We start from the raw sequence: 138091 nt of genomic DNA, 5'->3' as shown, positions 1-138091 counted from the left end.
AGCAAACCTTGCTGACCTCCTCCAAAAATGAGATGTCGGACTGGAGACGGCTGCCCGGGGTGACCAGTGCTGTGCTGGAAAGAAGGACAAGGAAAAGTGATGCTCAGGAAAGGTCCCATCCGTGATGGAGGCAGTTGCTCCCTCTTGCCTGGCACGGAGAGCTGGCTGCTCCCTCCCGCTCCACAGAGGACCGAGCAGACTCCCCGAATCCAAGCCGCACATCTGGAAGTCGGATCCATTAAAACCAACCCTATTACATAACAACAGACATCTGGAGCCTGTTACCACTACATTTTTAGTAAAAATAGTTTTTTGATATGATCTCTCCTAAGAATGTGGCAGAGGGGCTCGGAGCCAAAGTCCTCCAAGAACGGCTGTAGCTGCTTCTCATAAAACATCCCCCACCTCCCGCTCGGGGCAGGGTTGTTTCCTCTCGGTGCACACGCCGTGTCTCCACGCTGATGCTCGGGGGCACGGAGGGGGAGGTTTCAGGCTGAAGGCAGGTGCAGTGCCTGGGGCAAGGCTGGAAGGTGCAGCAGGTCCCAAGCTCTGAGGTCTGCATAGGCTTCACGCAGCCTTTGAGATCAAGAGAATTGGGCAGCCTGCACCCAAAATCTCATTTTATTATCGCAGGGTTTTGTTAGCCAGTGGGAGAGGAGAGCAGCAGTGTCTCTGCGTGTGAGGAGGAGCCCACCAAAAGCTGGAGACCACAGAGGGCCAGGGCCAGATGAAACCGTGGTTGCTTTTGTCATCAAGATGTAGTGTGATGAAGCAAGTTGTGGGCTTTACCAGTCTCTCCAAACTGGGGACCAGGGGCTATGTGGCTCAGTGCTTTCCCCTGAGCTCCCTGGATCTTGGAGGAAAGGTCTTCCTGGGTGAGTCTATACAAAATAAACACAACTTTCTTTGGAATCACTTAGGTACTACAGGGATAGGTGGGTGGACGGGCAGCTGGATGGAGGGAAGGAAGGAAAGCCATGGCTTTCAAACAGTAGTGTCACACCTGCTTTTCATGACAACTGGAACAAGCAGAGACTTACTGGAGTGAGAAGCTGGAGAGACCAAAAGTCAAAACAGCAATAGCTAAAAAGGGTGAAGAAGGGATGGCAACGACTATAACCTCTTTGGGTCTGGGAGCATAGGAGGTTAACAGCAAACATTGGCTTGAGTTGGTGCTGGGCTCCCAAAGCCTCAGGTGAAAGCGCTCAGGTCCTTTCCCCTGCCAGCTTTGGTGACCAGAATAAATGAACACATGTTTCAATTTTGGTTTACCCAAAACTGATTTTGGTTAACCCAAAACTTCTTGTCCAGGTAATTTTGGAAATGCTTCAGCAAGATCCATCTCTGTGCCCAGAGCTTTTTTAACATGCTCTGCAACGGGCCCAGGGTGCTCTTGCTCTCACTGCATAGTATTTCGCTTTCATAGTATTTCACTACCAACCAAGAGAAACCCCATCCTCTCTCAGCTGAGTCCTTAGAGTAAGAGTACTTCATGGCCACACATTTCCCCAGCACATCACCCCGTCTCCTCTCTGCCTAGTCTTGACTGAGAGCCCCAATGGGTTTTCGTCATCACTTTGTCTCACCCCTAGGTGTCCTAGATGTCCTCTTCTTACACCACTCACTCTACCCCTCAACAGTCTAAGCACTGAGCTTCTGCAACCTCCACCTCGCTGTTTTGCTGGCTTTCCCTTGAGTCTGTGCTGTGCCAGCCCTTGCAAGCACAGGCACTGCTGCCCACTGTCCTGGCCAAGCAGTCAGTCTCCAGGCTGTGTCTTTCTCTCCATCATTAGCTCCTTATTGCAAATCAGACTCACTGCCCTCATAGGCATGGTGCAATCTGTCCATGGACCTTCCCCAAGTCTCATCTCTGCTCCGGGTGCTCATCAGCTACCAACTCCCCTGTCCTTCCCCCAGTCACAACAACGACAAGATCTAGTCTTCCTGCCAGGCATCATTTTCCACCCCTTTGCAGAGTGCATCTCCAAAAACATCTCCTTCCTCTCCATCTGGTGGCTACAACAGGACGGTCTCTATCCACAGACCCTCTGGATGTCAGCTTTCTCTAACTTCCCTGGTGGGCCATCTCGCCTTGTTTCTCCTGCAAGCTCCACCTTGGCCATGAGCTCACCAGTGCCGAGTGGACCAGGTCGTGGCAAGCCCAGTAAGTGCTCATCTGGGAGAAGCAGAGGAAATCTTGAGCTGGAGGTGACTCAGTTGGTAGCTGCCGCACTCCTGGAGCCGGCTCAGCAGCAACGCTCTGGAAAGGACCTGGAAGGTCGTTTAGGCACATGCATTTGGTGCTAAATATTGAAGTGTGGTTGCTAAGGAGACCTCGGTGCTCCTGGCCAGGGCAAGGGGCTAACTCGGGTGCCACGGCCAAGATCTGGTCTGAGCATCTACCAGTGTTCCTTCCATAGGTTTTTAATGGTGCCATTTTCCCTAGCGTCACAGCTGCAATCCTGGCTCCCCCAAAGCTCCTCAGCCGGTCCAGGCCACATGCCGACCACCTGCAGATCCCAGCCTGAAGCTGGCCCTTCAGCCCAGGAGGTTTTGCCTGATGCTCACAGACCCCCGGGCAGCAGCAAGGAGGGGTTTGGCTACCCAGAAACAAATAGTCAGTCTTGTCCGCAGGTCAGAGTTGGACCGGCTCAGGAATGATGGAAACTCCCTTCCTTGCTGTTGATATATCTGCAAGAAAGTGAGTGACTTTTTTGAACGATGGGTGGAGCTGAATCGGGACAGATCCCAGCTGCTGGAGTTGGGACACCCACGTAAGACAGGGTATTTTGTTGCTGCATCGAGACGCCAGTCCTGAGGACCCCCAGCAAAGGTGCGGGGGGGTGCTACGTGCCCCCTCTCTCCAGAGCATGGCTGGCCAAGCCTTGGCACAAGGAGGAATGAGATATCTGACCCACCAGCCGAATGCTCCCCACCCTCCTGAGCCCAGGCAAGGGTGCGCTTCTTTGTATATGCACCCCCTGTCCCATCCTCCTTGGAGGACAGGGCACCTGGTGGGGGGCCGTGCAACGCCACCTGTCCTCCCGTCCCCGGCTTACAGTGGTGCACACCAGCGCAGAGACCATCAGCTGCTTTCCATGCTCCAAGACATCGTGAGAGAGCAGTGCTGTGGGAAAACCCACAGGGTGCACACACAGGGTAGCCTGAGATGCCGTCACAGCAAGGTCCAGCTCCTCCTAGCCAGCGAGGCCACGTCACTGGTCCCACCAGCAGCTGTGCTGGGGCTTGCTGGGCAGCAGAGACAGGCCAGCCCCAGGTGGTCTTGGCCAGTGGGTGATCCTTGGCTTTCATGCCCCGCTCAGCCACTTTCACCCCAAACTCTGTGCCTGCTGCTGCCTTTTAATTCTGAGAGCCATCTCCGTCTCCAGCGTGGCCACAGCTCCCTGTCTATCATCTGGCCCAGCCATATCTGCTGCCTGGCAGGTCCTTACCCGCTGGAAGAAAAGCTTTGAGGTTTCCATGCCAGACCCAAGCACATCGAGTGAAACCTCCTCGTCCCCCTGGCACGGAGAGCAGCCAAGCTGGGAGCCCCGGACCAGGGCTGGGTCCTTACATCCCCCCCAGCCCGCACCGACAGCAAGGTGGCGAGGCACGGGAGCAGGGCTTTAAACGATACCTGGACACGTCTGAAATGCAAATCTGTGCAAGGCCACGTGATAAAAGCTCTTCTGGCAACTAATAAAAGGGCAGAGTGACTGATTATTGCCAACACTTTCTTAAAATCTTTTGGCAGGAGAGGACACTGCTGCCCGCGGGACAGCCCGGGTACGTGGCGCTGGGTCCCGGCTGCTCTCTGTGATGTCGGCTGGGCTCGCTCCTGGCATGTAATTCCCCAAAGGCGGAGAGCGAGGAGAAAGAAAGCAGATCCCCTGTTTGGACTGGAAGGGTGAATTTCTGTGTGGATTTTAGCGATCGTGTTGCCACATTGCAGTGGAAGCTCTGCTTTCTGTACGGGGGCTGGGGCTCGGCGTTAACACCTTTGGGGCCTCAGAGCAAGGCTGCACCATCTCTTTTCACACCGGGCTATAAAAGACATGGATTTAAACCCAGCCTCTCCTTTTTTCTTCCGTATGTACCAGCCAGAATTCAGTTTGCCAGAGGTTATAACCTGGGTAGCTTTTCATCTCACCGCCAGCAGACGCATCTTTGGGCGAAGCGCATCTCCCTGCCAGAGCAGACGGCTGCTAGAGCTCTCCTGCAGAAAACGCTTTCCTTTTGCCCTAACCCTGTCCTTGCAAATGGTGGTGCTCCTTTGGCTAAAGTGCCAAAATAGAGAAGTACAGGCCAAGTGGTTAGTGTCTGGCAAAGCTAAAAGCCAATGAAATCAGAGTCTTGTAACTGGAAATAGCAGACTACTTTCATTACAGGTGGGGTTACCAGTTCCACCTACAATAAAAACTGCTGGAAATTTGTAAGAATGCTTTTCTTTTTCTTTCTTTCTTTTCTTTCTCTCTTTCTTTCTTTCTTTCTTTCTTTCTTTCTTTCTTTCTTTCTTTCTCTTTCCTTCCTTCCTTCCTTCCTTCCTTCCTTCCTTCCTTCCTTCCTTCCTTCCTTCCTTCTTCTTTCTTTCTTTCTTTCTTTCTTTCTTTCTTTCTTTCTTTCTTTCTTTCTTTCTTTCTGTCTTTCTTTCCGTCTTTCTTTCCTTCTTTCCGTCTTTCTTTCCTTCTTTCTTTCTTTCTTTGAGACTCTCTCCCATTCTGCAGCCTCTGGCTAAAATCAACACAGTCCTAATACCACCCTCATTTCCCATCTTCTGTTAAGTCCCTCCTGTACCCTGTAAGCATCCCAAGTGGGCAACACACAGCTAACACACTTCTGACAAGCTGAGGGCAGGAGGAAGAAGGGACAGCAAGAGATAAGGACACCAGCTCCAGAGCACTGCTCCAGGCTGACGTGAAGCCGGTGCCTGCTATTGGTTTCATCTTCACAGCCATCGTCCAGGAGGCGTTGTCCAGCTGCTTTACACCTTGAAAATAAAAGGTCTTTATTTTCCATCTCTTTTGGTTTTTTAATGTGCAGATTCAAACCCTGGGCTTGAATGGGAAAGTCCTGCACAGAAGGAGCAGCAAGTGGAGGCTGCTGAGAGTCGGGCTCTCAAATTGAGTGCAGTTACTCCATTCAAGCCTCTTCGCTGGCCCCTCTGTACCGCACTCTTTGCTGGAGCTGCCTGTTCTCTCTGGCTCTCTTTCTATCCCTCCCTTTGCTTTTGGAAGGCAGTGAGCGGATGTTGCCTCTGATTCCCTACCAATTTTATCAAAGAAAGATTGTGAATAAATAGAGCAATCTGGAGAAAAAAAAAAAAGAAAAAAAAACAAGAGAGGCTCAGATTAGCTTTGGTTTGCGTTTGCCTTGCTGTTTCCCACCGGTGCTCTCCTTGCCCGCAGCCTGCGGATGTCGTTTCTCTGGCTGGAGAAGGACGGTGATCCTCAGACATGCTCCAAGAGGCTCATTAATTGCTCATCCCACCCAGGAGTGTCCCCAGCTCCCTCGGGGACCTCCCACCCTCCTGTCTCAGGTCCATCCCCCAAGAGGCATGGAGGCGGGGGGGCAGGAGGAGCCCCTGCATCCCCCAACCCCAGAGATGGCATTGCTCTCAACAAAGGTACAACCACTGGCTGCCACATTCTTCCTGCTCTGCTTGGCCCTAGAGGGAAATGCTCCTGGCCCCATCGCAGCTTCGTCTCAGACGCTTCCGCATCCTCTGCCGCAAGTCCCAGGATGCAGATCAGCCTGGGCTTTCCATCTCAGAGAGCTGCCGGAGGTGCCTGACCCATGGTAGGTGGCCAGATGCCCCCCAGGTGGTCACCCACCCCATACCTCTCCCAAAACTGTCCTGCCATCTCATGGGGACATACATCTCATTGCAAGGAAAGTGCTGGCGCGTCCAGAAAACCAGTCATTTGGCCTCAAATCGCTGGAGCATGAGGAATCTACCAAGAAGAGCAAAAAGCTAAGACACTGATTTGCAGATACTGTTATGAACCAAAGCCCAGAGCTCTGCTCATTGTAATATCTGACATAATCGAGGTCATTATTTATACATTATCTGCATGAACATTTGACACTGGGAAAATACTTGCAGTTCCTGAAAGACTGGCAAATTCTAGCCCGAGTGTTTATTCATGCCAGAATCTAATCCAGAAACTAATTTTTCTTTCTTGTTGGATATTTTATCTGATGACAGCATGGGCTGTGGTGAGCAGACAGAGCCTGGTCTTCGCCAGGCAGAGCTGCCCTTGCACAGCCTACCCACTGGAGGAGCCTGCATGGGAGGTGGAAATGGGAACACGTTCAGAAACTCGTTTGGGAATGAATTCCTAATGAGCCTACGACCAGCTCTAGACCTGCCCTGCAGACATCTCCTGGTCCTGTCCCTGCATCTCCCAGCTGATGCCCATCAGCAGCAACAGGCCGCTTGGGAGATGCTCCCTGATGTGCCCTGGGCAACCTCACTGAGATGGAGGTCATGGTGCCTCTGGGGACTTCCACCAAGGTCATTTTCCAGAAGCCCACCCTGGTTTACTGAGGCAGGGTGGATAGTTTTGCTCTCTGGGGCTGCAGCACCTGGACCAGGCGCCACTTTGGGACTGGGCTGGGGTGCGAGTCACAGCTGTGCTCCGGGAACCTGCAGATTCCTAAGAAATAGGTGTTTCTCACAGTCTTCTCTACAGGGTTTTGGCAAACTGCTCTTGCAGGGCAAATCTGACCTGAAACCCATCCTTTGAAAGCGCATTGCAGGCCCTGTGGGAGAGCCTGTTTGCATGGGGCACCTTTGCTTCCTTTCCTCCCCAGGCCCAGCGGTGTGGGAAGTGTTTCCCTCTTGGATTATATCTGTCCTGGCACATTCTGCTGCCTGTGCACCTCTGCCCATTGCCTTTATGGTTGTGAGGAGAAGACACCCTGACGGAGGGTGACAGTGCCGAGGAGCTGGGATGGAGAGTGGACTGCAAGGGGGTGGGAGAAGCAGTGAACCCCCCTCTCCCCCATCACTCTCTCATGCGAGGGACCAGGGATGCCGTTCCCAGCCACAGACCCAGCAGTCGGACCCTGGGTTACAAACTCATCCCTTGCTGAAGCCATCAGGAAACACAGCCCTGGGAGCTGCTACCAAGGGAGCAGCAATGGGAAAAGCTCTGCTGGTTTTGGCACCGCAAAGGGCTGGAAATAATACTTTGCTAATTGGAATTTAAGCCCTGGGTTGAAATGGCTTCCTCGGGAGCCAGGATGGGGAGCATCAAGGAGCCCTGAGATGATACTGGACAAGGAGGGGCTGCCCCAGCTGGTGCGATTGTACTTTCATGGCAAGGGATGGATTAAATGCCCGGGCAGTGAGAGGCAGAGGAAAGCGCCTGGCTTTCCAGGTTTTCTACAAACTGCCTCAAAGCTCCTCAATCCAGGGAAACAGCCTTCAGAGGTCCCATTGCTTTTCCTTGTTTGGAGGATGAATCCAGCCCCCGTAAGGAGAAGGAGAGGTGCTCCTGCAGATCACAGCCAAAATCCCAGCGGGCAGCTGAATCCCGTCACCCCCAGACCAACCCCGCCAGCAGTGATTTATGGCAGGGAAGATCCTCAAGGAAATAAATAAAGAGCAGGAGATGGCCCGGGGGCGAGGAGGGACGATGGAGCTGCGAGACCCCACGAGGGCCATGCGGGGGGGACCTGGCTGCCGCGTGCCGATGGCCTCGCCGCAGCCCTGCGCTTTGGATAAATATTTGAAGTCCTTGTAAATAAAGATCTCGCTCAGGAATGGGGAAAAGCACTTTCACTTCTCCCCCAGCTGTCTGGGAAAGGCGAACGTGCTGGCCACCAGCCAGGCAGGGAAGTGCCCCGTGGGACATGCACGGGCAGGCGATGGGGGTGGCGGCGGGTGGGGGAGACTGACAAACCCAGCCCTGACCGTCCTGTGGGTCACTCGTGGGGTCTGCAGTGGCCTTGGGGTGATGGGACCCTCTGAGGGCTACTTTTCCAGCATGGGAGGTGGCACCAGCTCCAGATGCATCATCACCCTCAGCCTCAGACAGGACAGACTGAATGAAAAACGTGCCCGGTGGGGAGCAGAGAGAAGGGGTTTGAGCTCCTTGCCCCTGTGAGCCTTCACACCCCAGTGAGAACAGCCCCTTTTTCCTTCCCCTCCGGCACCCCCATGCTTTTGGCCCTTTCCCACTGCAAGGGAGTTTCCATTGCTCCTCTCAAACCGCAACCCCATGCTCGGGAACCTGAAACCTGTATTTGCTGGAGTGAAGAAAATCAGATTGTAGGAAATGCAGCACATGAAAAAAAAAAAGAAAAGAGGGGGGAGTGGAGGGGGGAGGAAAAAAAGTGAAGCCTTTTTTTATTGCTCCCAGAATCTCTCACTGCGGTTTGAAATGTGCTGCTCGTGCCAGCACGTCGCAGGACGGCACGCCGCCCGGAGCAGCCTCTTCCCGACGGCATCGCTGGGGCTTCGGGGGGGTGGGAGGGGGTGCTGGGTTTGGAAGAAGGTGGCAGAGTTGGGGGGGGGGTTTGCTCTGGGATCTTCCCCCACCCCAATTCCCTCATTTATTTATTTATTTACATCCCGGCATATTACCTAATCCCTCCCATTTTCCATGGCTGTCACATCCCCACTTCCACAGCCAAGACACGACGGAAAATATGTTTGATTTTATTTTATTTTTTTTCCTGGCAGGTAACTGATTTCTGGGCTTTTTGAAAAAAAAAAAAAAAAAAAAGCCATCAGCCCTTCCCCCCAGAAATGCAGCGGCGGTCCTGGTCCTCCCTGTGTTGATGCTGGGATGCCTCCCTTTCCCGGCGGCGGCGGCATTGGCACCCCGCGGCTCCTCCAAGGAGCCAGAGGCTGGGCGAGAGCTGGGGGCTGTAGGAGGGAAGGCAGCAGGACCTGGCGGGTAGAGAGAGGGGGCTCCCAGCCAGAACCACTGCTTTCCCCCCCGCCTTTGAGGAAATCATTCTGGATAATTAATTAGAGATCATTCTGTCTATCCAGTGGCAGCAGCCAAGGTGTCAGCGTCATGACACCCACTCCCAGCCCGGCTTGGGAGCGGGGCAGAGCTCTCAGCAGGATAAAACTCCTGCATCCCTTGGCCAGGTGAAAAACAAGAGAGCAAAATGTGCGCTCCCCCTGACGAAAAGCCTCACAACCCTGTGGGGGGGGACACCGAGATGCCCACCCAGGGCGAGAGCCATAGGGAACCAGTCCCACGGCTCCCCCCGCCCCTGGACCTACTGTCCACCCGCAGCACCAGCGCCTCCTCCTCTGCTTTGCGTCCTCATTTTCCTGCTGCCAAACGATTCGATACCCTAATTACAACACTTCGGCCAGCTGTATAATTACCAGGCACCCCCACAGAGCTTGATTGCAGAGGCCAGGGGAAGAGGGGCCTGATCCTGTCCCTGCTGAGGTGTCCTGCTCACAGGGGGATGGCTCACCAGGGACAGTCTTTGCTCAGCCCCGTGCTGCGGCTGCAAGACGGGGAAGGGTCTTCATGCCAAAAAGGTTTGTGGACAACACGCCGACAGCCCTATGCATGCCAGGGCAGGGGTCTGGGCAAGGTGGGTGCACTGGGGGCTCCCTCTCTCCCCCAAGGACCCACTGTGGATGTCCATGCCCCAGCTCAGACCCAGCGAAGGGACACTGAATTGCTACCACCATGCTTGCCGCGGGGTTTGAAGCTCTGCTGGGCAGCCTGGCTCTCCCTGGGAAGGACCAGAGCATCCACAGCCACGGCAGCTGCCAGGCAGCCCGGCCACACGCAGACAGGTCCAAGCCACTGTCATGGGCTGGATCCACACCGGGCAAGGAGACAGATTTGTCCCATTGAAGACCCAAATTAGAACAGACAAGTGTCGGAAATCAGCCTGTGAGGAGCCCGGAGTGGAGACGGCAATATTGGATATCAGCTGAGCAGGAGGGGCCGGGACGGGGGACCCCGGGTCTGAGGTTGGACCAGCCCCACCAGCACCTGCCTGGTGATGAGGAGCTTGATAAAAGCACAGAGGACACTGACGCATCCTGCAACGGGCGAGATCGACACAGAGGGAGGAGTAAATCTGGGAAACAGTAAAAAATAGAAATTGTTGAGTTGTAAAGCATGAGGTTAGGGAGAGCTAAAGCCGGGAGCTGCGTCCTGGGCAGAGCAGTAAAGGCAAATAGCTCCAGCGCTGTCGCTGTGGGGCTTTACAACATGCAGAGCACCCGCAGATGTCACAGCACCTCAATGACCCCAACGAGGCCACTTCTGTGGCCCCCCCCTTTCCAAGCAACCCAGGGGGAGACAGCAGGGCAGGACTCATCCAAGGAGACCTTCCCAGGAAGAGGTGAGGGTGCCCTGGCCTGCAGAGCCACCAGGAGGGATTTGGGGGTCATCCCAGACCCAAAAGCTTCAGCTGCAATTTTTTTAAGAAAAACTTAATATTCTTCATGGAAAGCAGCTGGATTCCTTTTAATTTAAGCCAAACCTCACATGTGGGATAGCTGGTATGGCCAGTCCTCCCACTGATGCTCAGAAACAAACGTAAGGAGGAAGAAGAAGGTAAAAGAGAGAGCAAATCTTGTGAGGAGCGGCTGAGAGAGCTGGGGCTGTTCAGCCTGGAGCAAAGGAGGCTGAGGGGGGACCTTCTCGCTCTCCACAACTCCCTGAAAGGGGGGTGTAGCCAGGGGGGGTCGGTCTCTTCTCCCAGGTAACAGGCGATAGGACAAGAGGAAAGGGCCTCAAGTTGTACAAGGGGAGGTTTAGATTGGATATTAGGAAAACCAAAAGAGCTGTCAAGCATTGGAACAGGCTGCCCAGGGAAGTGGTTGAGGTATTTAAAAGACGGGTAGATGTAGTGCTTAGAGATATGGTTTAGTGATGGTTTTAGTCAGTGTTAAGTTGATGGTTGGACTGGATGATCTGAAAGGTCCCTTCCAACCTTGGCAGTTCTATGATTCTGTGAATGGCAAAATAATAGATTTTAAGTTCGGGGTCATCTTCTTGTTTTGCTCTGTTCCCTTTCCATTTCATAGTCATCTTCTGGAAGCTGGTGAAGCTGGGACCTGCCCCCATCCCTGGATATAGGCATAGGGGTGATGATGCTTCAGCCTCTGAGGTTAGTGAAGTGAAGGACGGAGCTGCTCGTTTCTTTTGCTACTTGGTTGCTTTACGGATGACCACGTGTAACCGGGCAGTGTCTGCAGGCAGAGCAGAGAGACAAGTGAGCAAACGGCTCACCTTCTGTGCAGCTGCAGGGACGTGCTGTGCTTGCACACCTAACGCTTGGAAACGCCGGGTCGGGAGAACTGGGGGAAGGACCGGGGGGCATTTGCGGGCTGGCCACGTTCCGCAGCAGGGAACCCTGCACAGGCACAAGGATGCTCGTGTCTTTGCCCGTGCTCAAACTGCCTCCGCTGAGCTCCACGCCGGCGGTGCCTGCATGTGCGAAACACACCGGTCCCGGCCCTCGGCGGGATGAACACCCGCTGCCCCGTTGCGTGCACGGCCCCTCGCTGCAGCCACCGTTATCCCTCCGGCCACTCCGTGACAGACCCTCTCCATCCCGCCCCGGCCTTCAAAGCTGCCACCGGCTGCCTGTCATCCTCCCCATCCTCTCTGGAAATGGCAGCGATGCTTATGCAAACTAGGAAGCAGGAGCTTTACTGTGCTTTTCCATCGCGCGCGAGCGGCTGGGGGTTAGGCGATGCGAGGCTTGCGCCAAGATCCAGCTCTGCAGCCCCGCTCCCTGTCGGCCGGCCGGCCAGATGAGCCGGTTTAGAGTTTCAACCGCAAGGCATGCAAAGGAAGAAACAAAACCAAGGGGCAGTGGGGACCGTGACCTGAATTCAACTTTGGGGCGATGGTCGTCTCTCCATTTCCTGCACCCCCCACTTCACTTTCGAGGGGTGATGCCCCTCCAGCCCTGCTGCACCGCCCACGTGGGGTGTTCAGCCAAGGCCAAGAGGTGGTACGGGAAGGTCCGTGGGCCTCCCTGGTTTTGGTGACTGTGTGAAGCCCTCCCCATCCCAATCCCCCAGGCACACTGGGATGATGGCCCAGGAAGCGCTTTCATTTCAAATACAGAGTTTGGTCCCCTCTGAGGCAGCTTCCTCCCCAGCTCCCACACTGTGGAGAGGTCTTTATCGATCTAATCTTTGAATAAAATCTCCTCAATCCTTGCAGGCTTTTTCTCCATTTCCTTTCCCGTTTGAGCCGACAGCATCAGATCCGTATCTCAATTCCACCCCTGCGGCTTTGCTTGTGATTTGGCGGTTGCCCCAGAGCTCCCCAGCAGCAAAGGGATGCGGGGAAGCAGCGCCGGTCCCTTCCTCTGCCCTCCTCTGTTACCTGGGGCTGCTCTAGCACTGGGGAGCAGAAGGAAATACCTGACATTCCTGCTCCATGCTCTCATTTCTCAGGCAGGCCCTGCACAGCTGAGCTCACTGGGCTCCTGTTTGATTATCCAGGGAGATTTTTCTCTTTCCAGCAATGCTGTGGTCTCTGCTGGTTTTGGCGGCTCTGCCCGGTGTGACCTCACAGGCATGGCCCAGCCTTGGGAAACAGGAGGATGGACCGAGGAGGATGGAGGGGATACAGGAATGTCCTGCGCCTGGGCTGGGGTCAGGCAGGACCACTGCTGAACGGAGAGCTCGGAGAGAGGGATGGTGCCGGCAAGGGGAGCCTGGACCTGGAGGCTGCTTTCCTTTCTGTCCTGGGTTGGGAAGGGAAAAGGAGAAAGGGAAGGGAAAAGGAGAGAGGGAAGGGAAAAGGGGAAAGAGATGGGGAAAGGAGAAAGGGAAGGGAAAAGGGAAAGGAAAGGGCAGGAAAGGAAAGGGTGTCAATTCTTTATTTCTTTATTTCCCCCTCTGCCGCTGCTGGCTGGCAGCTGTGCGCAGCTCCTCCAACATCTGGAGTCTCTTGGCCACCGGCTGGGGCTCTTGGAGGACGTGTGCGCTCGTGCTGAACTGCAGCACGCCGGGTTAAGGGAGGAATGTGGCTCCGGCCGGAGGAGTCGGGAGGCCGTGCCGCCTGTGCACATCCAGCCACCGGCTCCGCAGGAGTTCCAGCTCCTTCTCTCCATCTCCTGCCCGCGCCCAGCAGGATGGCAGATCCTGCCCAGGTATGGGAGACCTGGGGTGCCTCCAACAAGGGGAAGGGTGCCGAGGTCTGCTGGGGGGGGGTTGTGCAGCCCCCAGCTTGGGTGCAGGGCTGAGACAGGTGAGCCAGCGGGGCCAAGCCCAAATTTCCATCCCATTGCTCCACTCATGGTTCCCAGATGTGGGAGGCAGCGGCCGGCATGAGGAGAATTCCTGCAGCAAGGCTTGGGAGAAGCCCAAAGCCTGAGGAGATGCACAGTGGGGACAGGGGCTGCTGCCAGCATCCCCCATGGAGCGGGGACGGAACGGTCCCTCTGCCATCCCCCGCCATCCCAGCACCCTCCGCCCCCAGCAGCCACCACTCTTGGGGGTTTCTGGAGGTGGAAAGCTTCCGATCACATCTACCAAGCACAGCATGGAAGCTCCTGGGAAAATGGGGAAAAACCTCTAGGTCTGTGTAACAGCCGACACAAGGGTTTGAAGGCAGACAGGTGCTGAAATTTGGGGCGTGCACCCCTGTGGGACCCTTTTTGCCATCCCGGCTGCGGCACCTTCGGCACGTGTGTCAGGGCGAGGTGTTTTTGTGGCCCACGGGTTGCAAAATAAAATTTCACCCTGAGTTTCGGAGGGATTTCACGCTGCTGTACCCTGGGGGGCTTGGCTGCCATGGCCCTGCGAGGGGGACATGGTCCATCCGTCCGTGGGCACTGGAGCAGGGCAGGAGCGGTGGGAAACCGCTGCTCCGTCCCCGTGCCGGCGCTGGCCGAGCAAACGCTGGCTGCGCTCGCCTTGGCTGGGGCCGCAGCCTATTTTTGGAAGCTCTCGAGACTTCCAGGGAGGGAACCGCCTTTTCTTTCCCTTCATTCACAGACAGGGTCATTTTGATTCGTTACGTGTTTGGGCAGGGATTTTCTTTTTTTTTTTTCTCATGAATATTATTTATTTACGTCCTGACTTTTATTTATGGCATCAGAGAAGGGGAGCCGAAACGCAGCAGATGCAGAGAGGAAGCTTCGGACTCGCCTGTTTGGGAGAGCGAAAAGCAGTCAGGCTACAAACACGGTGGGGACGTGAGTGTCTCTCTGCCACGAAATGTCTGTTCTTTGTATCTTGCCGGTGGCACTTGCCAGGTTCGGGGATGCGGGGGGAAGGAGAGGAGCCGGCAGGCTTCCACCTGGGCCACCGCCTGGTTCCCTACTGCCTCGTGGGAACGCTGCGAAAACTGGTTTTCCAAGAAACTGGGCTCCAAGGCTGAGGACCCAAAAAAGGACCAGCCTGCCTCGGATTGGCAACATTGGACTACTTACTCCCCTTGCCACCTCCTCCGCAGTTTCCCGGCCCAGCCTTTTCCTTGCTGGGGGGCTGCCTTCTCCCTGCTCCAGGTGTCCTATATGACACGCAGGTCCCATTTCTGGGAAGACCCCAATTCTGCAGGAATCGCCCCAAAACACAAGTGTAGCTGTTCTGCCTGGGATGCAGCAAAGGACCCACAAAAAGCTGGGTCACGACAGACCCGACTTTTAGGAGAATTTGACCCTCTCTGCTCTGGTGCGGGTTAGACCTTGACCTCGGTGGTGACAGCTGTGGAGGGCAGAGGGGGCTGCCTGATTTGTGACCCACTGCAGATGGTGACACTAATTTAGATGTCCCAGGAGAGCCAAACCCTGCCCCAGAGGATGGCTAATCACATTGGGAGGCAATGGGATGCTTCCGTGAGCATGATGCCCCATGCAGCCTTGGTCAAAGCTCCTGCATCTCTGCTGGGGTCTGCAGGGACCCCCGCCTGCCCCAGGCACAAATGGGGAAGGCAGGAGGGGCAGGACCTTCCCCATGGGATCAGGGATGGATCTCTGGGCTGTGCTGATGTAAATCACTGTGGCGGAGGGGCCAGGGAGGCCAGTGCAAGCCCCAGCCCCCTCCTGGGCTCTCTGCATGGAAGGGGTCAATGCAGGCGATGGCACCATCCTGGCTGGAGGGCATCTCTTGACCCCGGAGAGGGGACACCAGGAATTTCCTCTTCCTGGGGCTGGCTTGCCCTTCCTCTGCACTGCCCGCATCCCCTGATGCTCAGAGGGGCTCGTGGTTCCCCTGGGGGTTGGATCCCCCCCCAAATGTGGCCAGCTCACCGGGGGTCCCGGCCAGCACGGTGCCTCGGTGCTGGGCTGTCCCAGGGCTGCCGGGGAGCCGAGGCAGGAAACATAAAAGCAGACTGGGCTGTGCTTGCCAGTGCTGGAGCTGCAGCACGCACAGGGACTGCCACGTCTGTGCGCAGAAACAACCGGGCCTGAATATGCTCCCTCCCCCTTGCCCCCCTCTCCTCCTTCCCCATACGGCCCCCGGGCTCGCAGGAAAGGGGAGTCTCAGGGAAAGGTCTGGATGAATCCCAGGGGCATGAAGCCTTGAGCTTGGCTGAGGAGCTGAGGTGGATGGTCGGGGTCACAGAGTGAGAGGAGCGGGGAGTCCCGGGGGTGTCTCTGCATCTCTTCCTGCCACGCTGGGGCTCCTCATCCCCCCAGATTGCTCCAGCCGGCCATCAGGATCACCTCTGCTGCCGGCCACACATGGTGGGGATGGTCCTGCACCACGTCCTACAGCCACCAGGTTTTGTCCCTCTGGGGAAATTGTGTCCTTGGGGAAAAGTGACACCAGGAGGAGAACACCGAGGTCCTGCTCAGCTCAGGGGGTTGGAGGTGGCACCCTGAGCAGGTCGGGGTCAGCCGCTCCACAAGGACGTGGAAAGCAAAAGCAAAGCTCCCAAGCTGCGTCCGCAGGACTTCGCGACCTGTGAAAGTGTTTATTTCATTGGATGGAGATGGAAAAACAAAGCCCCAGCAGAGGCGGTGGAACAAAATCCCCCCCAACAACCCCTGGCCGGGAGCTGCCAGCTCCCATTCCTGCAGCGCTCTTCTGCTTGGGACCCCGTGCACATGAGGTCTGCAGCTCCCAGCCCCTCTGAGGAAACAACAAAGACCAGGAAAGGGCAATAATGAGTCTGTGAACAATTAACACACATGGGGCCAGGCTCTGCTCAGTTAACCTTGGCATAAAGCTGGGACTGGCAGTGTTTCTCCAGCTCCATGCCAGGGAGGCTGTGAGCAGGCCTTGGTCTTGAGAAGCAAATGCGATAAAATAGTTGAAATCTCTCTAAAATAGTGGGATGGAGCAGGCCACAGGGCAGAGGGGAGCAGCAGCTCAATTCCACAAAATGGCATTACATGAAAGCGCCAGTTGAAGTCCTGATAGCTGATGCAAGATTACGCAGAGCATCCCTGCACATTCCTCTGCTGGAGATGGGATGGCAGAGGACCACTGGCATAGGACACCTATATTCCCATCATGGGACATCAGACCATGGTGCATTTGCATCGGAAAGATCCTTTCCATCGGAAGATCTCAAGGCGTTTGACATGTGGCTGGAGGTGAAGCCTCGGAGAAGGGCGGCCAACTGGGGCCCGCCGGGGTGGGACTCACGCCGCCCCAGCAGTCAGCTGCACTGGCTAGGAATAGTTACGTGACTTTCCCAAGCTCCCCAAGTGACTCATAGACGAGGCTGAACGAGATGTCAGAGCCCTGACTCCAGGACTGATTGGTCTTGGGACCTCCCAACTCTTTGAAAGAGCGAATGTGATGAGAACCGGACTTGGCCTAAATGTCCAGGCTTTGGAGCAAAGAGAGGAAGGAGGTAAAACAGAGATAATGTCAACTGCTTTGAGGTGGTGAAAGGGCCCATCCGAAGTTCAGAGGTCAGGTGTCTTTCTGTTTTGCCTTTTGCACATGAAAGCCGTCAGATGGAGAGGCTCCGACGCCAGGGGAGATGTGCAGTGATGCTCGTTCCAGCCCTCCTCACACGATCCCACCACTCCAACCCAGAGAAAAAATCCTGGAGGTGTGCGGGAACAGTTTGAGAAGACATCAAACACCTTCACTGCCTATTGAATTCCTGGCTTCTCCTCTGACACAAGCTAAGAACGGGTCCAGTGAATGCCAGCAAGGGGGAGTGTGGGTAGTGCCCAGAAAGGGGAAAAGGCTGAGAACAGCCTTCATTTCCCACTGGCTGCAAACCCGCAGATAGATATAGAGAGATATAGAGAGATACATATATAGATACATACAACAAGTTGGGGAAATTCACAGGGAGATCTGGCCAACGTGGCTCTACATCTCTCCACCAGGCACTTTACAGGTGGAGCTCTGCACTGTAACACCATGTGGGATGGGATGGTGGCTCCCAAGATGAAAAACACCTTTCATCCCTCGCTGGGCTCACAGTGACTCCCACCAAGGAGTCAGCTGATCTCCCATGTCCAGCCCCTGCACAGGCAGGTGAAGCTCAGACCTGCCTCTGAGTCTTCACAGTGTCAACCCAACGATGTGCCCAGCAGAACTGCTATGGCTGGGACAGTCAAACCTGGACTCAACGGTTACTGGGCTGGCAGTCCCTTAGGTGGGTAGACTAGGGAAACCAGGACAGAAGATGGGGAGAGGACAGGGGGTGATTCTCAAGGAAGAAATTTTTTACACTGAGTGTGGTGAGACACTGGCCCAGGTTGCCCAGAGATGTGGTAGATGCTCCATCACCAGAAACATTCAAAGCCAGGTTGGACGGGGCTCTGAGCAACTTGATCTAGTGGAAGGTGTCCCTGCTCATGGCAGGGGGGTTGGACTAGATGGCCTTTAAAGGTCCCTTCCAACCCAAACTATTCTATGATTCTATCACTCTGATGCAGCTGGTGAAATGAATATATGGATATAGTTTTTCTTTCCAGTGTCTGTTTAGAGCAAATCCATCAAGACCTCTAGATCTATCAGAGTGCAGCATCTCAGCTGCAGTCCACAAGGCCTGGCACTGGCATGAAAGAAGTTTGACCTTCTCTGTATTGCACCCACAGAGCAGAACACACTCTTTATTTCATGAGTTAAGGTGGTCCCTCTCCCGTGCCTAGAGCATGGGTTTTGCTCAGCTTGAGACATTTCCGATGGATGGGAAAGGTTGGTAGCTCTGTTTCCCTCTTGATGCCTTGGCCATGAATCATCTCGGCTCCCCCGTGGCCATGGGGCTGGGCAGGGGAAGGTGGAGTCCTGGAAACGTCCTGGGGATGGACAGAAAGCCAAGAAAGCTTCCAAGATGGAAACCATCCAGCATAAATACAAGGGTTGGGCACATGTGTGGTCTCCATAAATTAAAGCTAATAATTGGCTTTAAAGTGCCACTAAAAAGCATATGGTAAGGCCTCATAAGTGAAGTCAGCACACACAAGCTAGGTCCAAGGGATGCCGGTTCCTTGGTGCCCATCGCTCACCGTAGACTGAGCAGCCAAGAAAAATCCTTTCTGACACGTTCTACGGAGATTTCCCTCCCGCTCCCTCCTCAACACCCTCCAGTGATATCTGCCCCTGTCAACACGCACACGCTCGTTCGAAAGCTCACTAGCAAAAGAGAAAAATCTCCGAAAGTAGCAGGTGTCCCTAAGACCTGTCAAAATACATCAGCGCTGTCTTTGGAGCGCGGCTGGCCCTCGGAGCCTGGCCTGACCCCAGGATCCAGCCGCGCCGGGCTGGTCCCTGCAGCACCACCGTAATTAGGGCTTGGGAACAAGCGGCGCCAGCAGAGAGGAATTTCTGTTCACGGTGCCTGCCCTGCCCTCGCTGGCTCACGCCGACTCCTGCATCCGGCAGCTCGGCATCGGTGCAGGCAGGGGAGCACAGTGGCAGGGCGCCCCTCTCCTAAAAGAGCATGCCAGGGATGCAACCTTCTCCTGAAAGAGCATCCCAGGGAGGTGCCTGTCTCCTAAAAGAGCATCCCAGGGATGCGCCAGCTGCCGGCACAGCTGGCGGGGACCAGCGGGTATCCGAGCACCGGGTGTTTGGCAGACGGGCATCCCCAGCAGGGCCCTGAGGTGTCGGCGGGGCTGCGGGGGCGGTGGGGAGTGATGGCGAGGAAGGGGCTGTACGTCCCAGCGGGAGGGGAACGGGATGGTCAGACGGGTGTCTGCGGGGCAGCTGTTAGTTTTCTCACCCGTAGTTAAAGGAGCAGGATGTGCCGGGGAAGATCCCTCATTCAAACAGAGTCCGCTATAAATCTTCGAGGGACGGACTGTCAAAGAGATCGAAAAGGGGTTAAGCACTCATTTCTCCGAGGCTGACCGAGTTCGGTGCGTGTAGCCTGGCAGTTCTCCAAGGGGCCTGATGTTTTATGTCTTTGGGATGTTTTTGTCTTCCTTCAGTTGTATTCAGTGCTGGTATTGTGTTTATATCAGCAAAATTTTGGACTATTGCCTCTTTTTTTTTTTTTTTTCAACAAACATCTGCTGCTTCTGCTTGTAGATTGCTGTACCTCTGCATCCTGCCAGCGGGGAGAAGCTCCAAGCAGGCCGTGGATGGCAAACGTGATGCGACATGGCAGGCGGTGCAGCTCAGCAGCGAGCTCAGCCTGCCACTGTTCTGGGTGACACACAGCAAAGCTGCTCTGTCCCAGCTGCTCCGTAAGAAAAGGCACCGCTGGCCTCATTTAGGGAATTAGGTGATGCTCCCTGCTGTGGTGGAGAGCGAAGCCACAGGTTAGAGAGCTCGAGCAGAAACTGCTCATGAAGCGTATTCTGGTGGGGTCCCAGAGGACCCCAGAGCTGGGAACGTGGTGGGACCCCAGCCAGAGGAGAGGGGCTGGGCACAGCTGGGCTGTCCCTCCAGGGTGCTCATCTGCTTGGAACCGGGCACAGGTGGGGTGGAGGACCTGTTTCATTAGTGTGCCCGCAGGATTTCAGCCAGGGCACTGCTTTCTCGTGCTCCCCAGGGACCTGGTGCCTTGCCAGGAGGTGGCACAGCCTCATCTGCCGGGGGTCCCACCCCTGCCCAGCTTCCAGTGCCAGTCCCAGTGCTCCCAGCTCACCTGCCGGGTCCTCTGCACTATGGAACCCTGCCCCTGCGCTCTATTCCCCATCACCCGAGCAGCATCGCCCCCCTCTCCCGCACCAGCACATGGCATGAAGCCACCACAAGCCAAGGGAGCCAGTCACCCCTCCCGGCCACACACCGCCCCGCCGTCATCCCCTGTTTTCCTCCAGGATCCCAAAACTGGTGCACGAAGAGGAATGTGAGCAAACACGGACCCCACCTGGCCCCCTCCCACCCCAAATTCCACGGAGCGGCGAAGAGGGGCTGCTGACGAGCACGAGCAGTTTCACTCAACTCCATGTTTACTTATGAATTCCAGCCAAAGAGGCGACAAAGGTGCCAGAGACCTCCCCCCACCCGGGCTTTTCCCCCCTTGCACCCCAGCATCATCCCCCACTGCCCGGGGGAGAGCAGCCCCCCATGTCCTGGGCACAGCTCCATCGTTTTTCCTTCCCTCCTGACCACCAGGCTCTCTACTCTCCCGCCTGCCGATCTCCTTTTCCTTTCTCTCTGCATTTACCGGAAAAAAATGTTTCTACAGAAGAAAATGCAATCGAATTAAAAGAGAAATGGAAAGAAGCACCTCAAAACTTGCTAGACAGGCATTTTCTGTGCTAGATCAAGGGCCAAATTCTGCTTTCATCGCACTGGAGAAAAATCTGGACTATCTCCCCTTGAATTAATGGCATTCCTTTGTAAAGGGAACAGAATTTCATTCATTCGCGCCTTGTACAGCAGCAGAGGGGCCATTAATCCTTACGGCTTCCAGTCACGTCTCCCCTGGTTCGCAGCTCCAGCAAGTCCTGCATGGGAAGTCCCAGATCATTTTCTCGCATCCTTCCTTGACTTGTCAGCTCATGATAAACAGCATCTCGTCCCAATCCCAAACGTACAAGCACACTGAGTGATTACATCACCCCCGAAACCCACTCCAATAAGATAAAATGTAGCTCGCATCCAATTTGAATAACTCTGTATTCCCCAACGGGCTCTTTCCCTTCGTGCCTAGAGCTCAGGGGCCAAATCCTGGTGTTTGCCACAAGGCATTCAACCTGCAGTCCCTCCCTTGAATTCGGGGATGGTTGGTCCAGATCCCTGCCAGAATCGCTGCCGGGGGAACCCTGGCCTGCTGCGGCAGATGCTCGGCATCACTGCCGGGGAGGGAGCCTGGCCCTGCTCCCTGCCGACAGCAGAGCCGTCAGACCACCTCCCCGACACCAGTTCACAGCCCTGAGAAGAAGGTGGGCAAACGCTGGAAACTGATTTTTTTCTGGGCTACTGACAGGGAAGGTGAGAGTGACCTTCAAGTGCCTGGCACCTCTAAATACCTGGGCCAGCCCTCGGTAGGGCAGTATTGCACCCACATCTGCCAGGTGCCCTGAAGCACCTTCAGGTGCACCTCAATGCACATCAGTTGCCCTGACCAGCCTCACCTGGGACCTCACCCGCACCCCTGCTCGTGGACCCTGGGCTCTATTTAAGCTCAGCCCCAGGGCACTTCTTCCCTGCCTGGGCTGGGGGTATGCTTCTTGCTTTGGCTTCTGCATGGACCTTGACTGTGTGATGAAGGTTGTCTTCAGTCCTCTTGCTGGCTGCTTTTGCTTCTGACTGGGCTCCCTGGGAGGACTTTGGCTTATCGCCCCCTGGGGCTCTCGATGTGCCCCGTTGCCAGCACCCAAATCTACCTGCTGTGTCTGGTGCCTGCAGGATTACACCCCATTGGTGCGGGCACTCCCCGTGCTGCCATCACCCTCAGCTACTGGCTCGTCCTCCACCCCAATACCGCTCTTGCTACTGTCTGACAAAGGTGGGGCTTCTCTGATCACTCATCTTGCTCCTGGACTTCACTCCCGGTAGGACAAGAGCTAATATTTCCTTTGCTGTTGTGTTTTTTTGTTGAAAGCTACAATGCAAGTACGAATGAGTAGCAGTATGAATGATTAAATAACATGCTGCCCCTCAGCATTATGGTTTCTGTTTACTTAGAGATGGGTTCAGATGTAGGACAAAGCTCCTTTAAAGCTCAAGTTGGCATCCGAGTTTTGGAATCCTATCTTTATCAGTGCAGTGGGCCTTCTGCTTTCCAAAGGGAAGCTCCAAAATGCACAGCAGGCAGGTACCACACTGCTTGGGATTGTGTGTTAGGGTGATACCACTGACATGAAAAGTAAGTTATTAAGGCATTTACTGGGCAGGTGCTGCAAGGCCACAGAAGACTCAGTCTTGTGCTCTCAGGAGGTGCCTGACTCACCGTGTGGTGACTTCAGCACATGGTCAAGATAGCTGGGAACACCAGACCCTTAGCAACATTGACCCTTTCACCCCAGTAGCACCCCCAGGAACATAAAGGCTATATTTTAGGAAACAACGCCATGGGACAACCCAGTGTTTGTGGGAATGAGCCCCAAACTCAGCACAGAGGGTCACTGTGGGGAGGAGCCCTCCCAAAGCCCTGCTCCAAGCCTGTCTAGGACATGTGGGAAGGAGCCAGCCTGGCACAACCAGCACCCAAAGTCCTGCTGATCACACCTCAAACCCCACTGAGATGGGCACCATTACTTATTCAGATCAAGGGGCAGCATATCAATGATGGATTTTCTTATGTGGACAAACACTTAAGTCTGCACTGAAGGATCAGCAGGATGTTGCCAGGGAGTGAGGAATTTCCTCTTAATGCCTCTGAAGAGCCTAGCAGGGAGGGCAGAGGGCCAAGCCAGCTCCCAGCAGTAGTAGGATGATAACGACTGCCAAAGCAATGGCCCGGCTGCCTTAGAGGGCCTCCCTTCCCAAGGCATGGAAGGGAATGTGCATCAAAGCACCTTAGCCCTGGGGAGCGGCTGTGGGATTAAAACAAGGGCAGGAGGATCTGGCAGGCTGAGATCAGTCTAGGAAAGCCATTGACTTTGTGGGTACTAAAACAAGCAGTGAAAGGAGAGCTGCCTTGCCAGCCTTTGGGGGCTTGCACTTCTGGGGCTGCTGTGAGCCCCCTTGGGTAAATAAACAGCTCCAGCTTCCTGCCAGGTCTTAAGCCTTTGCAATAAGAAACTTTTTAAAATAAGTAAAGGCAGGGAATTCCTGCTGTCTTACTGCAGGGAACACCTGGCATGGGAAGGAGCAGGAACTGGTGCCAGGCTGACTGCTGTGGCACGCATCGGAGCGGCTCTGTTGGAAGGGCTGGTGTTACTGCGGGGCAATGGAGCTCCCCACCTGGCTGCCAAGCTCTGCTCTGCTTCTGCACCAGGCTTTAGAGCCCAGGATTTCCCTATGGTGCAAGCAGGAGGCCAGGGAGCAGAAGTCCCTTACCGCGGCAGCCATCCAGCTGGACCTGCAGAAATGGGTCCCTGTGCTGGGACAGAAAGGTGCTAAACGAGCTTTGGCCCAGCACCTCGCATCAATTCTCCCATTTGGAGCAATTTGGTGTTGACCCACCACTGCAGATATGCTGTAAAATTAGAGGGAGGGTGGAGGACAGCATCCCCTGAGCCCCACAACATTTTCCTTCCAGAGCACAAACTCAGTCTGCCTTATTACAGCTCTGTGAAAAATCAGTGGGAATAAACCTGATGGACCTGCTGAGAGCCCAGCACCCCCCGGGGGAGCAGGAGCCAACCTTCTGGGGCTGTGGGAACCTCTGTCCTAAGGTCAGTCTGATGGGGCACGGTGACTTCTCTGCCCTTAAGAAAGCGTCACCGTTTAGAGAAACAGCCCAGTAAATGTCTCTTCTGGCAGACTGGGATGGGGAGGGGGGTCCTCGGGTTCATGTTGGTTTTCATTGGGCTTGATCAAGTCACACATGAGACAAGCAGCAGCCTCGTGCAGCTGGAGTAACCCCGTTGATTTACATGAATTCCTCCAGACGCACACTGGGGTTTATGCTCTACTGGCATTTGCATTTCTACAGTCTGGACTCAGGCTGGGAACTTTTATTGGGTGGATTCTAGCAAAACAGAAGGCAAGGAATAAAAATAACTCTTTTTCTGGGCTGGGTTGATTGCTCTGACACCGGCAGAAATCCAGGCCAGCTCTATTGATTTTTAAGGAGTAACTGGGTTTATGCTGGTGTAACTATGTCCCCAGAGTTGCATGAATTGTTCACAACAAAACCTGAAATTACGTGGAACTAGCAGAGCTTCACTGTTTTGGGGTTTCATTACAAATTTGAATCTCGGACCGAGCTTGTCAAAAGATTCCTTAAGGTTCATGAACCTTTCAGTCAAGTCTTGGCCTAGAGTCAAGCCAAGCGTGAGCTGATTTATAGCTTTGCATGGAAATAATGTGAAATCAGTGGGTTTTGTTTGGTCTCGAAGCTGGAGCTTGATGCTTGCAGCCAAGCTTGGCTTTTGAGAGGTCAGTTCTCTTTGAAAGTCAAGCTCAAACCCGAATCTGCAGTGGGAGCTGTAGGAGATGCTGCCTAGATTAAAAACACAGGCTAGATTAGCAAGGGTAACGAGGGCAGTGATTTTTTTTTTGTGTGTGGCCCTCTGAGTACCAAAGCAACAAGGTCTGAGCTGCACTGCTGCTCCATGCTCTGAGCTGGGCGAAAAATCAGATGCGATTCATGAGGACATAAGGGCATGTAAGGCTCATCTGATTCAGCTGGCTGCCAAAGCAAGCTAGGTCCTATTAGTCCTAATCTCTGACAGTCCCTGCGACTGCCTCTTGGAGAGGCAGGAGATAGCCGTGCTCCTCTGATACTCCACTTAGCACTTCAAAGCTGGTGTAGTTCCTGCTGGTTATATATTGCCTGCGGGATTAAGATTCACAGGCAGCAGCGAAGCAGTTGACAATGTGGTTTGGCAGCGCTGAGCCGGCAGCACATGCCTCCTCCCCAGCCAGTGCTGAATGCAAAGCACTCGCGGCAGCCCCGGGGAGAAGGATGTAAAGCTCCCTTAGCTGTTTGGGGCCATGCTTGGAGATAGCCCAGGCTGCCTGGCTGGTTTCTTTTCATGGCCCATTTGGGCTGAAGAAGGCCAGGAATGGCCCATTGTTCATAGTGTTGATGTAGAAATGGCCATGGCTTGGTAGTATCTGGCTCCACAAAGTGCAGCATGACCCATGGCATGGGCCAAATCCTGCTATGGCGTGGCTCCGCAGGAGCAAGAGCTTTGCCTGGGCTTGTGTTTTACCATCTGCATGAGAAGACCTGCGGTCTCTTGGCAGCAAGTGAAAGAGCCTGGTGTGGGGCAGGGGAGGGAGGCATTTCTGCACCAGAAGGAGAACCACAGCAGCCCTGGACTCCATGTCACCATGCAGACCTTTCCTTAAAGGCTTATGGGATGGGGAATGCAGTGTCTCCTCTAAGAAGTTCTCAGTCAGGTGGTTGGGTTTTATCACTGTGATGTTGCTGTGATTTTAATGCTTTGATGGCACCTGGAGCATCCAGATGCGATCAGAGCCTTGCATGTCCCAGCTCTGGCCAGAAAGAGCTGGCTTGGCTGTGTCCCTGAGCTTGCCACCATGGAGGCACTTCTCAAACTGGCAATAATAAAGCAGGAGCTGATGTCTGCTGGGAGGCTCTGCAGAAGGTATTGCATACCCCAGGCAGGGTCTGAGGACTCCCTGGCCGAGGGGCTGTAGTTGCGGAGCTGGGCCATCCTTGCCTGCTCATGGAGCTATGTCCTCAGCAACTGTCCTGCAGTGATGGAGAAGGTCCCCAGAAATGGAACCCAACCGTACGGCACTAAACCCAAACCCTCCAATTCCCCAATGTTGTTTGAGCAGCATCACTAGCCCTCTTCCTGTGGGACTATTTAGTTGAACTTCTTGGATGGCTGGATAAGTGATCAATAACAGCTTGTTGAGCTCTTTCTTTGAATAATGTGATCGCCGTGTCCTGGCTGCTTGACGGCAGTCTTGTTTGAGTGTTTTGGGGACTGAGATTCACTGGCAAAACTATGCTTATCTAATCTGAGACTAGAGAGCAACGTGTAATCTTCCTGGGCAATCAGAGCTAATGAGTGCAGTTCAAATGTTAACTTTTGGCCAGCCATGCACAGAGTAAACAAGCCAAAATGAGATTAATTGAAAATCAATTGAAGGGACTTGACATGTGCTCACAGAGATGGCCCAAGCAAAACTAGAGGCTAAATTCAATGGATAAATAACTCATTGTGAGTTATTTGCTCGGCTCTACTTAAGTGGTTGATTATGTGGGTCTTTGGTTAATTGACTTATTGAGTGGCTGGCGTGGGTTTTTGGCTGCTCGCTCACTCCCTGCACGTTTTTGCTATTAACTCAGCTGTTTGATGGAACAAGTAGTCTATTGTCTATTTTTTTGCTGGCTAGGTTGGTGTTTGGTTGGATATTGGCTCTTGGGCTAATTGAACACATCTGCTGCTGGCTGTATGGTGGCTTGCTGGGTTCATCACTGGCTCTTTGTTTCATTGCCTGCTTGATGTGTCGGTGGCCCAGTTTGTCACAGATTGGATGCTTGCCTACCTAATTTCCTGCTCCTTTGCACTTGCAAACCAGGTTCTTGCTTTTCCCAGTTGCCATTTGGGGTTGCCATTGCCTCTTCCATGATGCTTGGGCTCCTGAGCCTCAGTGAGGACTCCTCCTCCTTGGCAAGCTTCTTTCAGTGTGTCATCTCTAGGACATCTGAGGATTGTCACCGGGAAGGATGGACACTTTCTGGAAGTCCATTCCCAGCTGTAGCAACCCTGGCATGGCTCCATCCTGACCTTTTACTTTTTCCATTGAATTCCTCATCACTTCTGCTGGGAAATGTGGCACAGGAGCTTTTGGTTTAGAAACAGGTGGGATGCTGGCTCAGAGGGAGACTTTGGCTCGAGTGGGGAAGGGGAGGAGAGCAGGGGAGAAGAGACCTGGGCAGGAAATGATCTCTGGAATGTTATTTAAAAGCTCAGTTGATTTTGACAAGCATGCTCTTTTGTTTGCTTTTGGCCCTGATCTAACTTTAATTTTGGGGTGAAAGAATATTTTTCCACTGTGGTAAGAACCACTCTTTAGAAATGCATGCTGGGTAGCCTAGGAATCAGCATCATGCAGTGAAATGTATGTTGGTGAGCAGAGCCAGGAGCCAGCTGAGGGGACTTCATGAGGGACCAGGGTGGGAAGGAGGGAGAGCCTTCCCTGTGCTCTTCCTCCATGCCTTGCTGGAGCACCTGAAAGCCATTAGCACATGGGTCCCTCGGGGCAGCTGGGCTCTGGTTGATGTGAGAGGTGTTGACTGGAGTTGAAGCTGACTTGACAATGCCCCAGGGAGACACTCAGATTAGCTTGCTTACAGCTCTCCTGCTCGTTCATTTTGTCTGCCATGCTTGTAAAACCCTCTCACAGAGGAGATGGCAGTGTGTGTGTGCCCCCCTTGTCAGGGGGAGCCCAGCAGGGTGCTTGGCAGCTGTGGCATGTGGGGGCAATGGTGTCCCCCACAGCCCTCTCAGTAACCCTGTCCCTCAGGCTGAGCACTGGGAATTAACTGACTCCTGCTCTATGAGCACTCCAGGTGAAGGTTAAAATCATGGCCAGGGTGGGAATGCAATGAAATCTGCTCTGGGAGTATCTGTCCCCCAGATGGCCCTTGCCCTGGGCTTTGCACTCCTCGGAGACTCAGACAGAGCAGCCATGGCTCAGTGGACCATCCTGAGGGACGCCTGTTGCTCACCTCAGACACACCATGAAACCCACGGTGTCTGGGCAAAAGCTGGCTGCTTGCCTGGCTAGAGAGCTGGAGGAAGAGCATCTCCATGTCTGGGCAGCTTCTGTTGCCCCAGCCTCCTTCTGCAATGCCACACACAAGGTATCCCTTGACTTTTTTGTTTTTAATCCCCTGCTCCAAATACTGGATTTTCCTGGTGATCTGCAGCAGTAGGTTTGACTGTCAGCCCTGGTGCTGCAGAAGGAGCGGTCCCCTCTGTGCAGCACCGCTCTCTGGCTCAGTGACAGGAGACAGGTTCTTTGTCCTGTGATATCCAGGCCTGGTTCCCTGCAGGGGAGAAGGATGTCTGTGCCCTGGGACAATTACTTGGCAATGGGATGGAGGAAAAGGGTGGGATAATGAGGTACCACTGTGGTCAAGCTTTCTGTTTCAGACCTTATCTTGGATTTCTCCAGCTGCACAGTGGCCAAAACAGGTGAATACAATGAATGCAAACCTAAAACTTAGGAGTCCCCTTGAGCAGTCAGATGCCCTCAGCAGCTGTGCATGCCCAAAGAGCAACAACTGGTGGCCCTGGAGAGTGTGAAACTTCTGGCTCCCACCATGGACTTGTCAGTAATGCCCATCTTGGTGCATCTCTGCAGAGCCCTGGGCCAGCTGGGGTGGGAGTAGGAGTGAGGAGCACACCTTGCATGGAAAGATCTCGCTCCAGCTATTTGGTTGCACAAGGAATGTGCATGGAAAGAATTCTTATATTAGCAGTCAGCTTTTTCTCTTCACCTGTCTCATTCTTTCTCTTTTTTTTTTTTTCCCATTTCTGTGGCTTGTTCCCCAGCAGGCAGCCCGGGCTGGGCTGGCAGGAGCTCTTCTGGGGCACGCCAGGGAGCGAGGGAAGATGCTGCCTGTCTAAAGCTCCCTGGGGGTCACCAAAAGGTAAGGGAAGAGAATAGGCCAAATTCTACACATTTTTGTTGCTGTCTGAAGTTTCTCCTGTCTTGGAAAACGCCTGCAGGGCCATCTTGCTGGAATCCTCCAGAAAAACATGGGGCTTTGGGAGGGCAGATGAAATGAAGGTGGTTCGGGGGGGGGGTTGGATTTGTTTGTTTAGCTTCTTGGAGAGGCTGCGAGGAAGAAAAAGGTGAGTGGTAGGGTGATTCCCACTCAATGTAGGCTAAAAAGGAGAAAAAGACAGAAGGAGTAGAGCAAATGTGAACAGATGAGAACCGCATGGATTGTGTGCCCCCAGTCCTTGGACTTCAGTGAGCCAGAGATGCCTCCTGCAGACCCGGTCCTTGGCTCCCACTTGTGACCATAAGACGCAGGAGTTCAGCATCCCTGTAGGCTGCCCTGTCGGTGTGGTGTGAGAATCAATCCTGGGGGTGATGCTCTTAGAAAAGAGCCCAGCCTGGAGCCCTGGCCAGTGCATGCCCACACCCCGTGGGAGACCCAGCAGAAGGTTCTCCCTGCCCTTGCTGTGTGCCCTCGTCCTGCCGAGTTTGATGCAAGTGCAATCCCTGCCATGTCTTGTCCCTTGCTGAGCTCACAGCTTGTGTTAGCCCCTCCATGGGAGCACTGGAAGAGTGGAAGGGAGTCTCTACCCATCTGTTTTCCAAGCCAGAAGAGAAATATTTTGTCTGCCAGCAAGGCTGCTGGTGGATTTTTGTCTTTCAGCAGCATGGGCTGGAGTGGCAGGTGAAGGTGTCTGTGTGGGTGCTGAAAGGCGAGAGGGTTCATGAACCAGCACCATTAATAGTTTAGATACTGAGGCAGTAAAACAGTGATGCTTGTCACAGATGCTGTGTCTGTGCTGGCCGTGATGTGTCTATATTTCTGCAGCCAGCTTCCTGGGGAGTAACAGGGAGCCTCCTGAAATGCTGCTGCAAGGGCTGGGTTAGCTCCTCCTGGGTAGGTTTACTGTGATAGTTTGTGTGCACCAAGTCATCAGTGATTAAAATCAGACAGGATCTGCCCAAAGAAAAGGCTTGAATTCACATCGACCTAGCCAGCACCCCAACCACTGGGCCAGCTGACGTTCGGCAGCGGAATCAGCTCTACCATGCTTCTGCAAGCCGGTGGCACCAAAGATACCCAAGATGCTGGCCCCTCTGTCCTCCCCGGTTCCCGTCAACCCCTGCCAGGGTGTTTTCTTTAGCTGTTTCCCCAGCACAACCAGCAGCATGTGGCTCTGCTCTGCTGCAGCCCAGCTGGACTGGTCTGAATTAAGCAGTGAGCTTCTTTACAAAGCTGCGAGCCATCCAGAAAGACACTGTAAGGATGGGGATGTAGAGGGAGACCGAAGGAGCTTTGAGTTGTCCTGGAGCCGGCGGGGTTTGTGAATGCTCAGCCCGTCACAAATATCAGTTACCATGGGCCTCCAAACTGAGGTTTTTAGCCCCAGTGAAGTGAGGACAAGTATTAATGTATGGATTCTTGTTCTATAGCAAGGAAGAATTTTCTGGATGAAAGCTTTAATTAGATTTGTTTGGACCATGTTCACATGCCTCCTGGGTTCACTTTCTGTGAATACTTTAAATAACAGTTTTATTGGCAGGAACATTTGTGCAAACTGCAAATTTGGGGTCAGCATCTCAGCTGATATAAATCAGTGCAGGCCTCCCCAAGGCAGTGGAGGTACACCAATTTACACCCACAGAAAGGCCGACTCCCTAAATGAATATTGAGAAATTAATCTTGGAACATAAACTTGGAGTGAAAAACCTCTAAGTGTTTGTATTGGAAACCTTATCCTGAGGCTACAGCAGCTTTCAAATTGCAGCAGGGAGCATCAACCACCGGTCGGCAGGGATCCTGGCATCCTCCAGCATCTCCTCACCGCCTCTGTCTCCCCAGATTGCAGTGCTCTGCTCCCAGCCAGCCCTTCCCGTGCTGCTTACCCTTTTGTTGCCACCATCCAGAGTGAGCTCCATGGTCTGGACTGGCTGCCCCAGGTGCATGCAGAGCCCTCACCCTTCTGGGGCTTGATCCAGCCCAGCTCCTGGTGGGGGCTTTGGCGGGGTGTTGAGCTTGGAGGCTTTGAGGGATGGAAACTAGGGGGGATGGGGCTGAGCCTGGGGATGGCAGGAGAAAAAGGAGGTGAGGGGCCCTCTGATTGCTGTCTCCTGGAAGAACTGGAGCATGCCCAGAAACAATAAATGTCCGATGATGATTTGATGCGAGTTAGGATGGAAAAGCATCACAGAGGGTGCATCTGAGACAAGCTCTCACTTTAAACTTCGGTGAACTCTTGAACAAATTCTTGTGCATTTGCAAAGCTGTGCTCCATATGGGCCAGGGCTCGCTGGGGAGGGGGGTTGTTCCATCCCTGGGGGTGAAGAACCTGCTCAGGACACCTTTGGCCAATGCTGCAGATGGGGAGAGGTGAGGTCGGGGGTGGCTGGGCTGGTGCAGGAGCACAGGAAGGAGGTGGATGCCGTGCAGAGAGGATGTGCTTCCTCAGCTCCCTGTTGTTCCGAGGGGCACTCAGGACCACATCTGGCAGGGAGCAGGTCCAGGCCGGGTACTGTTGGCTGGATGCTTCGCTGAGTGCAACAGTCTTTGCAGACGAAACGTTCCCCAGAACAAATTCTGCATGTCTGGCTGGAGCCAACGGCTCCAAAACCCCCTCCGTGGGGCTGCAGGTGGACAGCTCGAAAGACCAAGAGAAGGTTTTAATCCTTCACTGACCTAACCAGATTATTCTTGCTTCCCAGGACAAGCATCTCGGAAAGGAAGGATGACATCAGGTGTGCAAAGCAGGCTGCAGGGCTCCCAGCACACAAGTGGATGGTGGCTCCTCAGCAGCCAGAGGAGCAGGAGGTGAGGAGTGAGAGAATAACAGCAAAGTGGAAAAATGTCCTAAGAAAATACATTTCCTGATGTCTGCATGGGTCGGACCTGGCCATTCCTCACCTTGCCTGGCATGTGGGCGTCGGGGAGATGCTTTGACTTCCCATTCCCACTGGACATCCCAAATACTTTCCGTCCCAGCAACTCTCGCTCAGCCCAGTTATTCTGGGGGGGCTGGAGGCTGCTGGTCCCAAGGTGGTGGTGGGATAGGGCAAGGTGTGTGGAGCATACCTGGAGAACACAGGTCTTTGCGGAGGTGTTAGCACTGCTGGGGAGCCTCTGCCATTCACAGATGTGACAGCAGGGACAATTGCTGGCGTGGCAGGGCCTGACCTCGCCTGTGTTGGAGCCACCAGCACCACCCAGGGGTTTTCCATTGTGGCACAAAGGTGCGGGGCTAAGCTGGGAGCCCTGATCCCACCTGGTCTCAGCAAATGGTACTGGTGGCAGCCAGCCCGGGGCATGAAACAGCGCTCAAATCAGTGAAATTCCCCCCATGCCCGTATATACCACCCAAATCAATTAATTATCTTGCTGTTCACCACTGCTCTGCATGTGGGGCCAAGGGGATCTCTTCTCCCTGCCTCCCTCAGGCATCCAGAAATGCGGGGAGTTATTTGGAGAAGGGAAATCCCTGTTTTGCTGTGGGGCTGAGGCGCAAGGGGACTGAGGCGGGGGGCACTGGGAAGCCAGGCCAGGACTTGCCCATTGCCATCCATCCCCAGAGCACGGGAGCTGAGCCCCGGGGTCAGGCAGGTAAAGGGCTCAGTCACCTGGAATAAGAGGGGGAGGAATGTGCGGGGACCGCGGCCTCGCTGAGGGGGTTTGGGGTGATGGGGGTTGAGAGAGGAGGGGGCGAGCACCTCCCAGGGGCTTTACGGGGAGCAGTGCTCCTCTGGGAATGGGCTGTCAGTCCTCAAAATAATGATGCAGCAGAGGGAAGAAGCCTCTGAGGCTTGCTGTGGGGGCTCAGTGGGCCGCCCCAAAGCCATCTCACAGAGGAATTTGCTCTTTCTCCTTTGGTTTCCATGTGGGATTGACACAGCTGGGGGGCAGGGGGCTGCACACAAGTACCCGTGTGCGGATGGTGCCCGCATGCACAGGGAAAAGTATCCTAAACAAGCAGCCTAAGCCCTGCAAATCCACTCCGGCATGGTTTTGGGGAGGGAGCGGAGGAAGGCCGGATGCGGGTAGCCCTGCCCTCACACCCAATAAAACCTAGCTGTGTCTGGTTTGTATCTGCAGGGGGAAAGCGAGGGAGAGAAAGAAAAAGCCTCTCCGAAATGAGATTCCTTACATGACAGCGTGCTGACATGCTCCGGAGTGATTTTGGCAAGAAATGGGAAAGCTAAGCAGGAGCTGGGGTTTGCAGGATTGCGCGGGCAGCCGGGGGGCTGGGGGAGGTGGGGGGGGGCAGGGGAGTGCAGGGCTATGGTGGTCCCTGGCCCCCACCCTCCTGACACCCCTCACCCCCGAGCTGGTGCTTGACCTCACCGGGGCATTGCCCTGCCAAAAATGGAACTTTCTGCAATGCAGGTTTTTGGGTTTTAATTTTTTCCGCCTTTTTCTCCCCGCTCTGTGCCTCCATCCCTGGCCAAGCTGTCACTGAGGGGGTGTCCAGCAGGCAGGAGCGTTTTGGATTTGGCGCATCCCAGTGGTGCAGGCGTGTGTCCCCAGCTGGCGACAGGTCGAGTGGGCACATGGGATTGGTAACTCTGCTTCTAGCTGGTGGGGAAAGGGGGCAGAGAAACATCAGGCTCCTCTTGCAAAAAGCCTCCCTCTAACCCCATCACCCCCTGGGCGCCAGGGAACCCCTTGGGTTTCGCCCTCGGACAGTGGATGGAGGGGAGCAGGCCGTGCACAGCATCCGGGCATGCTCAAGGCAGCAAGAATCCCAAATTCCCGGGGAGAAGCTGCATTCCCATCAGCCCCGAGGCTGTTCCTCTGGAGCCACCACGGGGTGTAGGTTCCCGACCCGCACCCTCGCAAGCTGTTTCCCATCACGGTCCTGGTACCTGCACGCCGGGGGAGCGGGTTTCGGCGCGGGGCTTGTTTATGAGCTGTTGGCTTTGGCCGCTTGCTCTCTCCCGTGCCGTAGCCGTCGGGCTGGATCCCGGCGGGATGGGGCCAGGGGCTGCGGGCACCGCTCCCACCAACACGCGGGGGGCCGAGGGGGTTTACAGGCGCTTTTTCAAGCATCTGGCAGTTGAATATTTATGAAGTAGGAGAGCAAACCAAAAGCCAGGAATCAAAGGAGACCGAACCTGATACTTCAGTTGCTAAAAGAGTCAGGAACTGCTTTTCCCCCACCACCACCACTGGCTGCGGGGCAGGAGCAGTGTGTCCCCCCGGGACAGTGGGGTGGGAGGCAGCAGACAAACCCATCGTCCAGCTCCATCCCAGCAGGGCCGAGTTGGGCTGGTGGAACCTGGAGCAACCACATGGCAGCCACGCTGATTTATGCCCCCGCTGCTGCTCCAGCCCCGAAATATTCATCTCCTTCAGCAGGATCCAGCTCCTCAGGTCTCTTTGGAAAATTCAGTGCTGTCCCTACGTGGGTCTGGTGCGAAGAAATAGCTGTTGCTCCCCTGCCTGCAGCTGGCTGGGGCTCAGGGAGAGCTGCAGCCACTGCTGCCAGGGGCACAGATAAATCCCTGCTGTCCCAATCCAGCCGGGAGAGGAGGAAACCTCCGGGTGACTGTTCCCGAACGGGCTCAGTGTTTGAGAAACGCTGGGAGCTCTGTGCCCCAGCCGATGACTGCCTTGCCAGCAGCATTGGCACAGGCAGCGCAGGAGGTCGAGGCTCGTGCAGCCGGGGTTTATTTCTTCAGTCTCTCTGTATTTATTTATTTTGTTTTATTTTAATTATTTTTAATAGTTTCTCTTGAGTGCTCCCCAGGGCCTTTTTTTCCCAATTTAGGGACTCGAGGAAAGCTGGAGCAGAAGGGAAACATTATCAGCCAAGCTGGGATTTCTACCACATGCAGGAGTTTTGTGGTGGGTCCTCCCCCATGCCCGTCACCACCCTCCACCCACACTCATATGCTGCCAAAGCCAAGAAAAGGGTTTTCTCCAGTCTCTCAGCCCTGGGAAGAACAGTGGCTCATCCTGCCCCTGGCCTGGCTGCAACCTCTGTGTGACCACCAAAGCTTTGCCAGTGACTTGCCTGTGTCCCTGCTCTGGGGCCACCGAGAGGATACCAGTAAGGACCTGCCCACCCACTGCGGGAGGTGGTGCAATGGGCAGTGCTGACTTTATTGTTCTCTACCACAGAAGAGAAGACCTCAAGCTCAAATATCCCATATTTACTGGTGCTGCGGTGTCCTTCAGGCTTCTCCATGCTGATGATTTCAGACCCATCCTGGTAATGCCCTGCTACCCCCAAGGCTGACAAGCCTCGCCCCCCAGTGATACAGCATCACTGTTACCTTCAGACACAGAGCCCACACTAAACCATCACTGTCCCCCCAGGCTACTGTTCCACCTCCCCTGCTTGCCAAGCGGGGCTTTCCTAAAATCTTTCAGAGACACTTAGGGATGTGCCAGAAAGTCCTACCCTTGAGGATTTCCTTACTGAAAAGTGCTGTAGAAGGAGGAAATATCTATTAAGGCTGCTTGCTGCTGGGAGGATGGAGGGAAGCCTGGAGCTGCTTGGCAGTGATACCCATGGCCGCAGCAGGGGCTGGGCACCAGGCTCGGCTGGGATGCCGCACCTCAGCAGTCACCACTCCCAGAGTTTCAGTGGATCCAGCACAAACCCCAGCGTTACCTCTTGGTGGGCTTTCTGCCTCCAAAGCCTCAGTATTTCCAGCCCATCTGGAGAGTGGTTTGCTGGGATGAGTTTCCAATAGCACTCGTGAGTCTGCCCAGCTGCTGGTCCCAGGGGATGTGGGGGGAAGATGGGCAAATCTTCCCGGTGTCGGGGGCACAGCTTTGGGCTGCTTGCACCATCCCCAAAGGAGGCAATACCAAAAATTTTGTGTGGTTCATTGTACCAAACATATGGGAAATGTCTTCAGGCCTTGGGGGTGGGATACATCCCTGGGGCCTGTGGTGGCTGAGCTGGAGGTGTCACTTTTGGGGCAACCAGCTCCCAGCAGCTTTTCTCCCCTGGACTTGCAGAGTCAGGACTTGCCATCCCCTTTCCCCCTTGCTTTCTATCTAAACAAGCTGTCAAGTGTTCAGCAGCTGCTTCTGCACAGGGCCGGTCCCACACGGGTGCTGTGAGAGAAGGAAGTCCTCCTCAGGACTTCTTCCTTCTCAGTCACTGAATAATTTCTGGGTCTTTGCCTCCCTCCCTTCAGTTCCTCCGTGGGGGTGGCTGTGGAAGGACTCGCTCCAGCAGATGCTCTCCCCAGCCTTGGCCAGGGAGCTCCCAGTGTCTGCCCTGGCCCACGTGAGGTGTCGATCCCGCAGCCAGAGGTTTCATCCTGCTGCGTTTGTGGGTGGCTTAAATATCTGGCCAGTTCACGCTGCTCTCCGGGCTGCCTGGCTCGTGCCTGGCAGCGGGGATGGCTGGCTCAGCCCTGGGGCAGCAGCAGCTCCCGCAGCAGCACCTTTCGGGCAGCGCCTGCAGGATGCTCCCCCCGGGCAGGGAGGTGCGAGGGGCTGGAGCCGGGCTGCCTGCGGGGTCTGTCCGGCTGGGACCTGCGGGTCGAGGGCCATGGAGGCAAAGTGCCTCCTCCCAGCCAGCCCCCCGATGTTCCTTTCCCCCTGCCGTCCAGTGCTCGCTCGTTTTCCTCTCTCTTCTCTCTGGTGCGTGCAGACAGAGCAGGCTCCGCTCCCAGCCTGGGCTGGGTCTGCTGCTTGAGAAGACGATGATGGGACACGCGAGCCTGGCATCGGCCGTGGCTCCATGTAACGTGGTTGGGGTGGGCTGGCGAGCACTGTCTGCTGGGCATCGGCGCAGGCTGGGCGATGCTCTGCCCCTGCCGTGCCTGGTGGCAATGCCCGGCTCTGCCGTTGTGCTGGGCAGAGGCCAGGCAGGTCCCTCAGGCTGCACACACTTTCTCCTGCTGGTGCTTCTCAGCATTTCCTGGGTTTTTGGCCCCAGCACTCAACTGTACAAAAGTTAGAAGAACCCCTTAGAGCTGTGTGTTTGTGCCCTGGCTTGAGGCTTTCCCAGGCAATTCTCTTCAGCTGAGTTTTCCCCACCAGCTCGGGTTTGGTGGGTGGTGAGGGGCTCAGCACCTCTCGGGGTTTAGGTCTATGTAACCCTCCTCCAGCCGTGCCCCAAGTGGGTACGCACAGGGATGCTCTGCATCCTGCATCCCCTGGGCAGCAGGGTCAGTCCCCTGCCCACAGCCCTGCCTGTCCCGGGGTGTGCCCGGGGGGACACGCTGCTCTCCAGGGCCCCCACAGCCTGCCAGGAGTGTCCCCCAAATCACCCCGTCACGTTTTGCTCCAGCCACTTCCCATCGCCCTCTCCTCCCGGGGTTTGTGTGCCTCTGGATGGATTTGCTCCCCCGTGCCAGCCCCTACCCACGCTCCGGGTGCGCAGCCGGACTGTTTTCCTCCTCTTCCCCAGGCAGGAGTGCTGGGGTGAAAGCAGCAGCGGGAGCATGTGCCAGGATGAGCCTGGAGAGAGGCACAAGGAGGTGGGGAAAGGAGGCGCACATCATCAGCATCCCTAGGACGAGTTCTTTTATTTGTTAAAAGAGCAGCGGGGAAGCGGAGGGAGAGGGCGAGCGGGCAGCACGTGACACCATGCGGCAGCCTGGGAGCAGGGTGGTCCTGGAGCCGGGGTGGTCTCTGAGCATGGTGGCTGTCCCCATCCTCCCAGGAGCTGGCATCGGGCAGGACAAGCCTTAGCGGAGGCGTGGGCAGCTGGCTGGTGCCAGGGTGGCACGGGGATGCTGAGAAGGTCCTCGATCTGTCCTGGGAGCAGGAGCTCACGCTGGGGAAAGGGAGAGAAAGCAACAGCTTGGGTCTGGTGCTCAGAGTGACCCCAGCCCGCGCGTTTGGCCATCGGTCACCCCACTGGCCTGACGGTGGAGAGCTATGGCAGCTGGACACAGCTCCCTGCCCAGAGCCACTGTCACCGTATCCCCGCTCTGCTACCCGGGGGGGTTCCCAAGACCCTACCGTAGGAGACGGGGAGGGCAGGCCGGGGTGAGAGGCATCTCCTCCCGCAGAAGGATGGGCAGCACTTCTTGTACCGCGGGCATTGCCTGTCGCTGTAGCACTGGTTTGGTGGGTTGAGCAAGGCGCAGGTGATACGGACGGGTGGGCAGGACCAGGCGCTGCCTGCGAGAGGAGGGACCTGTTTGCTCCAGGCTGCTGAGGGGCCCTGGGGAGATGCTCCCCAGCAAATGCCCCCCTCCTCTCCCCTCCCCTCCCACAGGATCCATGCAAACGCAGCTCCTTCCCAGCCCCTGTGTTTTTTCTCCCCGTCCCTTATCCCGGGACATCTCATACCTGTCGGCATCTCTGTCCAGAGGATGAGCATCCCCACCAGCAGGAGGGCGGCCACCGACTTCATGCTGCGTGTCCCTGAGAGGTGCGAGTGTGGAGAGCTGGGGGGACATTTAAACCCTTGGGGAGGATGGGGGTGGGGAGTTGGGCTGGGCACATGCTGATGTTTGTACCTCTTTCCTCTGCCGTTGCGTTGTGTTTTCGGGAAGCTTTTTGCACAAGATACCAACAGGATTGTTCAATTGCTCAAGAAGCAGTTATTCCATTGCACAACTGTCCCCTGCAGCCACACCTGGGGCTGAGGGACAAGCCAAGGGGAGATGGCCCAGGGCTCCATCTCCCCAGGCAGGCTGCAGGCAGTGGAGCTGCTTTCTCCTGGGCAGATACGTTTCTCCAGGTGGTGACCATGCCGTCCTCCCTTCTGTGGGTCCATTATGTGGGTTTCCCTCTGTACCTTGCTTCCACATGGACCTGCAAACCCAACCTTACAGCGTGATGCAGATCAGCGTGGGGCTGCCTGTACCTTCCCAGGGATGATCCTTTGAGGTTTTCCCAGAGGAAACCTGCCCCAGCCCCACACCCTGCTGGCTCCTGCCCCACTGGTGCCATAAGCAAGTGTGGGGAAAGCAGCTTTGGCTCAGGGTGGGGTGAAAGGTGGGATGAATGAGTCTTTCCCAAGCTTTATGGGGGTCATCCAAACCCCAGCATCTTCTCTGGGTGGCTGCTGCCATGCGGGAAGCAGGTTGGTGCTGGAAGAGGGTGGCTGGCCTCACCGGGGCAGGAGCATCAGCTCCATAAAGCCCTGTCATCGGCCAAACAGCCCCGCTGTGACCGAGCCCGAGCTCTTGATGGCTGTAGGGATCAGGGACTGTTAGTCCTTGCTCAGAGGACAAAGATCTCAGCAGCCTTCAGGCCTCCGTCTTCTCCCTCACAAGGAGGTCGTACCCCCGCTCCGGGCAAAGCTGTTTTCTTTAGGTGCTCTTGGGCAATGGGAAATTACTCCATTTCCTACCAACAGGTCAATGTCCCCCTCGCCTTGTGTAACGGGTTCCCGGAGCCTTTCCTTGGGATTTCTGGGGCTGGCAGGAACCTGAGCTGTGCTGGAAAGAGGTGCTGGGAATGCCCTGGGAGGAGAAGGCACCCGCAGCCAAACACCCCGTGCTCCTGCGAAGGGTCCCCCTGGGCAGCCCCCGATTTCACAACTGGGCAGGGCGAGGACAGCGAAAGCCCGGGCATCGCCCCGACGTGCTCCACGCAGCCCCTTAGCCATCGTGCTGCCCCGGGAGCCCCCGCTTTCCACCCAGGGCATGGTGGGCGTCTCACCGTGCCCTTTCCTGCTCAGACTTCCCTTCTCGTGTCTCCATGGGGCACGTTAACTGGACCTTAACTTACTGGATATCTGTTAATTATTGTCCAGTTTCCCTAATGATTCTGTGGCTGCACTTAGCTCTTTGTGAAGTCATTTATTAAATAACCGGGAGAGCATTTAGCCAACCCAAATAGACTTTCTGGGCCGTGCACCAATAATTTAGCACTTTTAATGAGAAATACAAGCATTGGATTAATTTTTAAGCAATCCTCTGGCATTCAGCTGCTGCCAGGACTGGAGAGGACAGTGCTGTGCTCCCAGCTGGTGCCAGGATCCCGCTGAGGTGGTGCTTGGGGCTGCACCTCCAAGAGAGGAGAAAACACCAAAGAGCAGGGCTTGGATTCAGTTGCAGGGAAACTGAAGTAGAAGAAATCCATCCGAGGGATTTTTGATAGTGCTTTGGAGATAGCAGTTGTTATTGTGAAGCCGCTCTCCACCATCTTTGAAAGGTCATGGAGAACAGGAGAGGTGCCTGAGGACGGAGGAGGGCTAATATCACACCTCCATCCCTGGAAAGGTGATGGAACAGCTCATCCTGGATGTCATCTCTAAGCACGTAGAAGAAAAGAAGGTCATCGGGAGCGGTCAGCATGGATTCACCAAGGGGAAATTGTGCTTGACCAATCTGATAGCCTTCTACGGTGGAATGACTGGCTGGGTGGATGAGAGGAGAGAAGTGGAGGTTGTCTAACTTGACTTAGACAGGTTTTTGACACTGTCTCCCATAACGTCCTCATAGGTCAGCTTAGGAAGTGTGGGGTAGATGAGTGGACAGTGAGGTGGATTTAGAACTGGCTAAATGGCAGAGCCCAGAGGGTTGTGATCAGCGGTGCAGGGTCGGGATGAGGCCTGTAACTAGCGGTGTTCCCCAGGGGGTCCAATCTTGTTCAATATATTCGTCAATGACCTGGATGAGGGGACAGAGTGTACCCTCAGCAACTTTGCTGGTCTCTTGGGTTGCATTAAAAAGAATGTGGCCAAGCAGGTCGAGGGAGGTCATCCTCCCCTTCTACTCTGCCCTGGTGAAGCCACATCTGGAGTGCTGTGTCCAGTTCTGGGCTCCTTGGTTCAAGGGGGACACGGAACTGCTGGAGAGGGTACAGCAAAGGGCTACAGAGATGATCGAGGGACTGGAACACCTCTCTGATGAGGAAAGGGTGAGAGACCTGGGGCTGTTTAGCCTGGAGAAGAGAAGACTAAGAGGGGATCTCATCAGTGCTTATAAATATCTGAAGGACGGCTGTCAAGATGATGGGGTCAGACTCTTCTCAGTGGTGCCCAGCGACAGGACAAGGGGCAACAGACAGAAGCTGGAACACAGGAAATTCCATCTGAACATGAGGAAAAACTACTTTACTCTGAGGGTGACAGAGCACTAGCACAGGCTGCCCAGAGAGGTGGTGGAGTCTCTGTCTCTGGAGACATTCAAAACCCGCCTGGACACGTTCCTGTGCCACCTGCTCTGGGTGACCCTGCTCTGGCAGGGGGTTGGACTAAATGATCTCCAGAGGTCCCTTCTAACGCCTACAGTTCTGTGATTCTGTGAAAACACCTGGTCTTGGCATGCCAGAGCCAATGGGAGCCAGGAAAAGCAGTGGGTCGAGCAACGGCGTTTCACCTGTCTGCCTCATCCCGTCTCTCATGCAATGGAGAGGGAGGCATACAAAGCTTTTGAGTGTCCTGGCCAGATCCCTCCCTTTCCCCGTGGCCTCCTCTCCCACTCCCACCTCCTCCACTCCATCTCCCTCCCCGCGGCGGAGGGATTCTGGCCAAGGAGCCCAAATCTGACATCATCCCCTGAAAACAGGAGAGTTTCAACATGTACAATGGGAACGGTGCAAACACAACCCATCTGTTTGAGCCTTTCAATGAGTTCCCATCCTGCTCCCAGCTCCCCATCCATCCTCCCGCCCGGGGCTGGGAAGTGCCGGGATGCGGGATGCAGGTCACATCGCTGGGGCAGCATGGAGCGGAGGGGGTCGGTAAATCACTTTGCTAACAGGAGACAATGCTGTGGGGGCTCACATGGGGGCTGTGCCCTGGGGTTGCTGTCAGGGGGGTGTGGGATGCTGGAGGCACTGCCAGCCCCTGCCCCTGCCGGTGTAGGGACTGGGCTAACTGGGAGAGCCCCACAGCAGGCAGTGCTCCCGGGGACGGGGTGCGCGGGGAGACCACGGCTGTGACAGTCGGTGGGAAGGGACAGGTTCAGTTCCAGGCAGCCTGGCAGCCCTTCATCCCCTCCTGCCGGGGGGGCACAGTGGGGCACAGGGTGGGATGGAGAGGAGAGGACGAACAGCACTGCACAAAAATACATATCAACAATTTAATAAGACCCAAAAAAAAAAAAGTCTCCCAGCTGGGATTCATCAGGGAGAGCTTTCCGGGAGTAATAATAAGGAAAGCAGATCCCAGCCAGCGCAGTAATACCTTCGTGCTGGCCGGGGTGAGGTGTGTTCCTGGGAAAGCAGGTTGAGCCGTCGAGCTCCTGCCGAGTGGGGACCAGCGGCGCCCCTCCAGTGAGGCAGGAGCTGCCGGGCCAAGGAGTGCCCTGAAGAAGGACTGCCTTGGAAAGCCATTTGCAGGCAGCCGGAGCACGGGCTGTAGCCCTGCGGGCAGCCCCTCCACTCAGAGTGGGGCTGGGGGCTGGGGAATGGGCTCCCTTGCTCCTGTTCCTTCCCGGGGCTGGTGGTATTAAGCCTAAAAAGGGAATTGTTGCAGTCTTTACCAAAGAAGGAATGCCGGCTGTGCTGCCGGCAGGCGGAGCCGGGGGGAGGGATGCCGTGGCACAGCCCATAGGTTTGGGGGCTCACTCCCCTGCTTGTCCTGGCCTCCCCTTGAATGCACGGGGGCCAGATACAGCCCAGAGGTGCTGCGGAGGCTGGTGCTGTGCACTGCCCGCCTCGGGGCTGCTGCAGGGCTGAGCCACCCAGATCCCATGTAGTGGGTGTGGGGAGGCAGCCGGGGACGGGACCTGCAGTCCCCTCCATAAATTCACCCCATTCCTTCCCTGACTCCACCTGCATGTGTTTAAGCAAGGCTCCCATGAGGGCAGGAGAAGGAGCCACACCCCAGCTTCCCACTCCTCCCAGGGCCTTCCTCCACCCTCCGTCCTTCATCCTCCACTTTCTGCTCTCCATCCTCCACCCACCACACTCCATCTTCCACACTCCATCCTTCATCCCCCACCTTCCATCTTCCATCCTCTGCTCTCCATCCTCCACACTCTATTCTCCATCCTCCACCTTCCATCCTCCACTCTCCATCCTTCATTCTCTATCTTCCGTCCTCCATCCTCTGTCCTCCACCTTCTACCCATCATCCTCCACCCTCCCTCCTCCAAGCCCCTTGGCACCAGGTAGGGCAGCAAAGCGGAGCTCTGCCCTGGGGTGTGCAGAGACCTTCCACTGCCCTGCACCCCCATGGAGGAGTCCTGCCCCCTCTCCCCAGGCTGACAGATTCATTTCACATCTCCCTGTCGCTCTGTCCTTGCCACCATCACCAACCAACTGAAGTTCAGAGACAGGCAAAGCATCCTGCGGCTGGAGAGACGCGCCACGAGGCCGAGTCCTGCCCCGAACAGCGAGTGCTGCTGCCGTGCAAAGGTCCCAGCAAAGACCAGCCAGAGGCTCTGTCTGGGGTGAGGGCTCCCGAGCTATTTTATAATGAGGGATTGCAGCTCTTGATGGGCTACAGGTCAAACGCACAGTTATTAGAACTTAGTAAATGTGGTTTTAACAACCATCTGGCACTTCTTTTATATGCAATAACCATCCCATTACATCGAAATAAAATCCACATTTAAGGCACTTAATTGCACAAGTGGCCTTTAGCTTTTTCTCTCTCATCTCATAAAAAAAAACACCCTTCCCATTTCCATCTGTCACAGCAGAAGAGCTCGGCTGCGGGTTGCAGGTCTCCAGCCTCCTCTCGAGGCTGGGCTGGTGCATGTGGGATGTTTCAGCCCCGGGGAAGGCACCAGAGCTGGGCAGACTCCCTACGGGTCCGAAGGGTCCCCAAGGCTCCGGAGCCTTCCCCTGGGGTGGTGGTGGGGTCAGCCACCCTGCAGCCTCTCGGAGGGGTCCCCAGCATCCCTGGGGATTGCATCAGGTCATCTCCTGACATGGACTAGAGCAGGGCTAGAGCAAGGTCAGAGACTCATCTAATAGCTTGAACAGAAGAGAAATGCCATCTCACAAGGGATTTTGAGATCATTTTAGCTTGGCTTTGCTCCAGTCCTGGGCAAAAACCTTCCTGTCAGCCCAGTTTCTCTCCAGGAAGGGCAATGGGATGAGAAACGCCATCACAGCTGGCCAAAATGTGTCTTTCAGTTACTGCAAGCCGTAAGGTGATGCAAACCCAACTCAGCAAAACAAAAGCCCTTTCTGGGACAGAATATCAAAATCAGACGCTCTGATGCAGAACAGTTTTCCCTTCCCCCAGAAAGGCTACAGTGACAGGATTTTGCAATGCACTTCAGAGGATCTACATCTCCCAAGGGGAAAGGGGAGAGGAGTAAGCCACTGCAAGGGGGCATCCTCAGCGTGGGAGATGCTCATGGCACAGATGGATGCCTGTATCCTCATCCCATTGTGCCCATCCGTGATGGGTGGGTGCCTGTATCCTCATAGGGGTACCCATCCATGCTGTGAGCATCTCCTACGTTGAGGTGGTCAGGCATTTCCAGGCTCAATAATTGGGGGATTCAGGTGAGATTGGTGGTTCGGCGCTGTCGAAACAGAGCTGACGGGCAGCATGTTTTGGCTGGGCTTTGTAAACCCCCATCCAAGCCATCCCAACCCCACCTCGGTGTCACCCAAAGAGGAGCTGACGTCACCACAGCTCCGGTGCAGGGGGAAAAGCAAGGGCGGCCAGGCAGAGAGGGGAGCAGGCTGCCTTCTCGGCGGTGGTTTTCCACATGAAGCAGCTCCGTGGCTCCTTGCTTTTCCCCCCAAGAGCCTTGTCCACATTACACCAACTGCCCCAAAGCCCAGGGAGAGTGGAGGCAGAGGGGTGGCAGGATAGGGGTGGCAGGATGGGGGGTGTGAGCAGGAGCTGCTCCAGCTCCAGAGGATCTTCCCAGGAAAGCAAAAAGCACAAGTTCCCAGTGCCCTCTGCAGGAGGAAGCACAGCCCTTTTCCCCAAATTTTGGGGCCTTCCAGGAGGGCAGTGAGCAGCGGGATGGGCTGTCACACTCAGCTTGCTGTGTCCCCTCCATGGGGCAGGGACCCAGAGACTCACCTGCCCGTCCCCAGGGGATATTTTGCACATGGATGTGTGTGTTGCTTCCTCTGTGGGAAATTGGGGTCCCTGATAGCGTGGCCGTGGCCGTTCCCAAGAGTCATCTGAAATAATCAACACGGGGCAAACAGACGGTGCTGTTTATTCCCAGGGGAAACCCAGCTTGGTTAACTGAGAGGTTTAGGTTTTGCACAGGAGATGGTGGGGCTTAACCTTACACTTGCTTTTTATTTCTTTTTTCATTTTGTACTTAGGGAAAAACAAGGGGGAAGAAATGAAGAGGTGGAAAATAAGGCTCCCCTAAAGCAGGGATCGCTGAAACAATCCCTTAAAGCTCGCACGCCTCCATCAAGGAATCTGAGCGAGCACCATCGCACAGATTTACTTGTTCATCTGAAAACGTCCTCCCCGAAGCCCTGCTGCTGCCTCGGGGAGCTCCATCCTCACCACAAACCCCATGCCAGGAGCGAAGGCATCGCTCCCGGGGTCTCACCAATGAAGCCCATGAGAAATGCCCACTGCAGGCTGCCAGAGGTCACCCACCCCCCGGGGAAGCGTGAGGCGGGCACTGCCCCGTCCGCCCCCACTTTGCTGAGAAAAGAAAGCTTTTTGGCAAGCAGCAGCCGAGGAGCCAGTGGCTTTGCCAGAGACCAGCTGTGGCAGTCAGCTGTAATTAAGAGCAGGAGGTTATTGTGGGGGGTGACAGGAGAGGCTGACACCCGCTGCCGGTCACTTGGAGGTGGCAGGGGTCATTGTGTCCCGGGTTGATTGGCTGCCCCACATTGCTCGGTGGCTGCTCTGTTGAGTGACAGGGAGTTTGGGGGCTTGCTGACACCCCAGCAGACCCTTCCCTCGGGGGGCGTAAGCGCCTTCCCACCACGGCTGCAGGGAAGATGGAGCTGGCGGGTGTTCTGGTTTGAGGTAAAACAGAACCAATTTTCTGTTTAGTAATTTTACTTCTTAGCTAGGCCTCTTCTAACTCTCTGAAATTAACAGCATGTTGTGTCGAAAACGGTTCGTTCTCAGAGTGATAAGACCAATGTTTACAGTTTGTGCCAAGGAATGGTACGCAGAGAGGCTCTTGCTTATACTTATTGCTATAACAACCAAGGTCAGCTAATTTTGTTATTTGCCTCGTTGGAGGGTTGGAAACAGAAAAGCATAAAGGGGTCCCACCTGCGGAGAGGAGTGGACAGGACAGGTGACACAAAATTGATCAACGGGGGTATTCCATCCCATCTGCCCCATGCTCAGTATAAAAGCTGAGGGATCAAAAGGTCAAGTCTCATCCTTCAGTGGCCGATGTCCAAGGAGGACCCTGTCTGTTCATCTGCCTTTGATCCCGACCCATGGGTTCCTGGCTCCAGCTGTGGAACCCAGTTCCCACCTGTCACTGAGTCCAGCCTGGGACTTCCCCAGTGCCTGCCGGTGACATCATCCTGGGAGCTCAATATGGTTTTGTATATACTGTATCTATTTCATTATTTTCTTTTTTATTTTATTATTAATATTTCATCAAAGTAGTTTAGTTTCTTCTAAACTCGTAAATCTTTTTATCTCTCCTCCTCCTCTCTGTGTACAAGAGCTTGGGGGGGAGCATCTGTCGCCAGCCATTGGCCAATTTGGCCAAAACCACGACAGTGGGACAGCGAGGAAATGGTGCAATGGGGCTCTGAGAGCAGCAGCGTGGGCAGCTTCTAAAGGTGTGGGGTGGCACGGCTCGGCATTGCACCTGGCTGTGGCACGGTGTGGCACAGCAGGGCATGGCGTAGCATGAAACAGCATGGCAGGACATCGCATGGCACGCCATGGTGTGGCACAGCATCCTGCACCGTGACATGGAGTGACACAGCATGCCACGGTGTGGCACAGTATCATATGCGACATGGTGTGACACAGCATGCCATGGAGTGACACAGTACCATACGTGACATGATGTGGCACAGCATGCCGTGGAGTGGCACAGCATCCGACATGACATGGTGCGACCCCACACACTGTGGCATGGCACAGCCTCCTACGTGATACGGTGTGACACAGCACACCGTGGAGTGGCACAGCTTGGCATGGCAGTACATGACCCGACACCGACACCGACACCGACACCGACACCGACACCGACACCGACACCGACACCGACACCGACACCGACACCGACACCGACACCGACACGCGGCGCGCCTTCCCGCCCCTTCCCCTTTAAGGCACCTATGGCGCGCGCAGCGCCGCGGGCGGCTCGGCCAATCAGCGCAGCCCACATCCTCGCCAGGGGCCGCCCCCGCCCGCCGCCGGGCGGCTCGTACCACTCCCGTCTCCCGGGGGAGCCACGGCTGCCGCTTCTCGGACAGCCCCGCCGCCGCCCGCTCCCCTCCGGATCCCCATCCTCCTCCCGATCTCTGCTCTCGCTGTCTGTTTTTCGGTGTCCGCAGCGGGTGCCTGTGTGGCTGAGGCCGCCTCGCAGCAGACACCGGCCTTCCCTCCTCCCCCGTCGCGTGGAGCGATGGTACGGTCCGGGGCGGGGCGCGGGGCGGAAGCGGCGCCGTGGCGCAGGCGGCGGGCGGCATCATGGCGGCGCCGGGTGAGGCGCGGGCTGGGGAGGGGGTGGCAGGGAAGGGAAGGGCTGGGCCAGGCTGGTGGGTAACTTGCTTCTCTCTCCGCAGGCCCACGGTTGCGCCTGGCGGCGACCGTCGCCCTCCTCTTCCTCGCTGGTGCCCAGGCCCTCGCCCCCAGCCACCGCCTCACCGCCCGCGACCTGGCCCGGCTGAGGGCGGCGCTGGAACGGCCTTTCGCCGACCTGCAGGCCGCCTTCTACTCCATCGTGGGCCTCGGCAGCCTGGGGGTGCGGGTGGCAGACGAGAAGGTGAGCGGTGGAGAGCCGGCGGTGCTGCTGCTCCACAGCCCTCGCTGTGCTGAGGAGCCGTAGGCGGAGCGCGGCAGCAGAACGGGAGCCACAAGGAGTTCTATCTGGCGAGCTCCCTTTTGTCAGGATCGTGAGGGAAGCGTGAAGCATACGTCTGTTATGTTCTTAGCAAGTATCAGAGCAAATAGCTGGTAATTGCTGACAATCCTTCAGGTGTGCTGTTTGAATAAATTGCGTCTTTGTCTGGGCAATAACGTGCCATGGGCTCTCTTACACTTACTGCCTATAAACGGTGGTTTCAGGGCTCACTTTTCCATAGCCTGTGGTGATATTACTGGAGCTATCAGTTTGCTCCACTCTTTTGTGAAACAGATTTCTGCCTGTGGCATGTTTGCTTCGCTGGCCAGTTAAATAGAGCTCTCATTATTTCATTTCACTTCCCACGCTGAATTCAGTCAGGTCACTTGATCTTTGTATTTTTGTATATAAGATATGTTCCCTGGTGTGCTAGAAACAAAGACTTGTGGTATAAGCATGATGCTTACTGCCCTTTCATGCCTTTAAGTCATTCTAGTTCAAGTATCATGGGTTGTCCTTGTAATAACCTGCTTACGTAGTCATTCCTGCTTATGTGCACAGGCATGCTTACCTGTGCGCCTGAGCTGTAAGCATAAGTTTGTTTTTTCCTCCAAAATTCAGATAGTTTAGCAGTTCTGAACTATTTAGGCTTAGTTTCATTTTGAGTGTTGTGCATTTGCACTACAAACTCTTAACTGTGAGGCTCCTGAAGATGTAGTTCACTACACCGCACACCTCGCTGTGGCCGGTTACTGGTCATCTGCGGGCTGGGCTGGGAACTGCTGCTTTCATTTATGTCGGTGTGGCTGGGTTTTTTTAATAGTTCCTAGTTTTGGCAATGATAATACAGCGTTTGCTTCTGCAGGTAAACAATAATTATTTGTTGTTTGAGGTTTGTGATGAGACTTTTTTTCTGGGCAGTGTACCTCTTTGTGGGGTGAAACAATTTAAAAGGTAGAGGTAGTAAAAATAACAGCTAGGCATAACACCTGAACCTATATCAGGGAGTGTAGTGATAGAATGAGGTGTAGCAATTTCAGACTGAAAGAGGGGAGATTAAGATTACATAATAGGAAAAAATTCTTTACTCTGAGGCACTGAAACAGGTTTCCCAGAGAAGCTGTGGCTGCCCCATCCCTGGAAATGTTCAAGGCCAGGTTGGATGGGGCTTTGAGCAACATGGGCTAGTGGGAGGTGTCCCTGCCCAACCCATGGGGTTGGAACTGGATGGTCTTTAAGATCCCTTCCAACCCAAACCATTCTATGATCCCTAGATAACTGTAGCATGAAAACCCTGTCCTACTTGTAATACGTAAATCACTGGTCTTTGAATATGAGCTGTTAAATTTTTGGTTATTTTCTGGTTAAAATGGATTCTTAAATTATCTATCTAGTTGTCAGTTAATAAGCTGGCTACAGATTAATGAGCAGTCTCATTGCTTTGCCTTCATACTGTAGCTGCTTACCCGACTTCTCGTTCTCTATGCTTTGAAATTCTATATTCTGCATCCATTAGTGATTGTGTGTAATATACATCTGGGAAGGAAGCTCGCCCACAGAATTTCTCTTCGTCTGTTCTCTATCCTGGGAGATTTTTCCCTACTAAATATACCTGTGGGACTTTTATTTTGATAGATTTTATAATTATACTCAATTTAAATCTGAATTCTGGTTGCAGTAGAGTTTATGTGAAAATCACTTATCTCTTTTATCAGGAAACAGCTTTGTTCCTGTGCAGCACTTAGCAGAGTAGGATCTGGGGAGTTCTAGGCTCTGCTGCATAGCAAATATTGCTATTCATTTGCCTTTTTCGGTATAAAAGTGCACAGTGGTGTACATGAAGTTGTCTCAGAGTATCATTTAAATCAGTGGCTTAAGTCAAGACTGTTGTTGTAAGTTAACTTCTGTTTCTTCGCAGGCTGCATGCAATTTCATCAAATCTCATGTGGACTCCAGCAGTGTCGATTCCCTGTTCTACGCTGCACAGTCCATCCGGGTCCTGTCTGGCTGCGAGGTGAGTTTGGAGCCCTGAGCCCTGATAGTTGACAGCAAAACTTAAGGATTTAATTAAACTAAAAGGTAAAGAATGGGAAGGGGCTTTTTCCCAAAAGCTTGTAGTAGTTCACCAGTCAAGTGTGTGGCTCCAGGAAGAAATTGGTGGTGGCTAGGTGGCCTTGTTTTTTCAAGTGTGAATCAATGTGTTCCCTGTGTTCTTCCTCAGGTTACCATTTCAAATGAGACCAGGGAGCTGCTGCTTGCAGCTGTCAGTGAGGATTCCTCAATCACCCAGATCTTCCATGCCGTTGGGGCCCTGAGTGGCTTTGGCCTTCCTTTAGCATCTCAAGAAGCACTTAGTGCTCTTACTGCTCGTCTTAGCAAAGAAGAAAACGTACTGGCGTAAGTCTTTCAGACAGAAGTTATTCATTGTTGCGAGTGTATCCTCTAAGCAGTTGGATTTAGAAGTAAAGGGTATTTTAACACTTAATTTTTGTAATATAGATGTAGTAAAGTAGGTGCTCTGTTGTCATTTGATGTATTTGTCTAGTTCATTATTGTCCCTCTGGGGGAATGAAAAATAAGTTTTTGGGCTATTTTTTGTGTGATTTTTGCAAATGAGCTTATGTATTCAGTTTAGTTTGAGAATAACGGTCAGTAAAGAAGGCATCCTGAAGAAGCCTTCGCTTTTTAAAGGATTTGCAATGAATTTTTTAGTTAATACCCAGCCATGGTTCTGTGTCATTTAGGGTTGCAATAGACTTAATGCTCTTCCTCAGCCCTGTTGTTTGTAGGTTGGGATGCTTGTTCTGTGAGGTGGAAAAAAACATGCCAGTAAGCAGGACAAATCTTACCAAAGATTTAAGTAATTTAACTGTGAAATGAGAGAATAGAGACTTCCTTAGCTAGGGAAGAAAAGGGAACTTTAGAACTTGCTTTTTTGAACAAAAAAAAAAATGTAGTCCTGGAACGCTCAGTAGCAAGTTTGGGGATCTGTGCTATGCAGTGATCAAAGTTTGGTTTCTTCTCTGCCTTTGGATCTATGAGTTTATTGCAGCACTGATGAAGCTAAAGTGGTGTTCCCTAATGAATTCCATTAAATCACCCAATTTAATCACCTGTTTCCATTAAATCACCTGATTCATTGCCTTGAGTCAACTGAAAGCAGTAACAGCTGTTTTACCCTTCATTCAGAATAGAAACTGTAGTTGCTTTGATTTGAATGATTCTTGGCTTCTAAGGAAGGAAAATCATATAATTGTTTGGTTTTGTTTGTTGTTGTTTAAGAACCATCCAGGCTTTGGAGACGGCATCTTACTTGTCCCAGCAGGCAGATCTAAGTGGCATTGTTGAGGAGATAGAGGTAGGAACACGCTATGCTCTCTAATCAGGAATTTGTTAGACCTCTGTAATACTACAAGATGTATTAATGTGAAAAGCAAAATGAAAACCCAACCTGGCTAATTCCTTGCCTGCATGATGTGGGTTACCTTGGCTCTTCCTTTCAAGCAGATATTTCTTCTGGGCTTTTAACTGTTTCACAGTGGACTTGAAACACAGAAAGGCATGACTTTTAAATATAATTAAATCCATTAAAGGCTGGAGGTTTCTTTTTCTTCCTGTTACTAAATTACTATTACAAAATACCTCCGTGATCCCATACAGATATTCTTGATTACGGGCCTAACAGTAGAGTTAATTTCTGTAGATCTACTAGAATGCAATTTAAATTGTAATAACTCTTTCTGTCAGGATCTTGTTGCTCGCCTGGATGACTTGGGTGGAGTTTATCTGCAGTTTGAAGAAGGAATTGAGACTACTGCGCTGTTTGTTGCTGCTGCCTATAAGCTGTCAGACCATGTGGGTACAGAGCCAGCAATGAAGGAGGTCTGTATCTGCCTCTTCCTCCCTTCCACGCTGTAGCTCACAAAAAGGATTGCCCTGTCCCTATTGTGCAGTACAAGAGGCCGCTATAACTGGCTAGAGTTTCTACTGGAAAAAATGAGCATGCTCCTTGGAAAAGGACGTCTCAGGGAAAGCTAAGTAACAGAATGTAGGAGGAAGTTCCAACTTTAAGATCACAGGCTGAATTTGGTTTGTTTTTTAACTTTTTTAAATGTACAGAAGGAAATTGCAAGTGAGGCCTAGTTTTTCTTTGTTTATTAAGACAAGCTGTTGAGAAAACCTCTCTTGTTCCAGAGTTTGTTCTGGTATTTGGCACTTGTCTAGTACTTTCCAGCATTTCAAAGTGTTTTGCAAATGTTATTTGCCTGTGAGGAAATGCGGGCACCAAACCATGAGTTTGCTACTCATGTTGTCTCCCTGTCGGGCACCCCACACACCTACAGGAATTCAGATGCAAAAACTTGTCCAAAATGAAAGACTGTTGGAAAATTCTTTTGAGCTTGATTAAGTTAGAAATCATTACTGCAAGCTATCCACTTAGTATTTTTTTTCCACAAGTTAATTGAGTTAGATATGCTTTTGATTGAGAATGGCAGCTCCCTAAAGCACAAGGCAAAGTGGCAGGGTTGAGACCGAAGCCAGTGTAAGACATCTGAGTTCATTCCTGGCTCTCTTCCATGCTGCTGCCAAACAGACTAACGCAAAGTAATTTTGATGTCATTTTTGAGGTGGTGATTCTGCTACACAACAATTCAAACTGTCAGCGTCCAAATGATGTTTAAAAAAAAAAAGACCAATTAAGGAAAATAATTTTGTGTTGTTTCAGAATTGTGCTGTCAGAAGTGCTATTGTTGGGTCTTAAAGGTTTCTCTCTTGTGAATGGTGAGGGTGCCTCCAGAATGCCACACAACTCTCTTTAAAAATTATCATGTAGTATCTGCAAAAATAGCTCCCCTCCCCCCAACTTAAATGAGAGTGTCAGTTGCTAATTAAGTCAGTCTGGAGCTATGCCATGCCCTCCATGTAAATAAAAAACACTGCAGGATTTGCACTGTGTGGGAGTTCTGTAGTATCTGTCTGGATGCTTTCTTTAATTATGTCATCTATGTTGGTATTCATAAATGCAAGTAGTAGGGTGAAAATTTGAGATGCAGTGGATTTCATTTTTAAGTGTTCTTTGTACATTACTAAATTGTACGCTGATTGCTTTATTTGGGATTGTCTTTGATTATTCTCATTTCTGATTAGAATTTAGCCCACAATCCTTTGCTTGGACTAAAGTACAGGGAACCAAACCCTCCGTTTGCTAGACTAGCAGGGAGTAATGGAAGAATCTGAATACTGTGGCATACCCTGTGGAGTGTGGCTCAGAGACACTAACCCTACGAAGTCAGACTGCAAAACCAGCTGGGGGACGTGGTCCCACTCCAACTTTGGAGAGAACAAATTAGCTTAGGCACATCCTGGAGGCAGAGCTGGCTCTGTGCTCCTGGTGGTACTGCTTTAAAGCTAATCCTCTTAGCTTGAGGACACTGCTGAGCCTAAGGGGATAACCCTGCGTGGGCCTAGACTGGCTCCTTCCAGAACCATTAGGATGCTTTGCATCACCTCTCGATGGCCTTCCCAGCTTGGCAGGTAGCCAGGACATCTAGCCTAATCCTCCTCTGCTGTATGAAGACAGTTGTATGGCTCCTGGAGCCAAATTGTCTTTTTGCACCTGCACACAGTCTCCATAGTCGAGCTGACAGCATCTTCCATTCTGAAATGTGTAGTTTGAAGAGGTAGAGCCAAATCCTGGTTTTTGCAAGTTTCCAGCACAATTACAGCCATTATGGTTGGAACTTCCCAGCCAAGAATAAGAAAGCTAATGTGATATTCAAAAGGTAGCTAATTTTGGGTTACCTCATAACTTGAGTTATGGGCAAATGGGAAATTAAACAGTCTTTATGAATTGTGTTTTTATTAATAACATTATACTGAGCCAGTTTGCAGTGTTGTGGTAGGCTGCTGGTACTTATATGTGATTTGCTTTTCCTCTTTCAGGATCAAATTATCCAGCTGATGAATGCAATTTTTAGCAAGAAAAACTTTGAGATACTCTCAGAGGCCTTCAGCGTTGCTTGTGCTGCAGGTTCTTTATCCCGGAACCGCTACCACTTGCCTGTCATTATTGTTCCCGATGGACCTGCAGCTGTGTCTCACCATCAGCCCGTACTCAAGGTGAGTCCTTAGCCTCAAATCTTAACTCATCTCTTGGCTTCATCTTTAGTATTGTAGGTCTGGGCTGACTGAACGTGTAAGGTGATGTCTTTCATTTTTAGCTCCGGGATTCAGTTTCCAGTAAATCTGGGGTTCTAGTGCTTTTTATGAAGTCATCCTTAGGAATCTCTCCTTACCCAGGGCTTACCCAGACACTACCTTGAAAAGGCACTGCTGATTACAAACTTTAGCTTTCCTGGTTATGTTAGGAAGAAGTAGGTGAATCTGGGATGCTGGGCAGGGAGAATTCGGGGTGTATAATGCAGAGGGGTAGTGAGTCGTCTGTGCTTCTGCATTCCTTCTGGGACAACAGGTTTCACAGAAATTCTTGGGTTTTTCTCTTGTAGCTACAAGTAACTGATGTTATGTCCCAGCCACTGACTCAAGCTTCTGTAAAGCTTGACTACGCCAAGTCTGCATCGAGCAAAGCCACTGTCCTTCAACAGACAGCATTTACTCTGTCAGGGTAAGAAAATCTTATTTTTACAGTTTGTAAGGCAAACAGGTGTTATTTAAACAGTGTTGGACTTATTTTCCTTATGTGTTCTTCCACCAGAGAAATGTCTGTATGATGGAAAACTCATAACACTGTAGTTGCGTTTGGTTGGTAGTGGGTGACTTGGCATGTTTGGTGGTGATGGTGAATTCCTGTTGCTTTTTCTTTTGATTGGGAGTGGAGAATTGCAACATTCTTCTGACTTTGGGGGCACTTTTAAGAATTCCTTTCCTGCTGCACTTAGCCATGTTAGTTTTGTGCGGCGTTTGACTATTTGCCTGCTTAATCTAGCATATTTGGAGACGTATTGGTAGTAAGATGTTACCTATTTGTAGGCTGCTGTTAGTATCCTAGAGGACACTTAACACCTTGCTGCTTTTGTTATAGAGACGTCTTTGAGCTGAACTTCATGAATGTGAAACCTGCAAGTGGATATTATGATTTCTCTATCAGTGTTGATGGAGATAAGCGATTTATTGCTAACAAAGTTGAGGTGGGTGTGCTTTTTGATGGCATTTTAATTCTGTGCCTCTTTCACTGAAACGGCTTTTTCTTTATACCCATTAAGGATGTTGTCAGTTTTACGGCATTTTTATCACATGTTTTTCTGTAATGAATTGGATTTTGACTCAGGATTATGACCAGTAACCAGATTAATATATGATCAAAAGAGATTTGTGTAAATGTCAAAACTGACATCACTTAGATGCTGATCTGACAGTGTATGAACAAAGGCTAACAGTGGAAGTGTTTATGTAGCAGCCCAAAGTAGCTATGCAAAAATGATTACTAAGAATGTTAGTTCTGCAGAGCATTCAAGATTTGAGTCTGCAGGTTTCAAGGCTTGGCTAGCAGTTGTCTGGTGATTGCCTGATGTATGGAAGCTGAGCGTTTGTTGTCAGTTTATATAAGCTCTAGAGCCCTAGAAAAGAGTCAAGGGGGTGTTTTGGCATCTCCTAACTGTGTATATCATGTTGCATTTGTAGTGGAGAAATAGTGACCAAAGCAAGTGAAATCTTCATTTTGTGTTTACGTACCCCCCCTTTTGGTGGCAAAAGCTGTTATACCCCATCTTTCAGAAGAAGTTTTATACAAACATTCAGAGTTTTACTTTCCTCAAGTTTGTTACAGTGAGAAGAATGCAACATCTGTGTCTATTCATATAGTCACTTCAGTGTCAACAGCGGAGAATGCTCTTCTCCAATGATGTCTGTTCTCAGGGTTAGTTTTTGCTCCAATCGCCTATTTAAGGAAAAGATTAGTTTTTAAAGTCTTCCAACATAGTCAGCTTGGAGTGGAGGTGGAGGAAGATGCTTATTTACAACTGCTGACCTTTACTCCGTGTATCAAATTGATGTTGTCGTTGTATTAGTAATGGCACTTAGGAGTGTCAAAAGGGCATTGATTGGTGCTGCTTAAGCTCGCTGCTGGCACACAGAGGTACCAGTAGGAATGCATTAATGCTGGAGCAGCTTTGTGTGAACTGCTTCTAATAAGACACATTGTTATGGGGGAGGACTGCTGGGGGAGCTGCTTTTTTTTTTTTCCTTACTGTTATTAGCATTAATTGTCCTTAATGCACCATCGTTTTGACAGTAATGAGCTAAATCAGTGGGTTATTACTCCAGGCAGAGACTGCATTTCCTGGCATTAAAATATTTGAGAGCTGTTTGTGTACTGTTCAGTTGGAGGGGCTGTGTGCAGCAGCTCTGAGTTGCCTTCACATTAACTTTTTTTAAATGGATATTTCATTAGTCTATCTTTCTTTGCTCCCATCTTAAAACAACCTAAGGTTTTACTAAAGTTAGCCTGAATAGTCGACATGCTAATGGATCTAGTTCCAGGGGTAACCTCTGTCTTAAATTACACTTTTTATTGCAAAGGAACTGCCAAGATTGTTGTGTTTGAAGTCTGACCTGAATAGTTTGGTTTGTGTTTTTTACATGTTCTTCCCACCGGTTCTCTGTGAATTATTTTTCAGCGTGAGGGTGTGGGGCTGCTTCACATGAGCAAACCTGTAATAACAAATTGTAGTATAGGTTGAAAAATATCTTGGCAATGAAACTTTAATTCTCCAGGGGAGCGTTTGTAAGCTGTGAGAACAAATGTGCTAATTAAAAACTACAGACTGCAGTAACTGCTTATGTTTGAGAGAAGGACTGAAATCGGTCAAACCCGCCGAAGTTCGCTGCCTGGATGGTCTGTGGTTTGGGAGTGGGGAGAGAGCAGGGAGTTATTTCTCTGCTCGGGGTGTATCCAGCACTTAGCACAAAGGAGTGTGATAAATGGCGGGGCCTTATTGGCTGCCCTGTGCTAAGTGATAAATGCTGTGACTCCAAAGGAAGGCTTGCTGAGCAAAGTGCGCGTCTGTAGGAATGCTTTGGCTCTTGCCTGCTGGCAATAAAATCATCAGAAACCTGTCGGGCTTTAGGAGCCGACAAAGACACAACTGGTTGCTGTCCGGAGACCTCTCACGTCTCAAATTGCTATCCAGTAAGCAGAGGTGCATACGCATGGGCAGTTTTAACTTGTATCATATGTGATGTAATCTTTAGTAGCTAGTTTCTGCTAGTTTAAATGGAAAATGAGTTGGATTTGGATACCTGCCCTTTGGAGAACTGTTTTTAATGAAACAGCACAACTAACTCCAACATGACTGAGAAGCTGGTGTCTTCAGACCTGGGAGGAAGGGGTTGGGTTAGGGTTAGTGACTGATGCGGGAGCTTTGCCAGAAGGGTAAATTGCTGTAGATCCTTCTGTTCGGGTTAGGTTCTGTCTTTGGCTTAGTGTAAGACCCTCTTTGGGGAAGGGGACAGAAGAGGTTAAAGCTTTTTCAATGAACTTGACTGTAATTAGTTTATGTAGGGTGCTCTGAGTAATTTTCTGTTGTGCTTTGTTGCAGCTGAAAGTAAAAGTTTCCACGGAAGTTGGAATTACCAATGTAGATCTTTCTACTGTGGATAAAGATCAGAGCATTGCGCCAAAAACAACCAGGTAAAACAACTTGGTGTGTGTGAGCTTTTAAGGGGCAACTCTGGCTCTAGACTGGAGGTCTTCTGAGCTTCACCTACTGCAGCTAAAGCAAAGGAATCCTGTATTGGAATAACTACAGAGTTATACCCATGCTGTTTCTCTTAAACTCATGAGTTCGTTGAGAGAATACTGATTATTTTTATAGGTGGTTTTCCTTAATACTGAAGTAAGTACTAACAGAAGCCAGGCAACTTGAGTCTTCTGTTCTTTTGTGGGCACCTCTCCATAGCCAAAGCAAGTTAAAAGAATTATGTTAATTCTGGTATTACTGAGCTTTGGTAAAGATGCTCTAAAGCAACGTGTACACTGTATTGAGGGGGTGTGGCTGTACCATGTCTAGGTGTACCAGAATTTAATGGAATGGGTTTTTTAACTGACAGCAGTTATAATGTAATGTATAGAATCTGAGTTAGGTTGCACAGCCTCACTGAGGCCCCTCTGTGTGTGTTGGTACAGCCTTCCTGTGCTGAAGTTTGAGTGTCTGTGTTTTCTGTTCTGCTGCCATCACGCCTTTGGTTGTAGCATGGCCTTGGCTAAATGGAATGTGGGGTGTAGTATTAGCAAAACCTCCTTCTGCTGTTCCTTTGAACCTTAAAACAAACTACTGTTTTACTTGAAAATGGGCAAGGGATGTAGTTCACAAAAATCCTTCTAAAAATTCCATTCATTTTCTTTACATTTATGGTGGAAGAGAAAGATGTGTTAGTTTACCTGACTTTTTTATAAGATAGCTCATTATGCTGAGTAAACTGCAGTACTGCTAGACAGGCTTGCATGCCTCGGTTTCGTTGAATGCCAGGCCTTTTCTTGGAAGATCACCTCAGTTTTGTTTGGTTTTTTCCTCCTAGGGTAGCTTACCCAGCCAAAGCCAAGGGCTCGTTCACTGCTGACAGCCATCAGAATTTTGCTTTATCCTTCCAGCTGATAGACGTGAACAGTGGAGCTGAACTCATCCCTCATCAGGTTAGGACAAATTTTTGTCATTGCTGTGTCACTGAGATGTTCCATCTTGAAGCGTTTGAGGTGACAGTTGGTCTTTAAAAGATGTGATAGGTTTTGAGAGGCCTTAGGTTTCTGACATAGACTGTGAAACATCACTGATCTTGGTGGATTGGGAAGTGGATTCACTTGTTTGGGCTGTATGTTAAATGATGCCTTTTCTGTCGCTGGTACTGTGTCTTATTTAACTCAACAAAGTGAGTGCAGGTGGTCCACACTGGAAAAGCACACTTCTGATTTTTTTTTAATATAGATTGTTTGCTGATAAACTCCTTGAATATCGACTTTCTTTACAATTTTATTTTTGCTGTATAAAATAGAAAAAAGGAGGGGGGGGAACAGCAAAAACCATAGATGCATACATCCCTGTTGGGTGCAGTTATATATACCCTGTTGAGTAACGTGCAGTATATTGCCCTGTACCCCAGTGGGCCACTGGACAGTCTTGGTCCTGTGTTAATGTTACTCAGAGAGACACAGAACTTGGCTGATTTGAAGGGATCTAGACACCCGGGCTCCTAGTTTGTACTCCAAATTTTGTTAATATTGTGCTTTTGGGAGGTAAATCTCTGGTTTCACTGGCGCTTGTAAGCTCACTGTGAGATATTTCAGAAATCTTAACAATCTTTCCTTTCAGACTTTTGTCCGACTTCACAACCAAAAGACTGGCCAGGAGGTAGTGTTTGTTGCAGAACCAGATAGCAAGAACGTATACAAGTTTGAACTGGATACGTCTGAGAGAAAGACTGAATTTGACTCTGCCTCTGGTACCTACACTCTTTACTTGATAATTGGAGATGCCACTCTGGAAAATCCAATTCTGTGGAATGTGGTATGTAGCTGGAAATGTGGTGGTGTGGTTTTGAGATTACTGGCAGTTTGACAGGAGGGCATGGTACAGGCTTGGAAGAAAAAAGCTCAAGTGTCTTTGTTCTTTGTAGTGAACCAGAATCTTTTTGGCCACTTGTGGTCTCTGAGGTTTGCTGTTCGTTTTAAGTTTTTAAGTAAGCATCAAGGCAAGACTGAAATGAACGTTCATTTCATCATGTGGTGGAACAGAAATGCCAGAATGTTTATGGGTTTGATTGTAATTTCCCAGCAAGCACTTCAAGGTTTAGCCTTTCTGTGCTTGCTATGCTGGAAATAAGCCCAACTCTTAGTGATGGGTGAGTGGCATTACTGCCTTTGTTTAGGAGAAGTTGCTTCTTAAAAAAATCTGGTGCCTTTTTCTTAGTTTTCTTTAAAAAAAATCTTTTCAATCATAGATTGACAAATAGGGAAATAGGCCACAGTAATGGAATAGGTTTTATAAAACTTTTAATACATTAAAATCAAACTTCATGTAACTCTGTTATTTCATTTCAGGCTGATGTCGTGATCAAATTCCCAGAAGAGGATGCACCATCCACCGTCCAGTCCAAGAACCTCTTTGTTCCCAAACCTGAAATCCAGGTACAGTCAAAAACCAAAATTATGTGTGGAGATGGGGGGGCTAGACCTGCTAGTACTATCTGTTCTCATCATAATTTATTGTTGAAAAGTCATCTTTCATTAAAAAAAAAATAGTACTGTGTAAGTAATGTAACTAAAGGAAGACCAGAGTTACTGCTTAATGGAAAGAAATGTGTTGCAGTCCTCTGGAATATGAATAAATCACCTGTGTCCTACCTGTGAGAGGGCAACTGGCGATGCTAAGAAGGTTCAAATGTGGAAGTTTGACTAGGTGAGCACTGCAGAAAGCTCTCTGTTATGAAGATTTCTCTTGCTTCATTCCAGCCATCTGTGCTGATGACAAGCTAACAAGTGCTTCTGTGAGTGCAAGGAGAAGTTAACTGTGCAAGAGATCAAATGTGCAGAAACTGGAATAGCCACTACTTTAGTCTTTGCCTTACGAGGAATGCTTATCATCCAAAGGAACGTCTGGGAACAGCACCAGGGCTGCAGCTGCTGCTCTGGGGAGCCGAGAAGCTGCTCTGCTGGAATACTCCTACTTATGAGTTGGTTTTGTTTGTTTGCAGCACCTCTTCAGGGAACCTGAGAAGAGGCCTCCCACTGTGGTATCTAACACTTTCACAGCACTGATTCTCTCCCCACTGCTTTTGCTGCTCATTCTGGTGAGTGAACTGGGCCACAGAAGAAGAAATTTTTTTTCCCATCCAGTCCAAGGTGCCCTAGGAGGTTGGCCAGCTAAACTTTGTATTAAAACTCGTGGTCAATCATGACTAGCATGGCAGTACTGCAGTCGTAGCTAGCAAATGTCAGCGCAGAGCGTTGGTCAGGTATTGTTTCTTTCCTAAACTCTTGGGGTTTTCTGAGTTTATAGTCAAAACAGCAGAACGCTGCGGCCAAGTAGAAGTAGGTGGGGTGAGTATCTTCAGCGTGCTTCTGCTAGGGATGTTGAGTAACAGGGGGCACGTTAAGTTATAACTAACATTAGACACAGGAAAAAAAAAAGCAGCGATTCTGCCTGGCACTTAGTACATCCATCACAACATCTGTGTGACTTAATCCTAGCAGCTTGATTCCCATTTATGGACATAATTGGTATTTGTGTGTCTGTAGTTAAAACCTCTACTGCTACTCACTGTATCATCAGATCAGTATTTTGAACTTAATGCAATACAAAAATCTCATCTAGTCAAGTTAAATTAGTCCTTATTTGGAGGATTAAACTCATCGCTTGCTTGGCGGAAATTTCCCATTAGCTGGGCTTGCTGAAACCTGGCATTCAGCTAGTCATGTCCACTGGTCTCTGGGGTTCACAATATACATGTTGATGACACTTTAATGAAAAATCTCATTGCTTCTGCTCCTGTTTTCCATCCTTCATGCCTTTCTCTTTTGTGGTCTAAAAACTGAAATGTTTTTATGAGCACACATCTTGTATCTATAGCTGGTTTTTTGCTGTGTTCAAAACTAGAACTTTACCTTTTTTTGTCTTTTTAATTGAAATTAATTCAGCTGGATAGAAATAGCAATGTTTATTTTTCTGGAAAATTTAGATTTGGAGCAATACCCTCTCATCAGTTTAGGATAGATAATTGAGGAACTGCTTTCGGTCAGTCAGAATCGGCAGGAGAAATTTTCCCTAAAGGAGCTCAACAGTGCTGTCTTTGGCAAAATTACTACTGTCCTCTTGTAGTAGGAAACAAATGCTTCTGTAGAGAATATGCTGTATTTGTTGAAGTTAAAGCAAATGGGCTTGAAACATACTGATGTTTAAAATAAAAGCTTGTGTTTACGAGGCTGTTGTAACTCAGGTTTTGTTTCTTTTCCTTTTAGTGGATAAAGATAGGTGCCAACATCTCCAACTTCAGCTTTGCTCCCAGCACCATTGTTTTTCACCTGGGACATGCTGGTAAGTGCCCATCACTTATTGGGCTTTCTGCTTTGTTTGACCTCCTCACCTGGGAGTTACAGATGAGAGCCCTGGTGGTTAATGGTCTTGTGGTCTATTAACTATAATGACATAATAGCATAACATTTGTTCTCTTGTTTTCATCTGCCTTCCTGCTTTTTATGACTGTTAATATGGTGATAAACCTGTTTTGGCCATCAGCTTATAACAGCGGTCGTTATCTGGGCTCCTCTCACACACCATTTATCTGTACTTAATAGAACTTCTTATTTCCAGAGGTCACACTTTCTTTATTGCATGCTTATCCTTTGTAAGCAGGGAGTTTCTGTGGGGATTGAAACCTGCGGGACTGTGGTCTACATCTTTTCTTTAGAGCTCTTCCTCTGAAAGCTGCTCTTGTTCTTTGGCTGGACCAATTTTTTTTTCATCAATTTTATTTTACCTTTAGTTGCACAGTTATTTACTGTCTTGACAGAATTTCAAAAACATAGCAGGTTGGGAGAACATTGGATCTGTTTCCCAAATGATAGTGTGTTGCTTAATCCAAGCCAGTTTCCTACAAATTTGCGAAGGTTAATAACCTCTATTGAAATCCAGAGTATCCTCCTCCTTTTAATGTCTATAATATGTCCATAATTCTGCCACAAGAGGATTGGTTCCAAATATCAGTGTCACATTTTTCTCTAGTATGGAGACCCAGACACCTTCTTCCCCTGGCAGTAAAGTAGTCTTTAGATCTGCCGTTTCAGAGCTTCAGATGTGAGATAGAAACCCAGTGCTTAGGTGTGGCAGTACAACTTAACGATTGTTCTAAGGATAAGAAATGGTTTGACTTTGAAATGCAGTTTCAGCCATGGGCTCTGTCTTTTTTTCACAGCAATGTTGGGACTCATGTATGTCTACTGGACTCAGCTCAACATGTTCCAGACTCTGAAGTACTTGGCCATTTTGGGTGGCGTCACATTCCTGGCAGGCAACAGGATGCTGGCTCAGAAAGCAGTAAAAAGGTAAGCCAGGGACGAATGTGTTGGTGGGAGCTGCTTTTAAAGTCAGTGGGAAGGAGAGCATGTTGATGCTATCATGTGTCAGTAATTGATACAGTAATGAACGCTGCTTTTGATTCTTGGATCTTGTGTGTGGGGATGGGCTGCTCAGTCCCACTTTTGTGCCTGTTTTGAGAATAAGGGCTTGCACTGAGTAGGGCAATGAGCTGCTCTCACTGAGATGCAGCAAACTGCTCCTTCAGAGGGAATGGTGGCCACTTGCTGAAGCAATCAGGCGCACAGAGAAAGCAAAGGGTGGAAGTGTGTGTACATTGACATAGGGAAACCCCCATTTGGCACAGGTAAACCCACATTCACTGAGAAATTTGTTTTACTACATGGTATATCAAGCTCTTACAATATTGCTAGATAGCGAAAGCCAGTATAAATGCAGAAGAGGCCCAACTCTTCTGTAGCTATGCTTGTGAGATAAGTTTTAAGAGGAGGAAGGTAAGGTGGGGCATATCTGATTCCTGTCTTCCCCTCCCTAAAGGGGGATTGTAGAGAAAAGGGAAGCAGATGCTTATCGGAGGTGTGCAGCAACAGACAAGGAAAAACAGGGAAAATCCTGGTAAATGTTAGGGATACAACATTCATTTCTGTACTGGCATTGGACTGATTCTTCACACGTTTGTCTTCTGCCACGCAGTGTCTCATGAATGTGCCATGGCTTAGGCAGCCTGCAGGCAGTTTGCTGACCCAAGCTTCCAATACAGTGCATTAATTAGAGGTTGAGCCCTTTCCTCTCCTTCATTTCTGCCTCATGAGGTTTCCATGTGAGACTTAAGTTTTAGCTTTTTTGTACTAATGTAGAATTTGGCTTTGAAGATGATCTTGTTGACCTGCTTTGCCATCAAACCTGTCCTTTTCTTACTTTCCCCTTTTTGAGCCCCTAGGAGTTGTTTATCCTTGCAGACTTATTTGCATAGATATCCCTGGATTCTCACTATTTTTTAATTAAACTGTAATAAAACCAGGACAAGAGCTGTAAAAAATAAAAAAAAAAAAAAAACCACCAGAATTTAGTTTTGGGGGGTTTTGCATTGATTTGTTGTCTTTAAAACATCTCTACTTGTATGGCTGTAGCAGGGGAGATGATTATTGTAATTAACCCTTTCCATACCGTCCTTCTGGCTTTCTCAGCCTTGCTCCCTCGGTTGTCCAGCGCTCTCCACTGTGGCACTTTCTCTTGTTGGCATAACAGTTCCTACTGGGATTTTGTTGCCAACAGGGCTATGTTATGTCATTCAAATAATATTCCCTTTTTAATTTAAAGAGCGAGTATAAAATCATTATTAATTACAGATTGCCTAGGACACAAATTTGGGGAAAAAGAATACAATGAAGCTTACTTCTAAGTGTCTTCGCTCAACCAGGGCTTCTGTTAGCACATAAATGCAGGTGGTTGGTTCCTACTTCAAAACACTGCAGGGGGTGTCTGTTATGCTTTTTCACTGTAAATGACATGAAGCTGCAACTACAATGGCAAATTTGAAAGTAAAACTTCTACCTTAGGCTAAAGTTAAACCCTTTGTATGTGACTTTAAAGTTCAAAAAGACATCTTTTTGTTAACGCTCTGCTAGCCTGTCTCGGATGTTGAAGTGCAATGATAATTAACTAGATTGCACTTTGAGGCAAAGCTGCTGCTCCACTATGGAGGCAGCTGGCGGGCGTGGGAAGGGGACTGTATAAACCATCTTTTTACAGAAGTTACCAGAAGGCCTGGTTTTGCTTTTTGTGTTTCTGTCACTGGCTCTGGTTCCTGGAGCAGGGCTGCTTTTCTCCTTCCTATCTACTCTGAACTTTTTCTTCCTCTCTCCTTTTGGCAGGATCGCTGCAGAGCAGAGCAGTAGGTTGGCAAAGTATAGAACGCTGCGGTAAAAGGGGGTTTTGCTAGTGACCAGCTCTTCTAGAAGTAAGGGCCTTTTTTTGGAATTTGCCTTTCCCGGGCATGCTGCCTGTTCCATTTCACATCATCACTCACTCCTGGTACAAAAAGATACCTGAGCTGAAGGTGCTTCCTTCCAACATCACTTACTGGGCTTTAAATCAGTCCTTGGGTGTCCTTGGCTACAGCTGGGTTTGCATATTAGCAGTACGTGTCCTCTGTGACTAAATTGCCTTTGTGCAATTTCCTTAATCATCTGAAGTCTGTATGGTAACATGTGCACATGTGAATACACTGTCTTGGGTACCAAGCAGCTATAAACCTAGTTGAAGCAGTATTGTTCCTGTAAATAAGTTATTAGTAACGTCGGCTGGAGGAGGACATGAGGAGGATGGCTGATATCTGGGCTGTTCCCATCCTGCTGTTGGTACCCCCTATCCCCATCTGCAGTGTTTTGGTTATTCAGCTGCCAGGCACTCTTGAGTGCTGAATTACGTCCTTGCTTGGGGTGGTAAGAGCTCTGTGTGCAGCAGAGCCAGGTCAGCACCACCTCATTCAGCTGAGAACACGACCAAGTCCAGGGTTCACCCTTCTATTAGACTGAACTGGTCACGATGGCTCAGTCAGCAGTGGCAGCAGCCCCCTCCATTCAATACCAGCATCTGATAGGTCTCCATTGTCACTTACCAGTGCAAAGTCCTTCACTTCCTTGCATTCTGAGCAGGTAAGGTCCCAGTTTGCTACATCCACCGTGGCACAGGAGGCAGGACTGCCTGCCGCTCTGCATGCTGTCCAATTCTGAATGTGCGTGTGTGGCTTCGTGCCTCGTTCAGTGCACTCTTTTATTTTGGGGAAGGGAGAGAGCATCTGGGACAAATCCTGTGATGAGACTGAAATCACTGTACAACGTGCTGCAGTGGTACATCTCACGAGCGTCTGCTTTCTCTTATGTTCACAGTCAGTGCTCCAGGCACACACACACAGCACGTTGAATGGAGCTCAGGTTTTTTTGTGCCAAACAAAACCAGCGTGGGTGGCCGTGTCACAAAAATGATGTGCACTGTGGTATAAACTCCTGTCTGCAGATCAGATAGTATGATGGAGGATGGTTTCATGGAAATCACCTACGGAGAATTTGGCATCATGTCCCATAGAAAAACACCCTGTTACTATCTCTTCTTTCCCTGGAGTGTTTTGAGGTATTTGAGCACAGAACAAGCTATGACAAGTAAATGAGGAGGAACTGGAGATGGCTGTCGCTTGTTCTCATAGGTGAATGCTGGCTGCATCCCGGCCGCATTTGCTGGTATTGTTCTGGTCCCTGGACACTTCTTGTTACCATAGCTCTGGGCCAATGATTTTCAGCTTTTTAGTGGCCTGTTACCAAATGCCTCACGTTCTCCACAGCTTGCATGTTTTCTGTTTCCCAGCCTGGTAATTTAACTCCTTAATTCCCCATGGGCTGTGAGTAATACTGCAAATAACTTATTACCCACAAACAGTAAGTTGGGTTTTGCTGCCATGTGCAGTCACAAGCATTTGTCCTTATTGCTGGGTTTTCTGCTGCCCCAGTTACGTCAGCTAAGACTGTATTGTTGCCAGCTTCTAGGCTGGACTGTCAAGCGCTCAGCATCTGTAGCTATGCCCTTGTCTGGCATCTTGGAAGGGAAAAGGACCCCAAAAAGGTGGGTCTACTGGGCCCACATTAGACTACTTCATCTTCTTGGGGATGTGAAGATCTTTGTGTTTACGTGGACTAGCTGATTCCAAGTGGATAGATTGCTCCTTTTTAAAGTAGAAGAGCAGTTAAAGTACCTGCAGGCTTTGCATTAAGTCCTGCTTTTTTGTTCAGTTCTGTATTTCACAAGGCTCATTCATCCCTTTTGCACCAGTAATTAACCTTCATTTTGTCTGACTGTTTCCATCCTCCTTGAATTCAGTCCTCTGTTCCATTGCAGTACTGGCTTTATCACTCCGACAAGCTTCCTTTGAGAGAGAATGAGGGGTGTGGGGACACTTTTACTGCGCAAGGAAGTGCTTTGTTGGCTGGGAGAGTTAATTTTTCGGGTTTTTCTTTCCAGGACACACTAGTACCAGAAGAATGGAAGAAATGGGGAAAAACAAAGCAAATGCCTTCAGAACAGAAGTGAATAAATAACTGAAAGACCTGAAGAAGGAAGGCAGAAGCAGATTTTTTTTTTAATATTAAGTCAAAAGGGTGCCAGTTATCCTTTTCCTTTTTTTAAAATCTGATTTTCATCGTTGTGTTCATGCTACTTGTGTGCTTTTCATATGAATCCAGAAAATCCTTTCTTCCCTGGATCCTCCCCCCTCTTTCTCCCAGGACATTTGAATATCCATTAGAAAAAGAGGAAAAAGAAAGTATAATTCTGCCTTTCCCCAGGTGCCCTCTCCTCATCCTGAACGATTTGTGAATAAAGAGGAAAGAATGGTCCTGAATTTTGGGGTTTTTTGTGGTTTTTTTTTTGGCTGTCTCAGAGGCTCTGATTGGAAGTTGGGCTCACATGAGAATGAAGAGAGCTTTTTCTGGTGGGTAATTTTGTGTATGAGTCATTGCTGTGTGAAGCTTCCTGTTCTTTCATGTCCTTTCCCAGAGGGACATGTTTATTGGGGGGGGACTTCCCACTCCTGCCTGTCCCTTGTGTGACGCTGTCATCTGCATTTCTTGACTAATGGCTCTTCTCTCTGACTTCAGGATGGCATCAGGCTGGGATGTGCTGAGTTGCTGTGGGTCCTCGGGCTCCAGCCCTTGCGGGGAGCCAGCTGCAGTGCTGGTGTCCCTGGCTGTGTCTGACCCCTGTGGCTTTGGTGGGTCCCTTGAGTGGGTTCACTTTCTTTCCAGCCTCTGGAAGTAACCGTTTCACCTCAAATACGAGTTTGATTGAGGTTATTGTCTCTGTTCTTCCATGAAACCAAATGCTATGTGGCCACATTTGAGTTATTTGACTTCTAACTTAGAATCAGAGAATGGTTTGGGTTGGAAGGGACCTTAAGGACCACCTAGTTCCAACCCCTCTGCCCTGGGCAGGGACACCTCCCACTAGACCAGATTGTTCAAACCCCCATCCAGCCTGGTCTTGAACATTTAACTTTTCAGTAATTCATTAATGAGTTCATTAATTAATGAACTCCTCAATTACTTACCACCTTCAAGACACTAAACAGTGTTGAGGCAGCAGACTTGCGTTTTATTGAAGGATAGTAATAACCAAAGGCCAAAATCTCCTCCTGATAAGCAACTTCCACGTAGGAAACTTTAACAGTTGCTCCCTCCCCTGCATCTGTGTGTTGGCTTCTGTTTGTCCCATGTCAGACCGGTTTCTTTAAAGGCCTTTTGGCAAAGGAACTTTATCAAATGTCTCTTGGAGATCCAAGAAAATTATATCAGCCAGCAAGCATGTGGATAAAGGGGTGTGGAGCCAAATCCTCCAAAGAACCTCACATGTGTGAGACATGACTCCGCTTTATAAAAGCCATCTTGCCTCTTCCCCGCTGCAGTTGTTCACACTTAGCTCACTCTTTCTGTTCTTTGCAATAGTTCCTACCCCTTTGTTCATTGTGAACATTGTACTGGATGCCATAGAGGTTTAATGAACTACCACTTCGACCTCCCCTGCACTCCTTCAAAAACCTGGTCTCGTCCTGCATTCAAGTCTTCTGGGACTAAAGGAGTTTTAAGCAAGAAATAGTTAAGCTACTATTTGTAGTATTTTATCCCGGAATGCCTTTTCACCCCGGTGAGTTCTTTTTGAGCCTCGTATTTTGTTACTGCTCACTACAAGCTTTGTTTTGTAATTAATTTTTTTTTTTTTACTGATGCTTCATGCTAGGGCAGTACTTCCCCTGTGCCTGTAGAGCTCTGGCACGTTATCCAAGGAGAGCACAGATGCAAAAAGAAAAGCGTGGAGTGCTACTGTGATGTGTCTTCTGGAAGCTGTGCGTGTTGCTATTGATTTTCTACCTCTTTGGCTAAGCGTTAGGAAAGGTGGTTTTTATTCTTTTGGCTTTTTATTCCTCAGACATTTTCTGGTTTGCTTTATGTTACTTTATATTTTAATCTCCCAGAGGTTGAGCATTTGTTTCCTCATTTTTGACACAAACTGAACTTTCGAAGGAGTCACTTCTGTTGCAAATAGCTGCACTCCCCCAGCTGTCTGATCATGCAGAATTAGGTCTTTCCAAAGTGTTTTTGATAGGTCTTTTGATTTTATTGGTCATATCCAATCTAGCGTTTGCACATAGCTTTTATGCCACTTAACAGAATTTTAATACTTTTTTTTGCTGCCATGTTTACTTACTACTTCAGGAAGCGGCTTTATTTTTTTTATAATTCCTTTCCTTGGAGCAAGTAATTCCTAATGGCTTCAAGTGTGTTAGTCGTTACAGAGCAGGTTTACAAACACACTTTGAGCCATTTTTCCTTTTGTGGATTCTCTGTCCAGCTGTACCGTGAAGCAGAAGGATGGCTTATGTCTCGCTATGACAGCTGCCTGCCTGCGGAAGGGTGACAGATTACCCATTAGCGCACTTGCTGCTGTCACAGCTTCACTGATCTCCCCCAACATCCCCTCGTTGCTTCCCATCCTGCTGGGCAGTTAGTAATATTTTCATAGTGCTAGAATTGTAAAACAGGAGCAGAGAGACTGTAATCTGTAGGGATTTGGGGCAAGTATGACCCCATTTCCATGCATGGGAGCCTGCTGTCCTAAAACATGGTCACCTGTGGAAAAATCAGATTATCAAGGAATTGTGGAGGTGCAAAGAGGAATGATTTCAGAGGCCTTAATGTATATTTGCACAGGACTGTATTTCTAACCTGGTCTTGAGTTACTGGTGCTGGACCTGGTGCCTTCATTAGCACAGCTCTGAGTCGTCCTTGGTGCGCTTGACCACTGTCTTTGAGTGATACCTTCCATTCTGGGCCCAGAATCAAGAAACTAACATCTCAACAGACAAAGAGCCATCCTGACCTGCTGTTGGACAGGTTTATTTAGAACAACTTTTAATTTCCCACTAACGATGGGAAAGCAGATCCCATCCTGACGTTATGTACATTTCTGAAGACATAATTATTACACAAACAATAGGAGAATTGGGGTGACAGGGAAGGAAGTAGCTGTATGAGATCACTGGCTGCTTAACTTCTTTGAAAACGTTTACAGTTGTAACTAGCCACGGAGGAGTTCAGAGCCACTGGATGGCACGTTGAATTAAAACATAGTGACAGCCCAATCTGATGCACAGGGATCTCCTTTAACTCTTGCAGAGCAGAGCTGTAGCTTTGGTTTGAACACCTCAAGGCTAAGCAGTAACTGTAGCTGAGCTTTTGAGAGTTCAGTTTTGCTGCCAGGGCTCTGTACCGAGGGGCAGCAGCCCACAGCGGCGTTCCTGGTGGATGTGTGGATTCATGTCTTGCCTCGCCCAGATCCGAGCTGCGTGTGTGGTTGTGCCCTCAGCATCTATTTAGAGGAGGCTGTAATCAATTTCACTCAGTTGCCTAAAGGTGCCTTTTGGTGGCCTCATGTTTATTAATCAGGCCCTACAACAGAATGATGACTTGGCAGAAATTTTGCTATGCTTTGTGATTTGAAAGCCTTAATTAGTAGACAGTATGTCCCCAGGATCACAAGTGTACTGGTGGTTTTAGTCTTTGTATGTAAAGCAGCCTGAGGTTAAACCATGGAGGTATTTTTTTTTTCCTGATTCAGTACACAGTCCTGTATTTAGAGAGGGGAGTTAAATCGTTAAGACTGACATAAACTAAATGGTGTATCCGAACTGCGTTCCTTTGAACAGATCTGAGGAGTGTATGCATCAGTTTCCAGCTGGTCACATCCCCGGGAATGTCTTCATTGCTGTGAAGGGCTTATGTACAGTTAGATCCATGAGCTCTGAATTATTCTAGACAGAAGCAGGAGGAAAAAAGAATTGTAAGAAAACTTTGTAAGCACACACAGAAGTTATTTCATTCTTGGGAGGCTTTTCCTGGCTGACCTTATTTGTGGAAAGGTAACCAAGTCAAGCATGGCGAGAGAGATGCTGAAATGCCGTGTTCTCACAGCTGAATCCATAGGCACAATTTATGTAGTTCTGATCTTCCCTCCCTCCCCAGACCCCTTTTTATTTAGTGTGCACACGGGTCTTTCCGCACCCCTTTATATTGCGTTGGCTGGGGTTGGACAGGCTTAACTTCTATGGGACAGAGGAGTAAGATGAGGTGTCGTCAAACAGAGCAACTGACATTTGTATGAGCGAAGGTATTCCCAAGAATGGACTGTCTGCTGGCTCTCAGTCCCTCAGGGCTGGCAAGATTTAGAGTGTAATTCAAGTTCCAGGTGACCTCTTCCAGGAGCGAGGGGTACAGAAAACAGTAAGACTTCCTCTCCTGTTCAGTGCAGGGAAAACCTGAAATGTCCCAGGGATTGAGAGGCAGGTTCTGCTCCTGAGGGAAGACTTTGCCTTTAGCCTAGCTTAGACACTGAGGCACAGTCTCAGATAGCGCTACAAGGCTGCTTTCGGTTGCTGCATTTCTGTTCCCAGACTGCATGCAGCTTCACAGCACATGGTCTCTCTGTTCAGACTAACAGGACTTTAGGTACTTGACAAAATTGATGGGTTGTTTTTTCCCTTTAAATCGCAGCAAGCACCGTTTTTCATGGACAGCAGTGGGAACTGGCTTCGCTGAAGCCTTCGGACCGCTTAAGCAGTGCAGAAGCAGCGTGCTATGTACAGAATTGAGTAGGGAATGGTACTCACCAGAGCACGGGGAGATGAAAAAGGGAGAATTATTTACATGAGCTTAGCCAAGGTGCTGGGAAAGCCTTCTAACCGACTGCTGTTGATGTCCTGAGGCCTGTGAAAGAAGAGAATAAGACAGTGATGGCATAATTGGGATTGAGATAAATTCTTTTTTTCTGCTATTTTACTGAATTAGGGGGTTGAGAAGACAGCACAGTGATATGCTACTGTGTGTGGTGCGAGCTGGTTCAGGACAGGCTGTTCCTTATCTGCACCCTACCTGCCCACATAAGGGAAGGGCTGGGTTATGGGGTCAGGTAAGAGATTTATTCATTCCCTGAGCGTACCTGAAAGATGATACTTAATCCAATAGCTTCACATCTGGAAGCCAGACAGCAATAAGGACCTTGTCTTACGCCTGTGGTGAGCACATAATGAACTGATTCCCACTTACCTTTGATTCTGCAGAATGGCTCCTAGGAAGTCCCTTAGTACCATCTGTTGGTGGTAGCGGCTGTCCATCAGGATGCTGTCAGACTGGCGCCTTGTCAGAAATTCACGCACGCCTTCTCCCGGGCTGCTCTCGCTGCTTCTGTTATGCAAAGATGAGAAACGTCTTTGTTTCAGAGGTGCTTTTTAGTCCCTCGCTCAAAGTTTGGCTCAGGCTGAGCAGCACGGCAATGGAACCGAACCTCCTGGGTCTGAGCCTAGGGCCATTCTGCGTAATTTCAGTAAGAAATTGGTCGGCTGTATTTGTTCCTGTGTTAGAGGAGGGATTGAAGCCGGCTCACATCTGACTAGTTGGTGTTATTTAGTGGCAGTCAGTCATCTATCTAGGCAACGCTACCCGAGTGGTAGCAGAGGGGCTGTTTTCTGTGTTCAAACCATGCCAGGGATAACTCTTTCCTACCAGTGAATGATCACTACAACGATTATTTGCAAATATTATTGCTTGTTGATATTATGGTAGAGCTCTCCGCTGATCTGACCTGTATAGCCTTGGAGGAAGGATTAATTAGGCTGTTTAATTGTCATTAGTGGGATCTGAGATGTAGAGATGCAGGATGGCCTTTGGGATGTGGAACAGCAGAAAAGATTGCTTCTGTTGCAGTGGGAGGCAGCTATTTCTGCTACGTGCATGAAAGAAACTGCCCAGTGTAATAAGCAAAACATTGGCCCTAGGACAGCAGGCCGCTGTGGCTTACCCAAGCCGCTTGCCAATGATGGTCTGTAAGAATTTGCGGGCGGAAATCTGCCCCAGGAATTTCCGGTAGTTGTCAGTGAATATGGCATCAGCATGGCGCTGCATCCTATGGGGGAAAGACAAGGACAAGGTGTGCTCTCTGAGCTAGCAACGAACCTTCTAGGTGAGAAATGGGTGTTTTGGATGACAAAATACACCAGATGTAGCACTGCTGAGATCAGGGGCAGGGAACCGTAGCAAACACCTCTTGGTATTGCACTGTGTTAGTGTTGGAGGGTAAAAGGATTTGAGGGAACTCAGTCCTGACACAGAGGCAGCAGGCAAAATAAAATGTCTGTTAATCAGTATCCACACTAGAATAAGTAAGGAGAAGTGCCTGCAAACCAAAGCGGGCAGAAAACCAGTGGAAAGGAGGAGGAGAACCACAGGCTGGGAGATGCCTGTGCTCTGCAGCAGCACCGTCACCTCCTGGGAGGACTGTGTCTGGGGTGGGGTGGCAAGAGCCTCCAGCAGGCCTCTAGCCTGTGCTTAGACCCAGGCTCACGAAAATCCACAGGTAAGGGAAGCACAAGCCATTTGGTCCCGCCATTGTAAGGATGAGTCCTCTGCTTCAGACAGAAATAACCATCCTCCATCTTCTGGCAGGGGTGGAAAGGAGAAGCTCTAACAACCATACCGATGGATTCCCAGAGCTCGGTGGAACACTATGTTCCCTGCAGGAGTGCTGGGCATGTGAACCTGCACCTGTGTGTACATCCCTGCTGCTGGGGGACAGCTCTGGACACGGGTGATGGTCAGAGCTGGCACAGCCCCAGCCTTCTGCTCCGGTTGCAGGGCTCGGCTGAGTTCTCCCCCTGGAGCCTGGACTTCGTGGTGCTGGTGGGACTAAGTGACCTGCTGGTCTGCTCCTGGGCTGGGGAAAGATCATAACCGGCATACTCTTGCTGCAGCGGAGATGAGAGGTGAGGTACAAACCTTTTCTCAGCAGGGTCTGTTAACAAACCCTCCTCGTCCTGTTCCTCTGCCAGGGGGTTATGGCTCTGCAATGGGCTGCTGTGCTGTAGCTGGAAGTTCACAGCCTTGCCAGGAACTGGCCCTGGGCTGTACCTGCAAGACAAACGCAAGGCGTACTCCGAGATGTGCTCAATTGCCAGTCAGAGATCGGTCTTCTTGACCACTACTCCCTGTTCTCCTGCTTTTTCTTTCTGCTTTTGCCATGCCCATCTCATCAGTAACCCAAATGTTGTCCATCACTCTCTCCAGCTAGAAACTGCCCTGACGTTATTTGAGCAGTGAAAAGATGGTTGATAGAGCTGCCTCAAAACACACTTTCCCCTTGCTGAGCTCCCAGCATCCTTGAGCAAAATTCCAGCAATTCTGGTATTGTTATGCCATGGCTTTGGCACAAGCCTAAAACTTTCTATGAGACATTGCAAATGCAGATTATAGAACCCAATGCTCAGTTTTGTGCTTCCATCGATTTGTAGAGATGGGAATTAATATTACAACTTATAACAGTCAGCAAGGAAATACTTGAAATATTAATCGGCAGCTGCTAAGTTCATGTACTAAAATATCTGCAGTTCTGATTTCAATGTAGGTAGCCTGCAGGCACAAATTTTAATCAGTGATGGAGTTGGAAGTGCTGCCTGCTCTGGAGATTCCCAGATTTCCCTTTATAGGACCCAGCATTCAATTCCAAACCCAACTGCTTGGGCTGAAATATTCCATGTCAGGTGCCTGCCTTCTTTGGAAACTGCATCTAGGGTAGCACCGTACCCAAAAAATTAAGACAGGGTAAAGAAATAGGCTTATCGACTCAGGAACAGTTCATCTGGCTTTCAGAAGTGCCAGCCACCTTAATTTGGCATGTGCTTATTTTGCACAAGGTGAGAGATGAGGCAGGGAGTGACAGCATGGCTAAAACACTCAGAGGCTTACCTGAGAGCTGGGTAGAGAGGAGAGGAGATGGAGCATGCGACTAAATGCAGGAACAGGAGCAGGGTGGCCTTATCCAGCATCTTCCACCCTTTGGGGTCACCTGAAACACAGAGCAGGCTGAGTCAGCCGCAGTGGGATGCTCAGGGCCAGGAGGGGAGGCCAAGTGACACCTTTGTGTTCTTGGTCCCCCTGCTTAGTCATTGGCATAAAGAGACTGGAAGCGTGCCTCTGCGTTTATGGTTATGGTGCTTCCCGATGCAGAGATGTCAATGTGGCAAGGTCTTTGCTGGGGCGTGCGGTGGCTGTGTGTGACCCCTCAGGGAGCTGGTGTGTCCCTTGGGTCGGGAGGCGGGGCTGATCAGCAGGATTTCAGTGTGGGACCCCCTTGTTGACCTGTCCCCCGGCTATGGTTGGATACCTCGCTGGGATTGCCCTGGGGACCACTGCACGGGCTGTAAATACCAGTGTAAGAGCACCTGGATGCTGGAGGGCAGCAAGTAGCAGGGGCTGCTGAAAGAACCTCACTGCCTGCACAGGACCATCTGTGACCGGCCCCTGGGACCTCGCTCTCCTGGAGGCGTGTGTCTGCTCATACGGCTGCACGGCACAGGTCCGTGTAACAGCTGAGTGGGCTGCCTTGCTGGCTGTCCAGAGATCGGGGAGAAACAGGGAAATCCAAATAAAATTCCTGGGCAGAGGGGTAATACTGGCCCGGAGGTAACCCTGTCAAACCCATTTATGGAAGGCAACGGTGCTGAGCTTGGTTAGCCAAACAAAACACGAGCTGTTCCTTCAGTTGTTGTGCTTGGGGAGAGGAGGGGCTGGACTGAAATGCATCCTTTTGGGAGAGCTGGATGGCTGCTGTGTGGAATGGAGCCCCTGTGCAGCTTTGAGCACCGGCTTGGGTGGAAGGTGAGATGGACGTGAGCCGTGCCTGCCTGCCCTCTGGCAGACGGCTGCGGAGCTTGGCGTCCTGGGGCTGCCTGAAGTGCTGTGAATGACTCAGGGCTGAGTTGTCTGAGGTCGCACACCCTCGGGAGCTGAATGCCATGTGTTTGTCATTGGAAGCGAGGGACAGTAAGAAGGTATTTCAGTGAAGGCTGTCCCTGAGTTTTGGTTGAAAGCGATTGATCTTTTGCTCAAAAAAGATTCTTTAAGAATGCGGATAAAAATCTTTAAAATATCAAGTTTCCCTGTTCCCTGTCTTATTTTACACAAGAAAAGAGCAGAAGGACGTTTGATCTCCAGAAGAGGAAAAAGAAACTTCAGACATTTAAAAAAAAAAACCCCAAACCTTTCATATGTATAATAATACTTTGTTGCAAAGAGCAGTTTTCGAATGGAAAGGGTTTGGTTGGGCTTCTAATTTCCCAAGAGAATTTTTTCCAAGCAGTGGGTTTTACTGACGGTGGTGGCAGGAGGAGGCCCGTTCTGATGGGAAACATCAGCAATGAGCTCTGTTTTTCTGCTTGGACATAGCTGCTCACTCTCCTGAAAGTAGATCAAAATATTGAGGGGAAGGCTAATTAAGGACCGGCGCTCATGCAATTGTGTCCAATCTTGATACTGTGGAGTTAATAACAAAATTAGTGGCAGTGTCAGAAGTGCATGGACAGACATGGGTAAAGATGGCGCACTAAGAAATGGGGTTTCTTATCACAAATTCATTCTCAGCCCGGTCCTTGTTTACAGCTGCTCACACTCCCCGCCGGGGGACCAGCAGCTTCCCCATCTCTTCCCCTTGGAGCAGCACCGATGCTCCTGGCTCCAGCAGAGCTTCTTGTGAGCTCATGGGTGGCATCCCCTGCCTCTGATACCTGCTCTCTTACGGAATCGATCTGGCCCCTCGGAGAGCTGAGTAACGCTCAGAAGAAGAGGAGCGACTCTGAGAAAGACTTACAGGACTTCTGGTTTTAGAACAAGTTTCCTGCTTCCCCCCCCCGCTTTTTCATTTGAACTTGAAGAAGCATTCCCCTTTTGTCCCTCCCCACTAAGTATCTCCAAGACAAATCCCAAATCAGATCTTTCTAGATAGAGGAAATGATCTAAAGCATCTGTCAAGGAGTACCAGGAGACTGTGGCACCAGCATCTATAGGAAGTGCCAACCAGGAGATTTAATCAGTACCGTGAAAGCTGCTATGTGAGCTGAGAAACGGAATACCAATGTAAAAGAAAACCTAGCCCAATGTTGTGTGCTTCCTTTTGTCTTCCTAGGGTACAGCCATGATTACCACTGTCCGTATCTGGTTTCTCTTCTTTGAATGCTGGGTTTTTCTCCAGAATCACTTTTTGTCCCTTTGAGATTTATTTTTTTTTTATTTTTCTACTATTAGTTTCTTTGCAATACTTTGTTTGTTTCTGGCTTTGCTTTTCTTCCTCTGTCTTGCTTTGCCTTCTCTCCCTTAACTGCAGTCTGCTTCTCATCCCCGCTTTTTGGGTATTTCTGTCTCCCTTTTTTCCCTTGGGAGGGAGTCTGAAATTAAAGTCCTAACCCCTTCCCAGAAGCATTTGCTATTTCAGAGGAGAAGCCGGGGAACTGAAGTCTCGCCCTGCATACAGGCAGCTTGACAGCTCTGCAAAACCTTGTCACCTTCGAAATTCTCCTGAGGTGAGGGACACCTTACTTTCCATTCTGGCAGTATGTGAAAAAATTATTAATAAATAAATTCCCCTTAAGATGAAGAGCTTTTAGTGCCATTCCAGCAGATAAAGCGTAATAGCTTCGTCCCATCCTGTGCAACGCTAGCAGCGGCATTGTGACGGTGATGTCGGAGAGATGGGGTAACTATCTCTCACTATTTCTGAAACCTTAGCCTGATCAGTCTTAAAAATACCATGATGTAGATGAAATGAAGCTTTTATTGTGCCTGTTCAAAAATTATAAAGTTCAGACTTTTATACTACGAAATACTACATTAGAAAAGCAGGAATCCTTTTAAGTGCCCTACTCTGCCATGCTGTAGCTGGCTTCGCATTATCTGTAACACACTGTGGCGTTTCTCCTCACACTTTGGTTTGGCTCAAACACAGTTTTATTGACGGGTGAGTAAAACAGCATTCATTTTCCAGGGTAAAAGGAGCTCACATCAGTATAGCAAATGAGGAAAACTGTGCCACAGCTAGTTAAATGTCTAACATTTTTTACAAGGCTTATCTATATTACAATTGTATTGATTTGCATTTATCCTATAGTTCAATTATTATTTCATTCTATAACTTGATACCAAAAAAAACCTTGTATGGTACAAAGGATATTGTACCCGTCAAAGCTAATTGCTGATGCCAGCTTTGATTGCATTTCAGTGTAATTTAATTGTCTCAAATTTCCAGTTATCTTGTTAAGTGCCCATAGAGAGACTTGCACTTACCGTTCCCTTAGAAAACAAGCTGTTCCTAGATCGGCTGCTGCTCAGGTGTTTCCTTTCCCTGTTGCAAATACAACTTCTTCTCCTCTAGAGCTGCTGCTGTGAGCCCCGCTGGGTCCGTCCCCTCCGCGCAGTGCCTGGGCAGGACCCGGGCTGTGCTGAGCAGGGAGGACGCTCTCGGATCTCCCCCCAGCTGTCCTCTGGCTGCCAGGGAGGTGCAGCTCCTCTTTTTATACCTGGGCTCCCTCAGGAGTCCTGTGGGCTCCCACGCGTCAGAGAATCAATTATCCTCCTGAATTTCAGAGGCTGTGTTTAGCATCCTCCTTTTTGTGCATGCAAGGATGCAGGCAGGGAGGTTGTGGGGAGAGGGTTATGCCTGTAGTCGAAGATCATTTGCATGCTTTGTCTTTATCATTGAAAGAGTGAAAAACAAATAATAACAATGATAATCTGGCAAAGTGAATGACAAATTTGCTTTGCAAGGTAAACTTCTCTTTCCCTTTGCAATTGCAATTTTTTCCTTCTACTCCACAATGCGAGAGTTAACCATTAATACTTTCTCAGACTGCCTGCTTGGGAGGGTTTATCTTTTTGCTATTTTCTTTTTCTTTGATTATCAGCCTTTTCTTCCTTCTCCTTTGTTACTCACACCTGCTAGCGTTAGCGGGGCAGTTCATGCTTCAGTCCCTCACAAACATCACAGCTTCATATCAAGCACACAAAGCAGCTGGAGAGCCCTGCTCCGTTCGTGTGCTCTGGAAAAAGGCGAGTGTCTTCCCTGGGGAGCTGCGTGCGCTGGCAGCTGTTTTCATTCCTGGAATAAGGTTTATAAAAGCCCCATTAAAGAGAACACATAGTCTTGGTGCCAAGAAGACCAGGACAATTCAGATGAGTTAAAAATGAGGTGCCAGCATGAGTTCCACCCGCCAGATTTTTAGTATTGACTTTATAAAGCCCAGAATTGATGGGGACCCAGACCTTCCTGTCTCGGAGCTTGCGTGACTCGATGCTGGGAAGAAGTTTCAGCAGGTGACGTGACTCGTATCTGCCTGCTGCCGAATACCTTCACCTTGCACCAGAGTGCTCCTCGCAGCTATCGGTGGCAGGGGTGGATTGTAGGGAAGGACAGTGCATCTGGTGTGCACGTGGGTGACTGCTTGTGCAGGGGGTCAAAGCATTCAGTGCCAGTCTGACTTTCTGCCATTGCCTCTTTGCTTCTTCCCGAGGTGAGAAATCAGCACCGTCATTACGGCTCACTTCTTAGGGAGGCAATATCCTCCTTCTAAACTGGGGGCTCTCGGTAAGCAGTAACCAACCATTTGCAAAGGCTCGAGCGAGCTCAGCGGAGAAAATTACTCTGTGGAGTTAAACAGCAGTCGCTCTGTACCTAGACAGATGTGCACCGACACCTTTGGGCTCTCCCTGCTTTGAGTGCTCTGAGGGCTCTCTTTTTCCTCAGTATCAAATCAGGACCAGGCCGCTTCACAGAGAAATCATGGAAAAGGATTGAACGGACCAAAGCAGGAGCTCGAGCTGGCCCTGAACTGAGCAGCTGACCAGCGCCCTTCTAGTGGAATGGAGAAACAGAACAACGACGTGAAAATAAGCAAGAACTACTGCCTTCCTCCAGTTTTTAAAAACAATGGGACCAGCCTGTTCATGGGGAGAAGGAGCTGCTGTGCAAATTAGGGAGGTATATAGCTTGTATCACCTACTCGTGAACACCAGAGAAGGGCATTTCTGGGTAGCACAGAGCAGGTTTTCCAAAACTCCTGTACTGGTGCGCGCTGTCTCTGCAAACTGGCAAGGGATTTTTGTTTGCTTTTTTGAAACAATCTGTTCGTGTTCTCTCATGTGTGAGGCCGGTTGCACCAATTTTTCAGCATGACTTGTTTTTCTTCCACTGTCTTGGTGCTGCACTGGCTGAACAGATGAATCAGACCATGTCGTTAAACCAGTCGAGAGCCTATGCTATTTCAAGGTCTTATCCTATAGCATGGTTTTGAGCTAATTCTCTACCCACCTGGCCCATTGCCTTACACAGAGCTGCTGCAAGATACTGGGCAATATCTCACAGATCAAGGGGAATCAGTCTATAACTGACTTGTTTATACCTGCCTGCTGCCCAGCTTGGATTAGGGGGGCTGTGATTCGCGTTCGTATCTCAAGTGAGCCGCTTTCAAAGGCGGCTATATAAAGCTCTGTCGTCCTAGGGGTTTCCTTGCGCAGCTGGGGTTGGGTTCCTGTCATGCACAGCTGGACCCAGCAAGACTCACGCAACAACAAGCTCTCTTTATGATTTCAGATTAATTGTGGGAGGCAGCAGAAATTTCTAAAAATCCTCCAGGCCTTGTTGGGTATATACGGCTTAGGAGTTCTGAAATAGCATAAAGAGAGCAGCTTTTCTGTCCCCAGGATTTCCTGTCCCAGCTTTAGTCAAAACCTTCGTATCTTCCCAGGACCCAGAAAGGTCATTTGTAGAGTTCCACTGCCAGACTCCTTGAGCTCTCCCTCTGGCTAGTGAGGCTACTTCTGCTGTAGCAGAAATGGCCTAGATCCCCACTGCTGCCAGCAGTTCAGCCTCTGCTCGACTCCCACAGTGGGTGCTCTGGCTGCTAACGTCTCTGGGTGAAGATGCTACAGACTGTGATAGGATCTGGTTTGCTTGGAGCCAGTTTTTACCAGTGTTGCAGTGTGTATTTGAGCTGGCAACTATGGTCTTTGTTCTCAGGGTCATTTTTTCAGTGTAGTCGTCATGCAGGTAGAGCTGGTACCCCCTGCATGCACCGGAGGGTGGCTCTGGCTGCAGTTCTGCACTCCTCACAGCCCGAGAGCTGCTCTGTGCGTGTCAGTGGCATTCAAAGTCTAAATGAACTAGTTGTGTGACAGCATTCCTCATGGGAACTTCATTTTAGGGGTAGTATCAGTAATAATTTGGCATGACAGATGACAGACTTGTTTAGCAAAATGGGGTTTTCTCTTTAGAATATCCCTTGATTTGTCCCTAGAACCTTCCAGGTTTCTCCCCACCTCTCCTCCCTGCCACAGCTAGTGTTGTCAGCATCCACTGGCTCCCAAAACAGAGGTATGTAACACCCGAATTACCCGCCACAGACTGTCACTTCAGGTTAGCAGTGCACGGTGGGTAACTGTCGGTTTGCCCTCTAAACCCAAGCCCACACCAGTGCAAGCTCGATGGAGCCTACGGCCAGGTCAAAGCTGCCACAGGTACCTTTCGCACCTGGAACTGCTGGATTTCAGAGTCGCATCCATGCAGACCTGACCTCCCTAGGGTCCTTGGGTGAACATATGCTGGATAGTTTTATTTCCATGCCAGTCCTTCACTGACAAAGGACACAATGTTAGGATCCTGCAGCAATTTCCCAGATATTGATTTCCTCTTAGCTTTACCTCCTCCAGTCTCCATGCCGTGCTTAAAAAATTGCCCCTGTCTATTCCAGGTGCGTAACATACAGCTTCGGATAAGCTGAGCAGCATGTGAAATGGTCCTGCTCACCTTGTGAGGTTGAAACTAATGACAGTAAGATGTATCTCATCAAATGGCAAAAAACCCCATCCCATACTCTCAGCTATTAAAAGCTTTTCTGCACTTCTCCAAAACAGCACAGTCAGTGGCTGTTGGTCCCCAGCTTTTCCAATCCCCACCGCTCCTGAGAGAGCCCCGCACAACTGTTGTCTGGTTTTCTTTTACTTGCGAGATGTGGTGGGGACTAACTTATTGCAATTGCCCTAATTATAAATGAAACCAAACTGCCTATGATTAGAAGTTACATTTTTTGCCTAGGTTTGCCATTTTAGAGGTAGGATGGGACAGATTTTGGTTCAAATGTCTTATCGCAAGTGGCAGAACTAAGGCAAATTATAAATAAATTGATCATCAATCATTTAATTACATTGTCCGTTATTGGTGCATACACAGTAACTTTCATTCCTAAGTTCTTTGCAAAACTGCAGTCATTTCTGTGGAAGGCAAGCAAACAAAAATGAGATGAGAAAGACAAGATTTGGCCAGTGTTGCCAGTTTCTTCTACGGAGAAGCAGAGGACTCAAAACTTAAACCCAGCAGGTGCGGTGAGACTTGCCATTAGAAAATATATGAGACTTGGTTTCTCCACCTTGGAAGGTTAAAGTGCTGGCATTTGGATCTTCAGATCCTCCATACTCAGTCCTTTGAACATCAGTGGATTTCTCAGGGAGAATTTTCCCTTGAGGAATTCAGATGGGTAGGAAGCTGAATACAAACATTTATCAAAATAATCTCAAGGAATGAAGTCCCTCTGGATGAGAGCACAATTTGCACTATGAGCCTGAAACAAGGGATCGGATTAAAAATAGACACAATAAATCAGTAATTCAAAATGTGCAAGAAGTGCTATCAGAAAGGACTGTCTCACACTGCTAAAAGCCTGCTTGAAAAGCCTACTTAATCTTCAAACATTAACGTATCACTGAGACTACAATAGAACAAATGGCACCAGCCTGCGAGATGTGTATCTGTCAGGAGGCCTGATGAGCTCTGCGGGTGAGATCCACTTATAGAGCCTGTACCTGTCTGGCTCTGTTTATTTCCTAGCAGAGCTGCTGGAGCGTTTCAGCATCGCCCAAGTGAACTGCCAAGAGTTTCAGCCAGATGTCAGCATGTTACACTCAGCTGCAGGCTTGAGAGTTACTGGTTCCTGAATTTCTGGCTCTCTAAATACCATCTCCTTCCTCTTCCAACCCCAGCAGACAGAGCTCAGATGCCAGCAGTGAATCTCAGTAATTAAGGAGTTTATTTTTGGTCTTACCACTCTCATTTCAGTTTGGATAGGAGCCTTCACTAGGAGGTTACACAGCACATTACAGCCAGAATCAATGAAGAGAGCTTCAGTCATAACCCTGCCACCGACTCGTGGCAAAGAGGCTCACGAGGTCCTTCGCCTGCTGATTCTTGGGTGCTGGTGCCCCACTTGAGGACACTACTCCCAATTTTTGGAAGCACTGAGACTTTCGTACTCTGGGATGGAGTAGGCAGTGTAGGAAAGGGTCTGCAAACACCCACCCTCTGCACAGAGAGCTCTAGTGACTACCCCAACAAATCCCCATCCCTTCAGGGCAGGCTGGGTGTTGGTCTACGTGTTTTCTGTGACTTGGTTTCCCATCAGAATCCAAACGCTGCCCTTACTGCTCACCTTGGGAAAGTGCTTTGAAGGCTTCTCAAAAAAACAGAATTTGAGTGAGATGTTTTACTGGTGTCAAGAAAGTAAAATGTAGTTTATGGAGAGGGGGTGAAGAGGGCCACATTTCCAGTAAGGACTGAAAAATTAAAGCAGTTGTTGCTAATTTTTTCCCAGCTGAATAACGATAGGCAACCTGAGGATGAGAAGACCTTGGTGCACCAGGATGTGGTACACGTGCAATGAATGATAATAAATAGATCTCACTGCAAAGACATGAAGGAAATACTGCAGTGCAAACCAAAGAAGAAATGTAGAAAGAACTAAAAAAGCTAAGGATGATTTGGTTTTGGTTTTGGAGAAAGGCTTCATGCCTGAGCTCTGTCTCTGCTTGGAACTGGGTCCTGACAAAATTGCCATTTCCGCTTGTTGAATCAATTTTAGCTTTGAAACCCACTTAACATCTCGTAGGCTTTGGAACAAAAATCTTCCCCTTTTTAATAAATAGCTCCCTTTTTCATCATTTCGCAATCACGTGAAGTGCATGGGTCAGTGTGGTGCTGGCCGAAGGCAGGCAGCCAACGCGGGCTAATGGCACCACCTGCTTGCGGTTCAAAGGTGGAGTGTCTCCTCGGCAGAGCCTGGCTTTGCTCCCAAAGTGACTGAAACTCCCCGGGGCACACGGACGGACTGGCAGTCCCCCCCCCCCACCTATATCTATCTAGAAGACGCAGTGCCATTTCTGTTGGGGGAGAGGAGGAGAAAGGAAGAAAACATACAGAATTGGTGCAACCTAAGTGTATGTTTTCCCCTTTGCCTGCAAACTTTCAATCTGTGAGGATCAGAGCCCATGGGAAGGTGTGTGTGGACAGCAGCCCCGCCAAATTCAGTGTACTGGCTGTGCTGGGAAGAATTTAATCTGGCTGCTTAATCCATACTGATAGGATCTCTCCCAACATTCACAGAATTATTTCTCCCTCCTCAGTGCTTTTGCGTCCTAAAGACTCAGTGTTTGGGAACTGAAAGGGCAGAATTTACTGCCTTTCCTGAGCTCTGGATTTATTCCTTGGCCAGTATAGCCACTCACCAGGGGCAGGGGAAGCTCTGGTAATTATTTGAGAGTCCTTTTTTTCTTAGGATTTTTATGCTAGAAGAATTTCTTTGTACAAGTGTCTCTGGCCTCTGCAACTCACAGCCATACACATTCTCCAGTTGTCTGTAAAGTCTTCTGCAGTAAAAAAGATGAAAGGTTTTTAATCCAATTGCTCAAAACCTTTGAAATTGTTTTCGTTAATACCCATTTAATTCAAATGCTTGGTAACAGCCTAGAAAATCCTTTTATTACAAATGCCATACCTTACTCCCTCAGTAGATAAGTAACCGATTAGGTTTTCCCCGAAGTATTTAGGTTCTCCGATAATAAAGCTCTGCACCAAAACTAACCTGGTGCTACTGATATTTTAGGGTTAGGAAAAGGGCAAAACAAATGGGATTCTTTAAATACCACAAAGGAGCAAAACAGAGTGCAAGCCATTTTTTCCCTTTGTGGGTCATCTTACCAAGACATTTCCATTTCAGAGTTGGATACTGAACCAGGACATTAAAAATTAAAAAAAAAAAAAAAATACCCCCAGCAAGAGCAAAGCCAGAAGCTCACGTTTTAATTGTTGCTGCCAGAGCACTTCAAGGGAGCAGATCAAAACCTCGTGGATAAAGAGAAGCCCGCTAGGACTGAAAGGCCACACTATCGATGGCAGGGATTAAAATGTTTGCACTGATTTCAGGATGAGAACACTAACTCCGAGGCATAAAGGCCCGGGGTGCTTCGCTGCCAGAGGGGCCTCCCCGGGCCTGGCTGTGGGGACCCACCGGGGGGTCGGCACCCACAGGCGCCCACAGACGGGGCGGGGCCCGCGGCAGCGTGAAGTCGAGCGGCCCCGGGAGCCTTTCGGTAGGAACCCGGCCCCCGCAGGCCCCCGGACCCTCCGCAGGCCGCCCGTAGCAACGCGGCGCCCCGGGCGGTTGCTAGGGATGGGGCGGGGTGCACTTCCGGCCAGGAGGAACCGCTTCCGGGGCGGCGAGGCCTGGCGGAGAGGGGCGGTGAGCGGGATGGGCGGCCGAGAGGGGGAGGCTGGGGTGCTCCCGGGCGGTCGGGGGCTGCAGGAGGGGTCTGGTGGAAAGGTTTCCTGGAGAGGTCTCCTTTGGGAGGGGCGGAGCGGGGGGTTCAGCCGGCGGCGGGAGAGCCCTGGTTGCAGGGCAACCTGGCTGGCGCCGTGGCGGCCCGCTCCGCCGGCCGCAGTCAGGGCTGGCCGCCTCTGCTGGCAGCAACGAACGGCACAGAGCCGCTCTCTCGAGAAGGGGGGAGGAATTCGGGGTATCCCCTGCTCTGAGGCTGCTTAGCTGCTGGTCCTTGCAGCCTCCGGCCTGCCAAACCCGGAGACGGGTAATCCTGAAATCTGTATAGTCTGTAATATAGAGATATATATATGTATAAAATAGTCTGTAATCCTACAGACAAGCTCCTCGGCCTCACTGATGGTCAGTTGTGTTGTCAGCGGTGCCAGGCACGGGCAAATCCCCCTGAAGCCACTATGAATTGGCCATTCGCCATCCCAACACCTACTAAATCATTTCAGAAATCCAGCACCAGCTTTTTTTTTGCCTCATCCTTTGTCAGAAGCTTTCATGTTCTGTATGAATACTGTTGCTGTTTTATTTCCACCCCAAGGAAAAGCTAATATGTGTTACTGGAAGTGCTCCTGTGGCTTTGTTCTGTGCTAATGATACAGTGCTAGGTCTTGAAGATGCCTGCTGGGAAACACAGGACAGCAAAAAGAAAGCTTTGAGTCTGTCCTAGCTTATTGAGGTGGCTAGTTTATGGCCCTGATCCTGATCCTGCACCCAGGGGGACAGCTGCATCATCTTCCAGTGGTGGCACTGAGCAAAAGCATGAGCCTGCAGCCCTGAGCAGCCCCTTGCTCATTCTGTGATACAGCTCTGGTTTTGCTACAGGACCAAGTCCTTTTGTGTGGGGGTAGCTAGCTTGCTGTAAAACCCTAATAGAGTCAAGACCGTATTCTAAACAGATAGTCAAAATCAATTCCTGTAGTGCAGTGCAACTGTTTGTGACCTATTTCTGGTGTTACGTTCCAGTGAGATGGCTGGGCTTGTGGGGAGAGGTGGTAGCTGCTGTTAGACCAAATGAGTAAGCTGGAGGGGAAAAGCTTCCTCTCAGGGTCTGTAATAGGAGTATGGATCCTTAGATGCAATTTAAGAACAACTACTTTCAGTGTAGACATGTTAATAGGTGAGGCGGTCTGAGGAAAAAGGTGGTTGATAACCTGTGGGGAAGAAGAGCTGTTATCCAAGGAAGAGGTGGTAAAACTGTTCACTTCTTGGGAGCAGGGAGGAAGACTTCATTATCATCCAGGGACCTGCTGGATTAGCTGCAAGACACAGTGTAAGGAGGTGGTGCTCTCGGTGAGAAAACTCACTTTGCAAGTTTTGCATTCAGTGCGGAAGGTGATGTGCCCGACACTGAGCCCGGATTCCCCAGTGTTCAACTGGGGGATAATTTGCCTAAGGTTCAGCCTCCGTGCGTGTGCAGGTTCGGACCTTGTGTTAACCACAGGAATTTTTTTCAAAACGGGGAAGTATTTTGTTAGTATTAGTTCAGCTCCACTGATATCAGGGCAACTAATGGTCCAAATGTGGGTTGCGTGCTGAGGCTTCTGTGCAAGCACGGACGCTCTACTGTGACTAGTTGGAGTACGCTGTCAGGTTTTCTCTGAGCATATTTCATGGGGTAGTGCTTAAAATGGTAGTGGCAGCTGCTACGAGCCTGCCAGAGAGCTCCTGATGCTGGTCATGTCACCTGGGATTTGGTAGAGAATTGCTAATACCCTCAAGGGGAGGTGGAATAGAAAAGGGGAAAAGCGGGGAGACTCGTGGAAGATGAGGACGGAGATTTCTTGTTTTCATAGTATCAGTTTCTTTTTATGGTTTATTTTTTTGCGTTGTGTTTCAGGTGTATGAATCAGGATTATCAGTGGGAGTTTGTCCTGAGAAAACTCTGGGTGAGTAATAAAGCAACATCACTTCCTGCTCTGTTTGAGGAAGGGGGTGGGCAAGAATAGCATTTTCAAAACATATCCCAGTAAATAAAGTTGAGATAAAATGCAGCTCAGGGGTGAAGTTTCCCATGATTCTGTTTCTTGCTTAGGAACTGCTGCCTTAGACATAATTATATGTATTCACACCCTATCCCAGACGAATGCTTATCTGATCTGGCCTTCTGAATCACCAGTAACAGGGATTCCACAGTCTCTCTATTCCAATAGCTGCCTTAGTGGACTGGGGGAGAGGACGTTTTAGAAGTTAAAAGCAGTTAGGGATGAGCCACTTTTATGCATGCTTTGTTGACACCATTGCATGTCCAGTGCAGCCTTTGGGTCTGCGTTGGGACTTGCTGAGCCTGAGTGGCCCAGCGTGTATTCTGGCTTCATGTACAGGTCCCATGCAGCCCTTGCTTATTGAATTTTCATCAGAATTTGAAAAATGTTCTTTCCCTGAAATACAGACCCGGAAGGGACCACAAGAGGTCACTTATTCATATCTCCTGATCCAAAGACAGGATTATATGTATTCACACCCCGTCCCAGACGAATGCTTATCTGATCTGCCCTTCTGAATCACCAGTAACAGGGATTCCACAGTCTCTCTATTCCAATGGCTGGCGGTCTGTGCAGTTGGGAGTTTTTTTTCCTTTCTTTTAAAATTCAAAATAAGATCCCATACTTCAGCTGAATTAAAACAAAATACTTATTTCTTGTAATTTATACACCACTCCTTTTAGTATGTCCCCAAATGACATTTGCCTCCTATGCAACAGCATTGAGTTGTTGATTGATTGTCAAATTTATCAACTATAACTTTACTTAAATTATACTCCAAGTTTACCATCTTTCTGAACTGGGTCACATCTGCAGGTTGTAGAGATCTCCTCCTAGCCTGAGAAATACAGAGCCAGCTTTGGAGATAATTTCTAGGAAGCAGATTACTACTATTCTACTGAAACGTGCACGCAGCACAATCTCACACCCAAGCTTTAGTTAGTTTAGTCTTTAGAGAATTATAAGTATCTAAGTAATGCTGATTCAATAAGTACACACTGGGATCATACAGGTCAGGAAAACTGAGTAAGACGCTAATCACAACTGAGTTCTGATCACATCTCAGACTAATTGAATTTCCCTTTTGGGACTTTGTGTGGCGTACTCCAGCAATTCTGGCAGGAGGGTTCTCCGTTACTGTAGAAAGCCATTAGTCATTCATAGAATGAATTGACAACTCCATTAGCAAAAGATAAAGGAAGGAAGACAGGATGGTCTCGTAGCTGAGAAACTAGCTTGGGACCCAGGAGATCAATATTTAACTCTACCACAAACTACCTATGTGACCGTCGCAAGGTATATAGGGCTTAGTGTAACAGGCCACTAAAGCCATGCTTAAGTTTAAACACATAACTCATTCCTCTGTCTTCAATAGATCTGCCTTCTGTGTGGTTCATTTAAGTAGTAGTTGGTTTTCTACATCGTCTGAAACAACAAGGCTGTGACCACATATACAAGGTAAGTAAAAGTGAGTAATAGTTGCCTTGCATGCATGATCAACTTCAGGGAGAAGTATATTCTTGTTTATTAAGCTTTTCCCTTATTGTTTCATTAATATTGTTCCTATTTTTGTTTGTCTTGCCTTCACCTGCAAATGGACTAATACTGGCATTTGAGAAATATTTGCTTAGGCAGGTGGTAAAAGACAAGCATCTAAACAAAATGCAAGTTTCATTTCGCTCTTTGTTATTGGGTCTGTAGATCAAGGGTGTCTTAAAAAAACTGCACGAGGTAGTCTGTAATTTTTTGGTAATAGAAAGTGAATACCGGAAAGTATGATGCAAAAATAATTGCTCTCTTTTTTTCCCCCCTTATAGTAACCAGTCTTCTTGAGAGGATTAGAGGAGAAGGGTGCACTCACAATGGCTGCTGAGTTGGATTTCTCCCCGCCTGAAATCCCTGAGCCCACGTTCATGGAGAATGTGTTACGCTACGGACTCTTCTTTGGAGCCATTTTCCAGCTTATCTGTGTGCTAGCCATAATCCTGCCAGTTTCAAAGTCCCATAAGACAGTAAGTAGTGTTCTTTAATATTGACATAGATGGGCAGAGTCAGAGAAAATACAGTGGGAGGGAACTTTGAGTGGAGACACAGTGGTCGGCCCCTGGGATTGGTGACGGCTTCATTGTCATTCTCTTTCCTTCCTTCTAGCTTTCCCACCTCCAGCTTTCGTCTTGTGATTTGCCCCCAGATTAGAAAGTCAGGAACAAATACCTGAGCCAAGGTCTCTTTGAATGTCAGTGAAAAAAGTGACCTGAAGCACTGGCAAGGTGTGTGAAATGTACATGCTGTTCCTGCCTGCACATGAGAAGGCTTTAGTCCCAACCCATATTGTCATCCTTCTGCTGATTTGCTTTATGAATTGCCAAGCAGGGTGTCCCCTTTGCAGAACCTGCCTTTCAGGGAATGACTCTGGCCTCTAGTTTGTGTGGTACTTTGGCAACAAGATACGGGTGACATTTCTAGTATATTCTAACGTGAGAAAGGCAGTTGTCAGTCCTGACATCAAATCCTGCGCTGGGAAATGGGAGGGTGCTTTGGTGCAGTTAATACAGAAGGTTGAAGTGAAACATTGAGGTGAGCTACAGGACTCCAATTCCTCTAGACCGGCCACAGTGGGATGACCTGCGTCTACCTGTTTTTTATGATAAAAGAGCTCCATGTTCTTGGTAGTGTCTGTGGTACTGGGGACAGATATTTCAGTGTTGGTGATCAGGCTGCAAGTTTGGTCGTTTGATACAGATTTTGTCTAAATGTCTATGGTGTATTTTCAGTAAGAACTCAGCATGGGAACTTCTGTTTTCAGGCTACCTTTATTGCCATGTTTTCTCCCTCTTGTGCAGAGGAAGCATGGAAATTTTCAGCCTCTCTGGCGAAGGAATGCCTGAGGGTGAGAGATACAGTGTGAAGGGTACAGTTCATGACCCAACTCTTTCACCTTTAAGTGGCAGTGTGATGTGAAGTTGTGTTGATGTACTGGATAAGTGACACTGCCCCAGCATGGGTGCATAGCTGTAGCTCCCAGCAGGTAGATGAAGCAGGTAGCCGCTGGTCACGATGCAGTGGCATCACAAATCTTGCACTGTTATACAGCCACCAGCACCACTCTGTCAGAGTCCATGGTTTCCCCTGATAAATTTTTTGAGTAGCCTGATTCTTGAAAGCTGAAAAGAGTGAGAGCTTTAGTTTCAAGTGGGAAACTGAAGACCAGGCCCCCAATTAAAATGATAAAACTCAAGGACCTGTTACTGTTTAAGTTTGCAAGCATGCTTTGATGTTTGCATGCTCTACTTTTTATTTTCTCCATATGTATACTGTCCTCTTGATTTACTGTGCATATGACTAACTTACTAGACTGTAAACACCGGAGGCTACTCCTCCAGATCTTGGGAATGATGCTTGAGTCTGGGTAGGATATTGAAGAGCTTCTCTGTCTTGGAGGCTTCAGGCTTTGAAGTCTACCTTGGTTTGAACATTAGAAGGCAGCAGTGTTCACTTTACAGCAGCAGCACACTGCATCCCTGAGTAATAACTGCATGTTGCTCCATTTCTCCAGAGCCTGCCAGCTCCCCATGCGCCGATTACAGCCTTTGGAAAGCCAGCCAAGTCTCCTTCCTTGGAAAGCCACACAGATGTGAACTGTAATAGCCCAGTAACTTGAGAGACATTTGAACCAAGCTCCTTGATTAAAAGGATGCTGTCAGATGCTCGCCTCCCCCTCCATTATCTGGAGCGCTGTCTTGGAAGCTTGAAACTAGCATGTCTTGCTCAGCCGTTTTTTGTGTGTCCTTTTCCAGTTGGCACGCTCTAACTGATAGAAACCAAGATGCTAAAGCAATATTTATACTCAAATGCATTTAATGAAAGGAGGCAATCTGCATGTGTGTGCTTTCTCAGATGAGACTGGCGCTGTTCCCTTGTGTTTTTACAAGATAACTAGACTTTGTTTCCCATGGCTGAAATATTATCTGTCATCTCCCCTAAAGGAAACAAGCAGGATACCTAAGCATTCCTTGTTAGTCCAGGTGAAGAAAACTTTGCTTGCAGTTCCCTTCCTGGATTTTGGGCTTGGTCTAGGGGCTCTGAACTTTACATTCTTACTACTGTTTTGGGGAATTTTTTTTTGTCTTGCACATGATAATGATTAACATTTGGCAGGAATACCTGCTGAATGTTTCAACGCACACTGGTTATTATATGGTATCTTCTCCTTTTTCTAATTTCAATAGTTTTCATTTAGTGTTCATTTTCTTCTTGCCTTTAAAGTTGGTTTTGTTTTTCTTCTCCAAAGCCTGTTTTAGGCACTTAAGTTTTTAACGGCTTCTCTGGTAACAAGCTGTTTCTGTGCATAAACTCACACTCATCAAAAAGCACATGCGGAAGAAGCAGAGATGGTGCTGCTCAAGTCTCATTAAATGTGGACTCAGTTTGATATAAATGTGTTCCAACAGAGATACCCAGCATTTGCTTCCTTTGGCTTCTACTCAGATTCCCAAAGTGATCTGTCAGCAAATTGTAAAAAAAAAAGTTACTGACTGTTTCTTAATTGATTCTTGTAGGACTCGGACAGTTTTGAGCCTAAGAATTCAGAGACAGTGAAGAAGCCAAAGGCAACTGCTCCACAGATCAGCAAGAAACCCAAGAAGGAAACCAAAAAGAAACGATAAAGCCATGACTGATGAGCCTCAGAAGACAAAATAATCAGCTATAATCACGCTTCCTCGGAGATGACATCAAAGGCAGCTAACTATATTAAATGGTTTTCTGGCATTGCCACGCTTTACCTTTTGGGGACAAGGGAGAAGGTACTTATGAGAGCGGAGGGGACAGGGTTCTGCAATAGATTTCTTACAAGCAAAGAGGACTTTACATATCCAGGGCTTTGTTTGACATGGTTAATGTGTCAGTCACCATTAAAGTGACTTCTGTCATTTCTCATGGGTAGAGAGGCCTGTTTTAGCTCCTCCATGCTGGCTAGGCATTGTTGTAAAGTCCCTGTGGAAGGTGGAGCATGGATTTGCTACTTTGGATACCGGTTTGTGTTGTACTTTTTGAAGGCAGAGGTATTAAATGCATCAAGGATACCACACTACACAGCTTTGTATTCATCTCTGTTGTCATCTAGTCTGAAATACATAGCTGCATTTTATGGCTTAATAATAATGTCTTTGTCATATTCTTTAATTCTTTAGGTAATAACTCATCAGATTCCAGACTGCTGTAGATGAAAGCTTTCATTTCCCCAGCGTCGCTACCTCTTTCTTCTTCCCCACCCATGCAGTTTTCCTTTCTATTCCCACCCTTGAAAGCAGGTACATTTCAGGGAGTTGAGGCTGTGGTGGGGACTGCAATGACTACAAGGAGCAGGGAACAATTTGATTCTGGAAGATGCAGAATTTAATGCCTGTGCTAATGGGGTGTTTTTGGAAACTTGGGAAGACCCGGTACTGCATGTTGGAGAAAAGCTGGTCGGATGCGAGAGTCTCGCAGTGCTGCGTTGCTCGTGTATCAGACAGCACTGCCTGGCTGTATCGTTGGCAAACCCCTCTGTCAGCCAGCTGAGTCCTAACCGTGTGCTCCATTTCAGCACAGCGGGAGTTTGCTGCATTTGCAGACTCCCTCCCAGCCTTACCTGCTACAGTCTGCTGCATCTCCTCTTGCTGAATCCTTCCTGAAGTTAAGTACTATCTCAGCCTGAGGAGATGTGGTATTTTAAGATCCAAGGGGTGGCAGGCTGGCTGTGTAGCACGACTATACGGCAAGAGACATATACACTATGTTCCTTCAGGCTCTGGTTCTCCAGGCCCAGGGACAATCTAGTATTAGATTTAAATATGGCTAGACAGGACTGGAAAGAGATAGGTGGTGACGTAGCCACAGAGTCTCTGTAGGGCAGCTCAAGCTTCCTGATGCCAGCTCACATCTTGGTTTGTTTGATCACGAATGAGTCAATGGGAGGAGAACCTGCTCTTTTAGGCGCACCCAGGGTTCAGAGCGGCTTTGAAGGAAAGGGTTCTCTGGCAGGGCTGCAAGTCTGCGATCCTTTTTGCATACATAGACTCCCATCTTAATTTCACAAACGCCTTGTGAGCCCAGGTATGGTAGCAGTGTTGCACTGCGTGTTCTCCAACAGGAGTTGAATAGCACGTTTACAGGAACCATCAGTGTTGAGAATGGCCACGTTCTCTGCTCGCTCTTGCTTTTGGTGGGCGTCAGATGGATCCCTTTGATTCTAACCTCTCGCTGCTTTCCTGCTCCAGGCTCTCTGCTTCTCTTTACCAGAATGCTGACACCTAGTTGCGCTGCTTAAAATCCAGTGTAGGCTTCTGCTTTAAATTCAGCATTTTCTTTTTCTTCTTTTTTTTTTTTTTGAGCTACATAAAGGCAATACTAGGAGGATGGGACAAAGCATGGGAGACAGCAGCACTCTGAAGTTGCTTTAAGTTCTCAGTACAAAGAAACATTACAAAAATTTCCCACGCAAATAACAAAGAACAATATTGTGCTATGAGTTTCCATTACAGACCTGTGTTCCTGTCTGTGATCTGCAAGGGCAAGAAAAGCATTGCTGCTGCCCTGGATAGGTACTGCAGGGCACTTCCTCCGTTTTAATAAATGAGGATGGTGGTTGTTTAGTCTAACAACTCTGGCTTTCTGCAGGTTACCTAAAGGAGAGGGGGTTAATGTTTAACGGAATTGCAACTATTGAAAGAGTAGCACACACGTTACCTGAAATACAGAAGTGCTTCTACAGCTGAGAACCAGTTAGCAATCAGCACTGTGTGGTTGTTACATGAAATACCAGGCTACTACATCGACACCTACATGTAGCTGTTTGCAGGCTGGCTTACTCATTGCTAAGTAGAAATCCTGGATATTGGGGTTTGGTTTTGTTAAAGGGAAGAGGGATTAAGGTAAATTTCCCTGTCTGTTCCTGACAGCTTGTTACCTATTTGAATGCTCTTGTTAGCTGAACTTACAGTATGTTTATAGAGATTAGCAATATCCCATATATTTTAGTTTCTCTTGAAATGTGTAATAAATACAATCAGAATCTCTTTGTTTAAACAGAACTCTAAAGTTGTGTTGCCTCTTTCTGTGCATTCATTGTGAAAGCTGCCAGAACTCTCAGACCATAGGAACACAGAGACATAAATAACCTATTCATAAAAATGATCCATTAAGGGAAAGCCTTTCAGATCCTTTAATCTGTGAGAAATTGGTTAGTTAATGCTGTCAGGCATGTGTGTATCTGTGTTTGACTTGGAAGTAGCAAACTATCTCCCAGTGCAGCTTCACCTTCCTGGAAGGAAGGAGGAAAAGGTGTGGTGACCAAATTAATTTGCCTCTTAGGAGAGATTTTGGCTCCAAGAGCCCCCATGAAGGTAGCAATAATAAAGGCATCAGTTGTTAATAATACAAGCAGGGGATTAGATGGGGATTCAGTAGACTGATAAACAGGATTTTCACTAGCCCCTCGATGCGTGATTGCAGCTCAGGTTTACGTGGCTGGAGCGTGGAGCTGTCTGGTGGCTCTTGGCTGTGGTAAGACCGGCATGGTAGCCAAGCTCTGGCAAGTGTCTGTTGCTTCCCTCACCAGAAGACCAAGAGAAGGACTAGTGTGGTGACTCCTTTAATTCCTAAGCGCTTTTCTCCAGGCTGTTTTGTAATTAACATCCCAAAGGGAGCTGAAGACCTCATTAAGTCACTTTTATTGAAGGGGAGGTTTTCAAAGGTCTGCCTCCAGATCCCAGCCAGTAGGCAGCACCTCTGTGAGCAGCACCCTGCTCTGCCACCCGAAGCCCAGGAGCTGGGCTGAGAGATGGGTTTCCTCTGCTAATATTTGTTACGAAGTTCCTTTCCCTCAACAGGCCAAGCCTCGGCTCTGAAGAAAACATGGCTGGGAGTTGGGAATTCCTTGCTTCATTGCTGATGGTGTTGAAACAGCTCTGCCTTCCCGGCCACGCTCATCTCAAGAGCTGTGGCCATCGCTGTCCCCTTGAGCTGTGCCACGCTCACAATGCATCCTTGTGCTCCTCCAGTGCAAGCAGCACAATCCCTTGAGACGGACTAATAAGTAGCTCGTGACTGGAGTTCCAGTTCACATAGTTCAATTAAATCCCTGTTAATCTTGTTCAGACCTAATTTACTTTCATTCTCATACACACACTTCTCTCCGCTTCAGAGAGATGCTGGTGAGGTTCCCTACTGACAGGAACCGAAGAGCCTGAGGCCATCTTTGAAGAGGACTGATGTTTGCAGAGCAGCCCCCTTGTTGAGTCAATAAGATTATTTCCCAGCTGGTCATGAAGAATCTGAAAATATTCCTTCAGTGCCTGGATTTCAGGGATGGTCAAGGCTGGATCTGCTGATGCTTCAGGAGAAAATAAGGAAGCTGCAGGAGGGGAGGACCTGCTCAGTATCTGTTTCCCAGGGCTCTGCTGAACCGTTCCCCCGTGTGCGTGTATTAATTTTTGGACAGCTGGGAGCTGGGCTGCTGGACTAACCTCTTGGGAGCCTCTCTTACACGCTGATACTTCTTCCAGGCAGAAGTTGTGTTGTTCACAGCCCGTGGCCTGCAGGGATCGAGATGACTGTATTGATTTAGTTGTTTGTTTATTAATCTCGTGAGGCATCAGAGACTGGCTGCAGCAAGAAAATGGGATGATGAATGGAGAGTGCTGGAGTACAGAGCATGGCTGCTTGTTTGGTGATCAGGTGGATTGCCAGCTTTGGCACTGGGAAGGGACCTGAGCCGCCACCTCCTACTCATCCAACCAGAAGGGATGATTTGGTTGGGGAGCATTCCCTTTCTCTCTGGCAAGAGACACGGGCTGTAATCAATGTTTGCATTTCCTAAATTGGCAGTTACTGCAGGTCCAAGGTCCGGCTCTGCTCCCCTAGTAGTTTGTGGCTTTTGAGCTGTTGTTTGTGGGGGTGTTTTCTGGCTTTCGGTACCCGGGCCAGTGTGCAGTAGCTGGTCTAAATGTCTCTTGCTTGGAGCTGGCAATTGTAGGGCAATGAACTCAGCTTCCTGCATCTCCCATGAAATTCAGCTGATTTTCCCGTTTCATGTTGATTGTCCCTAATTTGTGGCTTTTCTGTCACCGTAATTCGCCTCCATGCTCCCTCTTGTTGCTTCCTCCCTGTAGACTCATGTCCATTGCAATTCTTCTGTCCTTGAAGCCAAATTTAACCTGCCAGTGACAGACGGCGGGTATCACCTGCTGTTACAAGGACTGATACAAAAACAGAACACGTGGAGATGCATCCAGGGTGGAGAAAGGTGTCCCCTTGTCATCAGCCCTGTCAGGATGTTTCTCTTCCCTGATGATTTTTTCAACCAGCAGATGTAATTGCTGGGGAAGGACAGCTCTCCACCTTGGCAGCCCCAGGTGTACCCGGAAAGCTGTGCCACGCGCATCAGCCTACCCCTGAGCCACGAGGAGCTAAAATGATTAAATATTACGCTTCCGAGCTCTTGCCATAAGCAAGTGCTACGGTGCTGTGCATCCTTCATGCCACCTGTCCTGTGCTCCTCGCCAGCACATGCGGATTTGTCTTGTGCAATCCCAAACCTCTTGCAGTACTCGCTTCCCTCCTCCCAGCTTCCCTGGTTTCATTTAATGCCTGGGGGCTCTGGTGTGGCTTTGGTGCTCCTTGCACCCTGCTGTGCTGGAGGCGGGAGCAGCCACGCCGCGGGAAGCCGCAGTCCCGCCGAGGACCGCAGCCACGCAGAGCGGGTGGCTGGAGCAGAGAGGCTGACAGGTTCCTCCGTGGCTCGCGTCCAGCCTTTTTGGCTGGTAGGTAGAAGGTAAAACCTGCTTTGGATCACATCTGCTTGGCTTTTTTAAAAACATCTGTTGCCTGGCTGATGTCTCTTGCCGCACTTGAAGAGCTCAGCTCCCAGATGGGGGATGCTGTGGGTGGAGGGGGTAGAAGGGCTCTCGCTTCTTCCTGTCTTCAGGTCTAGGCAAGGAGCTGTGTCCCTAGTGCCATGCCCTACTGAAAGTCCTATTTACATGCTAAATGCAGCATTCCTTATTTGTGAAACCTTCACTCTGCACCATCCCCTTGTTTCTTGCCAGAAGGCTGTCCGAGCCTTTCATGTACCGCCCCTGTAAGTGCCAAGTTCAGCCATTCCCAGCTCAGGGACCACGGAAGGCACCAGCACAGGCCTGAGATGTCTCGTAGGCCATTCCTACTGTCTTCCCTTCAGCCACTGCTTCTGCAAAAGCCACCCTGAGCTTGCAAATTCACCTCGCCAAAAGCCAAAGTCCGCAGTACGACAGGCACCAGCGAGCTCTCACAGGGCAAAGCCTCTCCCTGCACTCAAGGAACCAGCTCCAGGCGTTTCCTGATGTTATTTGTGCTTCTGTGCGGGCAGGAGCCGTGCTGGAGCTGTGCTGCCGGCGTGGGGCTTGGTGGCTCGCATCCCCCCAGCTCACCAAGGACACGGCTCTGGCACATCGGCACGTGCGGGGTGGGCCCACGCTGCGGTTGAACGGCTGGACTGTGGCTGTTGGGGTCTGCACGGGAGAGGGTCCGCATGGCTGTGGTCCCCACGGCTGTGGTCCCCACGGCGTGGCTACTTGTCATGCTGTGGTGGCTCCTCTGGATGGCTGAAGAAGATATCCCCGAGTGTCAGGCCTCTGCGGTGAAGGGAACTGCAGGGGGAGCGGTTTTTGAGAGAAGGGGAGAAGCTGCAACTGTTTCTGCTCTCTGCCTTCCCCCCTTATTTAGCTCACTTTAAACTGAGCACGGATCCAAACGTCATATGGTTTAAATTTTTCAGCTTCAGACTTTGGCCTCCTCAGCCCATCCCTTGCTCGAAGGACCAAGACGGGATGATTAAGGGGAAACACCCTCGTGTCTGCTCCGGCTCTGCTTGGCGCGGGCTGCAGGGTGCTGGCAGGGAGGCTGGGACTCCTCTGCCACCGACGGAACCCACAGCCCCCAGGGCAAGGCCGCCTGGATGTGGCTACCAGAGCTTTGCGCTAGCCAGCCATCCCTCTGCTGCTCTGCTAGCAAAGCAAGCCGGCACGAGGGCTGTAAATCTCATCTGGACGAGTTTCTGTGGGCTTTTCTGAACCGCTCTTTTCTATTGATACGAAGACTGGCCAAAAATGCGAACGTTTTGCATGCAGCTTTTCTGCTGAGCCGAGGCAAGGAGCAGAAAGTGTCGGATTTTTGCCCAAATGAGCTATTCCAAGATACCTAATTCAGATTGTATTGAAACGTCGTTATTTTATCAGGCAGAAACCTGACGGGAAGTGTTGTGCCTCTGTTGAACATGCAGATAATTCCCCCCCACAGCTGTTGGACTTGGTGGCTCCTTATCAAACATTCGCACGTCACCCAGTCAGTGGTTTCCCTACGGTCCTTTCCCCCAGGGAATTTTGCAGTGACACTTCCTGGCTGGGGCCGCCAAGGGCCACTTTTGCACAGCAGATTGTCACCACACCGAGGGACGGGACGGGTCCTGAGCCCTCCTGGTGACTTCTTCCCAGACCCCCCCCCTCCTTTTTATTCCACAACCTGCGGGACGCTGGCGTTTTCCGCAGCCCTGATGCTCAGTGTGGGAGAGAATGGCCAGAATTAGCATTTCTACCATGAAATATTGCCAAATGGCTCATACCGCAGGAGTTATTCTGGTCCAATCCCCCTTAGTAAATCAGCTCGTAACTGCAGCTTCCCTAACGGGGCCGGGGGTGCCAATCGTTTGCCATCGCGCACTCGCTATTTGCAGGGCTGTAAAGCTCAATGATCGTAAAAATCTCAGGGCAAGAGCCCTGGCTGCTTCTGCGGCTGTCCAGCATCTCAAACGCAACCATTACATTATTAATAGTAATAATTTGTGCAAATATATTTGGAATTTGCAGTGAGCAGAATGCAGCGAGCCTCAGGAGCAGAATCCATTAGACACAACTTAACTCGCGCCTGCCAAGGGGATGCTTAAAAATAAATCTGGCTACAGATGAATAGATGTTTTGTTGTAAAGCCACAGCTACGGTGGAGAGGTCAGGACTCAGACCAATTTCTGGACCCAAAAAGCACCCTCTTATGACTCAGGAAGGTTTCGGGAGCCCCATGGAGCAGTTTGGGAGCAGTTTGATGTACATACCTGGAGGGAAAAGAGCCACATCGGTCCTTACTCATGAGTGTGACAGCGCTCTGCCCACAGAAACTCTCATTCCTCCTTTGCCTGATGAAACATGCATAAAGGTCAGCGAGAAAGCACAGAAATACCTGAGCACGGCTTCATTTTTTGTCGGAATATCATTTCAAGATGTGCTGTAATAACCGAGGCACCAGAAAATATTCAGTTCTACTTTTTTTCCTTTTAATTCGAAAGTACCTGGTTTTCAGTTTCTGTAATCCTCTTCCTCTCCCCGGGGTGGGTTTTATCGGTGCTATTTAAAAGCGGAGAGAAAAAATCATCTCAAGAAAGTAAGTTTCAGGGAAGAGACTGAAATCCCTAGTTGGGTAAAAAAAAAAATAAAAATGTGGATTAGACTGTTTAAAGATAAATACTCGGAGTGGGGCAGGAGGGAAGGGAAAGCAGGCGGCGGGGGGGTGTCCGTCAGGCTCAGGGCTCCGTGGCTGAATCAGGAGCGCGCTGAGGTGTACTGGGTTGCTTAAACTTAAATGGTCTTAAATCGCATTATCGCCAAGCGCTGCATGTTTAATGTCAGAGTCCTGTGAGGGCACATTCCTGAATCCGAGCCCAAAAAGATAAGAGGCTGGTTTTTAGAGAGTATCTATTTGCCATTTTAAATTTGCACGTTGGCATCTTCTTCGAAGAAGAGATCATGTCGTGGACTTGGTCTGGCGCGTGAAAAGGCGCGGTGCCTTTGCTGTTTGCCTTCCAGCAACAGGCCAGCACCGCCGGAGATGAAAACGATTGTAGGGCAGCCTGTAGAAAAGGAGCCGATTGCAAAAGAGGAAAACAAAATTCAAAATATTTATAAGTCATAATTGCATCTTAGATTCGGGTCTGGATCCAGCCGAGGCTGAGTCATCCTAACCAGCTCCCCCGGGGCTGGGGCCGGGTCCCCGCTCCCCCAGGGTGCTCTCCCCTCTGGCAGCAGCTCCAGGATGGCAGAGCGAGTGTTCCTGGGATCAGGAGGGAGAGGGGAGCGTCCCCGTGTCCCTGTGAAGGCGTGAGCGACCCCAGGCATCGACGTGCCCCCCTCTTTGCCCTACGGTATGTCTGAAGGATTTACGTATGAGCGAGCAGAGCGGTACCCTGGGGCTGCCCCACGCCTCATCCTTAATTCCTTAATCCCACGTCAGACATTGGGTCGAGGAATCCCTCCCTCCATGTCCCCACGCCAGCCAGGTAGTGGAGGGGGTGGCTATGAATTAACACCCCAAAAAAAGCCTCAGTACAAGCCGGGCTGCGGTTTGATGCTCCGGTAAAGACCAAGCAGGGCTGCTACTCCCCAACCCAGCCATTCCCTGGAACTCACGGGTGTGCGGGGATCCAGCTGCCCTCTCCCAGCCCTGGAAGGAGCCGAGGGGCAGGAGGGAAGGCAGGAGGGAAGGCAGGAGGGAAAGCAGGAGGGAAGGCAGGAGGGAAGGCAGGAGGGAAGGCAGGAGGGAAAGCAGGGGGGAAGGCAGGAGGGAAGGCAGGAGGGAAAGCGTCGGCCCTGCCCAGCTGTAGGGACCTTATCAGCGGGCAGCTCCTCCCAGGGAAGGGCCCCTCCACCATGTGCTGGCCAGGGGTGATGGATCCGTGTGTGCGTGACTCCTTGTTCCTGGTGACTCATGGATTCGCTGGCCTTCGCCAGTGTCATGGGAAATATTTTTTTAATAACTCAAAAGAACAAGGCAGAATGGGGCGGGGGGGGGGGGTGGTGGTGGGAGGAAGGTAGGAAAGAGAAAGAAAAACTCCGCCACATAGTTCTCTGAAACTTGTTAACTTCCCAAATTGTTTCTGAAGCGTCAGGTCTCGCTCGGACTTGATGGGGTTTGCAGCAGTCCCTGCTGAGTGGCTCTAAGGGCTGGTCGCAGGGGTGGGCAGGGGACAATGGAGGCGGCGCTGGCTGTGGAAATACAGCCCACGGGTCAGCAGAGCCGGCCAGCAGCTGAGCGCGCCTCATAAACCGGCTAAATGGTGGTTTAAAGAGCGGGCTGCTTCACCCCATTTCTTCCTGGAGGATAAAGCGACAGGGAATACCTTAGTGGATGGTTAATGGGGGAGGTGGGAGGGCTGCCAGCGCCGCTGAGCTGGTCGGGCAGCCCCGACGGGCTCAGTGCTGGCGTCGGGGCGCCCGGCGCAGGTGTCAGGGCACCCAGCCGAGCCCTGAGCCCATGTGTGCACCCTGGCACTGCTCTGTGCAGGGGAAAGCTGGTCATTCTCCACCTCACGGAAAGGGGAAGGTGCTGAGGAGCGAGGGGAAGGACGGCTGGAACCGTCCCTGTGTGCCCACCTGCCCGAGTGGGACACAGGGGAACCCACGCCTCACCCAGTCCTGCATGGGGTGACGCTGCCAGCCGGGGACCAGGCATCCCCGGAACACCCACAGCTCCGTTCCACCTCTTTTCGGAGGCTGGACCCAGCTGCAGGGGTGACCTGGGGGAGCATTAACCCCCACCCCAGGGGTTTGTCACAGCACAGGTGAGTGAGGGACACGGCAAAGACAGGGCAAATGTCCCAGCAGGGCACGGCCCCTGCTGCCCACCAGCGCTGCCTCCAAAGGGTCCCCCAGCACCCTGGGGGAGGCCCAGGACGTGGTTTATCTTTCCCTGCTTTTCCTCTGCGCTTAAATTTGCCTCTTCAAGTCTTCAGAGACGGGGGGAGCGTGGATTGCATCCCCCTGGGACGGCCAGGTGTCCCTCCTAGGGATGGGGATACGCAGATTCAAGTGCAGAATGTGACAAAAGAGCGTTTCTCCCTGCTACTGGCCGCGTTTAATAAAGCAAACCCCAAAGCAGCCGGGTTTTACCCTCCTGGAAATCACTCCTGTCCCCGGCTCCGGCTGCCAGGTAAGCACACCGGCGCGGCCCGCCGGGGAGAACCCCGGGGGCGCGGGGACCCTCCAAGCCCCTCACCCGCGGGAAGGGGGGGCCGCGCCGGGGGAGGACGGATCCCGCCGCTCCCAGGCGTGTCCCCGCCGCCACCGGGCGGTTCCCCCCGCCGCGGGCCGGGGCGCGGCGGCAGAGCCGGCGGCGGGGGCGGCCCCCATCCCGCTGCGCGCCCCGCGGAGCCCGGCTGCCCGGAGCCTTCTCCCTTAAAAAAAAAAAACCCAGGGAGGGGAGGGGCTGCTCCTTTTTCCCCCATCCGCCGTTTCCGGTTTGCTGCCATATTCCTCTTTTTTTTTTTTTTCCCCCCCTTTTTTTTTTTTTCCTTTTCCCCTCCCCGTGGGTTCCCCCCCCCACCCCCCCGCCCCGGAGAAGGGGTGAGCGGGGGCGGGCGAGGCAGCAGAGCGCCGGATCCGCGGCGCTGCGCGATGCTGCTGCCGGCGGCGCAGCCCTGAGCGTCCGGCTCGGCTCGGCCCGGCCCGGTGCGGGCACCCAGCGCGGCGGCGGCGGCGGCGGCGGCGGCGGCGGCGGCGGCGGGGGGCGGCGGCGGCCGCGCCCCCGGCGCGGAGACAAAGCCGGGGCCGAGCGCTGGAGGCGAGCGGCGGGGCCGGCCCCGCTGCGCGACCAGACGGGAGGTGAGCGGGGGGCGGCTGCGGGGCCGGCGGGGGGTGCCGGGGGTCCGCCCGGGGGGTCCGGCGGGGGATGCTCGGGGTCCGCCCGGCGGGTCCGGCGGGGGGTGCCCCGCTATGGGTCCGGCAGGGGTTGCTCAGGGTCCGCCCGTGGCGTCCGGCGGGGGGTACCCCGCTATGGGTCTGGCGGGGGATGCCTGGGGTCCGTCCCTGGGGTCCGGCGGGGATGCTCGGGGTCCGGCGGGGAGCACCCCGCTACGGGTCCGGCAGGGGATGCTCGGGGTCCGCCCGTGGGTTCCGGCGGGGCGGCGGGGGAATGCCCGCAGTCGGGTGAGCTGATTGTGGGTCGGGTCGGGGATGCTGGCAGTTTGGCCAGGAGGCTGTGGGTCCAGCCGAGGAGTCCCAGTCTCCGGTGGGGCAGCTTTGGGTCCAGCAGCAGGGGATGCCCGCAGTCCAGTGAGCTGGTTATGGATGCTCGTGGTCTGGCTATGGGTTTTGGTGGGGTGGCTATGGGTCCAGCAGCAGATGCACATGGTCTGGTGGGTCAGTGTGGGTCTGGCTGGGGTTGCCACTGGTCTAGCGGGGCAGCAATGGGCCCAGCTGGGGATGTTGAGGGTCCGTCGGGGCGGCACCGCCTGCCTGCAACTCCCCTTTGTTGTGATCAGGGGCTGCGGGGGACCCCCGGGAGCGCAGGGCGGGGAGAGCCGGGCTGTATGTAGGCCAGGACATGAAATATTCATCGCCCCCCTGCTTTGATGTCTCCTGATCCGCTTCCCTTGTCGTGTTTGCTCACCGGTAATTCTGGGGCTCGTGTCCAGCCCTGGTGGGGCCGGAGAGCTGTGTCCGGCCATGCTCCGCGCTGTGCCCTTTGCCGCAGCTGCCTGGCTCCCGCCTGCTGGGGGGCTGCAGAGCCCCGGGTTGCCCCATGAAAGGATTTATCCAGACGTGAAGTTCCCCTATCACAGCCTGGGCGATCCACCCCCCCGTGTGTGGCTGCGAGCAGTGGCATTGGCATGCCCCCACTGTCTGTGTCACAGCTCCCGGTGCCATGGAAGAGCATCATGGGTTTTGCCCTCAGCCACACAGGGGTCAGGGTGGGCTTTTATCCATGCTTGCTGCCCAGGGGGGGCGGGCGGGAGCTCGGGCAGGCTGTGCTGTGTCCCGGTGCCGTTTGGGATGGGCACGGGGGGCAGCCTGCGGGGATGGTGCCCACCACACAGGGCTGTGTGTGCTGGGGATGGGGGCTGGAGGGGGGAGTGTCATGTCGTGGCGCTGACCCTGGCGTGGTCCTGCCTGTTGCCGAGCATCATCGTCTCGGGGAGCTGCACAGCCTCCTGCGGGAAATGAGTGGGGATCTGCCGCATCTCCCCGCGTTTTGCTGGCCCTGCCCAGCACACTCCTCCCCCGGCCTTTCCCCACCCCGGCCACCGCTGCTGTGGTGTGCCAGGGCTCAGCCCCCCCGGACCCTGCCATCCTGGTCCCGGTCCTGCTCCTGGTCCCAAAGCCGGGGTCAGTAAAGGTCGTAGGTGGCAGGGAGTGGGTTGTGCTACCCTGTGTGTGCCACTGGCTCGCCCGTCCTCCTGGCAAGGGAAGGGACATAATGTGGCGGCTCATTGTCCCCAAGACATGTGCCACCTCCCCGTGGCATTAGAGCTGGGGGCAGTGGAGGGTGCAGCTCCTGGCAGGGTTCCTGGGGCAAGCTCCTGCCTGGGGCAGGGACAGGATGGCACGTACCCAGCAGTGCCGTATGCAAACAGAGCTGCGGGAAGGTGGCAACAAAAGACTTGATTTTCCTTCCTCCTGCCGGGCCGGTGCTTCCCAGAGGAGGAGGTGTGAGGCAGGAGGGAGCTGGAGGGCTTTGTCACCCTCGTCTCAGCCCAGGAGACACCCATGGCTCCCAGTGACCGGTGCGCAGGTGGCAGAACCGAGTCACGACAAACCAGAGGTCCAGCCGTTAACGGTGGGAAGGCGTTTGTCCCTGCCAGGCTCAGAGACCGCCCCCCCTCCGCACCCGGCCCCACGTGTAGCACGTGTTGGTCAAACAAGGGCAGGGGGCTGGCAGGGCTCTCCGGGGAGGATGGGGATGTGTAGGGGGACATCAGCAATCTTGCATTTTAAAGCGATATCCTTGTTGTTATTTCCACCGTGGGGCTGCTCCCGACACTTTTCCAGGCGGAGAGACCGATGCTTCTCTGCCCGGTGTTCTGCACCACGCGGTGCTGGCCCAGGATCTGGCCCACAGCAAAACCCTGGCCGTTGGGTGTCTCTGAGATGAGGCTGGTGTGGTGGCTCCCCGGGGAGCCGCGTCTCTGTAATCATTAGCCAGTTAGTGCTCGTTTGTCAGAGAAGGGCACCTTTGCTTGGAAGATCGAGGGTCGGTTCCCGGTTCCAAGCTTTGACCCAGGAGCAGCAGGGCATAGGCTTCTCCAAACACTTCACCTCGGTGGCTCTGCCAAAACGCAGCCCCATGATTATTTTTTTTCTTTTTTTTTCTGGAGATGGGGTTATTTATGGGGCGGCGCAGCAGCAGCAGCGAAGGGAAGTCCAATGTTCCCTGTCTGGATCGTTAGTGGCCTTGCAGTGCTCCCTGTGTGATGGAGATGCCCTAACAATAGCTCTGCCCTTTAATGACTTTGTGCCAGAGTGATGGAAAATCATGGAGGTACGGTGGGGAGGCAGAAAGGACCGTCCAAGCCCCTGGCCGGGGAGCTGGGGGGCGAGATGAGGAAAAGAGCTGCGGTTGGTGGTGACCGACCTGCGCGGAGGCTCTGCTGCGGAGGCAGGAGGCTCCTTTGCTGCCTTGGTGGCATGGAGGGGACATCAGCAGTCCTGAAGCAGGGGTGGCCTTTAGCAGTGTGGGCACCTCCGAGGCGAGGAGGGGACGGACCGTGCGGCTCCCCTGCCTCTGAAATCCCGCCTGCCTCTCCCTGCCGCTGGTGCCAGGATCATCACAGAGCTAAAAGTCTTATCTAATGAGACCTGAAGGGCTTGGCCCATAACGTCTTGTTTTAATGACCAGCAAACATCTTGAAAGAGAAAAGGTAGGAGCGAGCAAACAGCCTGCGCCTCCTCCCAGCGTGTGTAAGGGAAGGGGGAAAAAAAAAAAAACATGAGCATCGCTGGGACGGAGCACCGTGCTCCTGGCATCACTGGGGGAAATTTGAAAGCCTATCTGAAGCGCTATTGTTTCCTGTACTGTCTGTTTTGCAGCTCGGTTTCCAACTTGTTCTTTTATCTTTCGGAACAATTTCCCATCTGAGCTCACTTCCGTAGTGCTCCACGTCTCGCCCCGGAGCCCGCCCGGAGTCGCGTCCCAGCGCGCATCCCTCCGGCTGCGGGAAACGGCCTGGGCAGGTGCTCTGTGCGGGAGAGATGCCTTTAATCCGACGCCCGGAGAGCGGCTCGGACCTCTGGATGGAAATAACCATCCTTGCACGGCTGTTCCTGGGACGGGAGAGCGGATTGTCACCGTTTCCAGTCCAACCTCCTGCTCTTTTTCGGCCGCCTGTGGCTGCGGGTGGTTGTGGACTGACTCCCCCGGGGCTCCCATCTTGCTGAAGTTTCCGCCCATCAGCAAAAAAATGCGCAGCGTGTCGTGGGGCTATTTTAAAGCCGGCCTCGGAAAAATAGTAATGCCTTTGGTCTGTCATCTTTTAAACCGGCAGCAAGCTGTGAGAGAGTCCGGTATATTGTGTGCTTAGGAGGGGCGGGGGGGGAAATATATATATAATTAATTAGCTGAGCATGGCTATGTCGGCGTGGGCTGCAGTTGGTGCTCGGGTGCCCCCAGGTCCCCGACTTGTCCCCGTGTTGGCACAGGCGACCTCGGCACGAGGCCGCCGCGGGAGCGGGCGCTGCTTTGCACATGCCTCTGCACGGGCAGGCTTTGAAAATAAAGCCCTGAAACAGATTTCGGGAACAAATGCGGTTTGAACTTGGGCCAGGAACCAGGACCTGCAAATCTGCGTCTCGCGCTGACTTACTTCCCTCCGGGCTACGGATCCGCTGGCTGCGGAGCGGGGAGGTGTTTGGGAAGGTTGGGGGGCTGCCACGGGGCATCGAGGGGCGGGGGGCGGTTGTGGATTTTAATTCAGAACTTAAAGAAATCTGCCCGAGCCGCTCGGCTCCAGGTGGTCTTGGTGGAGATGCCACGGCCAAAATATCCATAGGCTGGTATGTGGGATCGATGGGCTTGTCTGGAGGAGTTTGGGGAATAGAACGGGCCCCGGCGTTTAAGGCAAAAATGTAAGAAATGGGGCACGTCCCTCTCCTGGCAGCGGGGGAGCCGGCGGAGGTTTGGGCAGGGTGTGCAGGAGGGCACCGGGGCGGCTTTGGGGACCGCGGCGAAGGGCGAGCGGGCTTTGCTGGCTCAGCACCTCCGCCCACGCATGACAGGGGGACGCGTGTGACTCGGGCTGCCCTCAGCTTCCTTCCCTGCGCTGCCACTGCCCTGGTTTCCCAGCCCTGTCCCACGCTTGACCTGTCGCAGTCTCGCTCCCGTGACCGTGAGGTTTCGGCTGGCCCCGAGCCCACTGTGTTTGGGATAGATGGGCAGAGGAAAACCTGACTGCGTGCTGCGGCGATGGCTTCCACCCGCCGGGGCTGCTCCCGGCCTTCCCAACCGCGTTTGGCAGTCTCAGCCACCAAAAATCCCAGGAAATGAGGGTAAAAGCTCACTGCTGCCTTGCCCCCTCCGCCACAGGTGAGGTCAACAAGTCCAGCCTGTCCCGAGCCACGTGCCCCCTTCCCGCGCAGCATCCCCCTTCCCACGCGATGCTGTTTGTGGGCAGCGTGATGGAGTCAGGTCGGTGCTAAATCGGTCCTAAAAATGGTTCATCATGGGACACCCTTTGACAGGAATTTGGGGGTGGAGGTGCAGCGCTGTGCCTGGGTTTCACTACTCCACCGCGCTTCCCCAACTGGTTAGGAGCATCGCATGCCTCAGTTTCCCCCAGCGGTGCTTGGGAAGCTGCTGGGACAGGGAGGGTGTCCCCACTGCCATCCGAGGTTGGGGAGGCTTTACACCAAGTGCGTGCCTCAGTTTCCCCCCTCTCCCGCCCCATGCACCATGGGCAAGGCTCTTCTTTACACAGGGTAAATATAATCTAATCTCCATCAAGCACCACCGCCTCCCTCGCCCGCTCAGCCACAGCCTCTCAGATGGTGTTTTTGAGGGTTTCCCCCCAAGACCATGGCCCAACTCAGCGCTGGTTTCCCCGTCTGAAACCAGCCCTTGCAGCTTGATGGCTTTGCGGTGCTGCTGGGCTGCAGCCGGTGCCGGTGGCAGCGGGGTTGGGGGTTGCCATCGGGGGCTCTGGCTGCTCCTGGGGAGGAAACGTGTTCTTGGTCACTTCTACAAAAAAATTAACACGAAAAGGCTGTTGGAGTCATTCCCGGCTCAGCCAGACCCCTTCCTCGGGAAGCCTCGGTGGGGCTGAGGGGGAGCTGCCGGTGAGCACCCGGATGTGCCGGGCACGAGGGTGTCGCGGGACCGGGGCAGAGGAAGGGCGCGTGTGCGGCTGCAAAAGCCACCGCGACTGGGATGAGCTTCATGCTCCGATATAACGGGCGGTTGAGTTTGGAAGTTTTTCCATCCGTGTGTGGATGTGCATGTACGTGTGTGTACGTACGCTGACCTGAGCTCTTCTTGGTGCTTTGGGGATGGGGACAGTCCTCGCGCTGTGGTCTGGGTGGGCTGTGCTGAAGCCACCGTGAGCCACAGGTGATGGAAAGCAGAGGAGATGCCCTTCTTCCCTTCATCCCGTTCCCGTAGGCTCCGGGAGCTCCAGCTTGGGGTGCTTATTTTGGGTAGGAAGAGCCACACAAGCGAGGGTGGAGAGATGCCACGGGAGGGTGCAAGGTCCACATGCAGCTCGTCCCACGCCGCTGGCTGGCGTCGGTGGCTCGGAGCAGGTCCCAGCCATCTCTCCCATAGCCCGTCTCCATCCCCACCACCGCCGCAGCGAGCGGAGCGGGGTCTGGAGGTGTGCGGAGCCCGGCTCTCCCCTCCAGGAGCGGCGGGGATAAAAGACACCAGCTCAGCGTTTTTCTTTGTTTTTCATCTGCTTGGGCTGTTTATAGCCAGCACCGTCTGGGGCTGCACCTCCCGGCCGGCTCCTCTCCCGGTGGCTCCGTCGGAGCTTGCTGAGCATCCCGCTCGCCCCAGGAGCGGCTGGGGAATCCGACACAGCTTTTTGGGTGTGGAAATGCTGTGTGGCACTGGCTGATCTTCTCCGTTTGCCCCTCAAGACCCTCCCAGGTTGCTTCTTCTGGCGCATCCTGAGCGAGTTGCTTTGTTTTGGTGGCGCAGATGGGAGTGGCTGTGGGGACCAGCACCTCCCGGGGCTCTGCCACCAGCAAAGTCCAGGCTCCATGGCCATGCCTTGGCGTGGGGTCTGACGGTGCCGAGACCAGAGCCGTGGGCTGTGCCCGCTGCTGCAGGAGCCGGTCCCGGTCCCATCCATGCCCGTGGAGGTGAAAGCGGGAGTCGAGCACATGTTGCTGGAGGCTGATCTTCATCAGCCATCCTTGACCCGCAGCCACCGCCTGCCCCTGTAGCATGTGTGTATTAGGGCTGGTGGCCCCGCAGTTCCCCAGAGCACGCCCCAGATGCCCCGGCGTCCCAAAGTAACCCGGGAAAACAAGACGATAATCAGCATAAATTTATTGCGCGGGATCCTTCTTATTCGTTTGAAACTGTTCGGGGGTCTGCAAAGTGGGAAGTGCTGGAAATTGGAGAGGGAAGACCCTTGGCTTGTGCTTGGCTTCTCCTGTGGCAGTGAGCCCTGGCACGTGTCCTGCCGAGTCCCCGTGGCTCCTGGCCAGGAGCGGGGCGATGCCCGGCCCCACAGGGTTTGTGTTGAGGCTGCAAACACCCTCCCTGCGTTTTCCCTTTTTTTACCAGCGAGTGTTTCAGTTCCAGTTCCGTGTCAGGAGGGTTGCTGGGAGGTTTCCTGCCATGGGGGTCCTGCAGGACCCCTTTGCAGGGCCGGTGGGGCTACAGCTCCAGCCCCGGAGGGCCGGCGGAACCCCGGGGAGCTCCTCTCCTCACCGGACTGGATGGGCTGGTTTCTCTGACAGTGGAAATGTTTTAGTAGTGACGCCAGCGTGGCCAGGGATGGTTGTAACTTGCTCAGATCTGGAGCTTTTCTGCCTCCTTGCGTGTTCCTTGCCCCCTTCCTTCCCCTGCCCTGGGGAAGTGCCGCCTGCCTGCGCTGCCGTCCTCGCCCGGGGCTGAAATTCCTGCGGCGCCGTTGGGTGCCATCGGGTGCAGCAGCCCCCCGAGCCGGGGCACACGCAGGTGGTACCACCATTTTGGCCGAATCTGAGCCACCCGTGAGTCCCGTCAGCCTCTCGCTGCCGCCTGCCCCTTCCCCAGGAGCTGGGCACGGGGCAGGCCGGGTGCTGTGCCACTGCCATCCCCGGGGAACACCCGGGACAGATGTCCGCTGCCAGAAAGCAGAAGCAAACTCCATTTCCTGGAGCCGCACTGGGAGAGGCACTGCAGAAATAGGGAACAGAAATCCTTCCTCCTCCTCCTCCTCCTCCTCGAGAGGCCAGCTCGTGTCACTGCGTCTTCGTCACCCCCTCCAGCAGGGCCGGTCCCTTATCCCGGTGCTTCACCTGGAGAAGGACGGGAACAGCATTGATGTGATGGGGCCATGGGAAACCGGAGAATTAGGTGGCAGGCGGGGGGAGCTGAAGGACGCCAGCGTGCCCAGGGGCTGGTGTTAAAAAGGCGCACTTTGAGGGGCTCTGAACCCCCGGTGCTGAGCTAGAGGGCTGGGTTGGGAAAGCATCGCCCCGTGGCTTCAGGTAGTCCCAGTGGCCAGGAGTTCCAGCTCCTAATGCCAGCCCAGCTCGACATCGGTGCTTCCCTGCCCAACATCGGCGCTTCCCGGCCCCGCGGGCACTCCTGCCCTTGGAAGCATTTTCCTTTCTGTTTCCTTCTCCTGCACTTGGCAGGAGGAGAGCGGTGCCCTCATCACCTGTCTGGGAGAAGCCGGCTTCGGGTTAAGGCAGGCCAAAGGCTTGGTGTGCCTTTGGAAAGCATTTGCTGGAGCTGGTTGGGCAATTCCTGGCTTTGGCTGGTGTCCTGGCGGGAATGCTGGAAGCACAGGCTGAGTCAGGCTGAGTGGCACCAGTAGGCATCCCTGCTCCGACCCGGAGCAGCCCCAGTAAGGTCGGGCTGAGTGGTACCCAGCCAGCTTTGAGCATCTCCTGCTGGAGATCCCACCGTCTCTCCAACCCCTGTTCCTGTCCTGGCCCACCCTCCTGGTGAGGAAGCTGATTTTTCCATCTCCAATTGCCGGGATGCCCTTGCAGTGCAGAAGGGGACAGGGGATGCGTGCTGGCTGGGACGTGAGGTGCTCCCCTCTCCCCAGTGCCTCCCCAGTCCTCTATGCCTGCAACCAGCAGACTCGGGCAGGGTTTGCAGGACCCACGTGTTTGTTCTCCGCCTGTCCCAAAGCGCTTGTGCATGGACGATGGGGGACAGCAGGGGCTCCGGGAGCCTTCAGTTGACTTTCGTTTCCTCCCTGACCCCAAACACTTCCTAGCAGCACCCTGAACCTGGGGCGTCTCCTTTGGATCAGGGCAATGGGGCTGGCAGAGCTGTGGCAGCCCTCATTTTTGGGGTGCCTTTGTTGCTGCATGGGGATGGAAAGGGGTGATGGAAAGGGGTGATGGGGCACCGCTGGCTCCCCTCGCAGCCCTTCGCAAGGGTCAGCAGCTCCCAGCACCCACGGCTCTGTGCGTGATGCTGGGAATAGTGTGCCAGGAGCTCCCACAAGCTTTGCTTGGTCAGGAAAGGTGGCTGCTGGCTCCCCCCGGAGCCCTCCACGCCACTTGGTGATGTACATTAAAAACCAGCTGCCTTGGAGGAAGCTTTGAGCATGCAAAGCTTTGCCAGCTCCCAGGGACCTGGCGTGCGGAGCTGTGGGCCAGCATTGCAGAGCTGTGGGCCAGCATTGCGGTGGGTCAGCCCAGGGGGATCTGAAGATGTGGCCCCGTCGGTACCCAGCTCTGCTGCAGTTTGGTGATGGGGGTGTGACACGGCGTGGCAATGGCCACCTTCCCTTTTCTCATCTCTTGGGGGAGAAAAACGCTTAAAACCGAGCGCTCAGCTGCTTGGCACCAGCAAGCGCGACTTGCCGCGCATCCCGGGTTGCCTTATTTTGGGGAATAATATAAGGCTTGCAACCTTTTCTCACCAGCCTTAAGCAAGATGGTGCTGGTGGGAGCTCGCCATCGGGCTTCCCCTGCCCTCACCCGGCTTTGGGGTGCTGTGGGGGTATTGGGGGGCACTGCCTGCAGCGCTGTGCAGCCGCTGGTGTCGGCAGAGCCGCTGCCCGTCGCCCCAACAAGCCCAAAACTGCTTGTCAAGGGGCCGGCCCCGCGGTGGTGGGGAGGGCTCGAGCTCCCTGCATGGCTCCCGGTGTGGGGGTGTTTGGTGTTTCACAGTTTCTTGGCCAGATAAACATCCAGAACCTGCTTTTTGTGCTTCTCAGGGGGTTGTTTTGGTCTTTTAAACTCCCTGTTTCGACACGTCCCTTCGGAGGCATGTTGCATTGCTCCCGACCGTGACTCTCCCCCGTGCTCGGGGTGTTGAATTTGGATGGTTGGTTTAATTATCCTTTCCCCTTTCGTGACCCACTGGCTCCTGCTCTAGCTTGGGCTGTGGAGCTTTAATTAAGGTGGTTTTCAATTTAACGGGAGTTGACAGGGTCGGATGGGAAGGGCTGGGACTTACATGTGTGGGGAGCGCGGAGCTGGGCCCCCACGCAGCAGCCCTGCCGCCCTCCCCTCTCCTTCGCCAGTCATTCCTTCCGTCTGGGAGAGTTTTCCATCATCCGGGGGGAGACAGGGGAGGGCTGGGGAGCCTTTAATCAGGTGCTTTCGACATGCAGTCACTGGGTGAAGCTGGGATGGGCAGCGGGGGCACCTCCCCACGGCTTCCCTGGTCCCCGAATTGGAGCTGAGAGATGAAGTGAGCATCTCCGCATCTCTCCGTGTTTTGGGAATCAGTGCAGGTGAGAAGCTGAGCGTCCTTGCAGAGGAGAAGAGCGACCCAGGCGTGCCTTCGCGCCGTCAGCCAAGCAGGGAGAGGATCTGCAGCATCGAACCCTGGTTTGTGGGGCTGGGGGAGGAGCTCCCCCCTTTTTCGCCAGCACCTGGGACTCATGGCAGCGGAGCTGGTCCCAGCCTGGCAGAGATGTGTCCCTGTGTTCCCACTTTGTACCGGGCAAAGCCCGATGGCATGGGACAGGGGACGGGAATTGCTTTTTCCATGGGGGACGCGGTGACCTGGTGTATTCGGGTGGCAGGAGGGGATGGTGGGCTGAGCCGGGGCAGCGAGGCTTTCCCCAAAACGCCGGGGGCTGCGCTGCCGTGTGCTGGCCCCCAGCCGTGGGAAAAGGCAAAATTTCAGTAGCATCCCCTGGGACCTCGGGGAAAACTGCTGTGTGTGCGTGTCCGGGGCTGCGTTTCCTACCAAAATCCAGGGAGGAAGCTGCGGGCGACGCAGGGAGGGGGACGGGGTGCTGGGGCTGTTCGGGTACCACCCTCGCAGTGGTTTTGGCAGCGCCGATGGAGCAGCAATTCATCACCCCCGGCGTGGTGGCCGCCGTCTCACTGTCATGCTGCCATGATGGTGGGGACAGCACTGCCACCTCCTCCTGCTGCCTGCTCAGGGGGACGGCGAGACGCCCTTTGGCTCCAGCCTGGGATCTGTTTTTAACGGCACACCTCGTGGGTGGCTTCTGTTTGTCCTGCGTGGATGTGCCGGAGGGGGGGGGTCGGTTGTGTGCAAAGGGGGATGGAGCGGGTCGGGGTGGGTTTGGGATCGCCGCTCTCTGCTCCTTCCCATCCCTGCTGCCTGCTGCGGTGGGCTGGGCGCTGCGAGGCTGCTTTGTCTCACCCGCCGTCCTGCACGCTTCATTTTTCAGTCTGGCCTGAGACAGGGGCCATTACGAATCTCGGCGGGGCTTTGCGAGGCGGGGATGCTGCTCGGCTCGCTCCGGCGGCCGCTGGGTGCTGGTGCCCCCGGCCCCTCGCCCACCTCTCCCCCAGCACCCGCCCGCCCGCGGTGCCGCTCGGCACCCCCCCAGCTCCTCAGCAGCCCCAAGGACGAAGCCTGTTTTGCCGGAGATGTCTCTCCTCCCCAAGGCTCCGTGTCTGGTGTTGGGCCCCAGCCTGGCGCGGCATTTCCCAAGGTTTCTGCTTCTGCCTCGCCGCCGTGCTGCGAGTGTTTTGTCTGCTCCCAATCAGTGTCTTTTGTTAGTGTCTTTGAAAAGAAGATAAGATCGCTCCCCCCTCCGCAGCCAGCCCCGCTATCAGCCTGGCGCTACCACGGCCATTCCATCCTTGAGCGGTCTGGGCGCCGTGGAAAACAGCCGGAGCGGGACTTTGCCAGGGAGCAGCGGTTCCCCTTGCTGCTGTCTTTCCGAGAGCATCTCTGCCGTGGGGAGGTAGGGCAGAGGATCGAGCCTTTTCCTGCATCTCGACTTGGCAGTTAATATTTTTTTGGCGGGGACAGGCGGGGTTGAGAATCCCTGGTGCTGTGGGTGTCGGAGGAGCGGGGATGCTGGGCAGGGCAGGCGGCATTTCCAGCGCCGGCGGGGGAGGCCGCCGTCTCGTGTGCCGTGATCTGATGTGAGCTGAGTTGTGCAGCTGAGTGTGCTTCATTTTTAATTGCTTTTGGAGAGGGGAGGGTGGGGGTGGCTTCTTGCTGCAGCCTTTGCCCCGGGCAGGCTGTGCGGCTGGGCTCAGCCCCGGCACCCTCCCCTCCGCCTGCCGCTCAGCCCGGCCACGGCTTGGGGGGGGTCTGGGGAGGGCCAGGGAGACCCCCGAACGCAGAACCCGGCAGTACGTGGGGATGGCAGTGCTGGAGGGTGCCTGAGCCCAGCGTGGCGGCGATGTGCTGGCTGGGATGGTGGCCCTGTGACAGAGCGGCCAGCAGGGCTGTGCCAGGCTGCTGCCGGAGCAGCCGCTTTCAGCCACCAAATGCCCGAACCTGAGAGCATGAGGGATGCAAGTGCATCCATCCGCCTGACAGCCGCGCGGGGACACGTCCCTTCCGCGTCGGAGGACCTTCCACCTTGCCACCCTGGCGTGTGGCTGACCCCAGGCTAAGGCATGTTTTGGGTATCCCCGGTGGCTTTTTTGGTCCTATTTTGTCTAAATATGGCCACGGCCTCACTCAGCCCGGGTGGCACAGCGTGCGCGGGCGGCGGGGACACGGGCACCACGTGCGTACGCAGCGCAGCCTTATTTGTATGTGCTGCAGCCCGGAGTTGAGACTGCAGCTTCCCCCACCTTCCATCCCGCTGTGCAATTATTGCCGGCGAATATTAGTCAAGTACAAATTACAAACCATTCAGAGTCTTAAAGAGCTGTCAATCAGCTGCTGCTTGTTATCCTAATCAAACGCACTAAAAATAGTGACAAAAACTTATTAGCAAGGGGAAAAGGGAGGCCATCAAAATAAACCGGCGGGGTGGCACATCCTCTGCCTGGCAGCCCGAGGGACACAGAGCGGCCGCCCAGTGTCACACTGACCCCACTGGGGTTTGCTGGGTGGCTTCCACCATCACTCCGTGGTGTGTGCAATGTGCATGGTGGTACCGTGGTGGGGCGGCGTGCCGTAATTTGGGTAATGCAGAGGCCGGGTGGATCGGGGCAGCTGGGGCAGGGGAGGCTGTGATGGCAGCCGGCGGTGCTGAGGGAGCAGCAGCTCTTTCTCCTCCACTGCTGTCTCTGTGCAAGCCCCCATCTCGCTGTGCCTTGGTAGCCGAGGGCATAAAGGCAGGAGGCTGCAGCTGATCTGGCTTCCAGGCTTGTTCCCAGCAGGGTTAGATGGCAGGGCGGCAAAAACCTGCCCGCCCTATCCCCATCCATCTGTGAGGGTGGTGAGGCACTGGAACAGGTTGCCCAGAGAAGCTGTGGCTGCCCCATCCCTGGAGGTGTTCAGGGCCAGGCTGGAGGGGACTTTGAGCAACCTGGGCTGGTGGGAGGTGTCCCTGCCCAGGGTAAGGGGTGGAACGAGGTGATCTTTAAGGTCCCTTCCAACCCAAACCCTTCTATGATTCTGTGTTCCCCCTGGATGAGACACAAAACCTGGGCTCCAGCCGGGACAGGAGCCTGTTGGGATGCTGCTCAGGGCCATGAAGCTGGGGGTGCCAGGGCGGGAGCTGAGTCCCCTCCATGCCAGGCAAGCAGTAGCCCCTTGGGAGCAGCTGAAGCCTCTGCCCAGCACTGGGCGACCAGTGCTGGCTGGAGAGAGATTCCCCTTTTGGTAGGAGAGGGGGGAAAAGGGGCATTTCCTGCAGGATCTGGGGGCTGGGAGGGGGTGGCAGAGCCAGGCGAGTGACTGCCCCAGCTCTGTGGGACCCAAAGCTCTGCCCTGAGCCACTGCTGCTGAGAAGTGTCCCCGTATCATGCACACTTGCAGCAGGAAACCGTCCCTTTGGAAAGATTTGGCTAAAACCTGCTTTTCTGGCTGAGTCAGGGCTTGGGCAGCACGAGGTGCTCCCAGACCCTGTGCGTGGTTCATGCTGTAGCACATCTGTGCCGTTGGGGATGGAGAAGGCAACTCGCATCCCTGGGGACAAGGTCCCTGGTTGGTGGCCAACCTTCTCTGCCACCAGTCCTGGCTCTCTGGAGACAGAGCGGTGGAGCTGGGAATGCTGGTACGTCCGGAGGAACCGTCTCCGTTTCTCCCCTGAAAATCCCTCGTCGGGCTGGGGGTGCCTGTGCTCCCCTCTCACCCTGCGACATCGCTCGGGGCGGCTCCAGCCACCTCCTCTCCCATCCCTGGGGGGGTTTGATGAAGTGGAGCAGAGAATTGTCCCCTCTTCACACATGAGAGATCAGAGCGAGCGGGTGCGAGCTGCCGGCCCCGTGCTGGAGGGATGGCGAGGAGGAGGAGGAGGAACACAGCAGCAGCCCTGGGCGCCGGACCGTGGCACGGGCGGGAGAGGGCGGCGGGGTGTGGGGATGGCGGCGGGTGCCACGGGTGCTGACGTCCCCTCTGTCTCGCAGGCTGCGGCGGGAGCTGAGCTGACTTCGCCAGTGGCTGGAGCCAGAACGTGCTGGTAAGGCATCTCCGACAGCCCGGGGAGGGGGGGACCAGGCTGCTTCGCTGAATGAACCCAGCCGGGAGAAGGGAAAACCTCCCAGCCCCCTGATCTCGGGTACCGGGTGCTCTGGAACAGCCGGATTTGGCCCTTGAGCATCTGGGGGGTGGGTAGGGTGCTGGGAGCAAGAGCAAAAGGCAGAGCCCTCGCTTCGTCCTTCCCACCCCCTGGCGCTCCCCACAAGAGCTGAGGCCTCGCAACTTGGCACCGCAGTGGTTTGCGATACGCTGCCGGCGCTGACCCCCCCGGGAGCGGAAAGCAGGGGAGTTCCTGCAGGCTGCGACGTGCCCGGGGTGCTAATCCCCGCCGCAGGAAAGCTGCCACCTCGCATCAGTCGGAGGCGAGCACCGGGAATGCTGGCCATGCTCCAGCCTGCCGCTGCCGCCGCCCCCGTGCAAACCTTGGGAAGGGAAGCCCTGCCGAAAGCCAAGGCACCGGCCAGGACGGGGAGCAGTGCTGGGCCCCCCCCCATCCCAGCGCTGTCGGCTGCGAGAAGCATGGGAGCAGGGAAATACGCTGCCGTGCTGTGTATGGCTGGATGTTGGTGTCTCTGAGCGTCCCTGCAGCCTGTTACACGTAGAAATACCGTGCGTTAGACATAAATACAGCACAGCTGCTGGCAGGGGTTTTTTTTTTTTGCAATCTGGCCGCTGTGATGCTGTCCCACAGCTCCCAGTGACGCCGCTGGGGTGTGCTGGGAGCCAGGCGGTGCATTCACCCACTTCCTTCTCTGCCCCTCGGCCCTGGGGGGGTTTTGTCGCCGGCTCTGCCGGAGGCAGGGGGGTCTCTCCCCATGGCGTGTGGGCCCTTTTTCCCCCCCAGGACCTGAGTGCACAGCACATTCCTGCCATCGTTAATAACTTCTCTGCGGGGCTCTTGCACAACCCCCTGCATCCTCCCAGGGCAATCTGCACCCTTTCCTCACTGGTGGCTGCAGGGGGTTTCTTGAGACCCCCTGCCTTCCCTGGGGGCAGGTGGGGAATGTCATCCCCGGGGCGGCCGGGGGGCTAAAGCCACACAGTCACGTTGGCTGAGTTACCTGTGACTCGGAGTGGGGATGGTGCAAGGGTGCCAGTACCTCTGGGCACATTTTGGGGTTGCCAGATGACGTTTTGCACTAGCCCAGTCAAAATTGGTGCGTGCTGGTGTGTAGGTGCAAAGCTGTTTGCAACAGGAGAGCTCGGAGCGGGGCTTGCTCCTCTGCAGCCCGTTCCCCAGAGGACCGCGGGCTCATGCCTCCTCCTCCTCCTCTTCCTCCTCCTCTCCCATCTTCGGCTGCTGCAGCTCAGGTCCCAGCGAGCAGCACAGACCCAGCAAAGCCCTTGCCGAGGAGGGTTAGCCCTCAGGCGTGAGCTGGGAGCTTGTGATGTGTGTTTTGAGAGCTCTCCCTCCCCAAAACCGCTGCGCAAGGAGGGATGAACTCATGGTCCCCAGGGTCCCCAGCTGGGACACGCCTGGAGGATGCATGTCCTGTCCCTGCAGGCTGATGGCTGGGAAGGCGAGGGCTGCTTTGGGGACACTGGGGAAGTGCCTGGGGGGGGACCCAACCTGCCCCGTCTGTGCTCTGCTCCTGGCTAATCTCCGGGCATAGTGACTATTTTATACTCCGTTTTTTCTCAGCGCGCTGATAAATCAGTTGCTGACCCAGGTTAGCCAGGCTGGCAGCCCCGCAGGGTGCACTCAGGGGACACTTGTGTCCCCAAAGTGCTGCTAAATCCGCCGCCCCGGCCGGGGTGTTTTCCTGCCTGGGGAAGTGCTGCTTCCAGGGGAAACTCTGAGCGGCTGCGCCCCTTGCTCACGGTCGCGTGGGCAGTCACAAGCCGGGCGGTCACAGCCCCGCCATACCCCCGCTTTCCTCCCCACGCTGCCGCTGCCATCCTGGGAATACCAGCGGGTGCCGGAGCCCTGGGCAGAGGTGAGCAAAGGGTTGGCGGGGGGACGTTGAGGTTTGCTTTCCTTAGCGGTGGGGGCTTTTTCTCCTCTTTCTTAAGGTCCTGCTTTCCTCCCACAGTTCTGCTTTAGCATCTTCTGCACCCGGGGTTTAAAAGTCCATTTATTTACGGGACAGACCCCCTTCCCTTTGCCGCGGGCTCTGCCTCTGGGTTGCTGTTGGTGATGATTTGTGAGTGCAAAGCTTAGATTTGACCTTCCTTTGCTCCGAGGCCCCCAAAGCCTGGCACAGATCTGCGTGGGCCGAGCCCCGTGGCAGATAAAGGCATCGCTCCCTCCTCATGGTCTGCACCTGTAGGAGGAGGGACGGCTCCGCTCCCTGCTGGAATGGCTGCCACAGCTGTACCCAGCCCAAAAAATCAGTTTATTCCAGCTCCCAAGCCCTGGCAGGGTCTGATCCCACCAGCGCGGTTGCAGCTGAAGCAAACCTGCGTGGAAGCGGGACAGGGGATGCTGCCGGTCATCCGTGCGATTTGGGAGCTGGAAAAACAATAGGTGGAAGTTGGGTCTTTTGGAAAATAAACCCCCATGGTCAGGCAGAGCCCTTGCCGTGGGGAGGGGAGCTGGGAGGGGAGCAGGGCTTGTGCCAGGCACCCCTAAACGGGAGGCGGTGGGCTCTGCCCCACCGACGTCGGGGCTGTGGGGGCTGCTGGAGCTGCCCCGTGGCTCTGACGCGGCTTGGGGGGGCTCGGCCCGAGCTTCTCTCGGAAGCCGGGTTAGAAAAACCATCTGTTGGGTGAGGCTGAGCCCTCGGCAAAGCCTCGCAGGAGGCTGCATCCAGCTCCTCGCCCCGCGGGCAGCGGCTGCCTCCTCTGCTCCTTCCCTGCTTGTTTGTTCTTATCAGAGATACTCTCCTCCCTGGTTGTCTCCACCTCCCTTTTCCCTCCTGCCATGGGTGATCTAGCATATTTCCTTCCATAGCTTCAGGACACTGCTGGGTATCCTGCCATCTTTGGAGACTGCAAATAATTCCCTTCCTTCATTTATATCATTACCTTGAAGGTATTTATAGAGCGTGATCTTGAGTGGAAAGGAAGGCATGACTATATATAAAGCTGAGATCCCTTGGTCCTTAGCTGCTAACAGCCTGAAACTGCTCCTGATTTAAACTTTTATCCCGTTTGCTGCACATTTTGGACTTCACAGGAACATCCCGAGTGTTTAAATCCCCACCCTGAGCAAGCAGAGTGATGCAGCTGTGGTTTCTCCAAACTTCTGCCGTCTGAGTAATCCAAACTCGTGAATATTTGGATCTTGTCTTGTCGTGTCCGTGCCCTGGTAGAAGCCCTCGCGTTGGGAGGAAATGTGGCTGTATGGGATGCTGAGCTACACCCCACGGCAGGTTCCTGGCCCTGGAGCATCCGCAGTCGCCTTCCCGAGTACCGGTCCAGGCTCCGCGCTCGGCATCCTCGCTCCCACGGCTGAGCGTGCTTCCCTCCGCTCCCAAAGCTCCCTGGCAGCTCCACTCCCGGCGTCGCGCTGGCTGCTGCGGCCACGCGGGAGGTGGCTCGGCTTTAATGAGGGGCGATGCTGTCCCAGGGCAAGGGCAGGATGGCCAGACTTTCCGGCAGCTGATGCTTGAACAGACTCCAGAAGTTGTTTCATTTCCTAGTGGGCAGGCGTCTGTCGCACAAGCCCTGGAAGGCAGCTTAATAATAATAATAATGATGATAATAATAATAGCAATAACAAAAGAAGCCCTATGCATGTGTGTCTGTCTCCTGCAGCCCGGGACCATGGGGAGCAGCAAGAGCAAGCCCAAAGACCCCAGCCAGCGCCGGCGCAGCCTGGAGCCCACCGATAACACCCACCACGGGGGCTACCCGGCCTCGCAGACACCCAGCAAGGCGGCCGCTCCCGATGCCCATCGCACTCCCAGCCGCTCCTTCGGGACCATGGCTGCCGAGTCCAAGCTCTTTGGAGGCTTCAACACCTCCGACACGGTCACCTCGCCGCAGCGTGCCGGGGCGCTGGCTGGTCGGTGTGGGCTGGGGCTTGGTGGGGCAGGGGGGGTTCGTCAGTTGGGTCTTGGTGGGTTTGGTTCCAGCTCCTTCTTGTGACGATGGGGTCTCCTGCTTTTGAGGGACTCAGCTGGAGCTGGAAAACAGTAGGTGGAGGTTGGGTCTTTTGGAAAATAAGGCGCCATGGTCAGGCAAAGCCCTTGCCATGGGGAAGGGAGCTGGGAGGGGAGCAGAGCTCGTGCCAGGCACCCCTAAACGGGAGGTGGTGGGAGGATGGTGGGAGAGGAGGGCCCCTGGTGAGGGGCACCCAGCGCCGTGCCATGGCAGCACTGATGGCTGTGCCCATCCTGAGTGGTCTCTGTCGCAGGTGGAGTCACCACCTTCGTGGCCCTCTACGACTATGAGTCTCGGACCGAAACAGACTTGTCCTTCAAGAAGGGAGAGCGCCTGCAGATCGTCAACAACACGTGAGTGTCCCTGTCCCTGCAGCCAAGCCCACATGGGTGAGCTGCCACCTTCCTCCCTCCCGCGGAGCCCCCGAGCCCGGCCCCGGCAGGGCCAGCTCTCCCCGGGGACGGGTGCTCAAAGAGGAATGTGCCAAAACTCACATGGACGCAATGACTTGTCCGAGGACGTCAGTGCTGGAGACAATCATTTGCCTTCTCCCGCGTCCTCCTGGCCCTGTTGCTGGTCACCATTGCCTTGCAGCCTTGTCACCAAGCCACCTCTGCTTGCTGGCCAGTCCATGCCCTCCAGTGCGGGGCTGTGTCCCCGCCGGTCTCCTGTCGCCATGAGCCTCAGCTCCCTCTCGTTTGCCTGGACACACCTCCTCAACTTCACGGGTGCTTTCCCCTGGGCTTGCACGGTGTCTCTGATCTCAGCTTCTCTCTTGACTCTTTTTTTCTCTCCTCTGTGCCACGCTGTCGTTTAGGAGAAAAGTGGACGTCAGGTGTGTATGGCAGATTTTTACTACTATTATTATTATTAACAATCTTACCCGATAAAAGCCTGTCTGCTGCCCACACTAGGGCAAGGTTGGGTGGAGCGGGGGCTGGGAAGAGATGGTTGCTCGATGTTTTTGTGGTCGGTTGGGTTTGTCCTCCTGTTCAACGGGGGCAGAGCAGGGAGCCCCTTCCCGTGCTGGGGAGCTGCTCCATCCAGAGCTGTGTCTGCACCCAGGAGCTCTGAACCTGGCCTGCTTTCCTTGTCTGCACCTGCCACCCCTCTGCAGTCCCTTTTCAGTTGTCTGTCTTCTCCCTCCTGGCCTTTTTTGCATTGATTGTTGCATTTTTTAATTTTATTTTTATATTTTTTTGTGAGTGGCTCAGGGTGCTTAAGCACTTCCTTTAGGAGCCTGCCTCCCGCGTGTTTGCTCTCCATCCTGGTCGTAGCAGCACCCCCATGGCTTGCTGCGTAGAGCAGGGCAGTGTGACCAGCTGGAAAATGCTACTGAACATGGTCCTGTATTAAACCCACGTGTGGTCTGTGCTGGCACGCATGGTTTGCGGCATCCTTCGGCTGTCCCCAGCGCTGCCATGAGGTCCCCGGGGTCCGCAGCTCCCGCTGGCCCCTCCGCTGCTGCCTCCAACCTGGGCACCCAAAACAGCTTTGCAAAGTCAAAGGGTGGAACGATGAGGGAACATCCCAGGGCTGATATTTCTCCTGCAGCGGTCAGGCAACGTTGCACAAACATGTTTTCGGTCTGATCTGTGTTCTTCTTGTTCCGACACTGTTTGCTAATGGCGATTCATTTAATCAATGAAGTCCAGGATGTGCAGGGCTTCAGCACTGCAGGAAAAGCCTGAATTTGGGGAGTTTGGTGCTTCTTGCTTTCACAGCCTCGGCAGCGTACTAGCCCCAGGCTTGGGTTCTGGTTTGGGCTGTTACAAAGTGAGCTCTGCCCGTTGCGGGTCCAGATTGTGTCCATGTATGAGGGTTTGTTTCTTTATGCCTTAAGCCTAAGCTGGTGAGGGGTCTGGAGGACAAACCTTATGAAGAACGACTGAGGGAGCTGGGGTTGTTTAGCCTGGAGAAGAGGGGGCTAAAGGGAGACCTTATCACCCTCTACAACTACCTGAAAGGAGGTTGTAGAGAGATGGGGGCTGACCTCTTCTCCCTGGTGACAAGTGATAGGACGAGAGGAAACGGGTTCAAGTTACGTCAGGGGAGGTTTAGATCGGATATTAGGAAACATTTTTTCACTGAAAGGGTTATTAAACATTGGAATAGGCTGCCCAGGGAGGTGGTGGATTCACCATCCCTGGAGGTGTTTAAAAAAAGGGTAGATGGGGCACTGAGGGACATGGTTTAGAAGTGGCTTTTGTCAGGGTAGGTTAAAGGTTGGACTCGATGATCTTAAAGGTCCCTTCCAACCTCAACAATTCTATGATTCTATGATTCTAAGCCCCTTCTGGGGTTTCCACGCTTCTTTTCCTCTTCTGCTGTTGTTTGGCAAAGGCTTGGTCAGAGGGAAGGGTCAGGGTGTGATGGGCTCTGCAGCATCCTGGGGAGCAAAAGGCCTTTTTTTTGGCGATGGCGGTCCATCGGTGGAGGGTGCAGGATCTAGCTGCTGACCTTCCCGGTGACTGCTGCAGCTGCATGGGGGGGATATCCACAGGGAGGGGGGTGGTGGAGAAATCTGTGCAGTTTGTGTGGTGCTCAGGGGGGTAAATCTCTCTTCTTGCTGAATGCCCAGAGGTGCTCGGACGGTCCGGGAGCAGCTCGGGCTGCCGCGCTTTGGGAACGACAAAAGGCAGGCAGCGATGTCCCCTTCCTCTGGCTCCCAGAGGGGGCACAGTTGGTGCCCTGGGGCTGTGGGGAGGGTGTTTGGGGTCAGCCCAGGCGCAGCAGGAGCCCATGGACATGAGGATGACCGGCCACCAGTGGCTTTGCAGGGTGGCTTCGGGTTTTGGCTGCTCTAACGGGGCTGGGGTTGTGCAGGGCGAGAGGAGAAGCCTCCGCATCACTCACCTCCCTGCTCCCGCATCCCAGTAAAGCTCCAGCTGTCTCCAGGGACCCTCGGCCTCCCAGATGGGGCCAAATCCACCCACCCCAGTGCAGAAGGGCTCCCGTGGTACCATTTCCAGCAGGAGGAGGTCTCCTCCCAGCCAGCTGGCAGCCAGCAGGGATGCGGTGGGGTATTTTGGGTAAGATTGTGCAGGGAATTGTTGAAATGCTTTGTTTTGATGATGGTGATTATTTTTTTTTTTTTCCCCCGCTGAGACATTTTTGGAATAGTTTGTTTTTGCCGAATTCCCAGCTTGCAGCCCAAGCTGGAATAAAGCCACAAGTCAAAAGCTGGGCATTTCTCAAGCGGATGTTTTCTCCGGTCCCGTGGGAAAGGAGCCCAACCATCCTCCCGTCCCCTTCGGAGCCGCCCCAGTAAAGGTGACTGGGGCAGCAGCTCCGGCTGGGGAGCCCAAGCTACCTGACACAAGATGCAGCGGGACTGGGAGAAGTTAGAATACAAACTGGGGCTACTGTGAAGCTGGGGACTGGCTCTGGGCGGGCAGCAGGGCCTGGCTGTGTGGTTGGGAGAAGATGACCAGAGGGTCCTCGCCTTCCCCAGCCCTGCTGGCACCAGCATGAGGAGCCAGGGGCTGTGTCCGGCTTCTCCCAGGCGCTTCGAAGCATCACTGGTTTAGCTGGGACAGGCAAAAAGTCACAAGCTGCTGGTGTGTCTGGAGCGAGGATGGAAGTTTACAGGTCTGCAGGGGTCTGGATGTGGTCTGGTGGATCTTGCAGTGGTGATTGAGGTTATTAAGGTATTTCTGTAAAGTGTTTGTGGAGGTCATCCTGCCAAGTTCTTGCGTCCTTGCAGGGCTGTTCCCACGGATCTGCAGTTTTCCTGTAGCCTCGTCTCCCTCGTGGTCAGGATAAATTAGGTGACTTCGTCTTTGATGGGCGAGAAGATGCAGGTGGCAGGAGGAAGCCCTGCTGTCTGCGGGGAAGGGGAAGCCACCTCCCACCGTCCCCTTGTTCTTCTCTATTTATTGTCCCTTCCTGCCCCATCCTGTGCGGGACCCTGCGGGGAGGGGGCAGAGCAGTGAGAAGGCGCCCCCACCCTGCCAGCTCCTGGGGACATCCTTGTGGCCGCCGTGCCCAGGGAAGGAGGGACAGCAGGTCAGCCCTGGGTTTTTGGGGACAGCGTGGGGGCTCCTGCAGGGCAGAGCCGTGCTCAGGGCCGTGGGGCCAGCGCAGCGGGTGTGCGTGGCTCTGTGCGAGCAGTCGTAGCCCTTGCTGGGACTGGGGGAAGCTGGTGGTCAGGGGCTGTGGCCGTGCAGGGTGCCCATCCCGGGGCTGGAGGTGATGTGCCCAGGCTGGATGGAGCCCGCTGCATCCAGGCTGGGCATCGCTCCCCCTCTGCCCTCAAATCTCAGCCTTGTCCTGTTGCTTTTCTGCAGCCTGTATTTAACAAATGCTTTCTCTTGGGTTTTCCTGGTGCTTTTTTTTCATCACTACCATCATGCTGTGGCTTTTCCCCGTTTCCTCCCCCTCGCCTGTCGCTCCCCGCTGCCCTCGGATCCCCAGTACCCCTCCAGCTCCAGCCAGACCCCGTTCGCATTCAGGTGGCTCCGAAGGTGTTTTGGCTCGCCGGCTGCCCTGCCCCATTTAAGTTTAAAGCATCCCGTATGCGGATGGATGGGTGGCCCCAATACCAAGAGAGCTTGCCCAGAGGGAGCCACGGGCAGGAGCTGGCAGCAGGAGTCCTGGGGGCTGCGGGGCTGGGGGCTGTGGGGGCTGCACCCCTTCCTGGCCGGGCTCTGCGGACAGGAGAGGGTCCGGCCGGGGGGCTCCTGGCTTCACACTGAGTGTGTTTTGGTTCTCTTGCAGGGAAGGTGACTGGTGGCTGGCTCATTCCCTCACTACAGGACAGACGGGCTACATCCCCAGTAACTATGTCGCGCCCTCAGACTCCATCCAGGCTGAAGAGTAATTGCCATCTTTGAGACAGTTTAAAGACGAGCGATAGCAAATGCACCCTGAGCGCTCCTCCCTCCCCCTGCCCCTCTCCCGGGCAAAACTCGCAAGGCCTCCGGGTTTTTTCCTTTTTGTTATTTTTCCCTTTTGAATTTGCACACCCCATAAGCATTTTCCAGCCTTTCTATAAGGCCCATAAAGCGCGGAGGTGCGGCGTGCTTGCGCGGTGGAGGGATGAGCGGTGGCATAGCAGGGGCTGATGCTTTGGGTCTGGTTTTTACTCCTCTGCACAGACACACATCCATGCCTGAGGATGCTGCCGGCTCCGCCTCTGCAGATCAGGCTGAGCACGGAGGCGGCTGTCACACAGGGAGAGCAGGCAGGGGCAAAGCTGGCCATAAGTCCAAGAGCAGGAGGTGCCAGCCACGTCCCCACAGCCTGTCCCCAGCCAGTGGCATGGCATCCACCCCCAGCAAGAGCTCAGGGGGCTTCAGGGGTCCCCAGAGCCCCTCATTTGGGGAGGTTTTTGGAGTGAAAGTGTTATGTAGTCCATGGTTGCTCCTCGCGTGATGCCCAGCCCGGGGTGTACAGGGACATGGTGCACCCGGGGGTGCCTGAGCCTGGAGACGCAGCCCGTGGTCTCCAAAACCTGCAGCAGAGGGGGGCTGGGGCTGAGCTCCCAGCTTGGACAGGCAATGGAGTCAGGGGGGCGAGTGCTGGGTGCTGAGCCGCTGACTTGCTCTTGCAGGTGGTATTTTGGGAAGATCACCCGCCGGGAATCCGAGCGGCTGCTGCTCAACCCCGAAAACCCCCGAGGAACCTTCTTGGTCCGGGAGAGTGAGACCACGAAAGGTGAGTGGGGGGTGGGGGGGCATCCGCACAGGGACCCCGGTCCCCTCGGTCATTCTCCGTGGTCCCGGTTCCCCCAGCTTAGGTGCACGGGGAGGAAGAAAGAGAAAAGAGTCGTTCGTCCCTTGTAGGCAGGAGCCGATGTTTGGGGTCGATGAGCAATGTGCCTCGGCACGGGGAGCATCCTGGGGTCTCCCCTGCCAGTGCCGGTCCCCAGGGAGCAGGAGCTGATGCACCAGTTAAACCCCTGGTGACATCTCTGTGCCGAACGCACCGTTACAGCAGTGAGCCCACAGGGCTGGAGAGACACGGCCCTTCCAAGAGATGGTTCAGCTCATGGCAGGGTGGGAGCCGGGTGCCCCACCAGCTCTGGCAGGACCACCAAGCAGGATGCTCTATTTGCCTGGTTTGGGGTTTTCTTTTACACCCCCAGGTGGACGTCTTTTGTTTTTTCCTGGTCCCTATATAGTGGCAAAATCTTGAACACGTGCTTCCTGGGCAACCAGGCAGAGGCACTGATGAATCTTTAGGTTCTTCTTTCAAGTCTAACAACTCGATGCCTGTTTTGTACCTCCTGAAAGTGCAAGTTGTGATCTTCGCGGTTTGGCTGCCTGAGGATGCTATTTCTTACCTGGAAATGTGGTTTAGTTTGGCTCCAAATGCACCTTTGGGAAAAGATCCTTGATGTTCCTTTCTGTTTTGATGTCACTGTTTATTTTATTCTGGTGGAAACAGCTCGTTCAAGCAGTGGCATAAATCTTCCCTTTGGTTATTTGGGGCCCCAGCAGCGCGGTGTTGCTCTCGTGTGGGCAGAGCAGAGACACGCACCCGAAGTGATGCCCACAGTGGGATTTGTCGAGGAGGGAACTGGGCCCACCAGCCCCTTGGCTCCCCTCTGAGATGCCGAGATGTTGGAGTTGTGGCCCAGCCTGCCTCCTGTCTGGTCCTCTCCCCTGCTTCAGCATCCCCTCTTTGCCATGTTCATCCTTTTGCCCCGGGGGCTGCTCACCTTCCTGCCTGCTGGGACCCCCCAAACCCAGCGGGGTCTCTTCCTCGGTGCCAGCCTGCGGGGGGGACACAGTCCGTGGGGACGCTGTGGGGAGCACCCATCTGCGGTGCATCTCCCCCACAACCCCTCTGTCCTGCCCGCAGGTGCCTACTGCCTCTCCGTCTCGGACTTCGACAACGCCAAGGGGCTCAACGTGAAGCACTACAAGATCCGCAAGTTGGACAGTGGCGGCTTCTACATCACCTCCCGCACCCAGTTCAACAGCCTGCAGCAGCTGGTGGCCTATTACTCCAGTGGGTAGCCACTTGGGGTCCCCTTGGGGTCTGGGTGACACCCTGGGTGCTGTGCCTGCCCTTGCTGCTGGGGGGGCTGCAAACCAGTTGGGGGGGACCCTGGTGAAAAGCTGGTTTTAGGGAAGAGGGTGAGGGTTTGGGTACGGGTCCCCGAGGTGTTTTGCTGGGAAGATGTGGGGTAAAGACATCACGTGCCGAAATGCCCAAGTGTCACCCTGGTGGTGTCCCCTCCTGCACTAGAACACGCCGACGGCTTGTGCCACCGTCTCACCAACGTCTGCCCCACATCCAAGCCCCAGACCCAAGGTCTTGCCAAGGATGCCTGGGAGATCCCCCGGGAATCGCTGCGGCTGGAGGTCAAGCTGGGACAGGGCTGCTTCGGAGAGGTGTGGATGGGTAAGGACTGCTCCCACCCTGCTGTCCCCCCGGTGTCACCACCTGCCTCCTCTCCCCAGCCATCTGCAGGTGCCCGGAACCTGCAGTGGGGTAGGGGAGCAGGTGAGGGACACGGCCATGTGCTCCATAAATGCGTCCTGTGCCACAGGGACCTGGAATGGCACCACCCGGGTGGCAATCAAGACGCTGAAGCCCGGCACCATGTCCCCGGAGGCCTTCCTGCAGGAAGCCCAAGTCATGAAGAAGCTCCGGCATGAGAAGTTGGTTCAGCTCTACGCTGTGGTTTCGGAGGAGCCCATTTATATCGTCACCGAGTACATGAGCAAGGGTGAGCGCAGGAGGGATACTGCGGGGGCGGCTGAGGGACTCTGCTCCTCCAGATTGCCATGACCATGGTCTTCCTCGCAGGGAGCCTCCTGGACTTCCTGAAGGGTGAGATGGGCAAGTACCTGCGGCTGCCCCAGCTCGTGGATATGGCAGCTCAGGTGGGTTTGCGCATCCCCGGGCCTCCTGCATCCCCCTGCGAGGGCACAGGCTGCCCGAGCACCTTGCTGGGCTGTCGTGACTGTCGGGTGGCAGGGTGGTGGGGTGCTCCACAGCCTCGCTTGGCTTGGGTTGGGTGCTGCCGTCCCCGCTGGGTGCTCAGCTGGAGCTGGGTTGCAGTCAGGGACCATCATTTCGCCCATTCCTGTTGCTGCCCGCTCTCCCTGGCCAGCAAACCTGCATCTCCTTGGGTTTTCCTGAGCAACCAGCTGCTCCCACATCCCGGGTTAGGTCCCACTGCGGAGCCATTCCTCTCAGTGGTGCCAGGCACTCCTGGGGGACCCTTGTGTCACCCCGCCAGCCTCAATGCCCCATGTCCCGGTCCCCGCAGATCGCATCTGGCATGGCTTACGTGGAAAGGATGAACTATGTCCACCGGGACCTGCGGGCAGCCAACATCCTCGTGGGGGAGAACCTGGTGTGCAAAGTGGCTGACTTCGGCTTGGCACGGCTCATCGAGGACAACGAGTACACTGCTCGGCAAGGTGCGTGCCCAGGGCTGCCGGCACCGTGCCCAGGCAGGTGGCACCAGAGCAATGGCCACTCTGTGGTCCCCGGTCCCCAGGGGCGTGCGTTGCATCTGGAGCCAGCACATGGGGGTCCTGGAGGCACTCACAGCCCATGTGCCCTCGGGTACCCTGGGGCCAGGAGCAGCCCCTCACCCTCCCTCCCCATCCAGGTGCGAAGTTCCCCATCAAGTGGACGGCCCCCGAAGCTGCTCTGTACGGCAGGTTTACCATCAAGTCCGATGTCTGGTCCTTCGGCATCCTCTTGACCGAGCTGACCACCAAGGGCAGAGTGCCGTACCCAGGTAAGAGCTGGCACCTGACAACAGATACCCCATCACGGTGCCCCAGGGCCAGCCACCCTCCCCCAGCGCTCACTCCTGGCACTCTGTGGCCCCCAGAGCCATCTTTGTGGAGGAGCAAACTGGTGCAAAGTTTCTCCTGCTATTTGGGCAGGGAGGGTGGGCTCAGGAGTGAGCTGCCGCTGCCCAGTTTGAGTCCTGCCCTCCCAGGGCGAGCAGAGCCTGGCTGGGATGCAAGGTCACAGCCACCCTGTCCCACTTTGGTCTCCAAGTAAGGTGATGGGATGGCGGGGACGAGTGCTGTTGGGCTGGGGGGTCCCTCTTTCCCTGCGTCAAGTCACTGGTGTTGCCTGTAAGGCTCGTCCCAGGGTGATGCCCTCAGTCTCCCCTCCGGGAAAGGCAGGGTGCAGGATCTGGCCCATCTCTCACTCGGCGCTGTGTCTCTGCCCGCACACAGGGATGGTGAACCGGGAGGTGCTGGACCAGGTGGAGCGGGGATACCGCATGCCCTGCCCGCCCGAGTGCCCCGAGTCCCTGCACGACCTCATGTGCCAGTGCTGGCGGAAGGACCCGGAGGAGCGACCCACCTTCGAGTACCTGCAGGCTTTCCTGGAGGACTACTTCACCTCGACAGAGCCCCAGTACCAGCCCGGCGAGAACCTATAGACCCGGAGCTGCTCCTGGCACCAGGGACGCCGCCGTCCTCGCCGCGGGACGCCGAGGGCTGGCCTCCCCGCCGAGGGGCCGGTTTTTGCGGAGCAGCCCCGGAGCAGGATGGGGCATTGCCTCCAGATGCGGCCAGGGGAGGTGCTGGGTCCCCCCATCACTCGTTAAGACTTCTGGCCTGTGTTTAATGAAGCGGCACCGTCCCGTTGGCAAGAGGAGCCTGCGGGCACCAGCGGAGCCGTCTCAGGAGGGTGAGCGGAGCATCTCCCGACGAGAGACTTGGCTTTTGGGAGACCTTTCCCCCCCCACCCAGCAGCTCTGGGGTGAGCTCAGAGGAATTGGGGGGCAGCAGCCCCCACCTCGAACACGTGGCCCTGGCCTTCTACACCCCGTCTCTAAATCAGCACAAATTTCCCTGCCCCTTCGCCCTCCCCGCTGTCCCCCTTGGCTCCGGTTCTCCCGAAGGTGCTGGCAGAGACATTTCACCAAGCCTTGGCTGGTTCAGATGGGACGATGTGCTGGGTGGTGGTGCCAGCGTGGGGTGATGACAGGATGCTGGCGGTGCCCCTTCCTCGGGCATCCCTCCAGCCTCGCCGTGGCAGGGCTCTGAGCCGTGCTAGTGGGCGCCAGGAGCATGAAACGTGGCTGCTCCTGGCTCCGGTGGCCGTCACCATCCCGTAGGTGCACATTCGAGTCTTCCAGCTGCATCTGTCCCTCCAGGGGACCAGTCCTGTCTCTCCTGAGAGCGGCACCCAGGGGTGCCAGCAGAGCCCTCGCCCTGCCTGTGGCCAGTCCTGGTCTTCCAGCTGGTCCCCTGAAAGTGCACCACAGATCCCCCCAGCCACCCCCCCAGCAGCTCTACCACCAGCTTTCCCACCAGCAGAGTCCCATGGGATAGCCCTGCCACCAAATCTGGTGGCACCACAGGGCTCAGGAGAATGGCACGGGTGGTTGTTCAGGGTGTGGGAGCGTTTTGGGGGACATACTCGTCTTTCACAGATGCTTTTGTCCACCAGGTACGTTTTTAGCTGCCTTCCCCCCCTCTCCCTCACGTCTCGGCTGCCGGGCTGTGTTCCCCACGTGGTGGGAGCATCCCCAGCCATGGGCTGTCATCCCGAAGGAGAGTCCTGGGAAGCACTGTGCCACACGGGAGACACTTGAATTCTCATCTCCCCCCTTGCTGGCTCCCAAAGCTCTCAGCCACGTTTCGGCGGTGGGGGTTATCTGTGCCCAGCCTCTGCACTCTCCCGCCCGGCGCCTGCCTTGTACATAGCCCTCGAGCGGCCCCTGCACCCTCCCAAACGTTGAATTAGTTGCATGTGCTGTTTTTCTCCCCCCCTGAGGCTGTACCCAGCTGGAAAACCTTCGCCGTGGTGGTTTACGAGGCTTCACTCCCTCACCTCTGGGGTCCCAGCCACGACCTGGGGGCTCTTTGGATGCTCTCCTGGACCAGGGGTGGGATGGGACTGGAGAATGCTGTGGGGCAGTGATGCGGCAGTGCAAGGGTGCCTTCAGGAAGGACCTGGAGAAGGGGAGCCAGCGGCTTTGCCCACCTCTCGGTCCTCAGGCTGTGGTTTTTCTTGGCCTCCCTATGGCTAGTGGGATGGGGTTTCCCTCCGGCACAGCCTCCCTGCAGGCAGCAGACCCAAACCACCTCTCCCCAGCCCCCGCCGTGGTGCTGGTGTCCTGTCAAAGCTGGGTGGGAGCTGAACAGGGGCAGGGGGGTGGCCAAAACCCCCTTTCCTACCCAAATCCCCATCGGAGCAGGGCCCGGGCACGCTGCTGCCTCCCGCTCGCTCCCGCAGCTCCCTGGCTGCTTATTTATGAACCGAGTGCTCGCTTGGTTGGTCGGTGGCTCCTTTTTAATGAGTAAAACCTTCAAAATCAGCTTGAACGGGCTCTTCAGTGATATGGAGAGATCCTGCCTTTGATGGCTTGGAGAACAGCAATTGGTTTAATGGATTTTTTTTTTAAATCATTTTGGGACTCGGAGCCTTTTCTTCCCCCCCACCCCTGTTCCTAGCAGATTTGCTGTGCCTGCAGGGGACAGGGACTCTCCAAACCTCGATGTTTTGGGTCTTTCCATGTTTGCATCCCTGGGATGGGTGGCTGCCATGTCCCCATCGGTGCTGCCAGAGAAGCCCCGTCCTGCAGCAGCCGGTCCGAGGGGTGGCCTGTGCCATAGCTCTGCCTAAATTATACAAAATCCCCACAACCCCCCCAGGAGAAACCTCTTAAAACTGCAACGTGTGGAAGCCAGATTTGATCCGAAAGCTGGGGAGAGAGAAGGCAAGAGCACATGTTGAGGTTTGGCCTTTGGTTTTCTGCAGCACGTAGAGGGTCTTGCATGAGCGCAGCGGGACGGGAACGGGCTTAACCCGGCAGTTTCTGGCTCTTTCGGGCAAGCAGCGGAGCAGGAACACAGCCTCGGCACAAGGAACACCCCAGGCTGGCTTAATTCCCCATGGCTTTTGGCAAGCACTGACAAAGGAGACGTGCTGGGGACATTTCAGGGCAGAAGACGGCGAAGTGATCCCGGAGGAACCTCCCTGCACGGGGCTGGGGCTGTGTGTCCGTGTGTCCATCCCTGTGTCCATGCAGCAGTGCCGGTGGGACCCAGCATCTCCAGATTCACCACTGCAGCCATCATGACCCGGAGGCCCCGGGGACCGAGAACCCCTCCTCCATCACCGTTGTCATCTGCCAATTTATTTTTTAAGCCAATAAACTCCAGAGGGGGAGCCCCCACCTAAGGATGCTCTTTGGCTTCCCGGGGTCAATAACGCCCTACAAATTATTCTCCTCTGCTGTTATCATTTTTTTAAACAGTGTTTTGTAAGATCTCCAACCGACTATGCAGAGAACGTGTGGATCTGTGTCTCTCTCCCCAGCTCCCCTCTCCGCCCCCCACCTGCCTTTTTCAGTGTCAAAGTAAAATATTTAGCTTTTTTTTTTTTTTTTGGATAATAATAAAACTTTGGGAAAAAAAACCTGAGAAGGTCCAGCTTTGTGGGTGGTGGTGGTGGGGGGGGGGTGGAGATGCTTTGAGACTCTGATGTTGGTGTAAATACTTTGCAATTTGATAATTAAATACAAACAGACCTCACAAAAAAAGAAAAAAAGAAAAAGGTGTAGCTCGTGTATGAGAGGATTTCTTAGCATCCCTGTTAACAGGAGCTGATGGTTCCTGGGGCACATGCAATGTCCACGTGTGGCTTCTGGTGCTTCAGAGGCATTTTCTGGCGGATGCTTCTGGGATCTGGTGCTGCTTCTGTCCTGCTGGAGCCATTCCTGTGTCCCCATGTGGGCTCGTGGTCCAGCGCAGCCCCAGCACCTGCTCTTGCAAGAGGAGCCTCTTCCACCATGTCCCTCCTGCTCCAAGAGCCAGGGACAGATGGCTGGTGGTGGTGGGTGAGTTCCCTGTGCCCAGACCGCTCCAGTGGGGAATCGTGGCCATGGTGGGTACAGAATCAGGCTGGCGTGCTCTGAGCTGAGGTGGGATGCAGCCTGCACCGCTGGTGGGATCCCAGCTGTTGCTGATGCCGAGCAGAGGGCTGTGGCACACACCGCCGGCACGTGGCATTAGCCATGAGGGACCCCACAGACTCCTCTGCTGCCTCCATCACTGCTTCCCAGCCTCTGCATGCTGGGACACCCCCACGCAGGGAGCGCTGACCCCCGCGGGGCTGTGAGGGACATGGTGGCCCTGGTGTGCACATCGATCCGGGCAAAGCCATGGCCAGTGGAGCCACCCCAAGCCCAGCAGGAGACCTGACTGCCAACCCCTGTCGGTGGGCTGGGGGGGACAGGACGGGGGAGAGCCCTCCCTCCAGCAGAATCTGCTTCATCAGCAACTAGCAGAAGCAGGCCTGCTTCATTAGGATAATTAGTGGGTGCTGATTGGGATCCCTCACTCGGTGATTAAGTAATTGATATATAGCACAGCATTGTGGGGAGCAGACCCTCTAGAAGAAGGGTGGCTGCCGTTGATGCTGCTCCTTCACCACGGTCTAGGGTGGCTTTAGTGCCCTGAGCACCCTGATGTGGCTGCTCCCTCCTCCTCGGGCTGGTAAGTGACTCAGTCTTATCACCTTCAATGTTTAATGCTTTATGTTTTGTTTCTCTTTAAAGCAATTAAGCGATTGAGGGATTACCTCTCATCGGCAAGTCCCTTGGTCCGTGTGCGATGTGTGGGCTGGGAGCGTGTTGGGAGGGGAGCTGGGGCTGAGGTGCCTCCAGCCCTCGGCTTTGCCCCTTCGGCATCGCCGCTCAGCAGAGGGGTGGCCACAGGGAGGATGTGAGGAGGAGGAGGAGGGAGGGGGAGGCAGGGTGCTGCAGTCCAGCCCGAGCCCTGGGACAGCACGGGTGTCTGCAGTGGGTTGTGCCCAGGGGATGAGGGGGATGGCTTCGGTACATCCAAACCCTTCCTGTGGCACCGCTCGCTTCCTCCTCTCTCCATCCCCTTCACTCCGTGTCCAGTCCTCAGCCTCGGTGGCAGATGAAGCATCTTAAAAAGATGGTCGGGGCAGCCGGCAGGACCTGCAGCCCAGCCTGGCCATGCTCGGTGGCTGTTTTGCCGTGGAGTCACCCCCCTTGGTGACACCCCTCTTGACTCTCAGATCCTTCCTAGAGGTCAGCCCTGTGAAATGGGGTGGGAAGGGGGTGATGTTAGCCTGGAGGGCAGAGGTGTGAGATGGGAATCGCTGCCAGGATCTGCTCTTGACGAGTGTCCCCAGCCTGAGCCGGGCAGATGCTCCTGGGGATTACACCACGTGCCTCCTCTAATGGATTTAATCTTGCTGTTTGCTTCACGCTCGTGTTGCGCCCTGTAAGCCCGGGAGAGGATTTAGGGGTGGGGGCTGTGGCTGCCCACGCAGCAGGTCTGGCAAGGGATCCTGTGCTGGGCAGTTCATGCTGGCAGTGAAAATGGCAAGGAAAAGTTGTCGTTTGGCCTGAACACCGCCTTCCCTTTCCCCAAAGCTCAGCAGTAGCACCCCCAAAGTGCGTCGAGTCCTGGCTCTTGACCCGTGCTCCCAGAGGATAAATGCTTATGAGTTTGCCGCGGGAGCCCTGAACTGTGCTGAGCATCCCCTGGAGCAAACCCTGGTCTGCGCTGCGGGTCTGGGGTCTCTCCCACAGCCCAGCGCCAGCAGAAGGGCTCTGGGGCAGGAGCAGGGCGGTGTTTGTTAAAGGGCTGGCTCTCTGTGGGGCTGTGCCCCAGTGCCAGCCGCTCAGGTCTCTGGCTGTGCCATTGCAGCCCCTGTCATGCCCACTGGCAGCGAGGGGTGATGGGGAGGCTGCCGGCACGCGTCCACTCGGGAGGACAAAGCCCTGCGGACTCTGCCACTCCGATCCCCAGCAGGTCCGGGTGGCACCTGAACCATCCATCCTCCCTTGCCCAGAGGATTTGCCTTTGCTCGGAGGAGTAGCAAAACCCTCTTGCCAAGGGTTAATCTCCAGGGTCCCAAGGGAAGGGCTAAAGTCCTTACCTGATGTGTAGCTTACTTCCCGTAGTCACTGAGGGCTAGGAAACTGCTGCGGTGCAAGGAGCAAGAGAGAGGCAGGACCAAAGGGCATGGCGCTCTGTGGCCCTGAGTGATGTTTGTGGCTTCCCTCTCTCAGGGGTTTTGGCTGGACCAGCCCCAGGGTAACAAGGGGATGAGGTTGGAAGCGCTTCCAGCCCAAACTGCTCCTCAGCAGGATCCGCCTCTCTCCTCTGTTAATAAAGCCATGCTGTGGGCTCGTCACAGGGTAAGCTGGGAGAGCATCCAGGTAGGAGGCACTAATCGCCCAGCAAGATCTAAGGACGGACAGGCAGACGCTGGGAGAGTGGGCTGGTGGCCACGGTGGTCCCAGAGAGCTGGTCCCCTACCTGCACCCCGCGCTGTGCTAGGGAGATGGACTGCCAAGCACCAGCCCCTGAGGTGAGATGCACCAACACAGATGTCAGGCAGATCTAGGGTTCAAAAAGCCACACCAGCCTGGCAGTCATGGCCAAAGGTTCCCCATGGGAAGCATTGTGGTGTCCCAGTTGCTCATACTGGGGATGCTGCCTCTCCCTGACCAGTGGCGAGGAGGGGAGCGAGAAGCCGGAGGACTGCCTGAGCTCAGCTGCATCTCTGTTCCTAGGGATCTGAGCCTGGGTTTGGTGGTGGTTTTTTTCTTTCCTGACCCTGCTGCATCACTGATCCGTTATGTGACCTAGAAAAGAAAATCATCTCTCCTTCAAATGGAAAGACAAAGGAACAGCTTAAGGCTCCTGCTCCCTGTATCTAGGGAGCATGGGGCAGATGGACGCTTTATAATGCAGCAAGGTGATGAGGCTCGCTCTGCGCCAAAGCCCTCGCGGGCAGTGTCCAGGCTTGACAGAACCTGGCACAACACAGCAGTTGTGTTTTAAACCCCACTCGCTGCTTTCAGAGTCGCTAGTGTAGCTAGCCCCCTCCCCTGGAGTGGCTGCCCACCAGGACGGTCCTTGTGCAGAGACCCCATGGCGCTTCCAGGATGCCAGAGGACAGAGCCACCCCACTGCTCTTCTGGCAGAGAAACTCCTTGAGATGAGGGCAAAACATCTCCTCTGAGCTTTCTTCCTTGTAGCCAGCAAACGTCTGCCCGAGAGCACAGGTGCCGCGCCTGGACGGGCTCAGTCCAATTTGCGGTGCACAAGCAGGGAAGCTGTGATGATGCTTTTCAAAAGCCATCGGGTTCGACCTGTTCTGCAGTTGCAGGCTGGTTTTTCACGGTCTCTTTAGAAGAGAAGGACAAGCAGGGCATTAGCATGGGATGTGAGACCTGGTTGGGTTCCTCACTCTTGCCTGAGGCTTTCTGTCTGACCATGATGAAGTGACTTTAATTTTCTATCTTTAAAATGAAGATGGTATCTCAGCGCCCTAAAGAGGGGAAGATGGTACGGTGAGAGCTTGTGCATATCAAAGGGTGCTCTTTATCTACATTTGGGGTGGGAGGGCTGCAAAAAGTAGGTTTCTTACCCATCAGTGTTGAGATCTCTCCTGTCGCTGCACTGGCAGCCTCCCTCTTTTTGAAGTACTTTCCCCCCCCCGCCCCCCCTCCAAGTTGGGTCTCGCAGAAGGGAAAGCCCGCAGCTGTGGTGTGTCTTGAACCCTGTGTACAAAGCCAGGGCTTGCTCTCATCCAAAGGACTGTCTGGCTTCGTGGCGAGGATTTATTTAAATCGCTGTAGAGTGCAACTTGGCTAGTTAGCAACCAAAACGTTCTCTTAAAAGGACTGCATTAGCTTAAATAAATTTAAACTTAAAAGCTGCTTAGAGCACAGACAACAGTCTTGCCATAGCTTGCAAATGAGATGCTCCCCCCTCTTGTTTCAATTTGTTCTTTATGCTGTAGCTGGTATGACAGCTACTGGGACTTCCCTCGGCCTGACAGGTGACAGAGCTGTCAGATCTATTCTTGGTGATGTGGCACACGCTTTTTTTTTTTTTAAATGTGTAAACACTGATACGCCCTGAACCCTTTCCAACTTGGACTTGGGTCTTTAAGGCTTCGGAGGAGGGGTAGAGGAAGCTGGTTTCAGCTCCGGCAGCACAGCTCTGCGCACCCTTTAACCCTCCGAGGTGCTTCTGGGTGCCATTGAGGCTGATAGTCCTGTCTGGCTGCAGCAGGTGCCCCTCTTTTCCCCCCAGTACTAGTTGGGGTCATGGCCAAAGCTGGGGAAAGGACACAACTGAGTCCCGCCTGGACGGCTCATGGCAGCTGGGTTGCAGCCCAGGCTCTGCCCACAGCAGGGGACACGTCAGGAAGACGCAGTGCTGTGGGACGGGCTTACACCACGTAGGCACCTGGCAGATAACACTTGTACTGCCGGTGTTGGGGATTAGCAGCTTTCAGGACACAGCCCTGTGGTTTAATTTCATAAGCAGTAAGGAAAGAG

The 138091-nt window shown here is 53.0% G+C and overlaps 5 protein-coding genes across 8 annotated transcripts; 3 read left to right on the top strand and 2 right to left on the bottom strand.

Moving 5' to 3' along the window:
- Positions 1 to 37070: 37070 nt before the first annotated feature.
- On the bottom strand, positions 37071 to 37939 carry LOC134522487 (caltrin-like protein 2). Its single transcript, XM_063350194.1, has 3 exons — positions 37860 to 37939; positions 37527 to 37688; positions 37071 to 37338 (listed from the first exon to the last, which is right to left on the bottom strand). The coding sequence occupies exons 1-3, from the start codon at positions 37921 to 37923 to the stop codon at positions 37334 to 37336; spliced, it is 231 nt and encodes a 76-aa protein (XP_063206264.1). The 5' UTR covers positions 37924 to 37939; the 3' UTR covers positions 37071 to 37333.
- A 9038-nt stretch (positions 37940 to 46977) lies between these two features.
- On the top strand, positions 46978 to 66838 carry RPN2 (ribophorin II). Of its 2 annotated transcripts, XM_063350172.1 has the most exons (18): positions 46978 to 47041; positions 47124 to 47323; positions 49320 to 49415; positions 49623 to 49798; positions 50684 to 50759; positions 51149 to 51283; positions 53345 to 53521; positions 53908 to 54026; positions 54444 to 54549; positions 56959 to 57050; positions 57938 to 58052; positions 58726 to 58920; positions 59454 to 59540; positions 60107 to 60202; positions 61371 to 61446; positions 62324 to 62453; positions 64320 to 64405; positions 66460 to 66838. In XM_063350172.1, the coding sequence occupies exons 1-17, from the start codon at positions 47029 to 47031 to the stop codon at positions 64369 to 64371; spliced, it is 1941 nt and encodes a 646-aa protein (XP_063206242.1). In that variant the 5' UTR covers positions 46978 to 47028; the 3' UTR covers positions 64372 to 64405; positions 66460 to 66838. The 2 variants fall into 2 exon arrangements, with proteins under 2 accessions (XP_063206242.1, XP_063206243.1); XM_063350173.1 differs by lacking the exon at positions 64320 to 64405.
- A 4350-nt stretch (positions 66839 to 71188) lies between these two features.
- Positions 71189 to 74377, bottom strand: GHRH (growth hormone releasing hormone). Its single transcript, XM_063350467.1, has 5 exons — positions 74283 to 74377; positions 73317 to 73448; positions 72343 to 72447; positions 71592 to 71729; positions 71189 to 71252 (listed from the first exon to the last, which is right to left on the bottom strand). The coding sequence occupies exons 1-5, from the start codon at positions 74360 to 74362 to the stop codon at positions 71189 to 71191; spliced, it is 519 nt and encodes a 172-aa protein (XP_063206537.1). The 5' UTR covers positions 74363 to 74377.
- Positions 74378 to 84790: 10413 nt separating this feature from the next.
- MANBAL (mannosidase beta like) lies at positions 84791 to 92160 on the top strand. 2 transcript variants are annotated; one of them, XM_063350138.1, is made up of 5 exons: positions 84791 to 84925; positions 86853 to 86901; positions 88373 to 88455; positions 88815 to 89009; positions 91557 to 92160. In XM_063350138.1, the coding sequence occupies exons 4-5, from the start codon at positions 88860 to 88862 to the stop codon at positions 91662 to 91664; spliced, it is 258 nt and encodes an 85-aa protein (XP_063206208.1). In that variant the 5' UTR covers positions 84791 to 84925; positions 86853 to 86901; positions 88373 to 88455; positions 88815 to 88859; the 3' UTR covers positions 91665 to 92160. The 2 variants fall into 2 exon arrangements, with proteins under 2 accessions (XP_063206208.1, XP_063206209.1); XM_063350139.1 differs by lacking the exon at positions 84791 to 84925 and adding an exon at positions 85757 to 86285.
- A 10221-nt stretch (positions 92161 to 102381) lies between these two features.
- Positions 102382 to 133226, top strand: SRC (SRC proto-oncogene, non-receptor tyrosine kinase). 2 transcript variants are annotated; one of them, XM_063349952.1, is made up of 14 exons: positions 102382 to 102659; positions 116694 to 116746; positions 120466 to 120715; positions 121067 to 121166; positions 121631 to 121648; positions 125533 to 125631; positions 126368 to 126471; positions 127621 to 127770; positions 128011 to 128166; positions 128315 to 128494; positions 128575 to 128651; positions 129041 to 129194; positions 129389 to 129520; positions 129975 to 133226. In XM_063349952.1, exons 3-14 carry the CDS (start codon positions 120475 to 120477, stop codon positions 130181 to 130183), a joined length of 1620 nt encoding a protein of 539 aa, XP_063206022.1. In that variant the 5' UTR covers positions 102382 to 102659; positions 116694 to 116746; positions 120466 to 120474; the 3' UTR covers positions 130184 to 133226. The 2 variants fall into 2 exon arrangements, with proteins under 2 accessions (XP_063206022.1, XP_063206023.1); XM_063349953.1 differs by lacking the exon at positions 121631 to 121648 and having other exon boundaries at positions 129975 to 133225.
- Positions 133227 to 138091: the final 4865 nt, after the last annotated feature.

This window comes from Chroicocephalus ridibundus, chromosome 12 (assembly GCF_963924245.1).
Source record: "Chroicocephalus ridibundus chromosome 12, bChrRid1.1, whole genome shotgun sequence".
Taxonomy (NCBI): Eukaryota; Metazoa; Chordata; class Aves; order Charadriiformes; family Laridae; genus Chroicocephalus; species Chroicocephalus ridibundus.
The sequence above is the reverse complement of the archived record's forward strand: the minus strand, read 5'-3'. Positions and strand labels throughout refer to the sequence as shown.

Coding starts and splice junctions, on each gene's coding strand:
- LOC134522487 (XM_063350194.1), bottom strand. CDS start 37,923: ATGAAGTCGGTGGCCGCCCTCCTGCTGGTGGGGATGCTCATCCTCTGG. Junction 37,689..37,859: donor CTGGACAGAGATGCCGACAG/GTATGAGATGTC, acceptor CTCCTCTCGCAG/GCAGCGCCTGGTCCTGCCCA.
- RPN2 (XM_063350172.1), top strand. Junction 50,760..51,148: donor GCATTGTTGAGGAGATAGAG/GTAGGAACACGC, acceptor TCTTTCTGTCAG/GATCTTGTTGCTCGCCTGGA. Junction 59,541..60,106: donor TTCCCAAACCTGAAATCCAG/GTACAGTCAAAA, acceptor GTTTGTTTGCAG/CACCTCTTCAGGGAACCTGA.
- GHRH (XM_063350467.1), bottom strand. CDS start 74,362: ATGCTGGATAAGGCCACCCTGCTCCTGTTCCTGCATTTAGTCGCATGC. Junction 72,448..73,316: donor ACAGACCCTGCTGAGAAAAG/GTTTGTACCTCA, acceptor TTTCCCCCATAG/GATGCAGCGCCATGCTGATG. Junction 71,730..72,342: donor ATCATTGGCAAGCGGCTTGG/GTAAGCCACAGC, acceptor TTTGCATAACAG/AAGCAGCGAGAGCAGCCCGG.
- MANBAL (XM_063350138.1), top strand. CDS start 88,860: ATGGCTGCTGAGTTGGATTTCTCCCCGCCTGAAATCCCTGAGCCCACG. Junction 89,010..91,556: donor TTTCAAAGTCCCATAAGACA/GTAAGTAGTGTT, acceptor TGATTCTTGTAG/GACTCGGACAGTTTTGAGCC.
- SRC (XM_063349952.1), top strand. CDS start 120,475: ATGGGGAGCAGCAAGAGCAAGCCCAAAGACCCCAGCCAGCGCCGGCGC. Junction 127,771..128,010: donor GCTGGTGGCCTATTACTCCA/GTGGGTAGCCAC, acceptor CTCCTGCACTAG/AACACGCCGACGGCTTGTGC. Junction 129,195..129,388: donor CGAGTACACTGCTCGGCAAG/GTGCGTGCCCAG, acceptor CTCCCCATCCAG/GTGCGAAGTTCCCCATCAAG.